The following is a 144,179-nucleotide window of genomic DNA, read 5'->3' on the forward strand; positions in this document are numbered from 1 at the left end:
TATAAAACTAATTATCCTAGGAGCCTCCCAAGGCAATCCAGTGGTTAAGGCTTCACCTTCCAATGCAGTTTGCTTGGGTGCGATCCCTGGTTCAGGAGCTAAAAGCCCAGATGCCTTGTGGCCAAAAAAAACAAAACGTGAAACAGAAGCAGTGTTGGGAGAAAATAAAGACTTTAAAAATTAGGGTGCAGCATGCTTGGGGCTGGTGCATGGGGATGACCCAGAGAGTTGATGTGAGGAGGGAGGTGGGAGGGGGGGTCATGTTTGGGAACGCATGTAAGAATTAAAGATTTTAAAATTAAAAAAAAAATTAAAAAAAATTATCCTAAAACATGAGGTAAAATATAGCAGAATATAAATTGATGTTTAATATGTATTAATGTTATAACTTTTCGAGTCTACTTTGGAGGGAATGCTGAGTTTCCTGTTCTTTTCTGAACTCTCAAATGTATCTTTTTTAGCTCATTCCAAGAATATGCACTATGAATTTCCTAAAGAATATTTTCAATTATCTCTTCTTTAAGAAAGGTGAAACAAGAATTTCAGTGAATATAATTAGGTTCATTTATTAAGTATGCTTGAGTTAGAATGCTAGGTCTTGAATTAATGAGTTGAAGACAACTTTGGACTGGTTTTAATCCATCAGAAAGCCAAAGCAATTTTAATCTGGTTTAAGAGTCAATAAAGCAGTGAGATTTTAGACCCTGCATCTTATATAACATCCTTGTGGTAGATGGGCCATTAAACATGGAGAAGTACCAGTTTGGGTAGGACTGCAGTTCTTAGCTTACAACATTTCATTTTGTCTGGATATGACCCAGTCCTTCTCTACCTCTAATGGAAGCCACAAATTGGCCAAGAGAGCACAGCCAAGTCATATTCGTGAGGAGCCATCAGCATCACATTTATCGCCATTCTCATTGGGTCAATAGGAGGAAATACTTAGATTATAAGAGTTTCCCGCCCTACTCCTGGTGGGAGAGTAGTGCCATCTCATTCTTTGTACTCATAAGAGACCCCTCTGCTTTTTATTTCTACTTATTTATTTTTTAATCTTGATGTTTTTCTTATTAAGTATTTAACTCCTATAGGGACTATTCTTAGCTATTGGTAACTTCATTTGAAAAACATTTCTCACTTCTTATAATCCGTTTTATTCTCTTTTCCTAAGACTCAGTGTCTGTTCTGACATTGATAAGGCTTCCATGGAGGTACACATCTGAGTTTTTCTAGCTGTGTCAGGATGCCTGTTACCTCTTTTGGGATGGAGACAGTCACATCATTAAATATCCCTGTTCATGGTCTCTAGCAGCAAGGAACTATTTCCCTCAATAAATACGGGATCCCATGACACAGCTTAACTATCACCTGCAAAACTTCTGTGTTAGAATTGGGTTTCTTTCCTCCTATGAAGGCTTGTGCTTTTGTCATTAATCCCTTCTGAAATATTTCTAAAGTTTGGAACTCTGCTGGTTTCACTGTATGCTCATTTCCTCCCATCACTCAATGAATCACTCTTCCAAGAGCACTTCCTCTCCCTTCCAGAGGCCCAGGTCTTTGACTCTTGGTCTCTCTCTGCAACTCAACCACCCATGTTGTCTCCCAGCTCCGTTATCAGAACAGTGCGGTTACACCCATATCCAGAGCCTCATATCCACAGCTAACGAAATTCTCCTTGTAAGCTCCTTGCCATTATTCCTCCACTTTCTGTGCTCCTCTGACCTCATACAGCAGTCGCATGATTTTCTGGAGTGGCTCAGGATGCTCCTTGGACTCGTGCACTTCTGAACAGAGGAATTGTAAGAAGTCTTTTTCTCTGGTTGTGTGCCCCCAAGGGGTATCTCAAAGTGTGGGTCTAGGGAAAATGCTATTACCTAGGAAAGGGTTTCACTGGGTTTTACACCAGCTGAGAGTTGAATTTAATTATTCAAATATGTTTCTCTGTGACTTCACCAACCTTTAGCCTCATGTACAGCCAAGAGCCTCATTCTTCATTGAATTTGGATCTAAGATGTGAATATAATGGAATGCTATAATCCCACAGCAATTCAGAAATTTAATGATTTGTAGTAAGGTTCTGGAGCCACCAGTCCCTGTTCTTTACAAATTCCACAACTTTTAAAGATTCTTCCGCTTCGGGTTAAACCATCTGTGCTTCATTCTGCACTTCAGCCAGACAACTAGCCGAGGCAGCAGGCGGCTCATCTTGTAGTTTCCTGTCTCTCATCCTTCGCTGTCTTGTGTGCTGTCTTAGGTCTATTATCTGAAAATTGTTTTCGTTTTTATCTAGTTTTACAGTTATTTCGGGCAAGAGGAGAAATTTAGTCCCTGTTACTCCCTCATGACTGGAAGCAGAAGTTCTATTTATCTTCCATCTTAGTAAAAGAAGAAACAAGAGAAACTTAAAATTTACATCTGCATTTAATATTCATATTGAAACTGGCAGTTTCATTTAGTTCTTCTGTCACATGCTGCATCAGGGGTTATCTTGAGATAAAACTGTTTCTTATTGCAAGGGAGTTGGTAGGGGCCTTATTTCCTTTGCAGAGTATTGAAATTAATATTTATAATTAAGCATATGGGGAGTTCCTGTTATCTAGTTTTTTTTTTTTTTTTTTTTTTTTTTTTTTTATGGCCAATGAAACAGAACAAGAGCCCAGTAGCAAACCCATTATACATAGAGGGTCATTTGATCTGTGACATAGATTGTAATGTGCTACTGGTGGGAAAATAATATCTTTTAAATAAATGCTTCTAGGTTAATTAGATATCTGCATGGAAATGGCCAAATCAGATCAGTTCAGTTCAGTCGCTCAGTCATGTCCAGTTCTCTGCAACCCCATAGACTGCAGCATGACAGGCTTCCCTGTCCATTACCAACTCCCGAAGCTGCTCAAACTCGTGTCCGTTGAGTTGGTGATGCCATCCAACCATCGCATCCTCTGTAGTTCCCCTTCTCCTCCTGTGTTCAATCTTTCCCAGCATCAGGGTCTTTTCCAGTGAATCAGTTCTTTGCATCAGGTGGCCAAATCAGATCTCTGTTACACAAAACACAACAATCAGTTCCAGCTGTATTATGGAGCTAATATTGAAATAAATAATAAAGCTTTTAGGAGAAAGCAGAAGAGAATACCCTGAAGACCTCGATAAAGGCAAAGAGATTTCTTCAAAAAGCTACAAAGAACAGTTAAAAGAAAGAAAAGCTAACTACTGTCCTCAAAGAAGATATTTTCTCTATATGTTTGACAAAGGACTTATATCAAACACAGAAAATTTCCTATAAGTCAAAAAGTATCAATCCAGCAGAAAAATGGACCAAAACCTCAAACAGGATTTCATAAATGAGGATATCCAAAAGCTGATAAACATATACAATGTTTATCAGCTGATAAACATTCAATTGATTAGTCATCAGAGAAAGGCAAATAAAAGTCACATATATAACAGAGTGTCTAATACAAAAAAGGCAGAAAATACCAAATTTAATAAGAAAGGAAAGCATCTGAAAACTAATTTCTTGTTAGCATGGGTATAAATTGCTATAAATACTTTGAAAAAATTGCTCATCATTGTCTATTAAATCTGAATATTTTCATACTCATCTATAAATTTCATTTTTGTATTCATGAAAAAATATTAATGTTAAAGGTATTTTTATATAGTGGGAACATACTAAAACACACTTATAATAATCTTTATAGCAATATTGTTTATATTGACCCTAAATCAAAGTCTAAAAGTAAATTTAATGAAAAATGTTCAACAGTTCAGATGATTCATAAAGAACTTATTTAATAGAAATACTAAGGATAAGTAAATTATGCCACAAATGTACAATCTGTTAACCTCAATAAGAAAGCCAATAAAAATATCTATAGTAAGCAATTCATAAAATTAAGCTATTAACTTTGAATTCTAGCATTCTTTGGAAAGTCTTAGATACATTTTATTTTCCTGCTTTCTTCAAGTCAAGAGCTGAATAAACATTTATAAAACTTACCTCTAATAATGAACAAAACAGTAACTGTTTACACCATAGCTATTTCAAAAGTAAGAAAGGAAGTAGAGAATTGTTTCTTACCCAAATTTTTGGGCCATTCTAGATAAGGCAGAATAAAACCCAATCCCCAGGTCAATTTAAGTTTTAAAGGCCTCAGGATGAATCTATACAAATGTGGAATATGAGTAGAGTACATATTTGTATCTACCATTTAGAAACTTCAAGCATATGTATACTTTGTTCTATTTCCTACTAAGTTGTGAAAATAATGTATTTAAGGACCGCATTTCATGCACTTACTGAGTCTCCAGTTTTTTAATGTATTCAGCTGTGGTGCAGTCTGTGAAATGGGCATAGGTATATGTTCTTAATAAGAAGTGCATAGATGGAAATGGAAAGCTCTCAATTTTATTGAATTTGGTGTTCAAATAGCCATGGGAATCTTTCCATAATTCTTGGAATCTTTCCAAGAATTAGAGATTGATAATGAATATGAAAGTTATTTTCTTTTCTCATCCATTTCTTGTATATATGAAACCATAAAGACTCGGTGTGAGCATTAATATATACTTTCTTCATAGTAAGGTAAGTAAAGACAATTGTCTTGGGAATAAAATCTTGGTGTAGGTATAGATACAGGTTTTGTGTGATTTAGAATAAAATTTTTTCTTTTCTATTATGGTTTATTACAGGGTATTGAATATAGTTCCCTCTGCTGTACAGCAGGGCCTTGTTGATCCACTCTGCATGTAATAGCTTACATCTGCTGGTCCCAAACTCTTGGTCCAGCCCTCTAACTTGGCAGCCACATGGTTATTCTCTTTGGTGAAAGTGACAGTGAGTGTTGATCAGTCGTGTCTGACACTTTGTGACTCCATGAACTATAGCCCGCCAGGATCCTCTGTCCATGGAATTCTCCAGGCTAGAATACTGGAGTGGGTAGCTTTCCCTTTTCCAGGGCATCTTCCCAACCCAGGGATTGCACCTTGCAGGCAGCTTCTTTACCATCTGAACTTCCAGGGAAGCCCTTTACCCTGTAGAACATACTCTCTGTGAATCTTTTTCTGCTTTGTAGATAAGTTCATTTATGTAATAGCTCAGATTCCACATATAAGTAATATCATATGGTATTTGTCTTCCTGACTTACTTCACCTAGTATGATAATCTCTAGGTGCAAAATAAGTTTTTATTTTTAATTTTCAAATTGTCACGTTAAAATACAGTTGTGGTGTTTTCAAAATACTGAACCATGAAAATCTACAAATAAGTCAAGTGTTTTACTTCCATCCCAAATTTTTATGTAGACTTGGCCTCACTGTTTATTTTGAAATTCAAGATCCATCCTGGTACGTACACACATATATTTATATAAGGCTGTATGTGAGTATGCATAAACACTTTAATATGGTAACTAATTATTCATAAAGTTAAAAACTTTTTTAAAGTTTTCATGTAGTAAATCTTATTCATGACCTAATTCTCATTCTTCATCAAGGTGGAAACTTTCTTATTTATACCTTGCAGTTGCCAGGTAAGAATTCTAAATTTAATATTATAGTTTAGTCTGTACCACTATTTCAAGATACAGTTTCTTAATTGGTACAATGTATTGCTGTCACATTTTTAGACTGACACTTAGTCCCACACAGTTATGGCCAATTACAGTAAAACCTATTGAAACTCATCTTGCAATCTTCCATAAAGAAGGGGGATAATAAGGGAAGAAGACAGCCTGTCCTCTGGTTCTTTGAAAATTTCCTTCCATCTGGATCATCTTTTAGTGGAGGAAGAATTAGCTTAGCTTGTTGCCACCTGAGTGACCACCTAAGATTGAGTACAATTATTTTTTGATCCATTCTTCCAAACATTTATCATTAACATTTACTCTGGATTGTGCATAAAGAAAGGTGAAAGATTTGAAAGATATAGGGAGGATAGCTGATGGTCTGCTGTGCACCTGGAGACGACGGACTTCCCTAGCTCAGCAAGAGAGGAGCCAGTTGACAAAGGCCAGATAAAAGTACACAGAAGATTTGAAGCAATTGGAGAGGATGGCATGGTAGGTGTTGTCTGGTGAGGAACAATTTCATCTTGATAGATGGCTTGTGATCATTCTCATTCAGTCTTTAATTTCAGCTTTACTTCAGGCAGAGGATTAAAATGTGCACATAGAGGGACCAATTTAATGCCCTTTACTTCATTTTAGTTGCCCCCTCCCACTTCCCATGTCCAAGGAACATCTGATACAAACACTCATGTGCAAGCAGTTTTTTATTTGCAGTTGTTTTAGTTTTAACTTTTGACTGATCCTAGGAAGAAACCTGGAAGAATGAAAAAAACGGAAGGAGTTAAGATGGCACAAGGATCTTTTATCAAGTTGGCCAATATTATAGGTGACTTGTGCTCAGGTCCAGACCTGAAGAGACTTAACTAAACATGACTCAGAGTAGCCTACCTGAAGGCAGGAAGAAGAGCATTATCCTCCAGTTTCTGCCCCATTGGTCAAGGATAACCCTACTTCTTCAAACGACAACCTTCAAGGTTTTAGGTGAGCCTGATATCAGAGTGACAGTGTCAGCAAAAGCTCTGGGATGGAAAGCAAGAGGTAGGTGGTAAGAGCTTGGGCACACCTGTGGCATGCCCAGTGTGTGGGTGAAGCCCACCATAAACTGGAGGCTTCAGTAGCAGCCAGAGCAAAAACTGGAGCTCAGACTGTGCACTGGTACACAAGAGGTGTCTAATGGAAACCTTGGGTGCTGCACAATAAAGCGTTACCCTTAATAGTGCACCTCTCTAGTGAAGAGAAGCCTGCTAGACTATTGTTTGAACTTAATGCGATTTTGTCAATGTGCATATTAGAGTGGAGGAAGCAATGGGGAAGGAACAAGCCCTGTTTCTGCCTCATGGTTTTCCAAAAATGTGCCTTGTTACTTTCCAGAATGATTTTGAAACTAATTTAAATATCCTAACTGGGGTTTAGAATGTTGAATAAATAAGATAGTGGCACGTGCCTTTGTTTTTCTAGAAATGTAGATACAATGCTGCATGCTAATGTTTAGAAATTATAATAAATTTCAAAACAGAAATGTTAAGCCAGTTATAATAAAAAAAGCCTCATATCTAGTCTATCAGAATTTACTTTCAAATTTTAATAAGGGCATAAGGAATATGCAGTGAACCAGAGACTCAGATTACAGAAATGCTAAAAAGAGCATCTATAGTTCTGTGACATAAAAGCAGGCTAGGGACAAAGCAATCTCAGAGTCTAGGGAATTAAATCTTGACTTGTCTTTTAATCTTTGTGCACACAACCGCAAAATGCAGGGCAAATGCTATCCTGGTACCATGGGAAACTGTCAATATTGATATTGCTTATAGATAAACGGAACGTACAATGGGAAAACAGACTAAGCAAACCAACTTAACTATGTCAAAGAATTCCAATTAAATCATTTTTGAGAATGACTCTGTTTGAATATTCACCATGCTTTTTATTAAATGTGTCATTAAATATATATCAATTGAATTTAATTATGTTATTTGATTTTAAAATGATGTGTTTGTATTTAGTTTCTTGATCACCCTCTTTCAGATCACAACTTATAAAATGGCATTAGCTAACTTATAAGCCAGGCTTCAACAGTGTGTGAACCAAGAACTTCAGATGTTCAAGCTGGATTTAGAAAAGGCAGAGGAACCAGAGATCGAATTGTCAACATCCATTGAATCATAGAAAAAGCAAAGGAATTCCAGAAAAACGTCTACTTGTGTTCAAAGACTATGCTAAAACCTTTGACTGTGTGGATCACAATATACAGTGGAAATTTTAAAGAGATGGGAATACCAGACCACCTTACCTGCCTCCTGAGAAATCTGTGTGCAGGTCAAGAGCCAACAGTTAGAACCAGACATGGAACAACAGACTGGTTCCAAATTGGGAAGGGGTGCATCAAAGTTGTATATGGTCACCCTGCTTATTTAACTTACATGCACAGTACATCATGTGAAATGCTGGACTGGAGAAACACAAGCTAGAATCAAGATTACCGGAAGAAATATCAGTAACCTCAGATATGCAGATGACACCCACCCTTAAGGCAGAAAGCAAAGGGGAACTAAAAAGCCTCTTGATGAAAGTGAAAGTGGAGAGTGAAAAAGATGGCTTAAAACTTAACATTCAAAAAAACAAAGATCATGGCATCCAGTCCCATCTCTTCATGGCAAATAGATGGGGAAACAATGGAAACTGTGAGAGACTTTATTTTCTTGAGCTCCAAAATCACTACAGATGGTGACTGCAGCCATGAAATTAAAAGACACTTACTCCTTGGAAGAAAAGTTATGACCAACCTAGACAGTCTCTGCTATTAAAAAGCAATGACATTGCTTTGCTGACAAAGGTCTGTCTAGTCAAAGCTATGATTTTTCCAGTAATCATGTATGGATGTGAGAGTTGGACCATTAAGAAAAGCTGAGTGCTAAAGAATTGATACTTTTTAACTGTGGTGTTGGAGAAGATTCTTGAGAGTCCCTTGGACTGCAAGGAGATCCAACAAGTCAATCCTAAAGGAAATTGGTCCTGAATATTCATTGGAACAACTGATGCTGAAGCTCCAATACTTTGGCCACCTGATGCAGAGCTAACTCATTGGAAAAGACCCTGATGCTGGGAAAGATTAAAGGCAGGAGAAGAAGGGGATGGCAGAGGACGAGATGGCTGGATGGCATCACTGACTCAATGGACATGAGTTTGAGCAAGCTCCAGGAGATGCTGAAGGACAGGAAAGCCTGACATGCTGCAGTCCATGGGGTCGAAAAGAGTCGGACACAACTGAGCGACTGAACAACAAGTTATAACAGATTCTCAGTAAACATATTTTTGAAATATTGATGGTATCAAAGAAGTTGACATCCTCAAAAAGTTGCAGCAAGTATACATTTCATGGGTCCCAAAATGGACACAAAAATTAAATACAATGACATCATAGCAAGAATTATTATAATGATACTGATAATCATTGATATTATAGCAATACCAACGAATACTTAAGATTATCTGCTTTGTGAAAGCACAGCTATAAATGTTTTCTCAACAAACGTAAGAGATAAGTTTTTCTTTCATCCATTTTTCTAGGTGAGAAAGACTGCAGCACACTGAGGTTAAGTATCTTGCCCACAGTCACATAGCTAGTAAGAAGAGATCCAGAATTTGAAGCCAGGAAGTGTTGTGATTTTTTCAGAATCTGTGGTTTTTTTCCCCAAGTTGTTAAAATGCTAGACTTCATAAGCCAATCAACCATTATGGAATACATAACGAGAATCTTTCCAGTCATTTTAAGATATAAATCTTTCATTTAAATTGCTGAATTATCAAGGGCAAAAATAATTCTGTCAGGAGAGAAGAAATAAGAGAATAGAAAACGTAACATTCCATATTGTTTACAACAAAGTATATCTCAGTTAATTTACTGTGTGAAAAAGCATGCCAATATTAAAAATGAGTTAGAGATATAAAATTTTGCTAATCAGTTAATATTTTCTTACAGATTACTCTTTTAAAAATAAGTAGTATAATATTAAGAAGATTTGATGTTGGCTTCACATTTTCCAATTTTATCATTTTAATTTACTATAAGCAATATGCTTATAGGGGACATACTACATGCGAAACACTGTTATGTATGCTTTACGAATATGAACTTACTCGGTTCTAAAAGATCTTTTTGAAAATCAGCTTACTGATGAAAAACTAAGATAAAATGACTTGCCTCATGTCATGGTTAGCAAGTTTAGAAGCAGGATTCAAACTCTTGGAAGGCTATCTTAGTGTCCATACTTTATCTTCCATGTTCTTTAAATAAGGATCTTGTATATAATAACAAATAAATCATAAAAAATAAAAATATTGAGTTCCTGTTTCCAGGAACAGTAAGAATTCTATCATGTCTTTCTTAAATAAATAGTGCCATGCTTCTTTTTTTGAATAGCATTTTATAGAATTTATATTCTATCTTTGAAGGCCTCATTTTACTCTTTTTTTTTCCTATGTTGTATGAATATAGCAAGTTATTTGGATGCAAAGAGCTTATTTTGAGACATAAATAATTCCAGTAACCAATTTTCTAACAATTCTCCTTAATCTGCCTCAGCTAATAAATATTTTAAAATATAAGAAATACAATGCTTTGGATATAGGTTTTGGAGACAGGCTGGAATATTTGCTATGCCAGTGTATACCACAGTAGAAACAAAATGAAATGAACAAGTAAACAAACAGAATCTCTTCGATACAATGTGAAAACAGCCAGGGAAGACTGTTCCCTTTGGTTAAATCAATGCAGTGTGAAGTCTGTGTAAATTTGTTGTAAGCATTATGACAGATGGGAAAGAACTCATTTAAATTTCAAAACCTCTTGCCTTGCAAAGGAATTTTCTTAGGATAATTTGTATTCATATCTAAATAGCAGGTGCCTCAAGACTAAGCATTGCAGTTGCCATTTATATTACAGGTTACGAGAGCTTCTTTATTTTTCTGAATCATCCTCTTCTTTGAACTATTATTCAGAAGATGATGTTGCTTTTTGTCCTTTGTGGGGTTTCTCCGCTTTGGCTGATGATAAAAGTTGCCAATTCCTTTCATGCTTATTATCACGCTCATTGTTCTTCTTGTGTGTGCTTAGTCACTCAGTCATGTCTGACTCTGCGACTCCATGACTGTAGCCTGCCAGGCTCCTCTGTCCATGGGGATTCTCCAGGCAAGAACACTGGAGTGCATTGCCATGCCCTCCTCCAGGGGATCTTCCCAACCCAGAGACTGAACCCAGGTCTCCCATGTTACAGGTGGATTCTCTACTGACTTGGGTGCTTTTTGGATGATGTCCTGTCCAGTAGAGAGCTGCTAACTCCATCAGGCCTGTTCAGGTATCTGAGCCGTATTAACAGCATTGTAACCTTGGGCTGCCGGAGAAGGCAATGGCACCCTACTCCAGTACTCTTGCCTGGAAAATCCCACTGACGGAGGAGCCTGATGGGCTGCAGTCCATGGGGTCGCGAAGAGTCAGACACAACTGGGCGACTTCACTTTCACTTATCACTTTCATGCATTGGAGAAGGAAATGGCAACCCACTCCAGTGTTCTTGCCTGGAGAATCCCAGGGACGGGGGAGCCTGATGGGATGCCATCTATGGGGTTGCACAGAGTCAGACACGACTGAAGTGACTTAGCAGCAGCAGCAGCAACCTTGGACTGCAAGGAGATCCAACCAGTCCATTCTAAAGGAGATCAGTCCTGGGTGTTCAATGGAAGGACTGATGCTAAAGCTGAAACTCCAGTACTTTGGTCACCTCATGCAAAGAGTTGACTCATTGGAAAAGACTCTGATGCTGGGAGGGATTGGGGGCAGGAGGAGAAGGGGACGACAGAGGATGAGATGGCTGGATGGCATCAGCGACTCGATGGACATGGGTTTGGGTAAACTCCAGGAGTTGGTGATGGACAGGGAGGCCTGGTATGCTATGATTCATGGGGTCTCAAAGAGTCGGATACAACTGAGCAACTGAACTGAACTGAACTGAACGACTGTTTTCATGACAGATTTGGTAAATTAGATCAGATGTAATGAGAGAGACCCAAATTCAGTCCCTAGGTCAGGAAGATCCCCTGGAGAAGGAAATGGCAACCCACTGCAGTATTCTTGCCTGGAGAATTCCATGGACACAAGAGCCTGGCGGGCTACAGTCCATAGGGTCGCAAAGAGTTGGACACAACTGGGAGACTAACACACAAGGTAAATTAAAGAGTTTACCTTCAAGTCACCAAGGATTGAGTACATCTTTTTAAATAGGTCATTACTACAGATCACAAAGCCTGTCTTCTGTTCATGTTACATATCCCTAGAGGGGAGTGTGAGCACCAAGGGACAGCCATGTAAAGAAGCAAGAGGGTAGCCATGTGCAAGTCAAGAAGAGAGGCCTCAGGAAAAACCAGACCTGCTGACACCCTGAGCTTGGACTTCAGCCTCCAGAACTGTAAAAACTAAATTTCTGTTGTTTGAGCCACTCAGTCCATTCAGTGTGGTGTTTTAATATGGCAGCTCTAACAAACAAAGAGTCCTGAGTTAGTTTTCTACTGCCTCACTAACACATTAACACAAATTCAGTGGCTTTAAAAGAATGCAAATGCATTTTTTTTTTTTTACAGTTCTCTAGGTTCCGCAGATCTTGCTGTTCTAACTCTAAGTTGTCAATGAGCTGCCTTAGTTTCTCAACATTTTAAGGGAAAAATCTATGTTCTTGCCTTTCACAGCCTCTAGAGGACACTCACAGGCTTTAGCTTATGGCCTTTTTTCCTTCATCATCAAAACCAGAAACTATATCTCTTTGGCCTTTCTTCCATCATCACTTCCTCTGACCTTCTTCTGCCGCCCTCCTCTGCTTTTATGGATCCTGGTTATTACTTTGGACCCACTCAGATAAATCCAGAATAATCTCCTTATTTTGTCAGCTGATGAGCAACCTTAAATCCATGTGCAGACTTAATTCTCCTTTGCCTTGAAACATAACATTCTTCTTGGAATTAGGATGTGGATAGCTTTCTGAGGGAGAGGATTTTCTGCTAACCATAGTCGTATCACCAGGCCTTGTTTATTCTTAAAAAGTAGTAGTTTTTGTTTGTTTGTTTTTTACTATCACTTTTCTGGAAATGGGTATGACATTGAAATATCCACAATAGTGAGGGTTAGGTTATTGGCTAGCAGACCCAGACATTTTCTGCTTATAAGGTCAAGTAGCCCTTTAAGAGGCTACTCAACATTCTCAGGTCATAAGTATTTATTTCACTTCTAGACATTTAGCATGAAGAACTAACTCTTTCCTTTCACAAATATCCTGCTGGGCTACCCATTTGTCAAACCTCATCAGGAGCCTTCCCTGGTGGCTCAGATGGTAAAGCGTCTGCCTACAATGTGGAAGACTCGGGTTCGATCCCTGGGTCGGGAAGATGCTCTGGAGAAGGAAAAGGCAACCCACTCCAGGACTCTTGCCTGGAAAATCCAGTGGATGGAGGAGCATGGTAGGCTACAGTCCATGGGGTCGCAAAGAGTCAGACATGACTGAGTGACTTCACTTCACATCAGAAGCCAGAGATCAAAAGAGAGTTATGTGTTTCATAACTCTCAGTCCAGAAAGTAGAAGGGCAGAGAAAGTGGAGAGTGAATCTGAAGTAGTAAATGAGAAAATTTTAAGCTCACCAACTCTCACTATCAAATCCATCATCAACTCTCACTAAATTTGCCTTTAAATATCTCTCCCCACTTCTCCCCTTTACCACTGACATCCTCCAAGTCAGATGGTTTCATCAGTTTTCCCTGACACCACTGTAATAATTTCCTAACCAGTTGACTTGTGCTCAACCACACTTCCCCACCTCCCCATGGCAGTCAACTTTTAAAATCGAGATGTGTCTCATTCATCCCACTTTCAAAGCATTAAAGTCTTTCTGCTGCTCTGAAGATAAACTCCTCAATCCATGGCTTCCTACCTACTGCTCAGCTTTAGCTGAAACCTTGCTTCCCACATCTGGAATTTTTACCGCAGCCACATTGGCCTCACTCTGGTCGTTGATATTCTCGTGTTCCTGTCTTTTTTCAGGCATTTGGATGCGTTGTTTTCTCCACCCCAGCTGTTCTTTCTCCCTTTTAAGCAATTCAGTTTCCATTCCCTCTTTGGATGGTAAGTGTTCCTTTCTGAGTTGTCAGGCTATGTAGACATCCGCTATTGCTTTTTGCCTCCCTACACTCTTTACTGCCTTTTCTGTGTCCCACGGGAGGTTCCAGGAACTACATTGCTCAGAATCACCTTTCCCGTGTGATTCTTGGTGAGAGTTGGCTAGAGAGTAGTGCTTTCAAGAGAGTTGGAAGTCAAAAAAGAGAGCTCTTTATTCTCTGAAAGTGAATGCAGGGAGATCAAACAGCAAAGACAGAGCTCAGCTTTGATGCCTCTTGGAAACTATCAGTAGCTTCTGAAGACATTATGGGAGAAAATGGAGATGTGTAGATGGGTAATTATGTGTGTTCATGGAAGCTAAGGGTCCAAGTGGAAAGAACATCATAGAATATAGGTTCTAGAGCATACTCTGTCACTGACCAAGTGACCCTAGATAAATTTTTTGAAGAGTTTTTATTCTCTCATTTTCAAAGAGGTTTTTGTTGGGGTTCTTCTTTAGCCATGAGTAGGAAAAACTATGGCACATGTGAAGTTGCTATAACATGAGTGATACTCAGTTTACCTCAGCTCTCTTAGCTGTGGTAGAAAGGTCAATTCTGCTTTTGAGCCCCTAGGCTGACATCTCGTAATGATTCCAGGAGATTTCCGGATAAGAATTTGTTTAATGAGGTAATTCCCTAGTGGTCCAGTAGTTATGACTCTGTGGTGTCACTGCTTTGGGTCTAGGTTTGATACCTGGTCGGGAACTGAATTCCTACTTAATGAAGTTTGTTCAGGCTTAAATAAATTTATATTTTTACCACTTTAAAGCTTATTTAAACTAGATGAGTCTGTCACTCTAGTTTTGAAACCAAACTTCCCTAAACTTAGGGCATTCATGATTTAAAAATATCACTTAAAAATGAGCTCACATTCATTTTTTTTTTCTTAACTGGCATTTTGTGTCTCCTTAATAAGACATGAGTCATGAAGAAGGGGTGATTTGTTAATATTGCTTGAGGGTAACTGGTCGCTAGGATTTTGTGCTTACTCTAGCCACCTCCCACCCCCACCACCCACAACTTCCCTACCTATCCTAGGAATCCATGACTTTCAGGGCCTGGCACACACTTCATTGATTTTTAGCATGCCTTGTTGAAAACTGGAGTTGGTCAAGACAGGTTTAGGAACTGAGGTAAGTAGGCATATTGGTATGAAATTTTATGATTCCCTGGCTAGGAGTTGGGCTGTGTTTAATACTTGCTGGAGCTGAGCTGTCAGAGGCCAAAATTTCTTTTAGTGTCCTTGTTTTTGTCTCCTCTAGTTTTGGGATTTCCCTACAAACTTCCCTGAAAAAGAGAACTTTTCAGGGTCGGTCAGCTGTGAAAGTAAAAAAGTGACAGTGTTGTCGCTCAGTCGTGTCCGACTCTGTGAGACTCCATGGACTATAGCCCACCAGGCTGCTCTGTCCGTGGGATTTCCCAGGCAAGGATACTGGACTGCGTTGTCATTCCCTTCTCCAGAGAATCTTCCGACCCCTGGAAGCCACCAGGGCAGCCCTTTGCCCTGGAGAGGAAGCCTTTATTATGGAGAATGCTCTGGGGGTATTCTAAAATGGTTTCTTTCCCCTCCCTCTGCCACAGGCACCAGGTGACTTTTCTTGGCTCTTCTCTGTGAGAACCTGGTGGGGTTCCTGAGCGTAAAGCCCCCAGAAACTACAGCCCCAGGAGTTTCACCTTCACACTGGCCCTCCCTCAGCTCTCCAGCCATTCATTCAAATTACCATTTACAGGTTCTTGCCAGTTTCTGATTCTAGAGGCTACTGCTCCAGGGAAGCTAAACCCAGATGTGAGTTCTTTGGATTCCTTCTCTTATGGGGAGGGAGGTGGGAGGGGGGTTCATGTTTGGGAATGCATGTAAGAATTAAAGATTTTAAAATTTAAAAAATAAAAAACTAAAAAAAAAAAATAAAAATAAAAAAATAAAGTTTGTCCTGAGACCTAAAGGCTCTGCTGTCTCTAGGAAATGTCATTGATTTTCAGTTTGCTCAGGTTGTTTTTTCTTATTGTAGGGACATCTGAGCTCTTTAGATATCTGCCCTTTCTTTTAAAAACTGTATGGTTTTTAAAACAGTATGGTAAAAGTACATTGATTCTCCAAGGGAAATAAGTATTTTAGTCCCTTTATCTCACTGTGCTGATATTTTATTATAATTATATGTTAAAACATAGAAACGTAAATTTAGACCTAAATTTCATAGGTCTATAATTCTTAACCAATTTTTGGTTACAAATGTATTTTATAGATATAATGCATTTGTAAATTATATTAAACTCTACAAAAATACTAAAAGTTTAATCAGCTGTATCACTTTAAGGTCATGTGATTGAACAGAACAGTTTTGATAGGCTTCACAGAAGGAAGATATAGTTGGTTCTGATGCTGTACTTGTCTGTTTATGTATTTTAACTTCAATAATACTTCTGCAGAAAAGTTCTGTTTAGTATAGAGTTATATAAAATAATACAGTTACCATAAAAATTCTTCCTTTTTCCTATTTATGATCATCAAACAAAAGCTCTACTAGGATGTAATTTTTCAATATTGATTTTGATGAGGTTCTTTTGATAATTCTTTAAGGCATTATATTCACATGGAGAGATGTGTCCAATGTAGTGTTATTAAAACTTTTAATTATTAAAAGAATAAGTAGATAGTAAACATTACTGTCTAATTATTATTTTGAGTCAAGAATAGGAAAAATGTTATCTTTGTGCAAATTTATCACATAAATATATGGTATCGTGTACCTTATAACTAATGACCTTATAACTAATGACCTAGGCAAATGACCTACATTCAAATGTATCACTTCATGAATATAAAATATGTCTTCCTTTGAATTCAGCTTCCATTCCTCTAACACAAAGAATTCTATGAGACTCAAGTTAAGTTTTTTCAACCCATTTATTTAATTTTGAAACTTTATTTGAATATTAGGCATAATGTTATAATAGTCTTTGTGCTAGACACATATTCCATAAACAACAAAAATAAAGTCAAAGAATCCCGTGGCAGTAACTGATGAGAAGGCAGCTATTCTTATGATCTGGAATTTGTCCATGTTTGTAGTTTGTTTTCAAACTACATTTGTCATGAAGGTGACTGACAATGCATACACTGATCTCAGACTGAGAAAAATGTATATTTTTGCTGAGTTTTGAAATCAGGTTAATTGGGTGTGACCTATGGGGTCAGGAAGCAACAGTTAGAACTGGACATGGAACAACAGACTGGTTCCAAATAGGAAAAGGAGTACGTCAAGGCTGTATATTGTCACCCTGCTTATTTAACTTATATACAAAATACATCATGAGAAACGCTGGGCTGGATGAAGCACAAGCTGGAATCAAGATTGCCGGGAGAAATATCAATAACCTCAGATATGCAGATGACACCCACCCTTATGGCAGAAAGTGAAGAGGAACTAAAAAGCCTCTTGATGGAAGTGAAAGTGGAGAGTGAAAAAGTTGGCTTAAAGCTCAACATTCAGAAAACGAAGATCATGGCATCTAGTCCCATCACTTCATGGCAAATAGATGGGGAAATAGTGGAAACAGTGTCAGACTTTATTTTTTGGGGGCTCCAAAATCACTGCAGATGGTGACTGCAGCCATGAAATTAAAAGACACTTACTCCTTGTAAGAAAAGTTATGACCAACCTAGATAGCATATTGAAAAGCAGAGACATTACTTTGCCAACAAAGGTCCGTCTAGTCAAGGCAATGGTTTTTCCAGTAGTCACGTATGGATGTGAGAGTCAGACCATAAAGAAACCTGAATGCTGAAGAATTGATGTTTTTGAACTGTGGTGTTGGAGAAGACTCTTGAGGAGATCCAACCAGTTGATCCTAAAGGAAGTCAGTCCTGAATATTCATTGGAAGGACTGATGCTGAAGCTAAAGCTCCAATACTTTGGCCATCTGATATGAAGAACTGACTCATTGGAAAAGACCCTGATGCTGGGAAAGATTGGGGGCAGGAGGAGAACAGGATGACAAGAGATGAGATGGTTGGATGGCATCAGCAACTCGATGGACATGAGTTTGAGTAAGCTCCTGGAGTTGGTGATGGACAAGGAAGCCTGGCATGCTGCAGTCAATGGGGTCTCAAAGAGTTGGACATGAGTAAGTGACTGAACTGACACAGGGCTACTTAAGATGATGGATCCTGGTGAAGAGTCCTAACAAAACATGGTCCACAGAAGGAGGACATGGCAGCCCACTCCAGTATTCCCTAGAGAACCCCATGGATGAACAGTGTGAAAAGACACAAAGATATGACTACAAAAGATGAAGCATCCAGGTTGGAAGGTGTCCAATATGCTACTGGGTAAAAGTGGAGGGCAATTATTTATGGCTTCAGATAGAATGAAGCAGCTGGGCCAAAGGAGAAATGACACTCAATTGTGAATGTTTCTAGTGGTGAAAGTAAAATTCGGTGCTGTCAAGAACAGTATTGTGTAAGAACCTGAAATGTTAGGTCCTTGAATCAAGGTAAATTTGATGTGGTCAAGCAGGAGATGGCAAGATTGAGCATTGACATCATAGGAATCAGTTAACTAAAATGGATGGAATGGGTAAATTTAACTCAGATTATATCTACTACTGTGGACAAGAATTCCTTAGAAGAAATGGAGTAGTCCTCATAGTCTACAAGAGAGTCCAAAATGCAGTACTTGGGTGCAATCTCAAAAATGACAAATTATCTTGGTTCATTTCCCAGGCAAACCTTCAACATCACAGTAATCCAAGTCAATGCCCCAACCACTAATACCAAAGAAACTGAAGTTGACTGGTTCTTTGAGGACCTACAGACCTTCTAGAACTAACACCAAAAAAAGATGTCCTTTTTCTCATAAAGATTAGAATGCAAAAGCAGGAAGTCAAGAGATATCTAGAATAACAGGCAAATTTGGCCTTCGAGTACAAAATGAAACAGGGCAAAGGCTAACAGAGTTTTGTCAAGAGAACATACTGGTCATAGCAAACAGCCTTTTCCAATGACACAAGAAATGACTCCACATGTGGGCATCACCAAATGGTCAATACCAAAATCAGATTTATTATGTTCTTTGCAGCCAATTATGGATAAGCTCTATACGGTAAGCAGAAACAATACCTGGAACTGACTGTGGCTCAGATAATCAGCTCCTTATTGCAAAATTCAGACTTAAATTGAAGAAAGTGGGGAAAACCACTAGGTCATTCAGGTATGACCTAAATCAAATCCCCTATGATTATACAGTGAAGGTGATGAATAGCTTTAAGGGATTAGACAGAGTGCCTGAACAGAAGTTTGTACAGGAGGCAGTGACCAAAACCATCCCAAGGAAGAGAAATGCAAGAAGACAAAGCTGTTGTCCGAGAAAGCTTTATAAATAGGTGAAGAAAGAAGAGAAGTGAAAAGCAAGAGAGAAAGAGAAAAATAAAGCCAACTGAATGCTGAGTTCCAGAAAATAGCAAGGAGAGATAAGAAGGCCTTCTTAAATGAACAATGCAAAGAAATAGAGGAAAACAATAGAATGAGAACGACTAGAGAGCTCTTAAAAAAATTGGAGATACCAAGGGCATATTTCATGCAAACATGTACATGATGAAGGAGAAAAACAGTAAGAACCTAACAGAAAAAGAAGAGATTAAGAATAGGTAGCAAGAATACACAGAAGAAATAAGCAAAAAAGTCTTAATAATCTGGATAACCACAATGGTGTTGTCACTAACCTAGAGCCAGACATCCTGGAGTGTAAAGTCAGATGGACCTTAGGAAGCATTACTATGAACAAAGCTGGTAAGAGTGATAGAATTCCAGCTGAGATATTTCAAATCCTTAAAGATGATGCTGTTAAAGTACTGCTCTCAATATGCCAGCAACTTGGGAAACTCAGCAGTGGCCACAGGACTAGAAAAGATCAGTTCTCATTCTAATCCCAAAGAAGGGCAATGTCGAAGAATGTATAGACTACACTGCAATTGTGCTCATTTCACATGCTAGCAAAGTTATGGTCAGAATCCTTCACGATAGGCTTCAGCAGTATGTGAACTGAGAACTTCCAGATGTGCAAGCCAGATTTAGTAAAGGACGAAGAACCAGAGATCAAATTGCCAGCATCTGAAATTTATAGAGGGTTATAGAGAAAGCAAGAGAATTCTAGAAAAACATCTACTTCTGCTTCATTTACTGCACTAAACCTTTGGCTGTGTGGATCACAACAAACTGTGATATTAAAATTCTTAGAGATGGGAATACCAGACCACCTTACCTGTCTCCTGAGAAACCTGTATGCAGGTCAAGAAAGCAACAGTTAGAATTGGATATGGAACAACGGACTTGTTCAAAATTGGGAAAGGAGTATGTCAAGGCTGTATGTTGTCACCATGCTTATTTAACATATTCTGTTTATATCACGTGAAATGCCAGGCTAGATGAATCGCATGCTGGAATCAAGATTGCTGGGAGAAATATCAACAACTTCAGATACACAGATAATACCACCCTTATGGCAGAGAGTGAAGAGGAACTAAAGAGCCTCTTGATGAGGATGAAAGAAGAGAGTGAAAAGGCTGGCTTGAAACTCAGCATTCAAAAAACTGAGATCACGACATCCGGTCCTACCACTTCATGGAAGATAGAAAGGGAAAAGGTGGAAACGTGACAGCTTTTATTTTCTTGGGCTCCAAAATCACTGTGGACAGTGACTGAAACTGTGAAATTAAAAGATGCTTGCTCCTCAGAAGGAAAGCTATGGCAAACTGAAACAACATACTGAAAAGCAGAGACATCAGTTTGCCAACAAAGGTTTGTATAGTGAAAGCTATGGTTTTTCCAGTAGTACTGTACAAACATGCGAGTCGGACCATAAAGAAAGCTGAGTGCCAAAGAATTAATGCTTTCAAACTGGTGCTGGAGCAGACTCTTGAGAGTCGTTGGATAGCAAGGAGATCCAACCAGTCCTTCCTAAAGGAAATCAACCCTGAATATTCATTGGAAGAACTAATGCTGAAGCTGAAACTCCAATATTTTCCAATGAGTTTGGAAAATACCCTGATGCTGGGAAAGACTGAAGACAAAAAGAGAAGGGGCTGGCAGAGGAAGAGATGGTTAGATAGCATCACTGACTTAATGGGCATGAATTTGAGCAAACTCCAGGAGACAGTGGAGGAAAGAATAGCCTGATTTGCTTCAGTCCATGGGATTGCAGAGAGTTGGACATGACTTAATGACTGGACAACAAAAACATATAGAAGCAGATCAAAAGAAAATACAGTGAGTTCTGATGTTAGTCTCCACGTCTTCTCCTAAGAATCTGGTGACCTAGTGTGGTCACAGAGTAGCCTTCATGTTGGTCTAGCCTGGGTTGATGTCTGCAATCCTATTCTTGGCTCAGTCTGTCTGGCCAGCATTTGTGCTGCCAGCTTCATTGCCTGTTACTCTTGCTGTTACACTGCTACTTTCTTTTCTGCTTTCTTTTTTCAAGCACTGTGCACTATTCCTGGGTTCTCTCTACCAGGGGTTACTGTTCTGTGGTGCCAGAACATCATTTTGACCATCTCTTGATAGAAAGTAGGATCCCTCCCTCTTTGAGCACCATGAAGTGCCCATGAAATATAAAGTAAACACTTTTCCCCAAAAGAATCAGATCTAAAAATTAGCTCAATAGTGGTTTTTTTTTTTTACATGTCCTATTGGAACTGGACTGTGATTAAATAAATGAGATTAAAAAATATGTAAAACTCTGACAGGTATAGAAGATGAAAGTCATTCCTTTGTTCTGATCCCATGCCCAAGACCCCTTTCCTCTATTATACTTCTCAGGAAATAAATAACTTTTTAGATGCTCAAAGGGATCTACAGAAATTGCTAACATCACTATAGACAGAGCTGAAGTGAGCAGTAAGGGATTGCTTTTACTTGGTGGGTATCCTTTCCTCCTCTGCTTTGTGTTTGAAGCTAGAGATAAGGGATCTAGGGAAAAGGATTAAGAAAAACAAATCACTTAAACATAGAGTCTTCCCTCAAGGTTATACAGTATGAAGGAGATCATGAGTATTAGTGGAAGATATTGAGATTAATAAAAGATTAATAGTAATGAGAATATTATAGAAAGCAGACCTATCTTACAAAAAGGAAAAGATTAATCTTCCATATGTTATGTATGCTGTTACAATAATCCCAATTGTTTTTCATTTGACTTCTCTTTTTCTTTTGTAATGTCCTAGATGGAAAGAGGAATGAGTTATCTGACAAATTTAGATTCTGCAAACTTGTGCACTGAGAAGAGTACTATTGAAATACACTGTTAAGAAAGATTTTCAACATACAAATGTGTCATTTCCTTTCTTCTTGTGCTGTGCTGAAATATTATGTGATAAAGGTTTTAGGTTTCAATTGTTACAAGAGGGAAGTGGATAAATCAGTGCTGCCGTCTTTAGGACATATGGTAAAAGAAGTTTTACTTGTATTTTCTCCCAAATTGCTTCTGTTGAATATATGGGTCTACTCTGTGTATTTTTGTGTGTCTACATGTGTGTGTGTATGTTGTATGAGAGAGCTGTTTACATATGTGATCAGTAATCTTTGGTACAGTTTTGAATCCTATCGCTAATAACTCATTTTGATTGTTTCAATGATAGAGATTTCTGCTAGGTTTTCTGTGGGTGAAAAATGTATATATGTGCACAAATATATATGACATATATATATGATATATATTTTTAAGTTGAACTAGCAAGAAATTTTAGGCATATAAATGTGCATATTTTGTTGCTAATTATTGGCTTTACTCAATGTGATTAAATATATCTTAGTCTAATCTTAGTTTTTGCATAATACTCTTGACTTTAATCTAATACTTTTATTACCTCTATTGCTCATATAACAAATATTAGTTGGGCATCTACTGTGTGCACTTTCTAGATGTAAGGAAGGGACATAAAAAATGAAAGTCTCTGTCTTTAGGAAAATCAAGATCTAAGGCAAATTGGCATAATATAATTTGAGCACCATAAAAGTGGTATGCAAATGCTATATGTAAATACTATGAGAATACAGGAGAGGCCAAAATTACTTCAAGAGGAGAAAGAAGAATCTTCATGGAGCTGTTAGAATTTACATTCATCTCGAAGAATGGTTAAGATTTACACAGCATAAAATGCAATTAGCATTCTCATTAGCCACGTGAAAATAGTGATAGAAAAGTCATAAAACTGAGATTATAAATGTTTTATACAGGAATTAGGAGCTGTTTTTTTGGTCGTACACTGCCTACCTTCAGGTCCCAACTTCCCCGTTCACTAGTTGTGTACCATTAACTGGATACTTAAATGTTTTAGGTCTTGGTTTCCCAGCTTGTAAAATTGAGAACATGCCTCATGGTGCTGTTGTGAGGATAAAATAAGAAAATTTCATATTTAAAAAAAAGTGATGGTTTAAAATAATGGTGATTCATTTATTTGTGGTTGTCTATGTATCAGACAATTTATAAAAATTATTTTTAATCCTCATAATAATTTTTAAATTCATATTATAACCATATATATCTGTGTATATATAGATATATATCTGAGATATCATTTAGCTCTCACTAAAATCTAAATGATTCTAAAATAAACATTGTTACTGAACAGTGGTGAATTTGGTTTAAAACATTAAGTGACTAGAATCTCTGTAAATGTGTACAATCTTTTTAAAGAGAAGTCAGACAGTGGATACTAAGAAGTTTGAGATAGTATTCCTGTTATCTGATAGTTCAACATATAATGAATTACCTAAAGAAACATTTAGGCTAAAAAGAAGAAACCTAAGTTATGCAAATATTTCCAGCAGCAGCATCTGTATCAGTAACACATTGCCCTTCAAAGAACAGGGAACATATCTTATTTTGAAGAATTATAAGAAAATGGCTGCATAAATAAGGTACATATATTCAATGAATTATTATGTAGCCCATCATTTTAAACTTGAAAAAAATAATTTCAATTATAGAGATACTGATATGAATTTAAGGGAAATACATAAAACCAGATGATAACATACTGTATAGTATCAATTTGTAATGTGGATGCACTCAATTTTTTCCTTTATTGGGGTGATGGAATGATAGAAATTTTGTCCCAACTTGTCTTCAATAGTGTTACAATATTTTTATAATAAAAACAGGAATAAAGAAAAGTATGTTTCCAAACAGAATAATACTGAATTTATTTCATTAAGGTTTTCCTGTTGTAGCTTCTATAAATTTTTCACCCTCTTCATGAAGAGCTGATACTGCAGAGAGGTGTTTCACTTCTCATGAGAACGTGCTTTTAATAGATTACATACACTCAGAAGATTTCACAGTTCTTTGTCAGTGCATTGACATTTGATAGGAAGCTGTAACATGTGAGGTTACTTTTTCTTTTAACTTTGGAAAAAGCAGTTAAAGGCTCATTTGGATTGTGTGAATTGTCCGCTGGCTTCTAACAAAGCCTCACAAGTGTATGTTTTCTAACATTCCTAAACAAACAGCACTGATAGAGTAAGGAACTGAAGGAATCCAGTAAGTCTAACAAATCCCTCTGAGGCAAAAGTGGGAACCTCGGGGGTGAGATATTTTTGTTTCAGTTTCCTGTTGACACATGATTCAAAGAAAAACCTTTCATTTACCAGTAGATAGCAGAACAGGTTTTTACATTTCTTCAATTCACTAATGCAAACTTTCCTTGAAGCATGACTCCAGGTATAAAATCCAGTCATCTTGCAAACTATTTTGTCTTTCATTTATTTGTGGAGTTTCTCCTAATGTTCTTATGTACATGATGAACACCAGTGACAGGAACTCTATTCATTGAACCAAAGAGATAAAAACCACTGAATCATGACTCTAACTTGTGTGAGAAGAGACAAACAATAGACAAGACAAATAAGGGAAATGTATTTCATGTTGGATGGTGATAAGTTGGGGGTGGGGGGCAGATCAAGGCAAGAAAGAGAAGAGGAAGTGAAAGAGGTAGGTTGCCATTTCAGATCTGATGCTGGAGAAAAGTCTGTCTGAGTGAGTGAGATGGGAATGTATTTATAGGATTTCAGCAGAGTGATACATCTGACTTACTTTTTTTAAAATTAATTAGTTAATTTTAATTAGAGGCTAATTACTTTACAATATTGTAGTGGTTTTTGGCATACATAGACATCAATCAACCATGGGTGTACATGTGTTCCCCATCCTGAACTCCCCTCCCACCTCCCTCCCCATTCCATCCCTCAGGGTCATCCCAGTGAACCAGCCCTAAGCGCCCTGTCTCATGCATTGAACCTGGACTGTCAATCTATTTCACATATGGTAATATACATGTTTCAATGCTATTCTCTCAAATCATCTCACCCTCACCTTCTACCACAGAATCCAAAAGTCTGTTCTTTATATCTGGTTCTCTTTTGCTGTTTTGCATATAGGGTCATCATTACCATCTTTCTAAATTCCATATATATGCATTAATATACTATATTGGTATTTTTCTTCCTGACTTACTTCATTCTGTATAATAGGCTCCAGTTTCATCCACCTCATTAGAACTGATTCAAATACATTCTTTTTAATAGCTGAGTAATATTCCATTGTGTGTATGTACCACAGCTTTCTTACCCATTCGTCTGCTGATGGACATCTAGGTTGCTTCCATGTCTGAGCTATTGTAAACAGTGCTGCAATGAACATTGGGGTACACGTGTCTCTTTCAGTTCTGGTTTCCACAGTGTGAATGCCCAGCAGTGGGATTGCTGGGTCATATGGCAGTTCTATTTCCAGTTTTTTAAGGAATCTCCACACTATTCTCCATAGTGGCTGTACTAGTTTGCATTCCCACCAACAGTGTAAGAGGGTTCTCTTTTCTCCTTACCCTCTCCAGCATTTATTATTTGTAGACTTTTTGATAGTAGCCATTCTGACTGGCATGAGATGGTACCTCATTGTGGTTTTGATGTGCATTTTTCTGATAATGAGAGATGTTGAGTGTCTTTTCATGTGTTTGTTAGCCATCTGTATGTCTTCTTTGGAGAAATGTCTGTTTAGTTCTTTGGCCCATTTTTTGATTAGGTTGTTTATTTTTCTGGAATTAAGCTGCATGAGCTGCTTGTATATTTTTGAGATTAATTCTTTGTCAGTTGCTTTGTTTGCTATTATTTTCTCCCATTCTGAAGGCTGTCTTTTCACCTTACTTATATTTTCCTTCATTGTGCAAAAACTTTTAAGTTTAATTAGGTCCCATTTGTTTATTTTTGCTTTTATTTCTATTACTCTGGGAAGTGGGTCATAGAGGATCCTGCTGTGATTTATGTCAGAGTGTTTTGCCTATATTTTCCTCTAGGAGTTTTATAGTTTCTGGTCTTAAATTTAGATCTTTAATCCATTTTGAGTTTATTTTTGTGTATGGTGTTAGAAAGTGTTCTAGTTTCATTCTTTTACAAGTGGTTGACCAGTTTTCCCAGTACCACTTGTTAAAGAGATTGTCTTTCCTCCATTGTATATTCTTGCCTCCTTTATCAGAGATAAGGTGTCCATAGGTGTGTGGATTTATCTCTGGGCTTTCTATTTTGTTCCATTGATCTATATTTCTATCTTTGTGCCAGTACCATACTGTCTTGATGACTGTAGCTTTATAGTATAGTCTGAAGTCAGGTTGATTCCTCCAGTTCCAGTCTTCATTCTCAAGATTGCTTTTGCTATTTGAGGTTTGTTTTTTTGTTTTTTGTTTTTTGTATTTCCATACAAATTGTGAAGTTATTTGTTCCAGTTCTCTGAAAAATACTGTTGGTAGCTTGATAGGAATTGCATTGAATCTATAGATTGCTTTGGGTAGTGTACTCATTTTCACTATATTGATTCTTCTGATCCATGAACATGGTATATTTCTCTATATATTTGTGTCATCTTTGACTTCTTTCATCAGTGTTTTATAGTTTTCTGTAAATAGGTCTTTTGTGTCTTTAGGTAGATTTATTCCTAAGTATTTTATTCTTTTCATTGCAATGGTGGATGGAATTGTTTCCTTAATTTCTCTTTCTGTTTTCTCATTGTTAGTGTATAGGATTACAAGGGATTTCTGTGTGTTAATTTTATATCCTGCAACTTTACTATATTCATTGATTAGCTCTAGTAATTTTCTGGTGGTGTCTTTAGGGTTTTCTATGTAAAGGATCATGTCATCTGCAAACAGTGAGAGTTTTACTTCTTCTTTTCCAATCTGGATTCCTTTTATTTCTTTTTCTCCTCTGATTGCTGTGGCTAATACTTCCAAAACTATGTTGAATAGTAGTGGTGAAAGTGGGCACCCTTGTCTTCTTCCTGACTTTAGGGGAAATGCTTTCAATTTTTCACCATTAAGGATAATGTTTGCTGTGAGTTTATCATATATGGCTTTTATTATGTTGAGGTATGTTCCTTCTATGCCTGCTTTCTGGAGGGTTTTTATCATAAGTGGATGTTGATTGTCAAAGGCTTTCTCTGCCTCTATTGAGATAATCATATGGTTTTTATCTCTCAATTTGTTAATGTGGTGTATCACATTGATTGATTTGCAAATACTGAAGAATCCTTGCATCCCTGGGATAAAAGCCACTTGGTCATGATGTCAATCTGACTTACTTTTGAAGAGGACCATTCTAGAAGTTGTGTGGAAAATAAAATGGAAGGATTAACATGAAGCTGAGAGACCTATGAAAAAGTGAAAGTGAAAGTCACTCAGTTGTATCTGACTCTTTGCGACCCCATGGACTATACAGTCTGTGGAATTCTCCAAGCCAGGATTATAGAGTGGGTAGCCTTTCCCTTCTCCAGGGAATCTTCTCAACCCAGGCATCAAACCCAGGTCTCCCATATTGTAGGCAGATTCTTTACCAGTTGAGCCACCAGGGAAGCCCAAGAATACTGGGTCTTCCCAACCTAGGGATTGAACTAGAGTCTCCTGCATTGCAGGTAGGATTCTTTACCAACTGAGCTATCAGGGAAACCAGAGAGACCTATTGGGAGCTATTAAATTAGCCCAGGATTGTAATAACAAACAGATGATATAAATGGGTGGCATGCCAACATCAGAAACCCTGGACAAAGAAAAGTTAGGTTGATGTGAAAAGTACCCCATTGTAGCTAGCTGTATTATATCTATCTATCTATCTATCTCTTTATAAATCTGATTCTGAGACATGAGATCTGAGCTGGGTATTTTGGCTTAGTCAGCATGTAGGTAGTAGTTCATGCCATTCAAGCCATGGAAATAAATGAGCTTCTCAGGACAATTTTGGAGACTGAGAACAAAAGAAAGTAGTAATAGAAAATGCCAGCAATCTTATGGCAGGATCATCTATGATTAATTTCATCTTTTTTTCAACGGAAAAAAGTATACTTCATGATTAACCAACCCTTGTTATAAACCACTCCAGAGAACAAACAGAACTCATTGTTCACTAGAGTAACCAAGGGGATTCTTTTTCATTCATCGCTCCACTCAACAGACTTTGGTGTTCATCTCACTTTCAGCTCTCTGTACCTCTGTTGTCCACATGTGGTCATTCAGCCTAACCCACTTGTAGACATTTATTAGAGGGTTTTCTTTTTCAGAGATTTTAAATCTACCCAAAGAAATCATAGTTTGAAATCCAGTAATCTAAAAGATATATGTTATCATCTAAAGCCCATAAAAGATAGATCGAAGTATAGAGGCCTAATGAAAAACAAAACTGAACTTAGTCTCTGTTCAGTTCAGTTCAGTCGCTCAGTCATGTCCGACTCTTTGTGACCCCGTGAATCGCAGCACGCCAGGCCTCCCTGTCCATCACCATCTCCCCGAGTTCACTCAGACTCACATCCATCGAGTCCGTGATGCCAGTGCCCAAATATTCAACAAGTATATATCAAGTGTACTCTATACTCCAGATTGCTTTAGGCTCTGCCAATATAATATTGAACAAAACTAGACATGGTCCCACCTCTTCTGTAGCTCACAGTCTAGCGAGATTTATCAGATTTAAAATTTTTTAAATTTTGCAAAAATATTTTTTACAAAGAAATTCCCATCTAGAAGACTGACTAATATAAGGATGTTTCCTTTGTATGTAAGTGAAAATGGAGTCATAATATCTCAGCTACTGGGACCAGAACCAGAGTCAAACACATTGAGAAGAGACTTGTGAGCAGACTGACAGGGAAATATTTCTAGGTGCATAGCAGGGGTACCTAAATGTATACTTGGCTGTTGAGTTGTTAAGACTCTGGGCTTCCAATGCAGGGAACGTAGGTTTGTTCCCTAGTCAGAGAACTAAGATCCTGCATGCCATGGGATACAGCAAAAAAAAAAAAAAAAAAAAGTAGACTTTGTGAGCCCATCCTTTATAAACTGAGTTCAAATGTTAAAAGCTTTGCCAGAGTCCCAGTGCTTTGAACTGTAGTTTAAAAAAGAATTTAGCTGTCTCATTGTCATCTCATTCTTAAAAGTAATGTTTTTGATTTTTTCCCATGGCAAGTTAAAAACTATCATCCAAATCAAATAATAGAGTGAATTAAAAAGGTGAGAAATGGCAGGAGAGTCTGGGTCTGAATTAATCAGTTTGGTTTCCTATGATAGTGTTCGCCAATAATTGTTTATTTAGTTTTACCTCTGCCTAAGCAGTGTTCTCGCCTGGAGAATCCCAGGGACGGGGGAGCCTGGTGAGCTGCCGTTTATGGGGTCGCACAGAGTTGGACACGACTGAAGTGACTTAGCAGCAGCAGTAGCAAGAAAAGGGGATGTCGTCCTAACTTCCCCCTCTGCCAGCTTCCTCCACAGTGACTGAACCGTTTAAAGAATACACTCCTTGGTTAGATCGACCAGACTTACAAAAAAGTAAAACCGATTTACAGAGTGATGTATGTACAAACTGCAAAGTAAAATAACTCCTTGGAAATATATTTTTTAAAAATATATTGACAGGAGTTGCCACATCCTTATTTTCAGTACCTCTTCCCAAAGCAGGGTGAACATTTGCGTATGAATGATTGCCCATTTTCTGGAGGAGATAAGAGTTCAGTGTCCTGAAGTTACCAGGGTACACAGTTGCAACTTCAGCTGTGTTAAATCCATACCTCAGCATTAGAGAAAATAAACAATGATCAGAAGATGTTGGCTTTATGCTAAACTTATCAATCAAATGAATTGAACTGTTTCCAAGAAAAAGTCATACAGTTTCTTTTGACAAATGTTCTTAAAGTTGTGGTCCTTAGACTGGCAGCAGCAGCATGACTAGAAAACTTGTCTGAATTGCAAATTGTTGTTGTTTAGTCTCCAAGTTGTGTCCAACTCTTCTGCGACCCCATGGACTGTAACCTGCCAGGCTCCTCTGTCCATGGGATTTCCTAAGCAGGAATACTAGAGTGGGTTGCCATTTCCTTCTCCAGGGCATCTTCCCTGATAGGGGATTGAACCCCACATCTCGTGCCTTGGCAGGCAGATTCTTTACCACTGAACCACCAGGGAAGCCTGCAAGTTGTTGATCCCTACCCTAAATATGAGAAGTTTTGCAGGTTGGGACCATCAATCTGTTTTAAAGTAAGCCTTTTAAATGATTCTAATGCATCTTAAAGAGACATAGATATAGATTAGGTCATAAAATATGTGTGTGTACGCTCAGTCACGTCCAGCTCTTTGCAATTGTGTTTTAAAAGGTACAAGCACATATTTGAGGTGCTGCCAATGTATATAGTGAGGGAAGTCTTGATAGGAAAATATATAAGAAAATTTTTAAAAAAAAAGGAAAAGAAGGGAAAGGAAAGGAAAATAAAAACTTAGTTTTTCCTGTGGCTCCTTATCTTGTGACTGGACTTTGTTTTCTGTTTCTAAAGGGATAAACAGATGCCTTGGCAGAAGAAGATTTGCCTGATAAAGCTCTGATAAAATATCACGGGAAATATTTGTTTCAGATTTTCAGCTACTACTTGTTCTAAGGGAAATTCTTTTTAACTTTTTAGCTAAACAGTTGTTTTCTGCCAGTTGAGAATTTTTCCTTTTTTAGCTAAAGAGAGCAAAGTTACCTCTCACTCTAAAAACCACATACTTCAATCATAAGTGTACATTTGTACATGGAAAAACTCATGAGTGGGTTCCATGTAAGTCTGTCTTTTAATGTTGAAATGAAAATTCATGGGTAGTTATGTTGGCATATATTTGACAGAGATGTATGTAAATGTAATTAATTATACTTGTTCCCTGGCTAAAATTGGATTTTAACTGTAAATTTCAATGTGAAACATGATGCCAAAGGGCCCTAGCAATTCTGTGTGTAATTAACATGTTTTTCCATGTGTTTGATAGAAGTATGGCACAGTGGGATGACTTTCCTGATCAGCAAGAAGACACTGACAGCTGTACAGAGTCTGTGAAGTTCGATGCTCGCTCAATGACAGCTTTGCTTCCTCCCCGTAAGTAGAATAAGGGAGGGTGCTCATGGACATTGTCCTTGGAGTTAGTGAGACTGTAAAATTTTGGTCATGAGACTTACTCTATCTGCCTGGTTGGATCTCAGTCTTAGTCACCTGACAGATGGAATATCCCATCTTGCTTGTATTGTGGTTGCTCCTTCTCTTTTTTCCTTCATTTTCCCCCTTTTCCTTATTTTTTAAATTTTCTTTACCTAATTTTTTCCTCCTTTTCCTATTCAATTCCTCATAGAACGTTACTGAACACTACCTAAAATTTCATTTTAATTTGCAACCTGAAAACAAAATTTCCTTCTTTTTTGCTAAACAACAAAAGCAATGGCCATAGGAAAGAATGTTTTAATAAATGTTTTATTCACTTAACCAGAGAAACATCTTCTGCTAGTAAGATTCCCTCTATATTGAGTTAACTTTTCTACAATTAGCATCTCAACATATGAATTGCTGGTTCATATAAAGAAATAATACTAAAATATTAGTATATTCTGAAATATCCAGAGGATGGGCTTTACTGATCCATTCCAATGTTTAATCAAGGTGTGAATTTTGTTATTTTTTTTTTCAGCTTGTATTCAAATCACAAGAGGCATCCAAATACAAAACTATTGAGGTAGAATGAGAAAAGGAAATTTACATAATTACCATCAGAAGTAATGTTTTTCTTATTCCACTTAAAATCTGAAAAAGTATATATAATTATTAATATATGGTTGCTTGAGGAACTTTATTTTCATCCAGAATGTTCACATTCCCATGTGAAACAGAAGAATAAAATTTATGTTTGTGTGTGTTTTGGTATGGTATCAGTATTAAAATTTATCAATGAATGCATCCAATGAGACAAGTATGGCTTGGAGAAGATAGTAACTTTGTCCTGGATGTTTAGTTAGTGGATAGATCAAATGTCCACAGCAATTTCTGTATTGACTTCTCCTTTTGACTGTCCCTTTTACTTCCTGCTGAATAAACGAGAACCTATTTCTTATTTCCTTTTTATTCCAGTAGGTTTGATACTAACCATATAATTGGAGATTTTAAAAAGTTTTAATTAAGTAAGATGAGTAAGTTCTCTAACAGGAGGTTGGACTTTTGTTTTTTAGATCCTAAAAATGGCCCAACTCTTCAAGAGAGGATGAAGTCTTATAAAGCTGCACTGATCACCCTTTATCTCATTGTGTTTGTAGTTCTCGTGCCCATCATTGGCATAGTGGCAGGTACAGTACTCTAGTTCTGAAACTCATCTAGTAAATTATTTAGTGCAGAAGCAGAAAGAAGCATTAGTCTTTGGTATATGGCAAATTTGTAAGAATTTGAACTTCAGATCAAAAAATATTCCTCAAATTTATTTCATGAAAAAAAAAACCAGATTCTGCAAAGTTATTGCATAAAAAACTTTAAATAAATAGCCTAGACAATGGAACTTTAAGATAAAAATATGAATATGTAAAGGTAAGATGGAAAGAATTGACCGTTTCAGCAATGTTATCATCTGAAGTCCTGTGAAGTTCTAATGATGCGTCATAAATTTCATGGTAAGCATTCTAGTTGCAAATATAAAGATATAAACATGATTGTTTATTTTAGCAATGCCTAAAATATAAAAACAAGCCAGTTGTTCTGGAAAAATGCTTTTATTCCTAGTATTGAGAGCAGAAAGAAATATCCCTACAAGTCTTCAGAGGAAACCTCAGAAACTAGTGACCTATCCCTCAGCAGTATTTGTCCTTTATATGGTCACATATTTCATGAGGGTTTTATTTAAAACCTCTCTAAAAATGAACTGATAGCATCCTTTCAAACAAACAAACAAAAAAAAATAGAACACTTTGCTTGGGCCCTACATGATATTTTTCAGGTATATATTTGTTTTTAAGAGTTTGGCTTGAGTTGGGGATACATCTAAAGAGTTTATACAGGGAGGGATAGCTTGCATGTAACTTAAGCAAATTTATAAACATTATTTCCCTCAGGACCATTTTTGAGGGATTTGATTGACATTTGAATTTATTTGCCTTGTAGCTCCCTTTTCCTCTGAGAGTGACAAAATGTCTAGACATATGCTTGAACAAGAGATAGGCTGGGAGGAAGATGTGTTTTTATGTGCATACTAATCAGCTTAACAAGGAAATGCTCCTAATACAAGGCCATACCTCCTCTGTCAAAAGGATATTCCAAGACAGAACCAAAATTTTACTAAGGAAGAAATGATCATGAAAGCAACAATGACTTTAACATTTTTGAGCGTTTACTATGTTCAGGCCCTGGGCTATACATTTTCCACAGATTATCTTAAGACACCTCACAGTTACCCTTGGACAGACATATGCTTACCCTCATCATCCACAAAAGAAAACTGTTCAGTGATGGAATTGAAGTTCCTACCATGACTCCTGACTCCTATCCTCTGTGGTCTACTATCTCCCAGTACAATCCGGTGTTTAGTACAAACTATGATTGGCCACTAAAAAATTAACTTGTTGTAACATTAGCCAGGAAAATATTTTCCCTATGTAAAAGTCAAATACTATTTTGGATGTCAGAAACAAAAGCCAACCACAACCAATCAACTAATCAAACCAACCACAGCCATTTAAATAAAAGAACTTGATGTGTGTCATTAAACAGCAACTTCCTGATAAACCGGGTTATCTATATGTTGTTTATGTTTATGCTTATCAGTTTGAAGTACTTAACTGAAAGATGCATCATTGTTTGGGGTCATTAGCTGTCAGCCAGTTAGAATGTGCGTAATTTCATCACTTTTATGGGACTTCCTTGGTGGTTCAGCTGGTAAAGTATCCACCTGCAATGAAGGATACCCTGGTTTGATTGCTGGGTTGGGAAGATCCATTGGAGAAGGAATAGGCTACCCACTCCAGTATTCTTGGGCTTCCCTGGTGGCTCAGCAGGTAAAGAATCTGCCTGCAATGTGGAAGGCCTGGGTTCGATCTTGGAGTTGGGAAGATCCTCTGGAGAAGGGAATGACTACCCACTCCAGTATTCTGGCCTGGAGAATTCCATGGATTGTATATAGTTCATGGGGTTGCAAGGAGTTGGACACAACTCAGTGACTCACTTTCATCGCTTTTATGTAAACCGTGGCCTGCAGAACCAACCTCAGTGAATGCAACTTCTTTATACTCAGCCCATGCACAATGTGAACTGAGGTTTGAAAATATCAGGGTTCTAACCAGGTTCAAAATCTCTGGGCTGTTACCAAATGCTACCAAGTCAACACAGTTGTTCTAGGATTGACAATGATTGACCTAAAGTAGTTTTGTTTCCTTAAACTATAGCATGTACTATTAAGACTGACAAAAAGCTAAAAGTGTTCAAATCTTGCAAGTTCACATTAGCACCCCAATTCACCAGAATTTAGATCTCCTGTGTTTATCATACTTGAATAATAAATAATTGACTACCCAGTTACAGCTGTAAGTTTTAGATCAGAATTTTTCCAAACGAAAGCTAAAATGCAATACATTAACTCTACATAATAAAAAAAAACTTCAAATGTAGACAAAACATATGCCTGTAATGATAGAAGTTATTCTGTTTTGGGAAATATAAATCAGTAGATGAAATAAAATTTTGTGCATGAAAACTAAAGTTTCTTATGTATTGAAAACTATTTCTTAATTATAGTCTTCTCCACAAGCTACCTTTTTTCCAAGAAGCTACTACATTTCTATTACAATATAACAACATATAACAATGTCTCTGAAGAATAAGATAAGGTTAAGCTTTCATGCATTGGAGAAGGAAATGGCAACCTACTCCAGTGTTCTTTCGTGGAGAATCCCAGGGACAGGGGAGCCTGGTGGGCTGCTGTCTATGGGGTCGCACAGAGTCAGACACGACTGAAGCGACTTAGCAGCAGCAGCAGCAGCAGCAGCAGCAAGCCTAAGGTTAATGTATATACGCTGCTGACAAACTGAAGATCCTTGAGCTCAAAATAATACAAATTTTTGGTAGAAGAAGGTATTGCCAACATGGAGGAGTATATGTGATCTGTAAGGTCAAATATAACCCTCTCCCTATTGTACAAGTCAGAAAATTTGTCTCCTTTCAAATGTAAGATAGAAAAGTCACAAAATGCCATCTCTCTGATGATAATGAAAGAAATGAACATTTGAAAATATGAACTCTAGCATTCCATACCTAGATTTGCGATACTCATGTCTATATCATCTGTATCACAATTAAATGTTTTTAAAGAAAGTAAGGATTAGATTAGGTTTCATTCAAGATTTGGGAAAACAAGCAATATTGCATTTTTAAATCTGTAAGCAAAATATAGCCTTTATTATCAGCTCATGTTGAACTTGATATTGAAGAAAAATCTTTGGTCACATGACATTTTATCAAATCAAATCTTCCCTTTCTACACTATGAAGAGGTTTTGCTTTATCCCTATGAAATAGAAAGCATTTCTAGTGAAAGTAAAAATTATATGGTTGAGTAATTAAATCAATATATCTATTAAAATAAAGTACAGATACTATCTTTCTCATGGAGCACCCAGCTTCCTCCCAGTTTTTTATATTACATAATATTAAGTCCCCCTTGTATCAGTATTGGGCATGCAGATATTGAATCCAAAATATTAATGATAATTAAAAAATGGAAAGTATCAAATGTGCATTATGTGCCAGGGAAAGATCTGAGCACTTTACATATATCAGCACATTTAATTATTTAAACACTGACTGGTAGTATCCCCACTCCAGTATTCTTGCCTGGAAAATCCCATGGACAGCAGAGCCTGGAAGGCTGCAGTCCATGGGGTCGCTGAGGGGTTGGACACGACTGCGTGACTTCACTTTCACTTTTCACTTTCATGCACTGGATAAGGAAATGGCAACCCACTCCAGTGTTCTTGCCTGGAGAATCCCAGGGACGAAGGAGCCTGGTGGGCTGCCGTCTATGGGGTCGCATAGAGTCAGACACGACTGAAGCGACTTAGCAGCAGCAGCAGCAGTAGTATCCCATTTATAAGGTAGTGAAATGATAGCCTGATTAATTTGCTCAAGGGCACAGTTTATGAAGGAAAGAGCAAGAATGGCTAATCCAGGCAGTTCCCGTCTAGAGCCTGTATTATTAACTGCTACCTAAAAAAGCAGTAATCATCATAAAAGAAAAATTTTGAGAGCTAACTTAGAGATAATTTTGCAAATATTGTTAGTTAGAGTTTCTGATTGTTAAAGTCAAATTCCATTCCCAGTCAGTCTTCTATTCCCAGAGTTGCTCGAGCAGTGCTTTGTATACAGTAGGTACTCAATAAATAAATCATGGAACTGGCAAATGCATAAATGAAGCTGTCAATCCAAAACTTGCTCTCTACACTTAATTTAATAAAGGTTATGAGTTCCAACTAAGAAATATACTATTTTGTCCAAATTATTCATAAAATAATGTACACTCAATCTGGCCTCTGTTGTGAATTGTATAAAAATGTAGCCACATATTTTATTAAATCAAACAAGCTAATTTTAAAGAGAATATAACTAGGAACAAATAATATATATATATTTTTAAATTGTGATTTAATTGAATATGTAGTTTAATGCTTAATAAGAGCTACAATGACAACCGTCATCAAACACCTTCAAGTGACGGTGGTGAAGACTCTGTAACTAAGATAATAACTTTCAAAGATAAGGCACTTTAATTTGAGTAGTTTTCATGTGTGCCATCTGTGTGCTATGGGATTTACATGCCTTATCTCATTCATTCTTAGCACCACTGTAAGACAGTTATTACTTTTAGGTCTTTGGGGAAGCCTAATTAAGGAGAAGAAATATAACTTGCTCAGAGTAACCTAGTTAATAACTAAGGAGTGGGGCTAGATTCCAGAATTGGGCAGCTTGTTCCTACATAAACACCAAGCTCTCATTTGTATAACAGGTACCCTGAGTTCAGGGTGGAATTCAGGGCTTTTCATGTGCTACTTCAGTTAAGTCTCAAAAACCTGTAAAGCTAATAACTATTGTCATATCACTTTAAAGAAAATTGACAGGTCAGTTATTGCTGTTTATATAGATATACTTTTAAACCATATGAAGTTACTCTCTACTGCTCAATAATGGTCAAATATGTAAAGTCTTATATATTCAAATTAATATAGATAAAAGACTGATATATGTATAGATAAAAGGTATAAATCATATAGATAGATATACAGAGAGATGAAACAATCAAATCTTAACCATCATTAACTAGGAAAAAAATGGTGCTTAACATTGTCTTCATGGTGTACAATTATGTATTATTTTTATCTGCAAAAGTAATATTTATACTTTTCATTTTTGAAACTGTGAACATATTGCTCTAGATCCTTTCAGAAGGATAATTAGCTTGTTTAGCTAACATATGCCCATTTGGAAATACATATTAGCAGCTCTCTATGCCGCAAACACCATTTAATAGAATTTTTATATTCAGGAAATAATTGCTCATAAGATGGTTCATCGAAGGGTTAAATATATTAGTAGAAATAGAAGCAAACTGAATATGCTGCTAAGTTGCTTCAGTCGTGTCCGACTCTGTGCGACCCCATAGATAGCAGCCCACAACTGAATATAGGGATTTGTTAAATCTGGCAGAACCACACATAGAATAACAATGTAGTTATTTGAATGACTTTTGTAAAACAATATTAAATAATATGCAAGGGTCTTTATGATAGATGCTAACTGAAAGCTAGTTTCCAAATTATATATAAGCTCTTGATTGTATAATATGATAGTGGGATCAGAAATCTGATATGCATATACTAAAATGTTAGCACTTAATTCTGAGATTAATTACCATGAGATTAATGGTACAATGTTTTCATTACTCATATTTTCTAAATTTTCCTCTACAAGTATATATTTTATAATAAGTAAAGAGAATCTTGAAAGAACAGTGTTTTTTAAAGTTAAAAAAAAAAACTTTTTTATCCAATTTCCTGCTCTACCAACAATAAATTAGGTCTGCAGAAACTGAAAGTGATAACTCTCTGGTAGCTTAGTGATAGCATAAGGAAGATGAGCCGACAATTTATTCATACAATGGATAACACTAATATTCCTACTTTTACTACATATTGTTTTTGTCACATCATCATTAATCTTCATAATAGGTAACACATTCAACATGTTTACTTCAGACACTGTGTTAAGCATTATCTCATCTTATCCTAACAGCATACCTGAGGACAAGGCTACAGTGTGCTTCATAATCTGTAGCATTTACTCTTGCTCTCGTAGCTAAATGCAGCAACCCAGAAGATTCATCTAAGCAGCAAGTCAGAAAGAATGACTTCACTGTGGAATAAATTCTAATGTAAAATGGGAAAAGGAGACTATTTCCCCTCTCAGCACTCTGCCTACCTTGGTTAATACTTTGTATGTTTAAAATAAACACCTGATTCAGGATAGCATTCAGAACGTTAGAATGGGATGCAGTGATGTGGAATGGAACGGTGGATGCATTTAAGGATACAGGGCATGACTCTGTTTATTTTTACTTAACTATGCAGCTCAGCTCCTGAAATGGGAAACGAAGAATTGCACAGTTGGTTCAGTTAATGCAGATATATCTCCAAGTCTGGAAGGCAAAGGAAATGGCAGTGAAGATGAAATGAGATTTCGAGAAGTTGTGATGGAACGCATGAGCAACATGGAAAACAGAATCCAGTATCTTTCAGATAATGAAGCCAATCTCCTAGATTCTGAGAATTTCCAAAATTTCAGCATAACAACTGATCAAAGATTTAATGATGTTCTTTTCCAGCTAAATTCCTTACTTTCCTCCATCCAGGGACATGAGAATATTATAGGTGATATCTCCAAGTCATTAGTAGGTCTGAACACCACATTACTTGATTTGCAGCTCAGTATTGAAACACTGAATGGCATAGTCCAAGAGAATGCATTTAAACAACAAGAGGTAAGAGTTTTTGTACTGGAAAGTCATATGCTGGGAGTGAATCCATCTGTAACCTATCTCCTCAGATAGTCCAGGGCAGAGAAAAAGTTGCAAAACCTGTTTTAACATCATTCTACTTACCTGATTTCTCTTGCAGTCTCACCAGAAAGTTCCAAATGGATTTACCTACAGCCTCTTCCAAATTCCCAGCCGAAGGGGGAATTTGTTTTTCATCAAATATAGACTCTCTTAGCATGTTTTAATTTTATAAATACTTTCAGAATGCCTCTTGAGATTCTCTAAACCAATTACAGTTGGTAGATTATCTTAGCATATTTGGACAGATAGATACAGTTTTTGCAAGTTTTAAAAGAAACCCAGAATATCTTCATCATGAAAAGAATGAAAACCTTATTTACATGGGTAAATTGTAAAATCTAAATTTTAAAATAGTTTGTCACTCACAAGAAGTATTGCTAAATTTTTGTGTGTAGAGATAACTCTAAGTAAAGAATTAGAGTTTGAATAATGCATCAACATCTTGTTACCGTCACAGGATCAAACACAAGAGAGCAAGACATCTTCTAGACCACTTGCCAGCCGAAGTTTTTTTGCAAAGGCCCAGACGTAACTCTTAGGCTTTGGGAACCACATGGTCTCTTTTGCAACTTCTCAACTCTAACACTAAAAGCAGTCCTAGACAGTAGATGGACAAATGAGTGAAAATGTGATCCAGTAAGTCTTTCTTTACAAAAATAGACTTTGACCCATGGATCATAATTTTTCTTAGTTTTGCTCTAAACTACTCTGTGGCCAACCCTCTGGGTTACTTTGTATTGAAGAAAAGGAAATTAAGAAGCAAGTTGTTTAGTTTAGTTGAGAACTGGATTATTTTTTGTTGCTAGTTCATTGTAATTGTTCCATTTGTGAAAAAAATAAGCTCAAGGATAAAGCTTTATTACTTGTGTGAAAAAATTAATCTTCATATTGCATGGTATCTAAGCCCTAAGATCATAATGTAAAATATGTAAACTTTCCACATTAGCTCAGTAAGGCTGCCATCTTTGTAGTATATTTTACTTGAATAGACCATGTCTTAATTAATGAGGTTGTTTTCTATATAGATACAGTGTTATGCAGTGGTGATTTTTTTTTAAATGGATGTCGCTTATAGAGAGCAAAGAGAAGTCTCTAAAGTTTTAACATCACATGAAAACCAATTAAATTATTGACTAGAGAATAGACTAAACAGGTTAAGAAAGCACACTTTAATATTTATTTATTGTAAGATGCAGTCACTGAGAAGACAAAGACATTGCTGTGTAAATACAGAAACCATTGAGGAACCTCATCCCAATGCCAGCCTTGATAGTCAGTGTTGTATCCTTGTCACATCTTCCAAATACTGACTGTTATTCTCTCCCCCATGGTTAATAAGTATCTAACACATATATATGGAATTTAGGAAGATGGCAATGACGACCCTGTATGCAAGACAGGGAAAGAGACACAGATGTGTATAACGGACTTTTGGACTCAGAGGGAGAGGGAGAGGGTGGGATGATTTGGGAGAATGACATTCTAACATGTATACTATCATGTGAATTGAATCGCCAGTCTATGTCTGACGCAGGATGCAGCATGCTTGGGGCTGGTGCATGGGGATGACCCAGAAAATTGTTATGGGGAGGGAGGTGGGAGGGGGGTTCATGTTTGGGAATGCATGTAAGAATTAAAGATTTTAAAATTTAAAAAATAAAAAACTAAAATTAAAAAAAAAAAAAGAAGAACAAAGCTGGAGGTATCACACTATAATTTTGTTGTATAGTTAATTTTAAATTATGCAACAAAAATATAGCAATAAAAACATGTTAATACAATAAAAACATGTTAATACAATAGAAACATGTTAAAAAAAATAAACATATAAAACGTTATTGGAATATCAATGACTCAGGCTATGGAGGGTTTAGAAAGAGTGCACAAAGAAGAAACTGTCCAGAGGGCTGAGAACCTTGAGAGAGAGGAAAATAAAATATCAGCTGTGGGAACAGAAACTGATTAAGTATGAGGGAAAGAGGACAGGAGAAGAAATATTACTTTGTGTGAAAACAAGATTCACTACTCTAAAATCTGACTGTGTAGATCACAACAAACTGTGGAAAATTCTTAAAGAGATGGGAACACCAGACCACATTACCTGCCTCCTGAGAAATTTGTATGCGGGTCAAGAAGCAACAGTTAGAACTGGACATGGAACAACAGACTGGTTCCAAATAGGGAAAGGAGTATGTCAAGGCTGTATATTGTCACCCTGCTTATTTAACTTATATGCAGAATACATCATGAGACATGCTGGGCTGGATGAAGCACAAGCTGGAATTAAGATTGCCGGGAAAAATACCAATAACCACCAAATATGCAGATTACACCAGCCTTATGGAAGAAACCTAAGAGGAACTAAAAAGCCTCTTGATGAAAGTGAAAGAAGAGAGTGAAAAAGTTGGCTTAAAACTCAACATTCAGAAAACGAAGATCATGGCATCCGGTCCCATCACTTCATGGCAAAAAGATGGGGAAACAATGGAAACAGTGACAGACTTTATTTTCTTAGGCTCCAAAATCACTGTAGGTGGTGACTTCAGCCATGAAATTAAAAGACGCTTGTTTCTTGGAAGAAAAGCTATAGCCAACCTAGAAAGCATATTAAAAAGGAGAGACATTACTTTTCCAACAAAGGTCCATCTAGTCAAAGCTATGATTTTTCCAGTAATCATGTATGGATGTGAGAGTTGAACCATAAAGAAAGCTGAGAACTGAAGAATTGTTGCTTTTGAACTGGTGGTGTTGGAGAAGACTCTTGAGAGTCCGTTGGACTGCAGGGAGATCCAACCAGTCCATCCTAAAGGAAATCAGTCCTGAATATTCATTGGAAGGACTGATGCTGAAGCTGAAGCTCCAATACTCTGGCCACCTGATGTGAAGAGCCAACTCATTGGAAAAGACCCTGATGCTGGGACAGATTGAAGGCAGAAGGAGAAGGGGACAACAGTGGATGAGATGGTTGGATGGCATCACTCACTCGGGAGTTGGTGATAGGGAAGCCTGGCATGCTGCAGTTCATGGGGTCACAAGTAGTCAGATATGACTGAGCAACTGAACTAAACTGAAGATCAGAGGGAAAGTGAGACAGGATGAGAAGAAAATGAAGACGGATGCAATGAAAGAATAAGAGTTTACTTGATATTGGTAATGTCCCCAAGTCCTCAGAGGTTATAGATTATCTATGAACTGGCTCAGCTGGTACAGAATCCACCTGCAAAGCAGGAGACCTAGGTTTGATCCCTGGGTTGGGAATATCCCCTGGAGAAGGGAACAATTACCCACTCCAGTATTCTGTTCTGGAGAATTCAGTTCATGGGATCACAGAGTCAGACACAACTGAGCGACTTCCATTTTCATCATTTTCATAAACCCACATAAACGAAGAGTTAAAACCAAATTGGAAACCATTTGGAAGATAGTAGAAGTGCTAAACATGTTTGAAGTGATACATGTGTGTGCGTTTAGTTGCTCAGTCATTGTCTGGCTCTTTGCAACCCGATGGACTGCAGCCCTCCAGGCTCCTCTATCCATGGGGATTCTCGAGGAAAGAAAACTGGAGTAGGTCGCCATGCCCTTCTCCAGGGAATCTTCCCAACCCAGGGGTTGAACCGAGGTCTCCCACATTGCAGGCAGATTCTTTACTGTCTGAGCCACCAGGGAGCCTGGAAATGATATATAATAGAAACAGTTGGAATCTGATAATAATCGATCATTGAGTTGAAATAAATTGCACTTTCGTTTTGAAAGCAGTCCAAGCATTAGAGATGGAGGTACAAGGGAAAGGAGGAACTTGCAAGGTTAATTTTTTTAAAGCTCTTTTTTTGTAAGACAGTAGTCATTTGTAGAGATTTGAAATCTAGGTAAGTGCTAGTGTGTGTGTGTGTGTGTGTGTGTGCATGCTTGCTCACTGAAAATAGTATTTACAATCTTGTTCCCATTGCTTAAAACAATTGGATTCATCTTTGAATCTTTAGCCCAATGCATGAATAAGTAAATTAAATAAATGCCTCAATCAGTAATTGTTCGAATAAAAGACTTATAAGTAATACCAGCATTTGTTCATCAAGGACAGACCAGGCATTAATTTGAAAGAAAGAAGAATACTGACTAAATAAAAGAGAGAGGTGGGATTTATCATCTCTGTTTTACATAGAAAGGACTGTAAGAAGGCAAAATTACATGCTTGTTTCTAGCAGAGCCGCTGGTGGTAGATGGACAGTGTGTGCGCTTATTGTAGAGCAGCAGTCCCCAGCCTTTTTGGCTCCAGGGACGGTTTCGTGGAAAATAATTTTCCCTCAGATGAGGGGTGGTGGGAATTCGTTTCAGGATTATTCTTTTATTGTGCACTTTACTTTTACTTTTATTGTATACTTTATTTCTATTATTATTACATCAGTTCCACCTCAGATCATCAGGTATTAGATCCTGTTAGCTGGAGACCCTTGCTATAGAGGACTTTTAAAGATATATCAAATGAACTTTCTCTCCTCCCAATAAAACCTATTTCAAGTAAAGTGTGGTTAATATGAGCACTATCTAGAGTTTTCAAAGAAGGGGGGGAAATGCAGCCTCAGCTTTAGGTATGAAAAACATGGGTGACTGCTAAGGTTTAGGGAGCAGAAATCACCAACTAGTCCCTTGACCTTTTCTCTGTGAATATCAGAAGCTGATAACAGGATATCAGGATATCACAGGATATCTGTGGATATCCTGACAGCTGGGGCAATCTGCAGCCACATCAATGATGTCAAGCATATTTATCATGTTCTTATGCTCTATAAAACATCTGTGTTCATTATTTCATGTACATATGTACCATATTGTACAGAAAAGACTAAATGGGGAGGGAGGCAGCAGAGGGTAGAGACATCCTAATCTAGAACAAGGTTTTGTATGGGGGAAGGCACAGTCAGGGTGGTGAAAACTGACTTATCTCTATTTGAGTGCAGTGCTCTTGTACAGGCAGATCTGGGTATACTTGCATTTCTTTCCAAAGGTTTTAGTTGACACTTTGGACCCTCTCACTTCAACTTGTCCAGTCCAGTCAAGTGAGGTGAAATTTTCTTTTCATACCTGGATTAAGGAACAGTACACCACTGATTTATTTCTTTGTGCAATTGGGAAATGAGAATCTATCAGCAATTAAACATTGAAGTCATTAGAAAAGTATAAATCATACAATGAAGACAGAGGACACAAGGTAAGTAGAACAGAGAAATAGAAAATGTTATCAAGATAGATGAGAAAGTTAGGTACCCTGGAAAGAGAAAGCCCAGCTCCCAAAGGAAAACCCAGGAAATGACTTGAAAAGTAATAAAAAATATATATATTGTCAAAAACTTTACAACTGGATGCTTAACCTCATCAATTTGAAAAGCAAATTGAACAAGATTTTATTATGTCTACTCTTACTCTGAAAAATTAAATGCATTGATGATACCCAGGGTTTGAGGGCAAAAAGTAGGTATTCAGATACATTAAGTAAGATTAAAAAAAAAAAAGTCCTGTGTATTTATAAGGTGGTAGGGAGAGGGGTGAACAAAAATTTTTATATTTAGTCCCTTTGATCAGATCCACTTCCAGGAAACTGCCCTATAAAAGTGCTTGTATAAATATGTAGACACATATAAAATTGTGTTCATTGCAGCATTATTTATGTACAGCTCAAAACTCTTTATCAATAGGAATCAAATTATGAAACATACAATATAATTCTACTAGATTATAGAAAACAAAGCAGTTTCTAAATATTTTAATAGGTAAATATTCTTAATATATTATTGAGTAAAAAATAAAGTCATAATCCAGAACATGATGCCATCTCTCTTGTTCATAGTTTTCAGATATGCATGAATGTATATAAATGCCCACAATGTGTATGTGTATTTGAAAACATAAAATAATGAAATCTCAAATACAGAGGCAAAAAACCTAAACATAAGGTATTAATATGCTAGTTGAGATTTTATTGAATCTGAAAAGCTATCCTTAATGTTCATCACCACTGAGAATTATGACATTAAGCTTTGCTATTGCTGTAAAACAATTTAATATACAAATCTATTGAGCTGATAGAATTGGAATTACTCAAGTACAGTATAAAGAGTTTAACTTTAGATGAATTTAAAACCATATGCCAAGTTTCAAATTTGATTTTAGTTTTAGCATTTTGACATGTAGATATTTAGGAATAGAAGCATGTCTAAGATATATATATATTTAACCTTTTTTTTTTTTTCTGGCAGAGTGTAGAAATAAGCCATTCAGTTAAAAGAGGAAATGCTTCAAAACCAAAGAATTACTGTTTTAAAGTCATTCTCTAATGTCCATATTCTTATTCCATAATATTATTGTAATATTATCCATTTAAAAAAATCTGACTTGTAGGGCTTCTTAAACTTATATATTTGATATTATGTGTGTGACAGAAATTGCGGATGTTGGCTTGTGTTTCACAGGAGATGCGTAAATTAGAGGAGCGTATGTACAATGCATCAGCAGAAATGAAGTCTCTAGATGAAAAACAAGTGTATTTGGAACAGGAATTAAAAGGGGAAGTGAAACTGTTGAATAATATCACTAATGATCTGAGGCTGAAGGATTGGGAACATTCTCAGACACTGAAAAATATCACTTTATTCCAAGGTAAAGTATCTTCTCATTCCTCCAGAAAATGATATACTAAGATGTACTGATATATATAGAAATTTGGTATTAGAAATTCTATAGTTTTCAAACAGTTTTAGAGCATATATTTATTACAAATATCCAGAGGAAGGAGTCTTGAGATCTTTTCAAGATGTGTTAAGGTAACTGTCTTCTGCTATATTTAAAATTGATAACCAATAGGGACCTACTTTATAGCACAGGGAACTCTGCTCAGTGTTATGTGGCAGCTTGGATGGAGGGGAGTTTGGGAGAGAATGTATACACGTATATGTGTGGCTGAGTCCCCTCACTGTTCACCTGAAACTATCACAACCTTGTTAATCGGCTATCAGTTCAGTTCAGTCGCTCAGTCGTGTCTGACTCTTTGCGACCCCATGAATCGCAGCACGCCAGGCTTCCCTGTCTATCACCAACTCCCTGAGCTTACTCAAACTCATGTGCATCGAGTCGGTGATGCCATCCAACCATCTCATCCTCTGTCATCCCCTTCTCCTCCTGCCTTCAATCTTTCCCAGCATCAGGGTCTTTTCCAATGAGTCAGTTCTTCGCATCAGGTGGCCAAAGTGTTGGGAGTTTCAGCTTCAGCATCAGTCCTTCCAATGAACACCCAGGACTGATTTCCTTTAGGATGGACTGGTTGGATCTCCTTGCAGTCCAGGGACCTCTCAAGATTTTTCTCCAACACCACAGTTCAAAAGCATCAATTCTTTGGTTCTCAGCTTTCTTCATAGTCCAACTCTCACATCCATACATGACTATTGGAAAAACCATAGTTTTGACTAGATGGGCCTTTGTTGGCATACTAATGTCTCTGCTTTTTAAAATGCTGTGTAGGTTGGTCATAGCTTTTATTTCAAGGGGCAAGCATCTTTTAATATAATGGCTGCAGTCACTATCTGCAGTGATTTTGGGAGCCCAAGAAAATAAAGTCTGTCACTAGTTCCATTGTTTCCCATCTGTTTGCCATGAAGTGATGGGACTGGGTACCATGACCTTAGTTTTTTGAATATTGATTTATTAAAGAAATGGTGAAAACTCTTAATCTCAGAGGCTGAGAGTCCACAGCTAGTCTGTGTCCCTTGTTTCTTGTCTCACGCTGTGTAGTTTTTCCTGAGATGTCTGTCTTGGTTTAGGGCCCTAATCACTGAATCAAAGTCTTTGCATATGCACTCTTTTTTTCGAAATTCATCCTGGAGTACTGTAGATTTGGTTCCCTTCAATTTGCTCAGCAAAATTCAAGCTGCAAACTGAGTCTTTCTGGCCTACATTCCTGCTCTGTTGTCACTGTGCAGAGATGAATGACCTATAGCCATGTTCACAGTCGTGAGGTTAAAACTCCTTTGTTGGGAAGAAGTACTTGCTGCAGGAATAGGAGAGGCATGGATTCCCATTGATATAGAACCATGACCTCACTTGTGGACATCTAAATATATGTTTCCAACATTAAGCTATAGCTTAAGAGAACTTGCTGGTTGTTACTACCAGCTATTTAATGCCCAGTGGTATGTAATTTACATGATGATTATATTTTTTTAAAAAGAGGCAAAAAATATACAACACAAATAGAAAATATAAATGTTAGTGGTTATTCTCTTAAAATGATAGAATTATGAATTAGATTTTCCTCATTTTGTCTGGGCTTTTACCCTTCCTATAATATGTAGTTATTATTGTAATGAAAATGCAATGAAACGTTATAGCCCAGTGGTGTATATGAAGGGAAATGGAAAATGTGCCATGGATATTTGGAAAATTAAGTTATCAGGGAAGGAAGGTCCTGAAACCCAATTTGGACCTTGCAAAATCAGAAACAATTCAGGAAAATGGAGAAAAGCAGGGACAAGTGTTTCAAAAGAAGCAAAGAAAATGGACAGAATATACTTACTCATCAGATTATCTTTATTTATGTAGCCCCTTCTTAGAATTTTTCAGGTCTTACATCTTCCCACCTGATTACAATTTGTAAACGAGTGCTGTTTAACCAGTGTCACTAACTATGACTGTGTATTGTCCTTGGGTTATGTGGCTGAACCACAGAAGTTGAAAAATGCTTCTTTTAAAACATTGCTGTTTTAGAGATTAATACTCGTCCTGTGGCACTCTATGAAGAAGAGGGACATAGTGCCATCTCTTTCTTGGACACAGAAAATTCAAGTGACTTAACCAGTGTTGATCAGACTCAGTACTGGGGGACACTGTGGTATTAATAATTGCCATGCTAAGTAGTCAAAATTTCCCCTGCAATGTCCATCTTATTTGATAACATCTATATCCAACTTGGGATTCTACTTAATATTATACTCGAAAAGTTATTCCTTTACTCATTTTCACCTTACTGTCTTTCCCCACATCTCTCCCACTTATCCAGAATCCTCTTTCTTCTCATTCTACCCATTCTTCAAAGTCCACTCCAGTCCTACCTCCTCAATCAAGTCTTTTGACCACTGCTCCCCATGCTGACATGCATCTCTCTAACAAATACCCAAGGGTATCATTATCAACAATATGGGTTTTGGTTATCTGCTTTGCATGGACTTCTGTTTCCTTTGACGGTACCACACATGACTCTACTTGTACATTTTCTACAGAACATCTAACTTAATATAGTGACATCTGCCTGGTGGTGAGGTAACAGGGAGATGTTCCCAGAAACTTAGTCATCAACCTTCTGGTTCCAATGAATCTGGGGTCTCCGTGCTAGTGGTCTGCACATAGTCACCATCCTCCACCTCCATGAGCAGCTTGGTGTCTGCAGATCAACTCAGACACGTGTCAGATTGTTACATTTATTGTTGGGGAGAATCTAGGACTCTAAACTTGAAGCTACCTTGCTGGACTCCTGCTTTCTGTCTGTACCCCCTCACTTGTCCCATTGTTAACGGCTTGTGCCTGCTCATTGGGGCTCAAGGAAGGCCTAGAAAACTAAAGACTTGTCTCCACAAATAAGAAACAGAGGACCTGGAGAGCCTTGGGCTGGGTAGGTCCCGAAGATCCTGCTTGATCCCCCTTTTCTTTGATGCTCCTCAATCCTGAAGGGAGCATGGATAAGACAAAAATGGGAATAAAATATTGGATAGAGAGGTTAATCATAAACTCAGCAAGGAAACTCAGTTTTAGGGGCGCTGGGTTTCATTCCCAGTAGGTACACAGTACTAATGTGGACTTGTCCTGTCATTGACTCAGTGTCTCTCTCTGCCGCCAGGATCTGAGTGCTCAGCACACATAAGTATTTAATCTGTAAGCAGGCTGTCTAGTTTAGGGCTATCTCTTTGTGGTACTCAGTGGCTGGCTACACCGCTTCCATCCAGGAAGGTCAGTCTCGTTTGTTCTGTATAACTGTGCAACAAACAAAAGGCTTTGGATTTACCTATGTAACTGTCTTCACAGGTGACAAATTTATTTTACCCTTGCTTTAAAACTATGATCAGTAATTGTCATTTATTTTTTAAAGGTCCTCGTGGACCTCCAGGTGAAAAAGGAGATAGAGGCCCTCCTGGACTAAATGGTTTGCCAGGCTTTCCAGGTCCAAAAGGTATGGTAATAGTAACTACTCCACTGTGTACCACAGAGCTAAGTAGTATACAGTCATGTATGAGGAAGGAGGGTTGAGCTATTTGATTGGTTCTCTGTGGGATGTGTGTGTGCATGTGTGTGTGTGTGCGCACATGTGTGTGTGTATGTGTGTATTGAGGGCATATTAAGTGTTTGGGTAGCCTCATCACCACTATGTTCAGAATGGTCAGCACTGATTCTTCATTTTCGAAGAACATTAACAGCATAAGATTGTTGGTTAATTCTAGGAAGGGCTCTATATCACTGACTGCAAACAATATTTGGCAGAACTAGTTTTGAAGTCACAGGTGAAGGAAAATATGAAAACTATCTTCACGTTGAATATATTTACAAGTTATCTGGTTTTAAAGATACAAAAATAAAATAAAATGAGTCAAAGGCGACTTGGATCATATTCGTTATATAGTCCTTAACTGAACATACCTGCTTAAATCTCTGCTGCTGCTGCTGCTGCTAAGTTGCTTTAGTCGTGTCTGACTCTGTGCAACCCCATAGACGGCAGCCCATCAGGCTCCCCCGTCCCTGGGATTCTCCAGGCAAGAACAATGGAGTGGGTTGCCATTTCCTTCTCCAATGCATGAAAGTGAAAAGGGAAAGTGAAGTCGCTCAGTCCTGTCTGACTCTTAGTGACCCCATGGACTGCAGCCCACCAGGCTCCTCCGTCCATGGGATTTTCCAAGGCAAGAGTACTGGAGTGGGGTGCCATTGCCTTATCCTAAACCTCTGCAGTTTCAATATAAATATTGACTAGAATACGGATGAATTTTACCTTTGCTGTCAGTTACTCTCTCTATCTTACTTGGAGCAAAATGTTTCAAATTACTTTCTTCAGTCTATTTTGTAATCTTGAAAGCAATATTTTGAAAGAAGATAGTAGAAGACAGAAAAAGAGAAAGATCATGAACTTTCTTTGCTCTCAAAAAAATAAAGAAGATAATAATAAGAACATGATCACCATGTTATTCATGGCTCAAAATCAAATACCTGTATGATTTCTGAAGGTGGGGAGTACACTGTACAGTCTAATTACAACTAAAATGGTTTGTTCTGCCCTCTCCCAAAATACCTAAATACTAAGGATTTCATCTTATTTTTCTCTCTTTTGATTATATAAAATGTCCTTCTTTCTAATCAATGTATCAACCAGCCCAGCTTACATCAGAAAAACAGTTTTTAAAAATTAAAAGCATGAATTTGACACAAGCCTGCCCTTTATGTCATGGAGCTTAAAAAGCCAATATATAGCGTTTACATTTTTTTTTAATTAAATTTCTTTAAAGAAAATAAAATACATATATAGGGTGAATTGTTGCTGTGCCTTTGAAAGTAATACCAGGTAAGATCCTTTATTCAGAAAAGTCTTTTCACTTGACTAGCACCTGGCAGAGCTTAGCAATGGTGTGTTAATGTCATGAGCAGGGGAAGTAACCAGTGTTATATTATCTGCCAGAGTGGCTATTGTCAAAGGTCTGTCAGCTCCTCCGTTACAAATTGCAATTGTCAAAGCTTTATAACTCAACCATAAAAGTTCAGTCTGGGCTACAACTTGCTGTTCAAAGCTTCATCTTGGGAACATCTTTTGCAGCTGTTTCGAAACTATGGATGTATGAAATAGAAAGAGGGATTTAAAAGTTTCAGGTTTTGTTAATACTGTAAACAGATACTGTTGCAAACCTGCTGTAATTCTTTAAGTGAGGCTTTAGTCTGTGGCTATTGGTACTGCTCCTGTACACAAACAAGCATTATCTGGCCCCTCTAAAGAGAAGCAGATTTCACTGTGGGAATGATAAACTGACTCTCTTAGATTATTAGGTTACATTTGATTTGGTGCACTGCAGCAAAAATATTCAAATTATAAGGCATCTCTCCTAACTAATTGCTGCATTCTGTTTTGTTCTTTGCCACGTTGCCCATTTGCCTCATGTGTAGAACTGGAATCAGGAGCTTAAAAGTATATGATGGACTGCCTTGATAATTCTACTTTCTGATTTAAGCAGGTTTACTAAAACCCCACATATACATGCAGTTAAGCCCACTAAATTCAGCTTGACACTCAACCACGATATGAAAGTCTGAGAAAAATAAGTGTTTAGCCTAATGTTCAGTTTCCAAGTTGTGTCCAATTCTTTGCAACCCCGTGGACTGCAGCTGGCCAAGTGCCTCTATCTGTGGCATTTCCCAGGCAAGGATGCTGGAGTCCATTATTTATCTTAGTAGTTTTAAATAATCAATACAGCAAACATATTATAATTGTTACTTATGTACTGGGGTGGATATTATGTTAAACTGTGCTTTATCTCAAATAAGATAATAAAAAAGCATTTCAGTGTGCTGATTCCTTGGCAGCATGTCAAGGAGAATGACCTATGACCTTTTACTTTAAAATTTATTTTAAGAAGTTTTTACTGAATACTTTCCCTGTGCCTGGGAGACACACGCACACACACAGTTACATTATTGTTTGGGATTACAATGGAGTAGAATGGCACCCCACTCCAGTACTCTTGCCTGGAAAATCCCATGGATGGAGGAGCCTGATTGGCTGCAGTCCATGGAGTCACAGAGTCAGACAGGACTGAGCGACTTTACTTTCCCTTTTCACTTTCATGCACTAGAGAAGGAAATAGCAACCCACTCCATTGTTCTTGCCTGGAGAATCCCAGGGACAGGGGAGCCTGGTGGGCTGCCGTCTATGGGGTTGCACAGAGTCGAACATGACTGAAGCGACTTAGCAGCAGCAGCAACAGCAGCAGGTATAAACAAGAGCATGGGAAATAGAGTAATATATTCCTTCACTAGTACCTAGTTTTGTTTTTTTTTTTTAATAAATGTTCTTTGATATTTCCCATTTCTTGAGTTGTGAAATCTCTGGGACAAATCTTAAAAATCCAATTTTTAACTTACATTTCAAAGTTATCACTTAAGCCACAGCCAAATCCTGCCATTTGAATATTCCTGATTAGACTATATAAACCTTCTAATTAAAACTTTAAGATGTTTCCTCATGTGTTTTTATTTATATTAACAATAGGTTACCTATTGAATATCTGCTGTGTATGCACTAATGTTTTTCCAATTACTGTTGATATTATCTATCAATTTCTACACATGAAATTTTAGGAAAGACATTATTCCTCCACCTTGGAGATTCGCCTCTTTTATATCCATTAGTGAAATTAGATTGCTTCATTATTTTCTCAAATCGTTATGAAAAATGAATTATTACTACTGTTTTTTTTTCCCCTTCATTTATCATGTAGGTAATCCAGGTCTTAAAGGTGATCGGGGGATCACTGGTTTTCCTGGAATTCGAGGATTCCCAGGACCAGCGGGGAGGACCGGGAAGCCAGGTATTCTGATAATGCATATTCTCTGTATAGAACATGAAAATAAACACCAGATCATTGATATTCCTTTCAACTTCTTAGATAACAAAAACAATGGTCATCATGGTATGAACAGTAGCAGTTACATGCAGTTTATCTGTGATCTGAAACATTTTGAAACTGATTTCTGTCCATGTGAGCAAGGCTTCTATCTACTACAGGAAAACAGTTTAATATAAAAGCACAACAGAGGGTCTATCAGCTTCACACCACTGTAAATTGCCATCTATCACAGAATAAAGAGAGTGGGAGACTGGCAAAGAAAAAAGCAAAATACTAACCAAATAACCAATATTAATAAACAATATTAACGTCCCTTTAACCAAAACCCTTCAAATCCTCTTAAGTTATAATTAGCAAAACACAGGTAGACCTAAAATCCTATCTTTTGTAAGATAATTTGCCTCCTACTGTATCAGTTCATTTCAGTCGCCCAGTCATGTCCTATTCTTGCAACCCCATGTACTGCAGCATGCCAGACCTCCCTGTCCAACTCCAACTCCCGGAGTTTACCCAAACCCATGTCCATCAAGTTGGTAATGCCATCCAACCATCTCTTCCTCTATTGTCCCCTTCTCCTCCTGCCCTCAATCTTTCCCAGCATCAGGGTCTCTTCAAATGAGTCAGCTCTTCACATCAGGTGGCCAAAGTACTGGAGTTTCAGCTTCAACATCAGTCCTTCCAATGAACACCCAGGACTGATCTCCTTAGAATGGACTGGTTGGATCTCCTTGCAGTCCAAGGGACTCTCAAGAGTCTTCTCCAAAACCACAGTTCAAAAGCATCAATTCTTCTGTGCTCAGCTTTCTTTATAGTCCAACTCTCACATCCATACATGACCACTGGAAAAAACATAGCCTTGACTAGATGGACCTTTGTTGACAAAGTAATGTCTCTGCTTTTTAATATGCTATCTAGGTTGGTCATAACTTTCCTTCCAAGGAGTAAGCATCTTTTAATTTCATGGCTACAATGAACATCTGCAGTGATTTCAGAGCCCAAAAATATAGTCTGACACTGTTTCCCCATCTATTTCCTATGAAGTGATGGGACCAGATGCCATGATCTTCGTTTTCTGAATGTTGAGCTTTAAGCCAACTTTTTCACTCTCTTCTTTCACTTTCATCAAGAGGCTTTTTAGTTCCTCTTCACTTTCTGCCTTAGGGGTGGTGTCATCTGCATATCTGAGGTTATTGATATTTCTTCTATCAATCTTGATTCCAGCTTGTGCTTCCTCCAGCTCAGCATTTCTCATGATGTACTCTGCATATAAGTTAAATAAGCAGGGTGACACTCCTTTTCCTATTAGGAACCAGTCTGTTGTTCCATGTCCAGTTCTAACTGTTGCTTCCTGACCTGCATATAGGTTTCTCAGGAGGCAGGTCAGGTGATCTGGTATTCCCATCTCTTTTAGAATTTTCCACAGTTTATTGTGATCCACACAGTCAAAGGCTTTGGCATAGTCAATAAAGCAGAAATAATGTTTTTTCTGGAACTCTCTTGCTTTTTTGATGATCCAGCAGACGTTGTTTTATTAGTACTTAATAATCGACATGCTTGGGCCCATGACAGTTTGCATACACGATGATATTATTTCTACTCCTTATGCCAGTAGCCTAAGCCTGAATTGTGAACTTTGCACAGAAATTTTAGAAGGGAGCAGGGGCAGAAAAATACAGAAGCAATTAGCTATATTTCCAAGTGGTAAGTAATAAACGTTTGTACAGTCGGACAGAAGTAATGGGAGGTGGAAGCTGTGGAAGTGGGAAGTACAGGGATTAATTCCATACAGCATGACAAGGTGTTAAAGAACGTCCTATGGGACCTGGCCTAAAGATGCAGAGTATACCATTTCTGTCTGTGGTTTTCAGGCTTCAGCAGGCGGTAGAATCACCCTGTTAAAACAACTTCCTGGGCTCCAACTCCAGAGTTTCTAATACAGTAGGTTAAGAATTGGGTTCCCCCAAGAATGTTTACTCTTCGCAAGTTTCCAGGTAATAGTGATGATGCTGATCCAGGGATCACAGTTTGAGAACCACATTTCCAGTAAAGAAATGTGGAGAAACAGTAACTCTGGACAGAGGTAATAAATCCCTTGACCAAAGATATTCTCAGGATATCCCTTCCTTATTAAAAGATTCAAATTTGCTAGAAATGTGAGCAGCAGTGCCTGGTACTGGTTTAGTTATTTAGTTATTTAGTTTCAGATTAAAACAGTAAATGAGTCCTTCCATACAAGAGTCCAAAGAGTGATACAATTAGAAATAAAATCTCCGAATTGTCATCTTCTAAATAATGACAGCCTGGACTATCTGAGTGATGTCAAAGCATTAACAGATTTCAAAGCAAAAAAGTATTTTAAAAAGCAACCCTATTTATTTTCTCCTGTTTTCTCTCCTGTTCTCCTTTTCTTCCCCAACCTGCCCTTTTTCTTCCATGTGTATTAAGTACCCCCCCCCCCATATATATAAATACACACACACACACACACACACGGGACAATGCTTGGTACAAGGAAATGAGAAGTAAAGAAGACACAGTCCTTAACTGATAAAATATAAACATATAAGCAGAAAAAGGGAAGACTTTCTTCTTGATCCATCCCACACTGATAGAGCATTTATCATCCCAACAGGTTTACTGAAGAGAGCTTGGAAGATTTAATTGATGTGTAACCTTACATATATTTAAAATCCCTAAAGGAGTCTGAATAGAACCTGTTAAAATGAACTAGATTTTCCAGCAATGTAAATAATTTACTTCTCTTGGAATCCATTCAAAGTCTGATTCTAAGAATGAGTTATGGTCTTTCTTAGGAGTATCTAAAGCTAAAGACCATAACAAATTCATTTATTTATTTGACAAACAATTATGAAATGCTTTCTCTGTGCCGTCCATGGAGATATTTATAGATAGTCAAACATATGGATTTGAAACTCAGAGGTGAAGCCAGAGGTAAAAAGACAAAGTTGTAGTCAAGCTCATTTAAGTGTTCATTGAGGTCAATGAATTTTAATAATCATTTATTTTAATAGTATTTCATGGGTAGGCAGTGAGAAGAGACAGGGCCTAGGATAAAGCCTGAAGTGGTTCCAGAAGTTCAGACAGAGCAGAAAGAGCAAAGGAGCCCGAGTGAGGAGGAGAGCCCAGACAAGGTGATGTGGAAAAGGCAGACAGGTGCACAAGTCGGTCAAGTAAGATGCGGCCCACAGAAAGCTCTTGGCATTTGTTGCCATGAGGATGTTGCCTTTATTGAGAGCAGTTTTGGTGGGGTTGGGTGGAAGCCAGATTTGGGAAGGCCCAGAGGTAGCTGGTGGTGGGGACTGTAGATGGGGCTGGAGAGGTCTGGCTCTTCCGAGGGAGAGGAGGAGCTCAGTTCTTTCATTTGATTTTGTGTTTTCTTTGGAAGGTAATTTAAAGAATTACCTTTAAAGGCTGATGGCCAGATGAAATACAGGAGTGGCTGAAGATACAGAGGAAAGAAAGGTGAAAAGATTGTGACAGGTTAGGAAGAAGGTTGAAGGTGAAGAATCTAGGAGACAGGAAGAAGCACTAGGCCGAAGAGGGAGGGTGTCACATCTGAATCGATGTGGACAGACTGGCTGAGCTGAGTGTGCCTGCGTGTGAAAACGGGAACCCAGTGCCTGGCTCGTGGCAGCAGCTCTGGTAAGGCCTGACGTCATAATGATGTCAGTGAGAATAGCTCCTCTGATCTTAGAATTTAGAATGGCAGTGTGTTACATACCATCTACTTCTTATTTTTCAGTGATTGTCAGAAATATTAGTTCTTTATTTCTGATGGAAGAGTGACATATCTGACAGGAGGTGGTTAACTCCAGATTTTGACAAAGTTGTTGGGCTCATTTTCAGCCTAAGGCATCGCTTCATAAAGGAGGGCGGAACCCTGTTTTTAGAAAGGATGTTTTTCATGTGTTCAGGTGTGAAAAAAGATTTCCAAATGCTGTCTGTGAGGAAATCTCTGAATCATGCTAAAACAACATAAAACATTTGTTTTTATTTATAAGAAAAAAAGTAGGTCATTTGCTCAGATCTTTGGTTTAAACCATCCTGTTGTTTAAATACCAAAGACAAATTGCAGTATGAAAAGACTTCCAAGAATCACTTTACAACTATTTTCTAATTGTGAAAACAGTGCTAGAATGATAAAATTGTTTATTATCTTCTCTGAAAAGAATTAGAACTGACACCATTTTAAACCCCTATCCCCAATTTTTGTTTAATATCTTAGATTTTTCCTCTTGAGGAAATCTAAAACTTTGTTATTATATCTCATAAAAGCCTATCATCCCCCCCTCCAAAAAAAAGTAGAAATGGTTTTGGGTACTTTGTGCAAGATTAACGATTCTTGTCAATTTAATATTACCTGAAATGACTGAATCATAAGTAAAAAGTGAATTTAATGATGTACATTGTAATCATAGATGTAAAATAATTAGAGACTTTCTCTGTATCATACTCTGATAAAGAATGGTTGGGATTTCATGAAATCTTCACAATAAAATTTTAGTTTGAAATTTTAATTTTTAATAAAAACACACATTATTTTGTATATTTTTAAATATAGTAAATTGGGGATCAAAAAAAAATCTTCTCTAAAAGTCAAATAAGGACAAGTGTTCAAAAACAAAGCATAGATGAAGCAAAGTAAACTGGAGGAAAAAACAGATGAAAAAATAAAATCCAAAATAAAGAGTAAAACTAAAGATGTTATGGGGAGGGAGGTGGGAGGGGAGTTCATGTTTGGGAATGCATGTAAGAATTAAAGATTTTAAAATTTAAAAAATAAAAAACTAAAATTAAAAAAAAAATGAAAAATAAATTTTAGAATAATTGTACCATAAAAAAGTGAACTGAAACAAAAATATCCTCTCTGATTCACTGAGAATAAAATCATGGAGATCATTCTAGCTAAGTGATGTTGTACGACAAATAATGAGAGCTACCATCTCTCCCATGCATCTCTTATGGGCAAGGCTTTTTCTAAATACGGTTGCTAATTTTCAAGGCAACTCTGCAATAGAAAGGATTGTTGTTGTTGTTGTTGTTTTCACTTGAAAGAAGAATAAACTTTAGCTCAGTTCAGTTCAGTTCAGTTGCACAGTCGTGTCCGACTCTTTGCAGCCCCATGAATTGCAGCATGCCAGGCCTCCCTGTCCATCACCAACTCCCGGAGTTCACACAAACTCATGTCCATCAAGTCGGTGATGCCATCCAGCCACCTCATCTTCTGTCGTCCCCTTCTCCTGCTGCCCCTAATCTCTCCCAGCATCAGAGTCTTTTCCAATGAGTCAACTCTTCACATGAGGTGGCCAAAGTACTGGAGTTTCAGCTTTAGCATCATTCCTTCCAAAGAACACCTAGGACTGATTTCCTTTAGGATGGACTGGTTGGATCTCCTTGCAGTCCAAGGGACTCTCAAGAGTCTCCTCCAACACCACAGCTCAAAAGCATCAATTCTTTGGTGCTCAGCTTTCTTCACAGTCCAACTCTCACATCCATACATGACCACAGGAAAAACCATAGCCTTGGCTAGATGGACCTTAGTCAGCAAAGTAATGTCTCTGCTTTTGAATATGCTATCTAGGTTGGTCATAACTTTTCTTCCAAGGAGTAAGCATCTTTTAATTTCATGGCTGCAATCAACATCAGCAGTGATTTTGGAGCCCAGAAAAATAAAGTCTGACACTGTTTCCACTGTTTCCCCGTCTATTTCCTATGAAGTGATGGGACCAGATGCCATGATCTTCGTTTTCTGAATGTTGAGCTTTAAGCCAACTTTTTCACTCTCCTCTTCACTTTCATCAAGAGGCTTTTTAGTTCCTCTTCACTTTCTGCCATAAGGGTGGTGTCATCTGCATATCTTAGGTTATTGATATTCCTCCCGGCAGTTTAAAGACCTGATCTGAGTCACATACCTAATAAGTGGCCAAGCAAAATAATTCAACACAAGAGATTTTAAAATGATTGTTATTATCCCAAAGCTCATGAGTTTTTGAACTCTGCTTTCTGAGTTCTTGGATAAAAAGAGAGCAGTCCTTGTTTGTTATTAGAGGAAATCAAGAATGTTAATAAAGATTTTGACTTAAAGCTAGATGGCACTGTGATCAGTCATGCATTTTATACCAGGAAGGTTATTATTTACAAGACAGCCAACTGAGGACCCTTGGAAGGAGAATAAATAAGCAAGAGCAGCACTCCTCTCATGAGACGGGATTGTCCCTCATGAAGTCTCTTGTTGGTGCTAAGGACTGATCCTCTGGATCAAACTTTCCAAACGGAACCATGGATGAAATAGCAACCAATTAGCAAAGAGCAGGGTCTTAGCGATGTTTCCGTAAGTATCTGAAGCCCTAAGACTTATTAGAATACCTTTTGTACCACCCTCTAACTATGTGAATGAAATTTCACAAAGCCAAAATTTCTCAAAATTTCTTGAAGCCTAGAGGTTTAGACGCCCCCTTAAACCTTCCCAGCTTGCCCCAGGACGGAGGTAATCAGGATCTCTGCACTCCCAGTTCTTTTCACCGCTCAGTCTTTGAGAGGCTCCACACAAAAGAGAAAGAAATAGAAAGTAAGATAGAAAAATTGTAATGAGAATGGAAAATCAAAGTTTGGGATGAGATGGTGGACACTAGACTTTCTGGGGAAGGGAGGAGGACACAGGTAAAAAGGATAAAATGGAGCATGCATAAGCCTCAAACAAACTGCTTACTCCTCAGTTTTGCTTACTTTAGGAAAATAGAACACTTAATGCCCTGGTAAGGAATCTGAGATAATGTATGTAAAGGACCTACCCATAAAATGCCAAGTTCGTAACAGCCTTCTAAAATGATAGCTGTCATCATCATCATTATCACCATCAACATTATTATGTCTGAGCATCTGTAGGTTGTTATACACTGATGTTCCAGATGACCTCACCACGCTCTGTCTCCTTTTAGGGCAAGCATTGTGAATTGCCTAAATTAATATTTTTTTGTTTTTTTTTTTAAGGAATTAATGGACAAAAAGGCCAGAAGGGAGAAAAAGGGAGTGGAAGCATGCAAAGTAAGTTTATAATTTCTTGGATTTTTTTCCTCTGTGTCTCTGTAATAAACAAGCTTGTGATGGTGGTGGGCTACTCTTGATGTAGAGGTTGAGAACTTCAGTATTGATCCATAGATGCTCTGAAAGTCAGCCACAGTTTTCTATAAGTGAACTGTGCTAATTGGAATAAAGCAAATAGATTAAATTAAATCTATTTAAATCTCATTACCCATTTGTATTTAGTTTTTGTGATGAGCGTAATTTTCTAAAAATTTCACACAGAAAATTGCTCAATTTTCAAGCCAATTTCAATCTGCTGAAGGAAAATCAAGCTTATGAATAGAAACAATTACAGCCTCCTTACCTACTAACTGAAATAACTGAAATGTTACATATAGGAATTTGCACAATCTAAGAACCCTGACAGACTAATTCTGTGACAGCTGGGATTTTTTGTGTTTTGTTTTGATAAAAACTTGACAAGTAATATTCAATATCCCAGACCTTCAAAACTGCAATAGCATAGATTTCACAACAGGACTCTCTGTGAATGGAATGGTGATTTTATATTCTAGTGTAGAGAATCTGTAAATTGGACCTTGAAAACGAAATATTAGATGACTTATCTTTATAAGTCAACACTTGTACGTCTAGTCTGAACCTACCAGATATAATGAAAAAATTTTGAAAGGAAATGAGGAATTCACATTTGACTTCTCTGCATTCGCACTAGGCACTGCATGTGATGTGTATGATGTGTGTGTGCTGTGAGAACAGGTGATACACACAGCGATGATCATAATCTTTACCCATCAGGAATCTGATTGAGACAGATTTTGGCAAATCCTTTCATGGAACCATAAAACTCTAGCAGTTCTCTATTGTAATTATTGTTTTTAAAATGCAGTATTAATTTTTCTGTCTTATTAAAAATAATTATTTTAACCTAATCGTGTGTGTGGATGACACATTTAGGCAACTTAGGGTCACCATTGTGAATGCCAGCCATTTAAGTGTGGTATAACCATATGATGCTTTCTATAATCGTTTCCGTGATTGCTTCATTGTTGAACTGTGTGTGCCCTTAAATTGAACAATACTGACTATTGTTTATCCTCAAAGTGCTTTAGTGTGAGTCAGTGATTATTAGTGTTGTTGTTATTGTATTGAGGGCTTCTCAGGTGGTTCGGGGGTAAAGAATCTACCTGCCAATGAAGGAGATTCAGGAGACGTGGGTTTGATCCCTGAATCAGGAAGATTCCCTGGAGAAGGAAATGGCAACCCACTCCAGTATTCTTGCCAAGATAATCCCATGGACAGAGGAGCCTGACAGGCTACAGTCCGTGGATAGGAAGAAGTCTCCTTTGTGTCCATTTATTATTTGATGTGATCACTTTGATCAGCTTTTTACTTTTTATTCCATTTCTTCCCCTTTCCCCTGTCACCCACTTATTTTCATTGAGCCCCTGTGTAATTCTTCTCTATCTGCATGTTTATCTCAAAATTTATCTCTTCCTTTGGTGGTGGTTTAGTCACGAAGTCTTGTCTGACTCTTGCGACCCCAAGGACTATAGCCTGCCAGGCTCCTCTGCTCATGGGACTCTCCATCTTTGGTTCTTTATCTCCTTCTTGTCTTTTCTTAAGACATTCTCTGAGTTTCTTAACCTTGACTCTGGCCAAGCTTGGCAAATAAGGGAAACCTTTATTTTGCAGCCTATTTAACCAAACACCCATCCTTTCCTTTGTTACCTGAGGCTTTCAAATGCTTTGAACACTTTTTATTTTCAGATGTGTTCAGAAATGTTTTCACTTACAGGTATTTATTTTCATGGCTGTTTTGAAGTATATGTGCTTGCTTTCTTTGAAGAAGTGTTAAGAGGAACTTCCGTGTATAAATGTGTGTACATAGCCTCCAGATTCCTCTCCATGTATCCTCCCGTAGAGAGTATATAATTCCATGATGTTTCAAAAACACAGAAGGAATCATATCCAGAAACATCTACACAGTGTAGTCTGTCTTCTTATTTAAGTTAGCATACCAATCATCTGCCATGGCAATATTTATGGTACTTTTTACTCTCTCTCAGTGGCTACAGACTATTCCATTAATATAGTGCTGCCCTAATTAGCATAATGTATCATTCAATTCCCTAATGATGAATACTTGATGATTTTTGTTTGCTTTAGCTTGGCGTTAAGAAACAATGCTATTTTCAGCACTCTCTTACATCATCTTTTGGGAATGTTTTTTAATAGAGAATTTGCTAGAAGTAGAATCAATAACTCAAAGGTGACATGTATTTTACAATTTGGTGGATTCTTGCAAATGTCTCCTAAAAGGTTGCACCAATTTATTCTGTATGAAAGTACCTTATTCCCCACATCTTCAATTAATTCTGATATATGAAAATTGATGTTGAATTATTTTGCTTTAATTTTAAAAAATATTTTTCAAGTGTGATTTAAATATAATGAAAATAATCATTGACTTCCTATTTTGTTTGGGGGGGGAGTTCAGCTTTTTATAAATTAAGTTTTATTTGAATATAGTTGATTTGGTTTCCCAGGTGGCACTAATAGTAAAGAACCCACCTGCCAATGTAGGACACATGAGAGACTCGGGTTCAATCCCTAGATCGGGAAGATCCCCTGGAGTAGGGCATGGCAACCCACTCCAGTATTCTTGCCTGGAGAATCCCATGGACAGAGGAGCCTAGAGGGCTATGGTCTATAGGGTCGCAGAGTTGGACACAACTGAAGCGACTTAGCGCACACACACATAGTCAATTTATAGTGTTGTGTTAGTTTTTGCTATACAGCAGAGTGAATCAGTTATGCATATTCATATATCCACTCTTTTTTAGATTCTATTCCTTTATAGATCATTACAGAGTATTAAGTAGAATTCCTTGTGCTATACAGTAGGTCCTTGTTAGCTATCTATTTTACATATAGTGGAGTGTATATGAAAATCCCAGTCTCCCAAGTTATCCCTCCCCGCTTCCTCCTTTGTAACTGTTTTGTTTTGTTTTTTCCTTTTCTGTATCCGTGACTCTGTTTCCATTTTGCATATAGGTTCATTTGTACCATTCTTTTAGATTCCACATATAATCAGTATCTTATGATATTTGTCTTTCTACGTCTGACTCACTTCATTTAGTATGACAGTTTCTAGGTCCAACCATGTTGCTGCAAAAAGCATTACTTTATTCTTTTTTATAGCTGACTAATTTTCCACACCACCTCCTCTTTATCCATTCCTCTGTTGATGGACATTTAGGTTGCTTCCATGTCCTGGCTATTGTAGATAGTACTGCAGTGAGCACTGTGGTACATGTGTCTTTTCCAATTATGGCTTTCTCTCGATATATGCCCAGGAGTGGGAATGTTGAATCATATGGTAGTTCTATTTTTAGTTTTTTAAGGAAACTCCATATTGTTCTTAGTAGTGGCTATACCAATTTAGATTCTCACCAATAGTGTAGGAGGGTTCTCTTTTCTCCATACCCTTGCAAGCATTTATCATTTGTAGATTTTTAAATGATGGCCATTCTGACCTGTGTGAGGTGATACCTCATTGTAGTTTTAATTTGCATTACTCTGGTAATTAGTGATGTTGAGCATCTTTTTATGTGCCTCTTGGCCATGTGTGTATCTTCTTTGAAGAAATGTTTATTTAGATTTTCTGCCCATTTATTGATTGGGCTGTTTGTTTCCTTGGTATTGAGCCCCATGAGCTGTTTGTATATTTTGGAAATGAATCCCTTGTCGGTCACTTTGCAAATATTTTCTCCCATTATGTGGGTTGTCTTTTCATTTTGTTTATGATTTTCTTTGCTATGCAAAAGCTTATAAGTTTAATTAGGTCCTATTTGCTTATTTTTATTTTTATTCTCATTACTCTAGGAGGTAGGTCAAAAAAGATTTTGCTGTGATATTTGTCAGAGAGTGTTCTATGTTTTCCTCTAAGATTTTGATAGTACCTGGTTTTACATTTAGGCCTTTAATCCATGTTGCATTTATTTTTGTGTGTGGTGCTGGAGCATGTTCTAATTTCATTCTTATTTCCTCTTTCATACATGTGTCAGGACCAGCGTAACTCCCTGATCGTTTTAGGGCAGGCCCCTTTGAAGATCAGGTGGGCTGGGCGGGACACCCCGTGCTACCATCTCATTAAAAGGCCCTTCATCTCTGGACAAGTCATCAGCACAGCTGACTCCAGGATCCCCTTGTGGCTCCTCCAAACGACCTTGGTTCCTACATGGTGTCAGCTTCCGCATGCCTTCCTCTCCTGGTCCTTTGGTGCTGTTGGGGCCTCTGCTCCCCTGCTCATACCTGTCCACTCTCCAGCACCTCTCCATGACCACTGTCCCTGAGCTGGGAAGCCTCCATGGATTGACTTGCAGACTGCTCTCTCCTACCCTCTACAGAGCCAGGCCAGGATCACTCTGCCACCCACTCATCTAGTGTCTCCTGAATCCATTGGCTCCCAGGAGAAATTTCATGGTAACAGATCATATGTGAGTTCTTTACCCTCAGACATATCAGTCTCAACCAGAAACAGCAACGCCATAAATGAATCCATTTGTTTGTTCAGCATATGTTTACCATATACCTCCTGGGGCTAGACTTAACAGCTAATAAGATAGCTGTTGTCTCTGGCCTTCCAGAACTAATTGTCCCTGAAAAACACAGACATGGACACAAGCAGTTATGCATTAGAGCAGGGCTAGATGGGGGAAGGAACTGGGCTCCGTGGCTGTTCAGAGGGGATCAAGAGTCTTCAATTCCTTAGAATTTTCAAAAGGTAAATTGACTTTGATTTGCTTAGTTTACCTTCTTGTCTTCTTTTCTCCAGTTTATGGCATATTTTTTCAAGTTTTATCATGAAGTCAAGTGGAGCTGGGGCAGTTCCTTCAACATTTTTTAGCCAAAAATAAAAAAGTTAAAATTTGTTGCCTTAAATTACCTGGCTCTTTCAAGCAAGAATATTTTGATCATAAAAAAAAAAATTGCTGAAACTATTTTATTCTATAAAGCTCTTTTCACCAGCCTGCTGCATTTAATATCCTTGGTAAAAGCACATGTAAAAACAAAGTTTCTAAGTGTGTTAGTTATGTTACTCAATAAAAACTGTAAAGAAAAACATTTTTTAAGCAATTCTTTGTGCTTTAAATATCCTGTATAGATCCTGGAGAAAAGGAAATATTTCAGTAGAACTGGAGATATTTTTTGTAGGTAAAAAAGCTGAAAATGAGAAAGGAGAAAAAATAGGAAAAGACAAACTACAAAAAAAAGAAAGCTATGGGATTCCTGGTTCATTTTGAATGTTTATCTCTATTAATCAACAGATGGAATTTCCTCACCTCTCCTTCCCTCCAAGTTTTAACACATATAGTCCCAGGATTCAGGATATTAAGGTTCTAGGAGAATTCTCAGTAGTGTCCCTATGTGTCTTCCCACTTTCATTCCCTTGCCTGTGAAATGGGCATTGTATCACTCACCTCACAGGGTTGTCGTGAGAGTCACATATGATACTCCATGTATGTAGATGGCTCTGTAAAATCATGGAGTGCTTAACACTCGTAAGGCATAGTTCCCGGTGGGTCTCTCTAACCCAGAGCTATTCTTTCTCACTGGTCTAATGCAGACATTTAAATCCATAATCAGAACATGAATGTGTGCCAAATGAAAATGCAAGAAGCCAAATAAATGCCATGGACAAAAAAGAGAGATGCTGGAGACTCGGATAAGATTTTACGTTAGATAGAGCAACACAAGTGTGACCAGATCACAAATCAATGAGTTTGTCTGAGCCGAGGAAAAGAGTGTAAGTTATAAATAAAAGGAGCGACTAAACAGAGTGCCCACCAGAGGCCAGAAGCTGTCAACACAGGTCAGAACAAAATGTCAGGCTAATAAAACAGGAGTTCCAGGCTCTGAGGAAAGAAGTACGAGCCCACGATGCTGCTGATGAGAAAGCTCCAGGAAAGGTTGAAACAAATTAGAGTTGTCAATGGTACTCTGGGTTTGTGCCGGCTTGACACTAAGGTCTCCAGGAGAAGAGGGGCAGGGAGCAATCAGACCACCCATCCTCAATGCTAGCAAACTAGCAATGCTAAGGAGCTGATTATTGCAGACGTCTGAAGAGGAGTCGGATCTCGTTGCCTGTGGTTTCATTGGATGTCCTCCCTTGTTCTGTGCTGGGAGCCATCTTTCCTTCCGGCAAGACTTGGTCTACATTGGTCTCAGGATGACCCTGAACCCAGACACCCTGGGACACCATGCTAGAGGCTTCTGTTCACAAGTTATCTGGCTCCCCAGACTGCACAGAACTTCTTGCATGTGTGAAATGCTAACCTGAACTTTCCACATTAGGGCAGAAGGGCTTTTTCTCTAGACAAAAGTATGCTGAATGCCCAGTTCAAATGCGCACATGACACCCGATTTAATAACATATACTAAAAAGAAAATAAGTCTGCATTAAGTTCTAACGCTTGTCCTAATAGTTTGCTGTGTTCTCACCCTAACTTCAAAGTCTATGTGTTTCAGGCAAATAGAATTCCTGCTGTACAATTAAATACTTTGTGTGATGCTCTGTCCTAAAGGTGCCAAGTACTAATGTCTCTGTTTTCTACTGTGCTTTTTGCCCATTAAGACTACATACAATGAAACTCACACCACGATATGAAATATCAGTATGTTTTTCATTTGATTACTGCTGAGGACTCAGCACACCCTTGAATGAATCCCAGTCTTTCTCAAAGCAATCAGCTGACCAAAGTCAAGGCTTCTTCTCCAACCATAGAATAATTATGATGAGTGTTTGGAGAACATTTGCTCAGCACCAGGGGCTTTAATGCATTATCTCATCTGATCTTCAGAAGAGCCTTTGAGGTAAGTCTTATCATCATTCCCATTTTATAGATTAGAAACTGAAGCTCACCTCTAATAAGTGGTAGAACAGAAACACAAAACCTGGTATGTTGATCTGCAAAGTTCCAATTTGTTTCTATGACTCCATCCAACACTCCCGCACTAGTTTTCTATATTTTTATATATAAATACCATGAATATATCATATGCAGGGTGTGGAGAGAGAGAGGTTTTTAATGAACAATTTGATTATCTAGGATGGCCGTAATCATTTGAAGACCTTAAGGAAGAAAAAGTTCTTAGAACGTGAATTCCACTAGGTCAGATTCCAAGAAAGCTTTCTCATTTACTCTCTGTTTATGTTTCTTCCTTCATATCCTGTTCCAGCCACTGCCTCCAGTCTCTCCCTAAAGAATATTAACTCAGAAACATAGTCTTTCTGGAATGCTCACCAAGCTTCCATTACCTTGCTGAGAGCTACTCATGTGTGCCAGGGGAAGAAGCTACCTGTTAATATTCTCTCTTTATTTCAGTAACCGGCTCATTTTGAACACTTTTTTTTTTCCAATTATGCTGCTGCTTGGGTGTCCCATTTCTTTCGCCATGTTTCTTGTTTAACTGCTCACTGTCCTTTCCTCAGTGGCCCAACTGGGCTTCAGCAGAGCAGTGTCCCCAAGCAGTGATGGCTCCATGTAACTTACATAAACACTGATCATTCTCAACAGTTATGTGATGTTTTCAGCTTTATATGATTCCACAAATGGTTGCTAAAAACACATAGTGTTCCATTAAGAAGCAATAGATGTATTCCTTAATAGTGTGTATAACTAATATGTCTTATAAATTGAAATAGAGATTTAAATCAGTAATGAGTCTAGGGCTTAGCACTGGTCCTGTTTAGGACCTATCCCAGCTGTCTCACAGCTTGACTCTCCGCAGAGATAATGAGAAGGAAAAAAAAAATCAATACAGTTCTAGCCAGGTCTTTTGCATCAGCAAAGTTTATAATTCACTCAAGTATGTGCTAGAGTTCAGATGGAGCAGAGAGGTCCAACACGCCACTTCCCATGTCTCCACAAGCTTGGAGGCCCAAATGACTTTCCTTCCTTCTTCAGAGAACCAGGTCCTGGCTTCCTGTTCTGCAGTGAACATCATCTTACACTAATACAAGATTGTTTCTTTTGTGAGCACACAGAGTCCTAACCACTGGACCACCAGGGAATTCCCAGGCCACAACGGGTCATTTGCCCCCTTAACCTGGTTCTCTGGCTACTGTGCTTCCAACAATGCGAATCTCAAGGTCAGATTCCTTAGAACAGCCAGCAGAGTTACTTACTTGCACATGAAGTGTCCCAGAAATATCTCCCACTGTGGCTTACCCTGCAGGACCCTTCCTGGACGCTCCGGTTACCCTCAACCCCTGCTTCTGCTGTGTTCTCACTCACATCCTGCTTAATCCACTGCAAAGTAAGAACTTTTAAGTTGTAACAGATTTACTCCGTATCATCTGAGTTTACTGCCATTTATTTTGATGCCACACATTCTCAATCTCTTGGTTATTGATCTATGGGTGTTCACTGTCATCATTGTTAATTTTGCTAAGTCACTAATTTCCAGTGCAACCAAATGTCTACTACCCAGCTATTCCATAGTCCTGAAATCCAGGGCGGGGTTGGGGGTTGGGGGTGGTCACTCCTTTAATCCTGAAATAAAATTGTAATAAATTGTTTGAGCACCACCCTCATATTCTAAGGCAATTCCAGTGCCTCCTGTCTAAAGCAGTTTGATGAAAATATGAAAAAATTATATTCCCTTCATCTCCTCTTTCAAATCCCCGTGACAACTGTGATAGTGGGTTTAATAGGCTGTCTAGCAATTCCTTTCCACCTGAAACCTCAGAATGTGCCTTTATTAGGACATAGGGTCTTTGCAGGTGTAGTTAAGCTAAGATGAGGTCATACTGGATTCTGGTGGGCCCTGAAGCCAGTGATGGACATCTTGATAAGAAGAGAATGCCACAGAGACACCGTGAAGACCACGTGGAGACAGAGACAAGGATTAGAGTGATCTGGTTACAAGCCAAAGAATGCTAAGACTTGCTGGAGCCATGAGAAACTTAAGACAAAGAAGGATTTCTCCCCAGAAGCTTCAAAGAAAACAAGGCTCTGCCACCATCTTGATTTCAGACTTCTGCCCTCCAGTACTGCAAGAATAAAGTTCTGTTGTTTTAAGCTGCACAGTTTGTGACCATTTACTATAGTTCAGTTCAGTCCCTCAGTCATGTCCAACTCTTGGAGACCCCATGAACTGCAACACACCAGGCCTTCCTGTCTATCACTAACTCCGGAGTTTACCCAAACCCATGTCCATCGAGTCAGTAATACCATCCAACCAACCATCTCATTCTCTGTTGTCCCCTTCTCCTCCTGCCCTCAATCTTTCCCAGCATCAGGGTCTTTTCCGATGAGTCAGCTCTTTGCATTAGGTGGCCAAAGTATTGGAGTTTCAGCTTCAACATCAGTCTTTCCAATGAACACCCAGGACTGATTTCCTTTAGGATGGACTGGTTGGACCTTCTTGCAGTCCAAGGGACTCGTCAAGAGTCTTCTCCAACACCACAGTTCAAAAGCATCAATTCTTCAGTGCTCAGCTTTCTTCATAGTCCAACTCTCACATCCATACATGACCACCAGAAAAACCATAGCCTTGACTAGACGGACCTTTGTTGGCAATGTCTCTGCTTTTTAATATGCTGTCTAGATTGATCATTTACTTTAGTAGCCTGAGGAAACACACACCCACACATCTTTGTTGTTGCTTTCCCCCCCACATCTCTCATTCCAACAATGACCACCACATGTCTCCCTTCATTTGAGAATGTTCCCTAGTTCTACCTGGGGATGTAAGAGAATTTTACTGAAGAATCATGCCTAACAGGAAATGTGAGCAGAGAAGTCTACAACTTCAAGCTGAACCTTGAACTTGACTCTGTTGAAAACCAACTAGATTAGACAGTAAATTTTCCTCACTGTCTGCTATCCTCAGACTTTCCCCTCCAGCCAAAAAATTTTACACACCCCTGCTTAGCTGGGATCTTCACCCTCCTGTTTCTCCTCTTTACTTTGTTTTGGGATTTCCAGAATACTTGTTTCCTTCAACTTCCAAATCAAGATTCAAAATCTGTTAAATTATTTTTCCAAGAAATTCAACATATTTCTGCAGACATCTGATATCCATTGTAAAAGAAAAATTAATACATCAATTGAAGGAAGAAATGGAAAATTTCATTTGAGCCAAATTTGAGGATGATTGCTTGGGAAGAACATCTCGGAGAGCTCCATTAGAAGTCGAGGCCCAGTTGAGTAAGTTTTTGAGACAGAGGGATGTACATCAAATGATGTTGCTATTGATAGTTTACATAATCCAGATCTTCAGGTCTTCATGCTAGGTCACGTGACCTCTTACAAGCTCTAGAGGGAACGTTATCTTGAAGGAGTTGTCTTGATGCTAGGACACTGTTGCTCTTTATTGTTGAGCAGGTATTTCTGCTGATGGGTGAGATCTGGTTGATGCATAATGCAAGATATACAATGAACATTAGGGGCAGAAGAGGCCAAAGGGCAGAAAAAATTTTATGTTTAAATTTTTTGATCTTGCCATAAAGTATGAATTTTATTTCACACCAGATTGTGCCTTTCATAGTTAAATACTGTACTAGACTAATTATCTTTAAAAAAAAAAATCAGGTCCCTTTCCAGAGGAATTTTGTTTTATTACAAGGACTTCTGGGTCAACTTGCAGCTAGACTTTCACAAAAAATTTTTGCTACATTTGGAACTCAAATACAATAATTACCATTGGGTAATAAATTTAACCCTAAATCATAATTCCACTAAATGATTTAAAGTAAAGAAAGCATGACAATAAGGCAAACAATATGATAATAATTGAAATGAAAAACTACACTCCTCAAGTCGTTTTAACCTCCATTCTTTTCTTCCACTCAAGTAGCAGTGCTGGATACATGCAGAGATGCCTCAGAGTTCACATTCTTCTTGACTTTTCTTTTCAAATTAAAATTTTGAAAGCTGGAGCTTGTTGCAGAAAAGAAGGTGGGGTGTAAAAAGATGGTCACATCTCGGGTCTCAGGCAAGTCCCTGGGACGGTGCCTAGTGTGGGTTCTTGGCTTCCCTCAGGAAAGAATTCAAGAGTCATAGTAAAGTAAAAGATGGCTAATTCAGGAAGAGACACACTCCATAGATAGAGTCCTGACCATCTCAGAAGGTAAGAGGCCCTAAGATATGGGGTGGTTAGTTTTTACAGGCAAATGAGTGGCAGGATTATTCCAACTATTTGGGGGATGGAGTGGGGATTTCCAGGAATTGGGCCACTGCCCACTTTTGGCTTTTTATGGCTGGGCTTAGAACTGTCCTGGTGTCTGTAGGTGAGTTTAGCTTTCTGATGTATTATAATAAGTGTATAATGAGGCCGAAGGTCTAGTGGAAGTTCACTTGTCCGCCATTTTGGACCTAGTTGGCGCTAACCAGTTTATGCCATGTACTCAACATCTCTGTCATTCTTTGAAAGGTTGTGCCCTGCTGCCTTCCTGTTCTATGCTATGCAGATTCATAATACTTTTTCCTAACTTTCAAGAAAAGACTGACATATGAAGCACTTCTATAATTTATTTTGGGCTCATGGATGGCTCCATCAGTAGCCCTGTGAACATGAGACTTAAAATAGGTTTCTTTAAATAAAATAGATTTCAAATATAAAGACAGGAAGAAAGAACATTTACAACAAAATAGCTGATACATAATCATGTATACGCCACCTGCGTTTTAGAGGTGTTGTCTTTCTACCATACTGACTGCACATATTTACTTTTTTTTAAGAAATATGCTAACTTGCACAGTTGAAGTCCCATTTATGCTTGCCTGTCTCCTTTTCTAGGTTAAACTTCCATCATGGAGTTTACATGTTTGTTTCCATTCATGCTTCTGTACATTAACTACATATGTACATTTGCATAAATGGTAGATGGTATTGTTTTCTGTTTTATATAAATAACATTATATAAGATCTCTCATTCTAAGCTTGTTCTTTTCCTCAGTTGGACAAATTTTGGCTTTATTTGAGTAATAGACCCTTTAAAACAGTAAGGACATTAGTGAGTATCTGGCTACCACTTATTTTAATTAATCCTAATTTTAAAAATATTATAATTTCAGAAAATAAAAATATTTTATATTCAATTCCTGTCCCCTATACAAATTACTATCGATATTCCTGGATATTTCCTTCTAGTCTTTTTAAATATCAACTTTTTGGCATAGTAAAATAAAATGTTAATATAGTCACTTAGTTTTATATTATCATTTTTTCATTTTCTATATTATTTCTTTGACAGTTATGTTTAATGCCTCTAAAACTATCCATCTAATGTATATACTATAATTAATTTAGCTATTCTTTTATTCTAGATATCTAATGTAGTTGTTTTACTTCTTCCTTTAAAAATAAGCCTTCAAAAAACAAAACCAAAAAACCCAACAATGGCCACTGAACTTGTTAACTTGCACTAATTTGAAGTCATTTTCTCAGATTAAAAAACTTTCTTCTGTAAATTATCTGCTCATTTTTTGTTTGATACTTTATGATTATAGACATATGAATGAGCTATTTATATAATAAGTATTTCACATATTGTTTTTATCTTTCTTATAGAATTTTAAAAATATATAAAAAATATCAGTACTCTACTCTTCTTTCCAACCTTAGGAAGTAAGTATAGTAAGACTGCCTTTAGAAAATTAAACCACAGTGGATCAGAGCAGAGATATGTAAAATCCCCTAACCTGATGAAATATATTAACATATAGAAAGAAAAATGTGTTAAGCAAAAGAGCACAGGCCAATCCCAGAGGCAAAATCTCACTGCTATGCCTTATTGTAAATTAATAAATTAATTAAAAGAATAATTCACTGATTGTGATTTGACTTCTTGCACAGATTGCCCACAGAGACAAAATGGCCTTGTCAAGTAGTTAAAAATATTCCTGTTTTTTGAGGCAATTACATTTCTGGTTGTAAATTGAATTGCCATTTAGTCCCAAGATTCTGTTTAACATTAGTCTGCCACTAAGAGATAAATCCACTAAACCTACAAAACCGGGCTTTGGAATTTGTGAGGCTTCTGATCAAACTCTCCCACCAGACCATTCCACATTAGAGGGCTCTTAGTGGATGACCATGTGGGTTGTTTTTTTTTTTCCCCTGTAATAGGACTCTTTTCTAAAATCAACCTTCCCTGCGCAATTTACTGCTTCTGCACATAGAAACAACATTCTCTCTAGAGACGGATGACATACTAAATTCTATTCCTTTCAGTGTTTGGTATTTTAAACATTTGCTGATTTAATCCACTCAGGTAATAGAGATCACATATCAAGAAGAGCTCAAAATTAATTCATTCATTTATTCCATCACGCTTCATCGAGTGATATTTGGTCAGGTATTGAAAAGATAACTGGAAGGATGTCAGTACGGGGGCAAAAATAGACCAGTTTCTGGTGCTTTGTAGGTCAGTAGTGCTGTGCTTCCAGGTAGCTCAAACAGTAAAGACTCTGCCTGCAATGTGAGAGACCTAGGTTCAATCCATGGGTGGGGAAGACCCCATGGAGAGGGACATGGCAACCCACTCCAGTGTTCTTGCCTGGAGAATCCATGGACAGAGAAGCCTGGTGAGCTACAGCCCATGGGTGGGAAAGAGTCAGACAAGATGAGCGACTAACTTTTCAGTGCTGTGTGAGCTTGAGAAGAGTACCTATCAAAACTGGGTGCTGGGGTGAAGAAATGGGAGGTGTTGGTGGGGGCTGGGAGGAGGAGAGGGTGTGGGGGATCGAGGCACCAAAGCCCCAGGAATAAAGGAGGGAAGGCTTATTTGGAAATGTGAGTAATTATGTAACTGAAGTAAAGGGAGCAAGAAAGGAGGGGCAAAGAGGTTTTCAAAGCGTTAAATTGGAAAATAAGTAGAGATTAATTATCGCCTTATTGGTTCCAGGGGTCACGTGGCAGGGTCTTCCCTACTGAAATCAGCCATCGTACCAGTCTTGTGTTTTCAATTATATCAGGGGTTGCCAAGCTTTTTCAGAAAAGAACCAGCTAGTAAATATTTTTGGTTTGCACGCCAGAAGGTCTCTATCAGACTATTTAACTCTGCTGTGTAGTCTGAAAGAAAACCTACATCATATGTAAACAAACAGGCATGGATGCGTTCCACTAAAGCTTTCAGTTGAGTTCAGTGAGGTCACACAGTCACGTTCAGCCCCATGGACTGCAGCACGCCAGGCTTCCCTGTCCGTCACCAACTCACTGAACTTGCTCAAAGTACTGTCCATTGAGTCAGTGATGCCATCCAACCAACTCATCCTCTGTCATCTCCTTCTCCTCCTACATTCAATCTTTCCTAGCATCAGGGTCTTTTCCAATGAGTCAGCTCTTCTCCTCAGGTGGCCAAAGTATTGCAGTTTCAGCTTTAGAATCAGTCTTTCCAGTGAATTTTCAGGACAGATTTCTGACTGCTTGGATCTCCTTGGAGTCCAAAGTGCTCTCAAGAGTCTTCTCCAACACCACAGTTCAAAAGCATCAATTCTTTGGCACTCAGCTTTCTTCACAGTCCAACTCTCACATCCATACATGACCACTGGCAAAACCATAGCCTTGACTAGATGGACCTTTGTTGGTAAAGTAATGTCTCTGCTTTTTAATATGCTGTCTAGGTTGGTCATACCTTTGCTTCCAAGGTGCAAGCGCCTTTTAATTATAGGGCTGCAGTCACCATCCACGGTGATTTTGGAGCCCAAGAAAATAAAGTCTGTCACTGTTTCCATTGTTTCCCCATCTATTTGCCATGAAGTGATGGGACCAGATGCCATGATCTTATTTTTCTGAATGTTGAGTTGTAAGCGAACTTGTTAACTCTCCTCTTTCACTTTCATCAAGAGGCTCTTTAGTTCTTTGCTTTCTGCCATATGGGTGGTGTCATCTGCATATCTGAGGTTATTGATGTTTCTCCTGGCCATCTTGATTCCACCTTGTGCTTCATCCAGCCCAGCATTTCACATGATGTACTCTACATATAAGTTAAATAAGCAGGGTGACAATATACAACCTTGACATACTCATTTCCCAATTTGGAACCAGTCTGTTTTTCCATGTCTGGTTCTAACTGTTGGCTCTTGACCTGCATATCAATTTCTCAGAAGGCAGGTAAGGTGGTCTGATATTCCAGTCTCTGGAATTTTCCACAGTTTGTTGTGATCCACACAGTCAAAGGCTTTGGCGTAGTCAATAAAACAGAAGTAGGTGTTTCTCTAACTCTCTCTTTTTTTCTATGATCCAGTGGATGTTGGCAGTTTGATCTCTGGTCCCTCTGCCTTTTCTAAATCCAGCTTGAACACTTGGAAGTTCTTGGTTCACATATTGTTGAAGCCTTGCTTGGAGAATTTTGAGGTTTATTTAGTAAATAAACTAAAGCTTTATTTACAAAATAAACAGAAAGCTAGGATTGGCTTAAGGGCCATGTTTTACTCATTACCAGTCTCCATGAGCCTCTTTAAGATCCATCATGCTTGGGAATAACAAAAGTCAAATATATTCCTTTTGAAACTATAGGGTAAGTTTTGTCTGTCTGCAAAAGTTCAACCTATTGGGCTGAAAGCTCCTCTTTGAGAAGGTTAAGTATTAGATAAGAAAGTAGTTAAAAAATTAATAAGTAAGGTGTTTAATAGTATGATAATATATTCAAGTACTCTCACCTTAAAATGTAAATCTCAAAATTTTCAAAACTTGTAAAAGTAAAAACTTTAGATTTATATTTCATTTTGAAGAATAAACTCCGTGTACCTCAGATTGGAACTTGAACCCATGTGCTGGGATTTGAACCCTGCCAAAACCCATGGTACCTGGTTTCAGGACCTAATGAAGCTCAGGTTCTCGATATATCATTGCAGAAAGAATTTAGTGAGTGACAAAGTGATAGGTAAGAAGTGGATTTACTCAGATTCAGAGATCCACACTACAGAGAGAATGTGGGCCATCACAGAGGGCAGGTTCCTATATGAAATGTGGCGTGTTTAGTTTTTATAGGCTGGGCAATTTCATATGCTAATGAGTGGGAAGATTAGTTGGTGGTCTCTGAGCAGAAAAAACCATTGCAATCATTTGGGTCTTTTGCATATTTTCCTGGGTGTGTTTAGCCTTTTTGGCCATATCCCTATTTTTAAAAACTGAATAAGCCAATTGGAGCAAATGATTCACTGGAGTCTGAGGCCCAGAAGTTGCTTTCTGAATTTTGTGCCTGATGTCTGGGGCAGACTGGGCTATGAAATACATAGCAAAAGGGACCTGTCCCTCAGGGGAGGAGGGATCCATATTTGTATACTTCCTAAAAGTTTCCAATACTTTGGCCACCTGATGTGAAGAACTGACTCATTGGAAAAGACCCTGATGCTTGGAAATATTGAAGGCAGGAGGAGAAGGGGATGACAGAGGATGAGATGGTTGGATGGCATCACCAACTCAATGGACTTGAGTCTGAGGAAGCTTCAGGAGCTGGTGATGGACAGGGAAGCCTGGTGTGCTATAGTCCAAGGGGTCGCAAACAGTTGAACACAACTGAGCAACTGAACTGAGCTGAACTGAACTAAAAGTCTCCTAAAAGTGGAGAGTTCTGACAAAATGTGGTCCACTGGAGAAGGGAATGGTAAATCACTTTGGTATTTTTGCCTTGAGAACCCCATAAACAGTATGATAGGGCAAAAAAATAAATAAATAAAATAAATAAGACACTGAAAGATGAACTCCTCAGGTTGGTAGGTGCCCAGGATGGTACTGGAGAACAGTGGAAAAATAACTCCAGAAAGAATGAAGAGATGGAGCCAAAGAAAAAACAACACCCAGCAGTAGGTGTGACTGGTGATGGAAGTAAGTCTCATGTGGTAAAGAATGATACTGCATAGGAACCTGAAATGTTAGGCCCATGAATCAAGGTAAATTGGAAGTGAGCAAACAGGAGATGGCAAGAGTGAACATCGACATTTTAGGAATCAGTGAACTAAAATGGATGGGAATGGGTGAATTTAACTCAGATGACCATTATATCTACTACTGTGGGCAAGAATCCCTTAGAAGAAATGGAGTAGCCTTCATAGACAACAAAAAAGTCTGAAATGCAGTTCTTGGATGCAATCTCAAACATGACAGAATGATCTCTGTTCATTTCCAAAGCAAGCCATTCAATATCACAGGAATCCAAGTCCATGCCCTGAACAGTAATGCTGAAGAAGCTAAGTTCTATGAACACCTACAAGACTTTCTAGAACTAACACCCAAAAAAGATGTCCGTTTCATTATAGGGGACTGGATTGCAAAAGTAGGAAGTAAAGAGATACCTGGAGTAATGGGCAAATTTGGCCTTGGAATACAAAATGAAGCAGGGCAAAGGCTAATCGAGTTTTTCCAAGAGAACACACTGGTCATAGTAAACACACTCTTCCAACAACACAAGAGAAGCCTCTACACATGGACATCACCCGATGGTCAATCTGAAATCAGATTGACTATATTCTTTGCAGTCGAAGATGGAGAAGCTCCTTAAAGTCAGCAAAAACAAGACCAGGAGCTGACTGTGGCTCTGATCATGAACTCCTTATTGCCAGATTCAGAGTTAAATTGAAGAAAGTAGAGAAAACGACTAGACCATTCAGGTATGACCTAAGTCAAATCCCTTATGATTATTCACTGGAAGTGACAAATAGATTCAAGGGATAAGATCCGATAGAGTGCCTGAAGAACTATGGACAGAGGTTCATGATACTGTGCAGGGACACTGATCAAGACCATCCCCAGAAAAAGAAAAGTAAAAAGGCAAAATTGTTGTCTGAGGTGGCCTTACAAATAGCTGAGAAAAGAAGAGAAGGGAAAGGCAAAGGAGAAAAGGAAAGATATATCCATCTGAATGTAGAGTTCCAAAGAATAGCAAGGAGAGATAAGAAAGGCTTGCTCAGCATTCAATGCAAAGAAATAGAGGAAAACAATAGAATGGGAAAGACTAGAGATCTCTTCAGGAAAATTAGAGATACTAAGGGAATGTTTCATGCAAAGACAGGCTCAATAAAAGAGAGAAACAGTATGGACCTAACAGAAGCAGAAGATAATAAGAGATGGCAAGAATACACAGAAGAACTGTACAAAAAAGATCTTCATGACTCAGATAACCACGATGGTGTGATCATTCACCTAGAGCCAGACGTCCTGGAATGTGAAGTCAAGTGGGCCTGAGGAATCATCACTATGATCAAAGTGAGTGGAGGTGATGGAATTCCAGTCGAGCTATTTCAAATCATAAAAGATGATGCTGTGAAAGTCCTGCAATCAATATGTCAGCACATTTGGAAAACTAAGCAGTGGCCACAGGACTGGAAAAGGTCAGTTTTCATTCCAATCTCAAAGAAGGCAATGCCAAAGAATGTTCAAACTACCACACAATTGCACTCATCTCACAGACTAGCAGAGTAATCCTTCAAATTCTCCAAGTCAGGCTTCAACAATACATGAACTGTGAAATTCCAGATATTCAACCTGGATTTAGAAAAGACAGAGGAACCAGAGATCAAATTGCAAACATCTGTTGGATCAACAAAAAGGCAAGAGAGTTCCAGAAAAACATCTGCTTTATTGACTATGCCAAAGCCTTTGACTCTGTGAATCACAACAAACTGTAGAATATTCTGAAAGAGATGGGAATACCAGACCACCTAACCTGCCTCTTGAGAAACATCTATGCAGGTCAGGAAGCAACAGTTAGAATTGGACATGGAATAACAGACTGGTTCCAAATAGGAAAAGGAATACATCAAGGCTGTATATTGTCAGCATGCTTATTTAATTTATATGCAGAGTACATCATGAGAAACGCTGGACTGGAGGAAGCACAAGCTGGAATCAAGATTGCCAGGAGAAATATCAATAACCTCAGATATGAGATGACACCACCCTTATGGCAGAAAGTGAAGAGGAACTAAAGAGCCTCTTGATAAAAGTGAAAGAGGAGAGTGAAAAAGTTGGCTTAAAGCTCAACATTCAGAAAACAAAGATCATGGCATCTGGTCCCATCACTTCATGGCAAGTAGATGGGGAAACTGTGGAAATAGTGGCTGACTTTATTTTTGGGGGCTCCAAAATCACTGCACATGGTGATTGCAGCCATGAAATTAAAAGATGCTTACTGCTTGGAAGGAAAGTTATGACCGACCTAGACAGCATATTAAAAAGCAGAAACATTACTTTGTCCACAAAGGTCCATCTCATCAAGGCTGTGGTTTTTCCAATAGTCATTTATGGTGTGAGAGTTGAATTATAAAGAAAACTGAGCACCAAAGAACTGATGCTTTTGAACTGTGGTGTTGGAGAAGACTCTTGAGAGTCCCTTGGACTGCAAGGAGATCCAACCAGTCATCCTGGAGGAGATCAGTCCTGGGAGTTCATTGGAAGGACTGATGTTGAAGCTGAAACTGCAATACATTGGTCACCTGATGCGAAGAGCTGACTCATTTGTAAAGACCCTGATGCTGGGAAAGATTGAAGGTGGGAGGAGAAGGGGACAACAGAGGATAAGGTGGTTGGATGGTATCACCGTCTCAATGGATGTGAGTTTGGGTAAACTCCAGGAGATGGTGATGGACAGGGAGGCCTGGCATACTGTGGTTCGTGGGGTCGCAAAGGGTCAGACACGACTGATTGACTGAACTGAACTGAACTGAACTGCTCCTTGGAAGAAAAGCTATGAGCAGCCTAGACAGCATATTAAAAAGCAGAGACATTACTTTGCCAGCAAAAATCCATCTAGTCAAAGCTATGGTTGTCCAGTAGTCATGTATGGATGTGAGAGTTGGACTGTAAAGAAAGCTGAGGGCCGAAGAATTGATGCTTTTGAACTGTGGTATTGGAGAAGACTCTTGAAGAGTCCCTTGGACTGCAAGGAGATCCAACCAGTCCATTCTAAATGAAATCTGTCCTGAATATTGTTGGGAAGGACTGATTCTGAAGCTGAAACTGCAATACTTTGGCCACCTGATGTGAAGAGCTGACTCATTGGAAAAGACCCTGATGCTGGGAAAGATTGAAGGCGGGAGGAGAAGGGTGAGGATGAGATAGTTGGATGGCATCCCTGACTCAATGGACATGAGTTTGTATAAGTTTGTATAAGTTCCAGGAGTTGGTGATGGACAGGGAAGCCTGACATGCTGCAGTCCATGGGGTTGTAAAGAGTCGGACATGACTGAGTGTCTGAACTGAACTGAAAAGTCTCCACTAATCTCGTTTGGAAGACTATAGGATTTTCTGCACAAATGTGGCATGGTTCGTTTTATAGGTTTGGTAATTTCATATGCTAATGAGTGGGAAAATTATTCCAACTATTTTTTGGAAGTGGTGGAGATTTCCAAGAAATCAGCCACCACCCACTCCTTAGTCTTTTGACAGTACCTTGGAACTGTCATGGTGCCTCTGGGTGTGACATTTAGCTTGATGATTGATGATCAAGGTCTAATCAAAGCTGACTTTGTCTGCCATCTTGAAGCCATTTGATGTCCTTGGTCTATGTCTGATAGCTAAGTTGGTAAAGAATCCTCCTGCAGTGCAGGAAACCCCAGTTTGATTCCAGGGTCAGGAAGATCTGCTGGAGAAGGGATAGGCTACCAACTTCAATGTCCTTGGGCTCCCCTTGTGGCCCAGCTGGTAAAGAATCCTCCTGCAAGGTGGGAGACCTGAGTTCAATCCCTGGGTTGGGAAGATCCCCTGGAGATGGAAAAGGCTACCCACTCTAGTATTCTGGGCTGGAGAAGTCCATGGACTTTATAGTCCATGGGGCTGCAAAGAGTCAGACACAACTGAATGAGTTTTACTGGGCTATGTAATTCTTTCCAAAGTTGTGCCCTGCCCCTTTCCCTCCTGTTACAAAACTAAGCATCATAATAACCTCAGAAATACTTGAGTCTTGAGGGCAGGATACATGCTTTATTCAAATAATTCATAGAAAACCAAGGAAAATGCCTGGCACAAAGAAGCTGTGTTTAGATGTGTTTAAGTAAAAGAGGAAATATCATGTACTCTTTCTTAACAGTTGGAGAATTTGGTCTTAGAGATTAAACTGCCTAATAGCTCACATGAACAGAGTCAGAGGAAGAGGTAGCATCCAGATCATCTAACTCTTGCATTTTTAATTTCAGTTATATTCTACAGTCAGGGATATGAAAAAGAACACAAGGCTAAACATATAGAACAATTGTTAATCATAAATACACCAAGGTTATTAAAGTGTCTTATGAACTGGGCTTTCTGTCTTTGCTCAAAACTCACCTTCCACAGGAAATGCCTCTCTCCTTCCCCCATTCCAAGAATGCCATGTGAACACAACTGACCATGTCTTTAGCCCAAGCTGTTGAGTCCATAGATGGAATCTCACCCAAACTAGGCCATCAGAGGACTTCCTATTTTAGAATTGTCTGTGAGAAAGAGAATGTAAAATATAAATTTAAGAGTAATAACAGACATGTTCACTGAAGAAGAAAGATATCCAGCTGGCAATTAAAGAAAAGAATGAAGCAACATAACAGAGACTCTTGGATAATAGTTGGAGAGAGTCCTGAGCAGGTTCAAGTCTTGATTTAGCTGGTCCGGATGCCTGACTACTCTCGCATCACTGAGTTCTGAGAGAATCCTGTGGTCTTTGACATGGGGAGTTCTTCCCATTTTGATTTGTGTTTCTGTTTTTAGCCAATTACAAAGTAATAACTAATATAGAGGGTCACGAAGTGGGCACATAGTGTTTATCTGTGTTTCTGTGATTTGACTCTAGAAGAAAAATCTACATTTAATAAAGTTAAGAAGGGAATTAAGATAATGACTCAGAAAAAAAATTCATAAAAATTACTCTTCTGAAATCTTAAGTACAAGGCAAAAGTTTCCCAATTAGGAAAAAAAAAATATCTGTCTGACTATATTAGTGTGATGCTAAGGCATTATTTACATCCACATTCATGGAAAATTCTGATCTACCATCTTATAGAGAAACATGCTGTGATTGAGGCTCTTCAAAATGATAAAATGAACTTTTTTCCAAAATGGAGTAGTTGCATGTGTGATACTGACACTTGAATGAATCTGTTGATCTGCTTCTTTTCATTCTATTAGTTCAGAGATGATCAGGGATCATCAAAGTGTGATCAGCTACCAGCAATTGATTTATAACTCAAAATATTTAAGTGAGAGATAAGCATAGGCATGTGCAGACGTATTTGGCACTAAGGAATTAAATCTCCATTAAAATCCTACAAGCACAGGGAATTTGGAAGAAATCTACAAGCCATTCTTTTTCTAATAAATGAGGTCAAAATATTGAATACAAGCATCAATAGTTGTTTCTTATATAACATGTTTTCTCTTTAAAATGTATAACATGATCTTTAGGTTAGTGGTTTTCAAAGTATGGAACCTAATAGCATCAGCATCACTTGGGAACTTGTATGTGTGTGTGTGTTGTTTTTTTTTTTTAATGTGGACCACTTGTTAAAGACTTTATTGCATTGTTACAATATTACTTCTGTATTGTGGTTTTGTTTTGTTTGATTTGTTTTTCTGAACCACAAGGTATGTGAGATCTCAGCTCCCCAACCGCAGATCAAACCCATACCCCCTGCATGGGAAAAGGAAGTCTTAACCGCTGGACCACCAGGGAAGTCCCTGGGAACTTGTACAAAGCACAGATTCTTGGGTTCTACTCAAAACTTACTGTATCAGAAACTCGGTGTGAGACCAACAGTCTTTGAACCCCCCTCCTCATATATTTATATACTGAAACTCTAATGTGATGGTATTTGGAGGTAGACTTTTAAGGAGCTAATTAGGTTTAAGTGAGGTCAGGAGGTCCCTGTCATGGGATTCAGTTCAGTTCAGTTGCTCAGTCATGTCTGACTCTTTGCAATTCCATGGACTGTAGCACACCAGGCTTCCCTGTCCATCACCAACTCCCAGAGCTTGCTCAAACTTATGTCCGTTGAGTTGGTGATGCCATTCAATCATCTCATCCTCTGTCACCCCCTTCTCCTCCCAACTTCAATGTTTACCAGCATCAAGGTCTTTTCTAATGAGTCAGTTCTTCACATCAGATGGCCAAAGTATTGGAGCTTCAGCTTCAGCATCAGTCCTTCCAATGAATATTCAGGATTGAACTCCTTTAGGATTGACTGGTTGGATCTCCTTGCAGTCTAAGGGACTCTCAAGAGTTTTCTTGAAACCGCAGTTGAAAAGCATCAATTATTTGGCACTCAGCCTTCTTTATGGTCCAACTCTCACATTCATACATGACTACTGGAAAAACCATAGCTTTGACTAGATGGACCTTTGTTGGCAAAGTAATGTCCCTGCTTTTTAGTATGCTATCTAGGTTTGTCATAGCTTTTCTTCCAAGGAGCAAGGTGCTTTTAATTTCATTGCTGCAGTCACCAACTACAGTGAGTTTGGAGCCCAAGAAAATAAAATCTCTCATTGTTTCCATTGCTTCCCCATCTTTTTGCCATGAAGCGATGGGATCGGATGCCATGATCTTAGTTTTCTGAATGTTGAGTTTTAAGCCAGCTTTTTAATTCTCCTCTTTCACTTTCATCAAGAGGCTCTTTAGTTCCTCTGCTTTCTGCCATACAGGTGGTGTCATCTGCATATCTGAGGCTATTGATATTTCTCCTGGCAATCTTGATTCCAGCATGTGCTTCATCCATCCTGGCATTTTGCATGGTGTAGAAATGGCAACCCACTCCAGCATTCTTGCCTGGAAAATCCCATGGATGGAGGAGCCTGGTAGGCTACAGTCCATGGGGTCGCAAAGAGTCGGACACGACTGAGAGACTTCACTTCACTCACTCTGCATATAAGTTAAATAAGCAGGGTGACAATATACAGCCTTGACATACTCCTTTCCCCATTTGGAACCAGTCCCTTCTTCCATGTCTGGTTCTAACTGTTGCTTCTTGAGCTGCATACAGGTTTCTCGGGAGGCAGGTTAGGTAGTCTGGCATTCCCATCTTTTGAAGATTTTCTACAGTTTGTTGTGATCCACACAGTCAAAGGCTTTAGCATAGTGAAGCAGAAGTAGATGTTTTTCTGGAACTCTCTTGCTTTTTCAATGATCCAACACATGTTGGCAATTTGATCTCTGGTTCTTCTGCCTTTTCTAAACCCAGTTTGAACATCTGGAAGTTCTCGGTTCATGTACAGTTGAAGCCTGGCTTGGAGAATTTTAAGCATTACTTTGCTAGTGTGTGAGATGAGTGCAGTTGGTGGTAGTTTGAACCTTTTTTGGCATTGCCCTTCACTGTGACTGGAATGAAAACTGACCTTTTAAAGTCCTGTGGCCACTGATGAGTTTTCCAAATTTGCTAGCATACTGAGTGCAGCACTTTCACAGCATCATCTTTTAGGGTTTGACATAGCTCAACTGGAATTCTATCACCTCCACTTGCTTTGTTTGTAGTGATGCCTCCCAAGGCTCACTTGACTTTGCACACCAGGATGCCTGGCTCTAGGTGAGTGATTACACCATTGTGGTTATCTGGGTCATTAAGATCTTTTTACTGTAGTTTTCCCTGTATTCTTGCCACCTCTTCTTAATATATTCTGCTTCTGTTAGGTCCATACCATTTCTGTCCTTTATTGAGCCCATCTTTGCATGAAATGTTCCCTTGGTATCTCTAATTCTCCTGAAGAAATTTTCCTGGTGTCTCTAGTCTTTCCCATTCTACTGTTTTCCTCTATTAGTAGCCTTACAAGAAGAGACCAGAGAGCTATTCTCTACTTCTCTTTTTGCATGAACATTCATTGAGGAAAGGCCACCTGAGCACAGTAGACAAGAGGCAGCTGGCTGCAAGAAGTTGGCTAAACCCCATCCTGAATCTGCCGGCACCTTGTTTTTTGGACTTTCCAGCATCCAAAACTGTGAGAAATTAATATTGCTTAACCCATCAGTCCATGGTATATTTGTTGTAGCAGCCTGAGCTAGCACAAACTAAAGTTTGAGAACCACTGATCCAGAACAAGCCAGGTTCCTTAATGGCATTTTCAGAGATGTACGGGGGAAAGTGATGTATGGATGTGAGAGTTGGACTATAAAGAAAGCTGAGCACAGAAGAATTGATGCTTTTGAACTGTGGTGTTGGAGAAGACTCTTGACGAGTCCCTTGGACTGCAAGGAGATCCAACCAGTCCATCCTAAAGGAAATCAGTCCTGGATGTTCATTGGAAGGACTGATGTTGAAGCTGAAACTGCAATACTTTGGTCACCTGATGTGAAGAGCTGACTCATTGGAAAAGACCCTGATGCTGGGAAAGATTGAGGGCAGGAGGAGAAGGGGACAACAGAGGATGAGATGGTTGGATGGCATCACCGACTCAGTGGACATGGGTTTGGGTGGACTCCAGGAGTTGGTGATGGACAGGGAAGCCTGGCGGGTGCAGTTCATGGGGTCGCAAGGAGTTGGGCAAGACTGAGCAACTGAACTGAACTGAAGAGGGAAAGAACCCACAATGAGAACACTTCTGTACACTTATTTGGGCAGTAAGGCAAGCTCATAAAATCATGTGTTTGAATGTGACATCTGTTTTTTCATAGAATCATGGTAAAAATGTTGTGCTTAGGTATTTCTTACTTGTGTAAAATTTAAACACTTGGGAGTGGCACTAGTTACTATTACATGACTCTAGTAGTTTAAAACTTTATACAATCTGCTGCTGAATCATTTAATATTTTCTTAGGCATTTACAGTGAACAATTGGGTTACTCAGTAATTGAAAGTTTGAATACTGCAATAGCAAGCTATTTTCCTTTTTCAAAAATGTTTTTAATGCTTATAACTCATGTTTATTAACTGAAAAAGGGCTTATGCACCTGGGTATTATCGCATAAATTCATTATTTAGCACTGAATAACATTTTGAAAGAATCAAGAAAATAATGGTAGTTGTAACACTACATTTAATTTGTTTGCTTTTCCTGTTTCTGAGTGGCTCAGTCAGGCTTGTAGGAAATGGCTTATTTTCCTCTACACATTGTTGGATTACTGTTCCAACAAAATTTACTGAAATTAGAAAGAAAAGTTCTCTTCCTTTAGGTAACTGAGTTCTGAAAACCCATAACCTAAAACTCCATTTTCACATTACAGAGATACTTTTGTTGTAACAGTTACATTGTGCTTTTTTATAATATGATGTTCTTCAAACTTGTATTTGAAAAGATATATTTAAGTAAAATTGTGTTTAATTCATTGGCTTTTTAAATTATTAGAGAATATTGTTATTTTTATTTAGCACTAAATAAATTTTAAAAGTTACTTTCTGTCTTTTCTGTTTCCCCATTTTTAGCCAAATATTCTTAAGCAAAAACTTACTAGAATAGGACAGGTTATTTAAAGAAATTTTCTAACTCTAAGTGAAACTTTTTGTAATACTGATTAGCCACTTTATTTACCTGTTCTTGGGTTTGAAATGTATATGTTGCTTTTAAAGAAGGCAAAGAGACACTTTAATTGCTGCACATGATAAAGATTTTGTAAAAGTTTACATCATGTATGGGAATTTTCATTACTTAGGCATTGCAGAGCAAAATTACTTTTACTATTATAGACATGATATGTTTCTTCCCAAAGTTTATTTCCTTACCAATTTCTCAAAATATGCAAAGTTATCTGATCCCTATCTCATTAATCCTTTTACAAAACAAGAAAAACACTTTGGGATAAAATCCAGGGATCTTGTAACAAGGAAGAGCCTTGCTGTTTCTAGATCAGTGTTGTCACTATAGTTATTTTGTTTATCTTGGTGAAGAATGGGATATTTGGTCTATTTTTATGTTTATGATATTATAAAATATCATAAAATCTCTATAACATTAACAGACTTGTAGCTGTTAAATTTTAAAGTTACTGGAAGAGATTCACAAGTAAGAAGAGCTTTCTTCAGATTTGACCATGTACACTATTTGCAATTAAAGTCTTGACCAATAGGTGGGGCTAGAAAGTTTAATACTTATTCCAATAATTGAACTTACTGGAAAAAATGTGCTTTTTTTCTTTTAAGAAAAAGCATTATAAAGCAGTATGTGCATATCTATAATATTAAACCCTATTTATTTGTGTTACAGGACCATCCAATACAGTCCGACTGGTGGGTGGCAGCGGCCCTCACGAAGGCAGAGTGGAGATTTTCCACGAAGGCCAGTGGGGTACGGTGTGTGACGACCGCTGGGAACTGCGTGGAGGACTGGTCGTCTGCAGGAGCTTGGGATACAAAGGTGTTCAAAGTGTGCATAAGCGAGCTTATTTTGGAAAAGGTAAGTTATTTTTTAATGAATTGTAAGCATTCTCCAATACGTATAATCAAGTAGAGACAGGAACATATAGAAAAGGAAGTAGAATTTTTTTTTTTTTTACAGGCCTTTCCCAGAAAGTAGGAATGAAAAGAGAGTTGAGGAAAAGACAAATGCTCTTAGACACCTTTTAATGTCTACATTTCCTTTAGACTGAATTGGTTAGTGGAAAATGTAACAGAGGAAATGCGGGAAATGATCGGCAAAGCAGAGCAGGAAGCAGTCAGTTATAGACAAGGCCTGACTTCCTGGGACACTCACTGACCTCTCTGGGTCTTGTGGGCAATGCCTCGTGCTCCCCCATTCTCTCTTCTGTGGAACTGAGGGGGGCGGGGTACCGGTTTCAGGGTTTACCTCCCAGCCACCACGCCCTGCGAGTCGTTTCAGTCCTGCCCGACTCTCTGCGAGCCCATGGACTGTAGCCCGCCAGGCTCCAGAAAGGGCAGTAGAAACTCTGAAAGAAAAAGGAGCAATTATACGGGCTCTCTAAGCCTGCCAGTTATGACTTCTCCTCTAAGGAATGTGATGGGAAATAGGAATGGAAAGGTTACTTTCCCCTCTATGTGAGGTTGAATCCCGTAGTTCTTATGCTGCGTGTAAATTTGTGCATTTTCATCCGATGACTTGGTAACATGTTTTATGAATGTATTGAAAGAGCTTGGGAGAAAATTTGCAGGGGATAAAATATTTGAAAGTTTACCCATGGTATTTTTACTACCTCATTTTTTCCCCCTACCCTGGCATCTTATATTAGATTTTATGTATAATTAAACATATATAAGTTCTGAAAGACAGGTTAGGAGAAAGTAGCCATATATAGATAAACTAGAATTTTAAAGTCAGTATTTCCTCTTTATTTATTCTTCTGTCCATCTGTGATGAGTAACTAGTATCTCTGAAGTTGATGGTAACCAAAAAAGAGAGAAAGATCTGACCACCTTCATCTTGCATTAGTTATTCTTCTAGAGAGGTATTGGCAATAGAGATTGGATGCAGAATTATAGACATAACATAGCAGCATTACCAGGTAGGTAATACAGGAATGCCTGGTATGCTGCAGGCCGTGAGTCATAAAGAGTAGGACATGACTGGGCGACTGAACAATTACCAGGTGATCTTATGTGTAATAATAAAATAGTGGAGTATGTCAAATTATTATATCAGAAGACTAAACAAGATAGACTTCTTAAATTCATGAAATATATTCATGAAACATATTGTTAATCCTCTGTCCATGGGAGTCTCCAGGTAAGAGAACTGGAGCGGGTGGCCGTTTCCTCCTCCAGGAGATCTTCCTGACCCAGGGAGTGAACCCACATCTCTTACGTCTCCCACGCTGTCAGGCAGGTCCTTTACCACTAGCGTCACCTGGGAAGCCTGTGTTTAGTCCTATTATGCTACAATTTACTGAGGAATAACTCTCTGTCATGCATTGTGCTAAACACATAAGCAGTATTAATAATAGATCACAGTTATATCCTTTGTTCCTTTACCTAAATGAATTTATTGTATCAGATTTAAGAGATGAATTTTTGAAGAAATCTAGATTCCAAAGTCTTTAGAGACCAGAAGGATAATTTAACTTCATAAAGAGGCTAAAGACAAGACAGAAAGAAAGTGGTGATAGTGAAAGTTTCTGTTCTGTTTTGTTTAAGCCCCTAGTCACCAGTTTTTAATTTGTGTGTTAAAACTCTGAATAGAAGAAACAAAGGAAATAGAAAATATCCATAAGTTGCCACCACCAAATAGATTTTTGGAATTTCCAAATTTTTCCATTTACACTACACTTTCAGAACTTCCTCAGCTTGAAATTGTCAGACTAAAATTATTCATGTACCTGTAAAATTTACTTCCACATGAAATGTTTTAAACATTGATAAGCTAGATTATTTTTTTCCCCCAGAGAAGGGAAAAAGAAAAAAAAAAATCCCCAACTCTTCATCACTAGAAAATCAAATGAATCAGTTAATTGTTTAGGAAGACTAATCTGCCAATCTGAATTTCTAGAATGTTCTTTTAAGAGAGATTCCATTTCTATGTAACTGAGATCTGTAGGATGAAAGGCCATTTATTTAAAATACATAATTTTATAAAAAAACATTTCAAATATGAACTGTAGGAGGAAACAGAATAAGACGTTATACCCAGGCTCTATTCCTTTTCTGAATATGGAGCCTTGCTATAGATTTCAAAGTTGTTTTCCCTTAGTCAATACACAACTGGAGACTATTATCCTAAGATTCCATTAACTTGAAGGCCTAGTTTCACAAGTAAAATACTCTTTCCCCCCCAGATTTTATTCATTCTTGCTTATACTTCTAGGGGTTTCTAGTCTAAAGCACTGGTAAGAAAGGAATAAAATAAATATTCTGAAATACTAACCAAAAAAAGAAGCTTATTATTTAAATAGGAAACAATTGAGTTTAGTCTCAAGTGAAATGATTCATTTGGCTATATGGAAACAATCATCTCAAGATTTTTCTGAGATAACTGACTACTTCTCTAAAATGGGCATCCATTTTCAGTGAGGCTATGTCTTTAAATTAAAATTAAAAGACACTTGCTCCTTGGAAGAAAAGCTATGACAAACCTAGACAGCATATTAAAAAGCAGAGACATTACTTTGCCAGCAAAGGTCCATCTAGTCAAAGCTATGGATTTTCCAGTGGTCATGTATGGTTGTGAGAGTTGGACTATAAAGAAAGCCGAGCACCAAAGAATTGATGCTTTTGAACTGTGGTGTTGGAGAAGTCTCTTGAGAGTCCCTTGGACTGCAAGAAGATCCAACCAGTCCATCCTAAAGGAAATCAGTCCTGAATATACATTGGAAGGACTGATGCTGAAGCTGAAACTCCAGTACTTTAGCGACCTGATGCAAAGAACTGACTCATTGGAAAAGACCCTGATGCTGGGAAAGATTGAAGGTGGGAGGAAAAGGGAACGACAGAGGATGAAATGGTTGGGCAGCATCACTGACTTGATGGACATAAGTTTGAGCAAACTCCAGGAGATGGTAAAGGACAGAGGAACCCAAAGTGCTGCCATCCATGGGGTTGCAAAGAGTCGAACATGATGGACCAACTGAACAGCAAAGATTTGTTTTGAATCTGAAAAGAAGTGGCGTCTAGAAAGTGCCCAGTTTGAAGCCAGACTCACAGCATTGCTCACAAGTGACAAGATCACAGGGAGCAGGACCACTAACTGTATAATTACATATTTACCATCCTCTTTGAAAGGTGAAAGTCGCTAAGTCATGTCCAACTCTTCGTGACGCCATGGACTGTAGCCTACCAGGCTCCTCTGTCCATGGAATTCTCCAGGCAAGAATACTGGAGTGGGTAGCTGTTCCCTTCTCCAGGGGATCTTCCCAACCCAGGGATCAAACCCAGGTTCCCTGCATTGCAGGCAGATTCTTTACTGTCTGAGCCACTGGAGAAGCTGAAAGTTGAAAGGTAGATAAGTCAGATTGGTGTTACATTGTGGAGTGACATTCATGATGTTCCAAGGGTGGAAAAGTTGAATGTGGTTTTCTGCAGTACGGAGGTGTGACTTAAGAACATTCTGTGTAACATTCTCTAGTAAGGTCCCCGCTCTGCTGCACACACACACCCAGCGCTGTTTCAGCTCTCTGTGGAGATTCACCCCCAAACAACTGAAGAATGATGATAAGAATTTTAAAATAGTAAAGCAAGGTGGGCTGGGAGAAAAAATAGAACTGAGGTGATTTGTTCTGAAGAAAAAGAATCTGAAAAATGAACTTCATGATCTGCTTCAGTGTACATTGTATTTTAAGAAACAGGCTTACAACATAAACTGATTCTGGATTAGTCATGGCAAACCATCATTTCATGTGAAGCTGTTTAAACTCTTCCTTTTTCCATTTTAAATTTACAGTTTTACTCAGGAGGTAAACGAGAAAGCAATTTTGACTGCAGAAGAGAAGCAGGCAAAGAGAAGTATGAGTGGGGAGGTGTAGAGCAGAGAAGAGGAGGAAGGTATATTAAAGTTTTAATTGTATGTCATTCTCATAGGAAAGTAAGAAGAATCAGATTAATGCTATATGGTACATTATTATCAAAATTGAAACAAGAAGGTGAAAGTTTAAATTTATCTCCTTTGTGTAATTCTCCTGTTAAAGGAAGAATACCATTTTCTGGACACAGTCTCCCACTCCCCTTTTTTTTTTTTTTTTTTCCTTCTCATTTTAAAGTAGCAAACCTGGCTTGTTAGAGATAATCCTTAATAACTTTTTAAGAACAATTAGTGTTGCAAGTAAAATGATTCATAGGAACAAAGCTTAAAGCTCACTCCTTTAAATGGGTTCTTTCATCTGGATGCACCTTTTGCATCAAGTGGAATGTTCTTTCTTTTTCCTGAGGAGACAAAAATGTTAAAGAAGCACTGAGAAGCTTCTGGTGCTTGCTGTTGCCTGGAGCAAGGAGGAGGGAGGGAGCCTCTTCTCTCCCAGTGGGCTCCCTGTGGCAAACTTGGATGAGCTTTATCAGGGGATGGTGGTAGTCTGGGAATTTGTTCCAGGCATGTCTGAGCCTTTAGGCTAATGAAAGAGCTAAGAACTGGTTCTGGAGTAGCCACCTCATCTTCTCCTAAATTTAAAGGAGTTGGTGCTGAAGCTCCAAATGTAAAAGCAGAAACAGAAGAAAATTCTAAACATAAATGCTATCTTTTGTACATTACCCCTTTCACGTTCCATATTCAGTTTTCTGAGTGGCATTTTAAGAATTATAAAACTAAACTGAAGGAGATCAAAAAGAAAACTCTGTGTCTCTGAACTATCCCTTAGTGATTGGGAGTAAAAACAATCTCAAAGATAAATTAAATATATCAATAGATTAGAACTGCCGATTCTTACATACTGATCCCTGTGCACTGAAAGCTTCCAGATGTTTCTGTGTTAGATGTTATGGAAGCTGGTATAGAAGCAGGGCTTCCCTGGTGGCTCAGATGATAAAGAATCTGCCTGCAATGCAGGAGACTTGGGTTCAATCCCTAGGTCAGGAAGAGCCTCTAGAGAAAGGGCATGGCTACCCACTCCAGTATTCTTGCCTGAAGAACTCTATGGACAGAGGAGACTAGCAGATTCAACTGAGCTACTAACACTGTCACTTTCACTTTCATAGAGCCTAATAGAGTTCGCAACATGTCTGTTCTATTGCTTATCTAACAGAGAAATACTAACTATGAAATAATATTGTTTATCAAGTGTTTACTATGCAATCTCATTTAGTGCTCACAGTGCTTATGAGAAAGGTATTATAGCCCCATTCTTCCTAGAAAACTAAGGAAATCTGACAGAACTGTCACAAAACACCCACATTTCCATAGCTGTTATGGTGATTGTGAGGCAGGGGTCAACCTTCATCCCTTACCTTGTCTCTCCACTGGACAGAAAGTCCTTCTAAGTTCTTTAACCTTAAAAACCTCATCTCTAAAGAGCTTGCTTCTTCAGAATCTTAGAATTGTAAAAGTAAATGAAATCAGAGCTATTTCAGCCCCACTCCTCTATTCTGCATATATAATAAAACAGAGAAAATAAGTGGCTTCTCCAGAACCCCAAAACTAGAATCTAGAACTATAATCTAAGTTTACCCACTCTCTATTCTGATTCCACTTCATTTTTAACATTGGACACCCCACTCCCTTAAAAAAATAAAAATAAAAAAGCATAATGGTTTTCTCAAAGAAGAAGCTGTTGACAAAGCACTTCCCAACTAGAAGTCTAAAAAGTGATATAAATGCATGTCACCCAGCCTTGACTGGATGTAATTAAAATTCATTCAGAGGCTTTAACCATTAGTGATTTTTTGCTTCTTCACTTATCTTATTCAGCAGCTAATCTCAAATCTCATCATGTCACTGTGTATCTGGCTACTGTTTGAAATATGAATACTTTTAAAAAATAAAAGCAGGGGTTACAAAAGATTAAAGAAACTCAAGTCCCTCAAAGAAATATCAATATTTGTCTTGTTTTAAAGAGGTATTAAGAAGAAATGGTATCATCTGTCAAGCACACTGTTAAGCATCACAAACCAAGCTCATAAAACTCCAGAAGCCATGGACGACAGTTTTTGTTGTCTGCTTTCAGAAACACAAAATCAGTTTTTCCTTCCTATACAGCTTTCACATTGTAAAGGAAATTGTAGCTATATAGATGTTTAGATAGATAGAGAAATAGATGATAAACAGGTAGGATTAGAGAATAAAATCATCCCTAAAATACATATATCAATTTTTCATGGTTTCCGCTAGTAGCAAGGATTGCTCAGAGGCAAAAAAATACCAAGGACAGCAGCAATGACAAAAGTCCTTCAGTAACTGTCGTTACCTACAGAAATAAAAACAGATCTGTTTTTTAATCTTTGAAGTGCATATGAAGATAAAATTTTATGAATTTTATTCTACCTTGGCATTAATTTTTAATGCAGAAAACAATTTGGAAGAAGATGGGAAGTAAGTATTAAATAAATTTTTCCTTAGTGTTGATAGTCCTGAATATATTAATATAAAAATAAAATAGCAAATACTTGAAAATAATTTTTATAACTCTATTTGGTCTTCTCTATAGTCAGTGAATAGCACCAAGTTTTAAATGTCATCATGTTCTGTTGCTTGCCCCTGTTTTCTCTGTTACTTTGAGAAAATCACACATCCTTTCTGAGTCTCAATTTATTTATCAGTGAAATGGAAATAATTGCCAATATTTTACAAAGTTATTAGAAGTAAATTTGTAAAATTATATATGAAAAGACCCAGTATGTTCACTGTGCCTGAATCTTTTCTGTATAGCATAACACCAGAGTTACTAAAATATTTATCACATCTATGTGTTCTCAATGGGAAAAGCATTGTAATATGAGGTTAGTGGGAGCTTCCCAGGTGGTGCTAGTGGTAAAGAACCTGCCTGCCAGTGCAGGAGACTTAAGAGACATGGGTTTGATCCCTGGGTCAGGAAGATCCCCTGGAGGAGGGCATGGCAATCCACTCCAGTATTCTTGCCTGGAGAGTCCCATGAACCTGAGGAGCCTGAGGGACTATGGTCCACAGGGTTACACAGAGTCAGACACGACTGAAGCAACTTATCATGCATGCATGAGTTAAACGTTCTAAATACAGGAATCAGCTTTGCCACTAATTATCTATGTGACCTCAGTTGCTGCATTCACCTAAAACAAAGGTCTTCACTAGAAATTCAGTCCAAGAGAGGATGGATTCTGATTTTGTTCACTCATATAGGCACTGAAAGGAGATTTGTTAAATGATGGAATCTAATAATGCAAGGGAGATTTCCCAGGTGGTGCAGTGGTAAAGAATCCTCCTGCCAATACAGGAGACATAAGAGATGTGAGTTTGATTCCTGGGTCGGGAAGATCCCCTGGAGGAGGGCATGGCAACCCACTCCAGTGTTCTTGCCTGGGGAATCCTGTGGTCAGAGCAGCCTGGAGGGCTGCAGTCCATGGGGCTGCAAAGAGCTGGGCATGACTGAGCACACAAACACAACTCAGTGATGCAAGGGACTGCAGTAAATCTCTGATGAAAGGCCCTGGCACTAGGCAGACCCAAGGTGGGAATACTGGCTCCATCATGCACTAGCTATGTGATAGGGCAAAGTGACTTCCTCTCTCTGACTTTCACTTTCCATAACAGTATCATGACCCCAAAATAGCATTTATTAACTTTTTAAGATGGAGAATTTAGTAAGGTAACAGCTCAAAAGTACTTTGACTATTTTCTGCCACACAATAAATCCTTCAAACAGTGGGCTTACATGTTCATTTTTATTTTTTTACTGCACCTTTGTCATTCTAATATTCATGAATTTCCCTACTATGGTTTCTAGAAACTTAGACTCACATGGCAGTGCATTGACTGAATAATATCTGTCTTGAGTTGCCCCTGTAGGGATGGCCCTTCTGGATGCTTCAGCTATTGAGAGGATCCTCATACTTAATTCTCTTTTGTTGGATTGTAAAAATTCTGCACTGCTGAGATATAAATCTGGTGACAAGATCTACGAATTGTAGAATGAAAGCATCACAGTCCCCAGGGTGCAGAGGCCACAGAACCATGCTGTTCTCACGCTCTCAATCACTACAAAACCAAAAGTTTCACTCATGCTTATTCATATAAGTTATAATAAATAACAACCCTTTCAAAAAAGATCTTCACAACCCAGAGAATCACGATGGTATGATCACTCACCTAGAGCCAGACATCCTGGAATGCAAAGTCAAGTGGGCCTTAGGAAGCAACAAAGCAAGTGGAGGTGATGGAATTCCAACTGAGCTATTTCAAATCCTAAAAGATGATGCTGTGAAAGTGCTGCACTCAATATGCCAACAAATTTGGAAAGCTTAGCAGTGGCTACAAAACTAATAAAGGTCAGTTTTCATTCCCATCCCAAAGGAAAGCAATGCCAAAGAGTGCTCAAACTACTGCACAATGCTAGTAAAGTAATGCTCAAAATTCTCCAAGCCAGGCTACAACAGTACGTGAACCATGAACTTTCAGATGTTCAAGCAGCGGAACCAGAGATCAAATTACCAACATTGTTGGATCATCAAAAAGCAAGAGAGTGCCGAAAAAACATCTATTTCTCCTTTATAAGTACACCAAAGCCTTTGGCTGTGTGGATTACGATAAACTCCGGAAAATCCTTAAAGAGATGGGAATACCAAATCACCTGACCTGTCTCTTGAGAAGTCTGTATGCAGGTCAGGAAGCAATAGTTAGAACTGTATATGGGACAACAGACTGGTTCCAAATTGGGAAAGGAGTACGTCAAGGCTGTATATTGTCACCCTGCTTATTTAACTTCTATGCAGAGTACATCATGAGAGACACTAGGCTGGGTGAAGCACAAGCTGGAATCAAGATTGCCGGGAAAAATATCAGTAACCTCAGATATGCACATGACACCACCCTTATGGCAGAAAGCAAAGAAGAACTAAAGAGCCTCTTGATGAAAGTGAAAGAAGTGAAAAAGTTGGCTTAAAGTGCAGTGTTCAGAATACTAAGATCATGGCATCTGGTCCCATCACTTCATGGCAAATAGATGGGGAAACAATGGAAACAGTGACAGACTTTAATTTTTTGGGCTCCAAAATCACTGTGGATGGTGACTGCAGCCATGAAATTAAAAGATGCTTGCTCCTTGGAAGTAAAGTTATGACCAACCTAGACAGCATATTTGGAGAAGGCAATGGCAACCCACTCCAGTACTCTTGCCTAGACAATCCCATGGATGGAGGAGCCTGGTAGGCTGCAGTCCATGGGATTGCTAAGAGTTGGACACGACTGAGCATCTTCATTTCCACTTTTCACTTTCATGCATTGGAAAAGGGAATAGCAACCCACTCCAGTGTTCTTGCCTGGAGAATCCCCGAGACAGGGGAGCCTGGTGGGCTGCCGTCTATGGGGTCCCAGAGTTGGACACAACTGAAGTGACTTAGCAGCAGCAGCAGCAGACAGCATATTAAAAAACAAAGGCATTACTTTGTCATAAAAGCTATGGTTTTTCCAGTAGTCATGTATGGAAGTGAGCGTTGGACTATAAAGAAAGCTGAGCACTGAAGAATTGATGCTTTTGAACTATGGTGTTGGAGAAGATGCTTGAGAGTCCCTTGGACTGCAAGGAGGTCCAACCAGTCCATCCTAAGAGAAATCAGTCCTGAGTATTCATTGGAAGGACTGATGGTGAAGCTGAAACTCCAATCCTTGGCCACCTGATGTGAAGAACTGACTCATTGGAAAAGACCCTGATGCTGGGAAAGATTGAAGGTGGGAGGAGAAGTGGACGACAGAGGATGAGATGGTTGGATGGCATTACCGACTCAATGGATGTGAACTTGAGTAAATTCTGGGAGTTGGTGATTAACAGGGAGGCCTGGCATGCTGCAGTCCATAGGGTTGCAAAAAGTCGGACATGACTGAGCAACTGAACTAAACTGAACTGAACTCATAAATACAATTTATAAATGCCCCGCTGTTTTGGCTCCCTTCCATGTTAGCAGGGAAATGGCTTTATTATTTGTCCACTTGTTGTTATTTGCTTATCTTGTTGAGTAGCTCTTTGGGTCAGTTTCGGAAAAGTTTAGATAGACCTTATATATTTAAAATAAATGCACATACACACACAAATGTGCTCATAAACACAATTACTCACAAACACAAAACGGACCACAATATACGTAGTAAGAGCAATTTGAAAACCAAAGAGTATTACTGGTCAGGCTTCTGATTTTAAGATCATATTCCTCTAATCTTTTTTCCTTTTTATCTACCTTAAAAATTCAAATTGAAAAGGCTTATTACTCTTATAAACATTTCATAAACTAATTGAGCTCTCCAAGTTGCTACTCATAATTGATCAGCCCAGGAAAACCTTTGCTTGTCTAATAGAGACATTATTTGGATACTAATGATTTAATTACTACTATGTGAAATGAAAAATATACTATTCCCAGTTACTTTGATAATGTAAACCTAAATATTATTAATATATTCTTTATTTGGATATTTCTAGTGAAGGCACAAATTATTCAAAAATTAAGTAAGTGCACTTATTTATTTTATATATGGAACTTATAATTTCCTATTTCTAAAAGTAAATAAAAACATGTTTTTACAGAAAATGTCTATGTAAACATCCTATGAAGTGCTCCTTTAGCTTATAGATTTTTTTTTCTTCTTCAATCCATCTTCCACATTTTTGCCAGTCTTACAATTCTAAAATATAGTTCTGATGATGTTATTTTTTTGGTGACTTATACAATCCAAAAATGTTCATAGCATGGTCCTAGCTTCCTATCCAATCTTCCCAAAGAGTCCTCCTCCTCTGTTACAGATGCCAGAAGACCATTCACTGTTTTAATCCATCATACATTTCATGATGCCCCCACTATATGGAATTACATCTTTTCAATATATGAAAAACCTTCATTCATTTTTTTAAGCTTTGGTCAAATATAATCCACATCATGATTACAAAATTTCCAGTATCTGCTAATTTAGTTGTATATTATAGGCACATCAGTTCAGTCACTCAGTCGTGTCCGACTCTTTGTGACCCCGTGAACCACAGCACGCCAGACCTCCCTGTCCACTACTATACAATTATATACACTAGTCATGCATATATTATTAACTTTTATTTAACTCACAGATTATTTGAAAAATCAGTTAAGAGTAATGGAATTATATGTGCCATTTTATATTCCTCTGTAAAAAGCAAATCTTCATTTAGCTTTTAGAGCTACACAGAGGTATGTTTCTAGGTTTTGAATTTGCTTCTAAACATGCTTTATATAGTTCTTGTGACTGAAAGAGAACCCTTTAACATCATATTGATCCAAATGGAAAAAGTGCATTATTGATTATACTTACAGTATTAAGATATTTATTTACCATCCACAGTTTTACAAAGGTGTTTATTGGAATTTCACTGCTAAATCATCAGTTTCTTGGTGACATGAAATGTTCTTGAAAATTCATCAGGTTTGCAATATTATATGTTTAACAAAACCAAATGGGATCATTCATTTGTAAGTTTTTCAAAGAGTCTGTTCCCAAGTGTCTTAAGTATGAAAGAAAAAACTGTTATACCTGATACACTTAAAAAAATCTTTAGAGAATATCAGAAAAACATTGCCATTCATTTTAAAGTTATCTTTTCTTGCCATGAATTCCTTAAAAAAAGAAAAAAGTTGTTTTCTTATTCACTGATAAAATAATGTTCTTATCTTGAAAGTGGCAGTTAAGTTTGTTTAGTTAATTATCTTCTAGGTAGCCTATGCTGACAGCCTGTTTTTCCTTCTAATGTGTCTGAGGAAGATGCCAGACAAAGAGTATAAGTGTTACCTCTGCCATTTTCTTGTTTGCTTGTGTTTGCAATTAATAATCTGTAGTCTTCTTGCAGGATAGTTTGTAAGCCCTTTGCTGATCGTGTTAGTCTTAGTTTAATTAAAAATAGATAATATACCTGGTAGACCAGACACATGCAGACTGCAACACACAGGAAGCTAAGAAAAGAACTGCAGGATTGCTTATGTTCTGGATAAACCTCCTACCAGACACGTTTAGATCATTAAGTTATAGCATATATCCATTGTTAGGAAAGCTTATTCCCTTTCTTATTTTTAAAAATAAAATTAGTTTATTAAATCCTTGGAGAAAACCAATAATTAGTTAATCTATGATTTCATAAAAGTCTGTATGAAGAGCTGAACTTCATAACAGCTCTTATTACTTAGTATTTTTGTCATTTACACACTGACCGAAAATAAAATTTTCTGGGGTAGAGACTTAACTTTTGAATCTTAACATAGGGTGCAGAGCTTGCGTGTGGGTAATGAGCAACACATTTTTTGTTAAATTAGTGAATAAATTAATGACTCTGTTCCACACAAACATAAACATTAAACTATACTTATTAATACAGTTGTATCTGATTTTTGCAGGTACAGGTCCAGTATGGCTGAATGAAGTATTTTGTTTTGGGAAAGAATCATCCATTGAAGAGTGCAGAATTAGACAGTGGGGTGTGAGAGCCTGTTCCCACGACGAAGATGCTGGAGTCACTTGTACTACATAATGCATCATATTTTCATTCACATTTTTTAAACTGTTACAAAGTGATTTTTTTTCCTTTGCTTCACTAAAATCAGCTTAATTAATATTTAAGAAATTAAGAATTTTGTCCACAGAAAAGGAATATTTAAAAATCACTGGATAAACATATAAAATAACTTCATATTTGCTTCAAATACCAGAACCATTTCAACTTCTCTAGGTTTTTAAATGGCATTTTTTAATATAATGACATATATTGAATTCAATATATTGAAGTTTAAGGCTTCTGGATTACAAAAGCCAGTGATAATGGAAACACGTCCTAATCACTGGCTACAATTTGTATCTTCATTACAAGACCCAATTTTTGCCTTCTTTGTAATCTATTTAGTTGATTTTAATGTGATTGCTTTTTGAATAATGATAGGGTTGGCAAGTTTTCTATTGTGCCACGTTGGCAAAATCTTCAACCCATACACATTTCTAAAGGAAGAATCTTAGTTCAAGATTTCTGTGCAGTAACTTGGCAGTTAGATAGTAATGCTCATGATATGTTTTGGCCATGATGAAAAACTCATCAGGTTTTACCTGCTCAAATATTGACAAAGTCATTAGTAACACGACTAATCACATGGTCATTAATAATAACATGATTATTTGACATGGTCAAATGTTGACAGTTTTGTTGTTTTTATTTTTATTTTTATACTGAACCGTTAAGTTAATTGAAAGCAAGACATATGAGAAAAAGCAAAGGCCCACCATATAATCAGCAGGTCAAAAATGTCATTTTATAACATAGAGCTCAGCTTGCTATACATTTTGAACTAAGATGAGTAATTGCTTTGTACTATTCTAGGACTGTGTTTAAAAGGTAAGTATATCCACTTACTCAGTTTTAATTAACACTATGCAAATATCCTGCTTGCAGAAGGAAGTTTCAATGACCCATCGATATAGTCTTTCATTAAGAGAGTCAATATTTACAACCCAGAGAGAGGTAATCTTCACCCCTAAAGGGTTGATGACCCTGAGAAGCCAGGATAGTACCAAGTTCATCCAATAACTCAGTGACTAGATACACAGGTAGAAAGACTAGCAATTTCTGTTGAAATTCAGCTTAATCTCAGCCCTGAGAAATATAATTTTCAAGTTTCATAAGCCCAACTCAGAGAAACATGTGATTAGAAAACCACTAGTACAGGATGGCCCTACTATTCTTTCTTTAATGATGATAAACAAAAGCATGGTCTTAAGCATTTTTCCATATCCTGAAGTCTTCACAAATATACCTAGATAATAGACTCAGTGCCCTCTCAATTGCAAAGGCAAAAATGTTATGTTGGAATTGGAAATAGTGGAAATGGTCTGCTGAAAATGCACTTCATCACAGTATACTTTTCTAATTGTTATATATAGGTGATTTACTCCAGCAGTGTAGTTTTGTAATTAAGTTTTGAAGGAGCCCCTCAGCATAGAACTAATCTGCAGATACTGAAAGAGGTGGGTTTTGCTATTATTGTTGCTTTTCTTTGGGTATGTTTGGGGTTTTTTTGTAGAGGTTTGTTTGTTGTTTTAGCTCCTAGCATTCAAAAACACTAGCTGAACACAAGCTAAGAAACAGAAGCTTTAGTGACTACCCACAAGAAACAGGTTTTGCAAAATTGTTCAGGGAAGTAACAAGAAAAATAGACTTCTACAGCCTTAAACAAACAAACAAACAAACAACCCAGCAAATCACTGGGAAGGGGGAGAATCTCCTTTTCAGAGGTACCACATTATAATATTCTAATGTCCAGTGTTCAACAACAACAGCAAAAAAAAATCACAAGGTGTTTAAAGAAACAAAGTATGATTTTGTGAAAGGAACAATATGACCTTTGACAGAAAAGGTCACTGAGGAAGTTTCAATGTTGTGATATTTGACAAAAACTTTAAAACAACTGTTTAAATGTGCTAAAAAAAAAAGACAAAGAATTAAAGAAAACTGAAAACAGTGTACTAACAAAACCAGAATATCATTGAAAAGAGTTTAAAAAAAAAGGACAAAAATTTTGGATTTGAAAAGTACAACTATTAAAGTGAAAAATTCGCTCAAGGGATTTAATAGTACATTTAAACAAAATGAAAAATTAGCTAAAGAAAAGTGAAAGTATGGTGTAGGGTGCCTGTAATTACTACATGTAAGTACATGGAGGGTGTCCAAAACATGCATTATGGGAATCTCAGAAATAGCAGAAAATGAGGGAGAGAGAAAGTGAAAGGGAGGAAGGGAGAAAGAAAAGAAGGATGTCTGAAGAAATAGTGTGCAAAAGCTCTCAGATTTGATGGAAGAGATGGACATGTATATACATATACATGCACCCAAGGAACTTAACAATATCCAAACAGGATGGATTCAAAGATACCCACGCAAAGTCACATCATAATAAACTGTCAGAAGATAAAAGAGAATCCTGAAAGAAGCAAGGGGGTCGCAACTTGTCATATACAAAGGATCCTCAATAAGATTAACAGATAATTTCTCATCAGAAACCATGAGATCAGAAGATGGTTTAAAGTGCCGAATAGAAAAAACAAAAACAAAAAAACCCAGTTAACTAGGAATTCTCATCTAGCAAAACTGTCTCCTCAAAAAATGGGGGAGAAAGGAAGACATTCCCAGATAAACAAAAACAACGGTAGTTTCTTACTATTGGACCTGCCCTGTAAGAAATAACTGAAGAGGAGTCCTTCAGGCTGAAAAGAAAGAACACTAGAAATTAACTCAAAGCCATAAGAAGAAATAAAACAGCAGGGGCAGGAAAGTAGTTTCTTCTTTAAAAAAAGGAAAAAAGAGAATTCTCCTAATCACTGACAGTTATACTACAAACTTTGAATTTCTTACAGTAAACATGCATTATTTATATAGCCAGATTTTTTTTTATTGAAAAATAATAATTTTAGAAATTATCTAGGAGGCAATGGCACCCCACTCCAGTAGTCTTGCCTGGAAAATCCCATGGACAGAGGAGCCTGGAAGGCTGCAGTCCATGGGGTCTCTGAGGGTCGGACACGACTGAGCGACTTCACTTTCACTTTTCACTTTCATGCATTGGAGATGGAAATGGCAACCCACTCCAGTGTTTTTGCCTGGAGAATCCCAGGGACGGGGGAGCCTGGTGGGCTGCCTGGGAGCTATGGGGTCGCACGACTGAAGTGACTTAGCAGCAGCAGCAGTGCATTTCTCTCCTTTTTTTTCCCAGATAATATAATTGCAGCACAGTAATAGAGAGTAACTGGCACATTACCGAGCTCTTTAGAGAGAAGTCACACAGAGTGAGTCAGCTAGATGTATACATGCATCCTCTCTTTCTTGGATTTCCTTCCCCTTTAGGTCACCATAGAGCACTGAGTTTAGAGTTCCCTTTGCTAGTATACAGTAGGTTCTCATTAGTTATCTATTTTATGCATTCTAGTCTATATATGTCAATCCCAATCTCCCAATTCATCCCACCCCCTCACCCCCTCCTTGGTATCCATACATTTGTTCTCTATTTCTGAGTCTCTCTTCCTGCTTTGTAAATAAGTTGATCTATACCATTTTTTCTAGATTTCACATATACTAATTAATATATGATATTTTTCTCTTTCTGACTTATTTCACTCTATGTGACAGTCTCTGGATCCATCCATGTCTCTTAATGGCACAATTTTGTCCCTTTTCATGGCTGAGTAATATTTCACTATATATACATATATATACCACATCTTTATCCATTTCTCTGTTGATGGGCATTGAGTTTGCTTCCATGGCCTGACTATTGTAAACAGTGCTGTAATGAACATTGGGGTGCATGTTATCTTTTTGAATTATGATTTTCTCCAGGTATATGCCCGGGAATGGATTGCTGGGTCATATGGTAGATCTATTTTTAGTTTATAAGGAACCTTCATACTGTTTTCCATAGTGATTGTACCAAGTTACATTCCCACCAACAGTATAAGAGGGTTCCCTTTTCTCCACACTCTCCAGCATTTGTTATTTGATGATGATGTCCGTTCTGACTGCTATGAGGTGATGCCTCACCGAGGTTTTGATTTGCATTTCTCTAAGAATTGGAGATGCTGAGAATCCTTCATGTGTGTGTTGGCTGTCTGTCTGTTTTGGGGGACATGCCTGCTTGTTTAGGTCTTTCACCCTTTTTTTTTAATTGAGCTGCACAAGCCATTTGTATATTTTGGAGATTAATCCCTTGTCAGTTGCTTCATTTGCAAATATTTTCTCCCATTCTAAGAGTTGTCTTTCCGTCGTGTTTATGATTTCCTTTGCTGTGTGCCAAGGGCATTTTTGCATGGGGTTGAGAAACTGAGAGTTCAGCAGCAGCGTGGTCCTTTTTATGGTCAGAAAGTTGCAGAGGGGGCAGCAGGGCACTGACAAAGCTCCACGGATGGTATACCTTGCTGTCGGCCAGCCAGGTTTGCAGGACCGTGGAGCCGGTAGCTCCTGCACTTTCCCCTGGAGCCTTGCTCAGTTTCTCTTCTGCTTGAGCCAGGTACACATTGAGCTCTGCGTTGAATTTACCACTTTGTCCTGCACACCACCTGGCTTATCAGAGCTGGAGGAGAGAAATGAATGCAGGTTCCAGCTCATCTCTGTGAGTTCTATTTTGTCCTCGTTCGCTCTCCCAGTTCATGTCCATCCTCTCTCCTAAAGAGCCTCCTCCTGATTTCAGACCCAGGACCAGACAGGAACACAACAGACTTGCCTGGAAAACTTAGCAGCCACAGTCCACAGTTACATGAGACTGAATCTCCTGAAGGGGACAGAGGAACAGTTACTCTGGATTTAGAGACTGTGGCCTTATGCAGAAAAGGGAACAGGAAAATAGAGGACATTGAATAATTTCAACTGTAGGCTCCATATTTAGATTCTCTTCTAGTTTATAAAGCTTACAGGCAAAACAAGGAAGTATTTTGAACTACCTTGGCTGTGGGACATGTTTTCTGAAGGCGATACGGTTTTGAGCCTGAAATTCATGGTCCAGGTTTTAAAAGTGTTGCATAATTTATGAAACTATTGTGCCATAGGTTTTTCTATAGAAATGTCAAGTACACAGAGAATTGTTAAAAGGGAAATTACTATATTATTTTTAATATCTCTAGAATTGAATGTAACCTGAAAGCTCTTTGGGGTTCCCTGAATGCAAAACTTTAGAGTTACATGCCTAGGGTAATTTTAGGGAGAAAAGAAAAAAAGAAGATTGAAATACATTTGTTAATCATCCATTAAGAACCTCCCTAGAGCCAAGTAAGTTCAATCAAACCTACTGGAGAACATTTCAATTTTTTTCAAAAAATGTCTTTGATGTTACATGCTTACATCATTTCCCTGAAAAGACTGATAAAATTAATGACATAAATTGCTCATTTATTTTCTTTTACTTAACTGCATAAAATTGTCCTCCTCTAAAAGTTCAGCAGAAGACAGTGAAAACACAGCTGTTGTGAATTAGGGCCTATTAAAGAAGTCTAGGCCTGCTGACTTCAAGAACTAATAAGACCTATCCAAGTCAGCTGCCAGGGTGACTGTGGGGTCAAAGGGATAAGCTGAGAGCTGACTGTAAAAAGAAAGGGAGCCCGGAAGGGAGGGGGCCGGGTGGATGGATGGGTGGGGAGAAGGAAGAGAAGAAGGAAAGAAGAAGAGAGACCCCAGGAAGCAAGTCTACTCATCACCGCTTCATTACACACCGAACCTTCTGAGTTAGAAGGTAAGTTGCTTTATGATATTCTTATATATTGTGCCCTGAAGAAATGAAGTAGCAATAATTATTTTTATCTCAATATTCAGACTCTAAAGTCAACTTGCTACCTAAAAACAGAGCTTCACTCCACATTGCAAGTAGTAAGGAAATCAAGAAATTCAGGGGAGCATTATCCTGTATCAAAACTCCCCACCAGTGGCTGTGCACTCCAGTTACCCCGGTGGGGAGCGGGGGAATCAGCTGTCAACTTAGGTTCATGGCGTGACCACAAAACAAGCACTTCCTATGCTAGAACACCATTTGTTGTATTTTTCATTTTTAAAATAGAATTACAGCATGTCAGCTTCTACTCCTTAACAATGAGAAACCATATCACATTAAGATGAAGAAATGAATAACATTCTCTGTAGATTATGTGCTTCTCATAGGGATGAAAAACTTGAGCAATTCATTATTATTTATCAAGTGCTTTCTCCACCAACAAGGCCTTTCATTTTCTCGGTTTCACGAAAAGGCTAGTGTGGACGGGAAGTCTTGTGATTTGGTCACGGGCCTGGAAGGGAAAGCCTCAGTTTCTCCTCTCACTCTGCCCCCTGCAGGCTGCACATCTTTAGGAAATTCGTTTAACCTCTAAATCTTCAAACCCCAGCATGGGGTTTAAATCTTCTCCCAGCATGGAAAATGGGAGAGAACACATGATTTTTCTAAGACTCAGGGTGTGCTTGTGAGTTGATGTGAACATAAATTATGGAAAGAAGTGATCTAGGTACGGTGAATAGTTACCAGCCCTTGCTTGTTGTGTTAATACTAGTAAAGAACTGGAATTATTTTGAAGTTGCTCTTGTGTTTTTAGACTGTTGTTTTGTCCTTTCATTTGGACATGACCCTGAGACCCTCACACATCACAGCATCGTTGGGATTCATAATGTGACAGTGCTTGGTAAATTCAAATAGAAAGTTGACTGTGTATCTAGAACTTTGAATTTACTCAGATCTTTCAGGATAAATGCTGTGGGAATGAGTTGAGTCCAACTTGGAAAAAGAATTATCTGGAAAACTGAAACACATAAATAATAAGGGGTACATTTGAAAGGCTTGCCCCATGTAGAAGCTGCTCTAGGCCTGCGTAGGAATCCACAGAAAGATGAGACAGACAAATTTTCAGAGACCGGTCTGGAGCCACAGCAGAAATTTCAGCTGGAGAAGCCAGACACTCCCAAGGTGAATCTCTTTCCTTCTGCCTTCCAAAATGCCAGTCCCTTCACTGAGTGGTTTGCTTTCTTGACATCGGTTTTCACTTATCTCCACTGTTTGTTTCCTTTCTTCTCTCACCCTTGAAAAGGCCTGGGGTCTTATTGAAAAGCTGTTAGATGAACACCCGCCTGTCCTCGAGAAGGCCTGCTAAGGTCTTAATCCAAACCACGTACTCATTAAATAAGTCAGCCAGCATCTGACACAGCACAGAACCATCTGAGTCAGGCTGTGGAAAGTTACAGAGACGAGGAAAACAGGAAAGAGAGGAGGAAGAAACTCGGGCCCTTCTTGGAAAGTGGCTATATTCTAAAGAAGGAAAATGTGGTTTGGCACAGAGGAGGTTCTTATAAGCAGGGTCATAAACGGGTTAGAACTTTAACATCCTGAGTAGAACGCTAAGAACCGAAAACAGACGAGTTCCTAGAGGAACTCCAACTCAGGAGTCTAACTGGATTTAAGAGGCACGTGGGACCCACTGTAAAACTGTAGAAAGGCAAGCTGTCCTATCGAATGGTGATGGTGGCTAGAGAGAGCTGGTTGTCTGTAGGCTTGATGAGCTGATGATGCAAAATACCAAGCATCTGTTTAGCTCAATAATGGGCTCCTTCAAACTGAAAGCAATGCTGCTGTCTGCTGCTCCAAGCCAGAGAGTAGTTCCCAAAATCTGGCCTGGAGTTGCAGGAAACCTCTGGCTAGTAGTGTGAAATTAACTGAGCAATGACACTTTTTATGCTTAACATTCATTCATCTTTAAGCTATGTCCACTTCAATTCCTACTTTATAGAGCCACTGTCATAATAATATTGGACTCTGATATGAAAATCTAGATACGCTGTGTAAAGGTTTTAATATTTAAATCAGCATTATTACTATTGCTGTCTAGGGAGAGAAAGTAAGAGAGGCAGAGAAAAGTTGTTTCTATTTTATTCCTAGGGATTGATTTCGGCTTGCTATAACTGAGTATAAGATACTCAGGTAGGGTAAATATTTAATATATGATATAAGTTTCTTAGTAGTTCAGGCATTTTGGCATAATTGCCTTGCTTTATTGTATAACTCATGTTATGACATTGCCAGGTGCTGTCATCATTAGTAATAGAGATTCTGCTTTAACTTCCATATTTGTTTCATAAATGCCTTAAGCAAGACCCACCTTTGGCACATAAAAGACACAGTGCTGTGTGGCAAGTGTTAAGGAAAGAATTTTTGGTACAGACTTTGATGGCTGGGTTCCTACCTCACTTATAAATCCCTCCTGTTCCTTAGGTTTGATGATCAAATGTGAGTTTGGAGCTGGGTCCCACATGCAAGTTTAAACTCTTCAAACATCAATCCATGACTGTTGATTTTCTTATGTGCGTGTGGAGATAATGAAAGTATTTACATGCTTGTGTTAAAATCATAAAAAAATAATATGAGAAGCAACTGAGAGTAGTTTTAAAAGACGGATATTATGTAGGTCATTATAAAAGAAGGATTTCTTGACATCAAAAGACAATACTGAAGGGGACTTTATTAAAAGCTTGAATAACAGGGACAAGGGACAGATTTCTATATATCTACTATCATTCTTGTGTGTTGAAATTCTAGCTCCCCACCCCTAGAGACTCAGACTTTTAAGATATGAAAGTAAACAGTAAGATGCTAATTTGAAAATTTCGTTATTTTGAAGGATTATAATTAGTATCTGTTAATAGTATCAGAAGCTCTTTTAGATTAAAATATATGTATTTTCTGAATATATGTATTTCTAAATGCCAGATGCATACTGAATTACAAATTAGGAGGATTAAGATGAATAGAGAATTTCCTCTTGCTTTTGTTGTCTGAAACTGAAAACTCCAGTAAAATTAAATCCAAACATTAAACAAATTGATTTCCCTCCCCACCAGCAGAGGGAAGAGATGGGTCCCTCCCAGGTTTATTAGAAGGAACCAATCAAAACTGATACCTCACCTGGTCCACCTGGAGTTCCGTTTTTGCTTCTTCTGAGTTAAATTTAGGGTTCATTTAGTGTTTCAGGGGTACATTTCTTTTTAAATTTGTATTTGGCTGTGCACGTGGGTTCTTCTATCTTCATTGCTGCAGGAGAACTCTTAGTTGTGGCATATGGGATCTAGTCCCCTGACCAGGGATCAAACCTGGGACCCCTGGATTGGGAGTGCAGAGTCTTAGCCCCTGGACCACCAGGGAAGTCCCAAGAGTATGTTTCTTTTTCTGCATTGCCGCATTATGGACACCATTCTAATTCTTTTATGCCCAAAATAACAGAAAAGGCCTGAGGAGTCAACGAAGCAGATACAATTTCCGATACTATTAACAATTCAGAACCAAGTAAGTTAAGTGCCTCTGTTGTGAAACCCCCACCACTGAGAACATCTCATTGGACAGTGTTACTTCCTCTTTGTTCCTCAGAAACCTACCTCTTTCCTCAACTCTCTCTCATTCTTCTTAGTCTCTAACCCAGCATCCAATGCCCTTTACTTGCTTGTGCATCACCGATCTTCATTTCACTTTTTTTTTATTTTTATGTCCCTGACTAAAGCATCTTACTTTTACTCCCATAGATCTACCTATAAACATTGACCTAGCAGAGCTATCCTTCTCTCTAAGAAGACATCTTACATATTACTAACAATTACTTTCCGTCATCTTTTAGGTCAGTTTCAAAGCGAGAATACCACTACACATTTTCTAAGAACTCAAACTAGGCAAGCATTTATCTAGGTACTACGGGGCAAAGTGAATAAAATACAGTCGATAAATAAGAAGTGGACAGGAAGAATCACCATAGTTATAGATGAATTGAGCTTATTGTTTATAATCTGTGGAGGGCTTCAGCAAACAAACAGTGCCTGCTACATAATGACTCAGCCTGACTGGCTAGTCAAATAAGACCCAACACATTGGAAACCCAGTTCTCACCAGCTGGTGTGATCTCAAATAACAAGCGTAGCCACAATCCTAGTATCCACCTTGTTTCCTGAGAATGCTGGGTGTTCTTGTGCCTCCAATAAGAGGCTTTTTTGTTGCTTCTGTTATCAATACATAAGCTGGCCAAATGACAAGATGTCTTCCTCAGTGTCCAGTTATCATAGGGGTTCCCTGCGAGCCTGGAGGACTAGGGGACCGTGCCCTGCTTGGACCCCTGTGGTCTTACCATACCATTTGGTCCATGTCAGCTGACTCCCTTTCAGTCCAGCCTGGTCTTCTGGTTCATTAAATTCTATTGTGTCCCTACTTACATCAATATAATTAATATTAGAGAGTCCAAGAAAATGACAACCCCATCCATCCTCATTTCTGGTCTGTGACTTACTATTTGGACCCAGCCAAAATATCAGCCCTCTATGTAGAGGATATATCCTAGTCAGCATTCAGAAAAGATGGAGCTCTCCACCCATTCCCTGTCTCTTATCTACCAAACTCATTGATCCTTAGTATCTCTCCAGCTATCATTTGAAAACAACTCAACTCTTGTTATCACTTTATTCTACTGGCAACGTCATTCATAATATCACAGTCCAATGCTTCTCAACAATGCTCCATTTAGAAGCTAATGGGAGTAACTACTAGTTCAAGCACAGAATTCTTAATAGACCATAAAAAGATATTTATTCATGTAAAGTATCCCTCATTGCTTTGCCATCATATTCTTTATGTAAGCACTGTGTTGATGTCTCTGTGCGGTAATAATTTCATTTTTGAACTTTGAAATAAGCCTTTAAACGACTTAAGCATCTCCTTAGCTGAGGCATAACCTTCCGAGAGTGTTGATGCCAGCACATATTCAACATTTTCTGACTTCTCACAGCTTATTTTCATAAATTAAAGCTAACAGAAAGCAATTTACAACCTAAATAGCAGACAGAAAATGTAATAAATTAGATTAAACATTTTCTATAGCTGAATATTCTCTCAGCTACATTCTTTACTGTCTGAGTCACCAGGAAAGCCACCTATATTTATTATTTAATAATAAATCTGGCATCTCTGTGGTAAAGTATCCACCTGTTAGTGCAGGAGACACAGGAGGCATGTGTTGGATCCTTGGGTCAGGAAGATCCCGTGGAGGAGGAAATGGCAACCCACTCCAGTACTCTTGCCTGGAGAATTCCTTGGACAGAGGAGCCTGGCGGGCTACAGTCCAAGAGGTCGCAAAGACTCAAACACAACTGACCAACTGGGCACACACTATTTAATAATAAATCTGGAGTCTCAGAATCAGTAGATTCTGTAGAATGGGAATAGAAGGAATTATAAATAAAGAGAAATGTTATCATAGAAAAAAAGCCACACACGATTTCTCAGCCTTTGTAATTTCTGAGGATTTACCAGTAGAGCACAGTAGTAGATGAAGAGGGGTAGCATCCCACTCTCCCGAGGATATAGTGAGACCAAGGGGAGCCTGACTCAGAGTTGTCAAGGTTTAGTTACACATTTTGCACGGAGGCATCTACAAAGATGCAATAAGATGACCCATCCTGGAGGTGGAGCAGAGATAGGGTACTGAAGTGCATAGCAGGTAGGTGAAAATGCACCATGGAAAAGGTACAGAGTCTGAAGTCTCAGAAACCTGGGTTCAAATCCTAACTACATTTTGCAAGTTAACGAGTGTATAACTCTAGGCAAAGCTCTCAATCTTCCTTAGACTCAACATCTTATCTCTGTCATGAGAATTATCATAAAGAACCACAGTCATCTTCTAGCTCCATGGAAGTTGCACTGAATGTTATGCACTATAGTCTGATTTAGGCTTTGGAAGAGCAGACCAACAGTTTGCTCATGAATAATAGGATTGAGGCTTCCGGCCCAAAGAGGAAGCAGAGAGGAGAAGAGAAAAGGTTTGAGTCCGTTGAAACGCAACCTGATATTAACAATGGAATGAAAACATGACTCTGGGCCTGCAAGAAGCCTGCAAAGTTGGGGCAGAATCCGAGTGGGATGAGCTCAAACACCCCAAGGAGGGCACACGATTTGCAGTCTTAGCATTCAGCCCCAGGACACGATGAGCCACTGAGCTCTGCAGCCAGGGGCACTGGAATCACAGTGCTCACAGCAGCCAAGAGTTGGCACTGCTGTGTCCCAGCCTCAACTCATAGAGGAGCAACTGAATTCTAAGAGACTTTTCTATTCTGGCTGGAGGTTGTTTCAGAACATCCTGCCTCAAGGTTAGATTGGTTCTCAAGCTAACGGCTGTTTTGTCAGCAGAAAGATGACTCATTCTTGCCTTCCCTCCTAGGTTTAGAAATACACTCGTCCACTCTTTCTCCACCAAGCCTTTAGCAAATGGTTTTCGTTACTGAAGGGCCAGTTGTTTGGAGTGCCTCCTGGGCCGTGTTTCTGGCAATGGTTTGTTGTCTAGGTAGCTGTGTATTGTTGAAGTACCATCTCCCTCCCAAGTCTGAGAGGAAGCCATAGGACCCATCTCACTGTAACAGCAGCCCCAGAGACTGAGAGGCTGAGAAGCCCAGGCTGGATCTAGAACTCTCTTTTTTCAGTTCTGGGTGTGAAGAACCAGGTTTGTGTGTCATCCCTGAGCTCAGCTGCTTTGCAGTTCCACTTGCCTTGTTCCTTAGTTTCTTTCTGCAGTCAAGGGTCAGAAAGTTGCCTATTTTCCCCTTTATTATCCCTGCAGCCTCAGTCTTAGCTATAAGAGGGTGGTAGAAGATGGTCAATGTGGTTCCATAGGAAGTTGAACATTGTTATAAAAGGCACTCTTCCTGCTGCTTCTCCTACACCTTTAGATAGGAAATAGCATGAATTAGGCAAGTCCTCAAAGATATATGCCTGTCCCTATGTGCAGTGTCTCTACCACAGTAGCAATCAAAAAGTATGATTGTAAAATCTTAACTGCTCATTTAAAGTCTCATAAATGTCTGGAAATAACTTTGGAAGAAAATTATAAAATTCTTTGAAAGCCACAGAGTGTGGTGACTTTGGGTGCTCTAAGAGGCAGGTACTAACGTGTAACTGTCAATAAAAATAAATTTATTAGGGAAAACATCTGGAGGATAAAAGGGAAAGAGAGTAGGAGAGCCTTAGACTGTGATGAAGACCTGATACTTGGGTGAGAAATGAGAGAAGGAAGGAGAGCTGGGTAGGACAGTCTAAGACCACAAAGCAGTTCTGCCAAGCCAACGGGGAGGCCCCGAGTCAGAGGAAGTGTGGAGTAAGCAGGACTGGGCCTGCGTTAGTACCCTGTGTGCCCCATCATCAGTGGGGAGCAACCTTGAACAAGTTCACCTGGCCTGAACTTGGTGGCAGATCCAGAGAGATGGCAACCAGGACCTTCATCTGTACACTCCGCTGTCTCCAGTAAGAGATGGGAGAAGTGCCCTTCCCGGGTCACTACACCATGAAGAAAGTTGCAAATAAGGATTATTGTAAGGAATCTTGTAAAAGATTCTGTCTTCATGAAGTTTGGACTTTATTAAAATATCCCAATTCTTCCCCAATTGACTGAGAGTCGACACAACTCCAACTAAAATGGCAAGGGATTTTAAGATTTGTTGGTTGTTTTTCAGTAGAACTTGACAGGAAAATTACATGGAGGAAATAAAGTGGGGGAAAAGACACGCTTGGAGAAAAAAGAACTGGGTAGGAAATTTTGCTTCTCCAAGTCTCAGATATCCTCATAATACACTAAGAAATGATGGTGTTGGTTCTGGAATAGACAAAATAGCACGATGGGGTAGAATTTAGAGCCCAGAGTACACTACCACATATACGGAAGTGTGATATGTGACAGAAAGCTGGAAAAGATATTCTCTGTTACACTATGAGAACGAGTCATCCATGTACAGTAAAAAATGAAATTCATTCCTGACTTACACCAACCACAAAAATCCCAGTTAGTTACACCAACCACAAAAATCCCAGTTAATTACACCAACTACAAAAATTAATTTCCAGTGCACTAAGGATCTAAGTGTTTAGTCATTAATGACTTCAAAGAAGTGAAATAGCTTTTAAATGGATAAAAAATATAGGCTATAATGAAAAGATTGATAAATCTTACTGCATTCAGCCGTTAAAAAGAATTCATTTGAATCAGTTCTGATGAGATGGATGAAACTGGAGCCGATTATACAGAGTGAAGTAAGCCAGAAAGAAAAACACCAATACAGTATACTAACACATATATATGGAATTTAGGAAGATGGCAATGACGACCCTGTATGCAAGACAGGGAAAGAGACACAGATGTGTATAACGGACTTTTGGACTCAGAGGGAGAGGGAGAGGGTGGGATGATTTGGGAGAATGACATTCTAACATGTATACTATCATGTGAATTGAATCGCCAGTCTATGTCTGACGCAGGATGCAGCATGCTTGGGGCTGGTGCATGGGGATGACCCAGAAAGATGTTATGGGGAGGGAGTGGGGAGGGGGGGTTCATGTTTGGGAATGCATGTAAGAATTAAAGATTTTAAAATTTTAAAAATAAAAAAACTTAAAATTAAAAAAAAAAACAACTTTATAGATATCTAAATATATAAAACAGAGAAAGAAAAGCCCAAAACTGAGATAAAACAATTTGCAATGCACATAGTCATAAAAATGTTTTCCATGAAACTTTAGAGCATCGAAAATCAAGTTTAGAGAAATATACACTCAGTAGAAAAGTGGAACAAAAATAGAAGCAGCAACTACCAAAGCAAAGTGAACCATAATAAGATATCATGTAACTTTTGGGAAAATTTTAGAAGCTGAACAGTTGCAAGTACTGGTCAGAGTGCAGACAAAGAATTCTCATAAGGTTCTAATAGGATTGAAGTTATAACATATTTGTAGAGCAAATTTTCATTGTCTAGTAAATTTTAGAATATGCATTCCTTATAATCATCTGTTACACTTTAGGTTTTTAAATATTAATAAAGGTATTACAGCATTATTCATAGTAACATTGAAAACAGTTGATATAGAAAATGTTTTGTTTTTTTTTTAAATCGTGGACAGAATCTAAACACAATTCCATGATACTGTGTTAAACAATCCTTTCCTGCCCCAGAGTTAAATAAAACTGAGCCGTGTAACCATGGTCCTATGTTAAACAATACTGAGGAAAAAGCAAAATAAGTTAGCTTGCTGCAAGAAATACTTGCTCCTGAAGATAAGCCTATGAACCATCTGAAATAGCCTTCATTACAAACTAATAATTCTCCTATCAGCTCAAGACTATCAGATTCACCAAGATTCTCTTCAAAACCCTTGCTCCAAAGAAAATGCCATATATCCTGCTCAATCTCAAACTGTTTCCTTTCTTGTAAGGCCCACCTTAAAACCACCCAGCCCAGTTCCTAAAACTCCATAAGTATTCTCCTGGCTTTTTCACTTCTGAAACACTTTTAAAATTGTCAATATTGTTTCTGCTTTACTGCAGTAAGTCTAATAAACTTTACTTGATTAGCAAGGTTTTCTGGTGATCTTTTGGGCAGTCAACAGTAGTGGATTTAAACAACAAATATACTATAAAAAGAAGAGAGAGATCTATAACTGTACATACCAATATGAATAATCTCACAAACATTGAACTTAAAAACCGTAACAATAAAATAAAAACCTGTAGATATAGTTTTTAGCTCTGTCTAAACAAAATTTAAATAAATCCAAATCAAGTTAAATTATTCAAGGATACATACAAATGTGATCAAAGTTAAGAATTACAGAGAATATGGACCAAATTCAGAGTGTGGAGAATGGAGAGAGAGAGAGAGAGAGAGAGAGAGAGAGAGGCTTGCAGTCTGAAAATGTTTGAACTGTATTTGTTATATTTTAGCTCCTTTGAATTAAAGTGGTGGCCTCATAGGTATTCATTATAGTGTTATTTAAACTTTTTTGCAATTTTCATTATTTCACTATTTTAAAGGAAAAACAATTGTAGGGCGTAATACTTCATGGTAGTTGTTTTCAGAAAGAGGGAATGGTAGCATCGAATGCTGCAGAGTGTTCAAGTGTCAGAAAATTAACAAGTGTCCTCTGGATTCAAGGACCTGGCAAATTCTCATTCACTCAGGGTCAGAAGAGTGGGTGGTAGCAATGGAGATTGAGAAGAGGTAGCAAATTGTGGAGGTGGAGACGGGGTAAGTGGACAACATTTATGAAAGAGATCCTGACTCCAGCTATCTGGTGTCAGATGGTCTGTTTTTTGTGTGTTTTATATAGTCACTAAGTCATGTCTGACTCCTTGTGACCCCACAGACTGCAGCACACCAGGCTTCTCTGTCCTTGACCTCCTCCCAGAGTTTGCTCAAAGCCATGTTCATCGAGTCAGTGATGCTATCCAAAATCTCATCCTCTGCTACTTCTGTCAGCTTTTGCTTTCCACCTTTCCCAGCATCAGAGTGTTTTCCAATGATTTGGCTCTTCACATCAGGTGGCCAAAGTTTTAGAACTTCAGCTTCAGCATCAGTCCTTCCAATGAATATTCAGGGTTGATTTCTTTTAGAATTGACTATTTTGATCTCCTTGAAGTCCAAGGGACTCTCAAGAGTCTTCTCCAGTACCACAGTTGGAAAGCATGAATTCTTCAGTGCTCAGCCTTCTTCATGGTCAAACTCTCACGTTCGTACATGACTACTGGAAAAACCATAGCTTTGACTATACGAACATTTGTCAGCAAAGTTACATCCCTGTCTTTTCATAAACTGTCTAGGTTTGTCATAACTTTTCTTCCAAAGAGCAAATCACTTTTAATTTCATGGCTGCAGTCACCATCTGCAGTGATTTTGGAGCCCCCCAAAATAAAAACTGTAACAGAAAACTGTTTTCCACTTTTCCCCCTTATATTCACCATGAAGTGATGGGACCAGATGCCATGATGTTAGATTTTTGAATTTGAGTTTTGAGCCAGCTTAAGAAGGTCTGGATACAGTTTAAAAGTGAACCTATTATGGAGGAGTTACTCATCTGTGCTTTTCCCTGTGTTCATCCATGTTACAGTTGAAACCAACAGACATTGTAATTAGGCCTCTGCTAAGAAGTAGCAAGAGCATAGCAAGTATTTATAGTGATGCATTTTGCATTTCGAGACACCTCAGTTCCTTTGAGTATAGGCCACTTTCCAGACGAAAAAGAGCCAGAAAAGATCAACAGCGTGGGTTCAGTGGAGTAAATTTACCTAAGAGTTTCCAATTGTTGGCTCAGCTATAGCAGGAGAGGAGGCCAAGGAGAGCTGGACGCATAGATCCAGGAGTCAGGGAAGAGACAGAAAAACTGGAGCAATAAACTAGCACGAGGAGTGAGGATTAGGGAAAGCCTTCCTCAATTTGCAATTACTGACCCATGAGAACACAGTTAATACTTCCTTTGCCTCCAATAAAAACGTTCACAATTAAAAACGTATTATCTGTACATAACACATTGTAAAACTATGTGCTCACTTCTTGAAACAGCCAAGCTCGAGTATTTAACTAAATGCTCACAAAAATGTTAATCCAGTGGCAATGACGTCCAGAAAATTCTGTATACCAAGTGAAGTCAGAAACAAATGATTGCAAATGAAGGTTAAACCAGAACATCGTACTCCAGTATAAAGAATACTCAGTGGTCTGTATCTCAGAGGAGTGGTTAGAATCTAGACTTACAGAGCATCTTAATGAAGGAACAACATATTTGTAAACAAGCAACAAGGCAAAGGAAAAGGACTTTGCCTTTTAAGAATAGAAGATATTTTAATACATTGGATTTTTCTAAAACTTTCCTTATTTTATTATTGTGCTTGAAAATTTCTGTTTCCTTAAACATGTCCTTAGAAAATAAACTATGTGTAGTTTGATTTTTAGTAAGTACAACCATTAATAAACTTTTTCTTAGGACAAATAGCTTTCTTCTGATAAATAGCATTCTATTCTTTTCCAAATATGTTAGATATCCATATTATTGCTTATGTTTGAGTATGATGGCTTCAGTCTTCCCAGTATTACCAGAAGTACAAAACTTTGCATTAAGACAAACATGAGACTTAAATGTATACCTTTGCAAATCAAAATTATAAAAATGTTAAACACATAACACTCACACATGTATTTTATATACAGCCATAAATTAATCTCTGTAGAAAGTCTAAGCTGATGGTAAAGAAAGGAATGCATTTAAATAGTTACAAATAAGGTAAGGACTGAAACAGTGACAAGAGAAAAAAATTACATTGAATACTATGAGGGAGCCATTTGTCACCTGTGGGGCTGAGCATCCTGAGAAGATGGGTAGGAATATCCCTCCAAGAGATGGGGAAGCAAGGGTGGTCTGACAGGTGGGACTGATGGGCCAGGCTTCTCGCATTCATTTCTTTTGTCACAGCCGCACTCAAGTGAATGAGGAGAACTTGGATCAGGCCACCCAGGATAAATGAGTCTCTTAGACCACCTGCCCTCAGAATTTCCTGAGGAGACCACACACTATCTTTTATCTGCCTGCACATCAGCAAAATGCTTGGCCCTAAGTGCCATCCATATAAGAACACATCTCTTGTCACCTACGAACAATCAAAAAGCCTATTACCCCCACCACCACCCCTCACCCCCCCAGCCCCACCTCTCCTTTCCATTACCTTTTTGTTCTCCAGGTAAAACTTGGTGAGAAGATAGAGGAAAAGAATGATATTTTTTGTAGAAGTCCTCTGCTTTGAGTTTAGGGTGATTCTTAGGAAAATGTCTGCACAAGGTTATCTTTTGTTGACAGACAATGTAATAGAAGATTCAAAACACCAAACTTGATAAATGGCAACCATAAAAGGACTTTTTTTGAGCTTCAGAATTAGACTAAGAGAAAAATTAAAAAACAGGTCAAAGCCTAGGCTACCTGCTTTCAAAAATGTGGAAGCGTGAAGCACAGTGGAAAGGGCCCTTCTCTGCAGACTTCATCTTAACAAGCGGGACCCCTTCAAATTGCCTCCAAGGACCACACAACCCTCAGAGGGGATAGAAGCTGCCTTGAATGGCTGCTGCAGTGTGGACTGTAAACTCTGCTGATTCTGCTTGGTAGAACGAAAAGGAGAATCCTAGTCAAGGGGCTTGGCCATCTCTGCTCCAGGGGGCAAAGTAGGACCCACGGGGAAAGAGAAAACTATTCCTGTTGTGCCAAAAGTACAAAAGAGCAAGGAGTAGCCTAACATGGCAACTTCATAGAGCTTTCCTGCACCAAGTGCTTTCTCAGGAGCACATCCCTCCCCAGGAGAGGGGATTCATTTTTTTCATCACATTGCCAGTTCTTTTCTTCCAGGAGGCAATTTGTGGTTTAAAACTTTGAAGCTGTCAATACTTCCTTTTTACTATTTATAAATTTTTACTGATATGTAATTGACATAAAACATTATATTGTTTTCAGATGTATAGCATAGTGATTTGGTATCTCTGTATGTATTTAAATAAGTCACCAGAAGTCTGGTTACCATACATAGTCACAGATTGTTTTCCTGTGATGGAAGCTTTTAAGATCTAGTCTTGGCGACTTTCAAATATACACTAGAGTATTATTAATTGGAATCACCATACTCTACTCCTATGACTTATTCTATAACTGTAAATCTGTACCTTTTGACTTCCTTTGCCCATTTTGCCCAACCAATCTATTGTCTGAATCTGTGACTTTTTTCTTTTTTTTTTTTCCTTCAGATTCCACGTGTAGCTGAGATCATATGGTATTTTTCTTTCTGTGACATATTTTACTTAACATAATTCCCTAAATGTGAAACTGTGTTGTCATAAATGACAAGGTTTCTTTTCCATGGCTGAATGATATTTTTGTATATATTTATCCCACATCTTTTCTATTTATTCATCCATTGATGGACATATAGGTTGCTTACATATCCTGGCTATGTAAATAATGCTACACTGGACATTAGGGTACAGATAGCTATCTTTTCAACTTAGTGTTTTTGTTTTCTTTGAATATGTACCCAGAGGTAGAATTTCTGGACTGTATGGTAGTACTATTTTTAAATTTTTGTGGAAGTTCTATATTGTTTTCCATAGTGGAAATGAAAAGTAAATTGGTACTTTCCTACCCGAGAAGGTGGTGGCACCCCACTCCAGTAATCTTGCCTGGAAAATTCCATGGATGGAGGAGCCTGGTAGGCTGCAGTCCATGGGGTCACTAAGAGTCAGGCATGACTGAGCGACTTCACTTTCCCTTTTCACTTTCATGCATTGGAGAAGGAAATGGCAACCCACTCCAGTGTTCTTGCCTGGAGAATCCCAGGGACGGGGGAGCCTGGTGTGCTGCCATCTATGGGGTTGCACAGAGTCGGACACGACTGAAGCGACTTAGCAGCAGCAGCAGCAGCAGCAGCACCGGCAGTGCATTAGGGTTCCCGATTCTCTACATCTTCTCCAACACTTGTTAACCCTTCTCTTTTTGATAATAGTCCTTCCAGCAGGTGTGAGGTAATATCTCATGGTGGTTTTGATTTGCACTTCCCTGATGAGTGGTGATGCTGAGCATCTTTTCATGTGTCTGTCAGTTGTCAGTATGTCATCTTTGGAAAAATGCCTATTCAGATCTGATGCCCATTTTTAAACTGACTTTTTGCTTTTTTCCTCTTGAGTTGCATGCTTTTGTTTAAATTTTAGATATTAACCCCTTATTGGGTATATGATTTGCAAATATTTTCTCCCATTCAGTAGGTTGCCTTTTCACTTTATTGATGATAAAGTGAATCTTTTGCTATGCAGAGTTTTTTTCAGTGTACTGTGTTTCCACTTGCTTATTTTTCTGTTGATAGATTTAATTGACTTGTCTCTATATATCACATTTTTTTTTAATTTTTTTTATTTTTTAAATTTTAAAATCTTTAATTCTTACATGCATTCCCAAACATGAACCCCCCTCCCACCTCCCTCCCCATAACATCTTTCTGGGTCATCCCCATGCACCAGCCCCAAGCATGCTGCATCCTACGTCAGACATAGACTGACGATTCAATTCACATGATAGTATACATGTTAGAATGTCATTCTCCCAAATCATCCCACCCTCTCCCTCTCCCTCTGAGTCCAAAAGTCCGTTGTACACATCTGTGTCTCTTTCCCTGTCTTGCATACAGGGTCGTCATTGCCATCTTCCTAAATTCCATATATATGTATTAGTATACTGTATTGGTGTTTTTCTTTCTGGCTTACTTCACTCTGTATAATCGGCTCCAGTTTTATCCATCTCATCAGAACTGATTCAAATGAACTCTTTTTAACGGCTGAGTAATACTCCATTGTGTATATGTACCACAGCTTTCTTATCCATTCATCTGCTGATGGACATCTAGGTTGTTTCCATGTCCTGGCTATTATAAACAGTGCTGCGATGAACATTGGGGTACATGTGTCTCTTTCAATTCTGGTTTCCTTGGTGTGTATGCCCAGCAGTGGGATTGCTGGGTCATAAGGCAGTTCTATTTGCAATTTTTTAAGGAATCTCCACACTGTTCTCCATAGTGGCTGTACTAGTTTGCATTCCCACCAACAGTGTAGGAGGGTTCCCTTTTCTCCACACCCTCTCCAGCATTTATTGCTTGCAGATTTTTGGATCACAGCCATTCTGACTGGTGTGAAGTGGTACCTCATTGTGGTTTTGATTTGCATTTCTCTGATAATGAGTGATGTTGAGCATCTTTTCATGTGTTTGTTAGCCATCCGTATGTCTTCTTTGGAGAAATGTCTGTTTAGTTCTTTGGCCCATTTTTTGATTGGGTCGTTTATTTTTCTGGAATTGAGCTGCATAAGTTGCTTGTATATTTTTGAGATTAGTTGTTTGTCAGTTGCTTCATTTGCTATTATTTTCTCCCATTCAGAAGGTTGTCTTTTCACCTTGCTTATATTTTCTTTTGTTGTGCAGAAGCTTTTAATTTTAATTAGATCCCATTTGTTTATTTTTGCTTTGATTTCCAGCATTCTGGGAGGTGGATCATAGAGGATCCTGCTGTGATTTATGTCGGAGAGTGTTTTGCCTATGTTCTCCTCTAGGAGTTTTATAGTTTCTGATCTTACATTTAGATCTTTAATCCATTTTGAGTTTATTTTTGTGTGCGGTGTAAGAAAGTGATCTAGTTTCATTCTTTTACAAGTGGTTGACCAGTTTTCCCAGCACCACTTGTTAAAGAGATTGTCTTTACTCCATTGTATATTCTTGCCTCCTTTGTCAAAGATAAGGTGTCCATATGTGTGTGGATTTATCTCTGGGCTTTCTATTTTGTTCCATTGATCTATATGTCTGTCTTTGTGCCAGTACCATACTGTCTTGATGACTGTGGCTTTGTAGTAGAGCCTGAAGTCAGGCAAGTTGATTCCTCCAGTTCCATTCTTCTTTCTCAAGATTGCTTTGGCTATTCGAGGTTTTTTGTATTTCCATACAAATCTTGAAATTATTTGTTCTAGTTCTGTGAAAAATGTGGCTGGTAGCTTGATAGGGATTGCATTTTTAATTGAGAAATTGTCTCTATAGGGACAAATTCTGCTGGACAGAAAATATTCAATTCTATTTTTTACATCAAAATATATAAATGCTTTTAGTTCAGTTCAGTCACTCAGTTGTGTCCTACTCTTTGCAACCCTATGAACTGCAGCACGCCAGGCCTCCCTGTCCATCACCAACTCCCGGAGTTCACTCAAACCCATGCCCATTGAGTCAGTGATGCCATCCAACCATCTCATCCTCTGTTGTCCCCTTCTCCTGCCCTTAATCTTCCCCAGCATCAGGGTCTTTTCAAATGAGTCAACTCTTCGCATAAATGCTTTAGGTAAAATATTTTCACATGTACTTTTTTTGCTTCTTTCAGAGTACCTTTCTAGTATAAACATTAAAAATAGTTTCTATTTGATACTTTTTACAATATTCTCTGTACTTTAGATGATGTCAAATCATAGAACTTCTCATTTCATACCAGTACAGAACTAAATACACATGTATCCAATTATTTAAAAAGAAAAGCACTTTCAAAATATTCTTCCCACATGTTAAGATATTCCTAAGCATATATATAGTTTCAAAATTGTATCTTTTGCACTGTTTACATCAATTAATTTGTTCTGTCCCAGCCTTTCTCTTGCTGAGATAACATTTAACATTTACTATTTGCAGCCATTGTCTTCAAGACATTTTAGTGTTTGCTAATATTTTTATCCAACTCATTCTTTCAACCTGAAATCATCTTTCACATATCACCTACTTGTCTGATTCCCAACCCCAACTGTAGAGATTAGATGATTCTCCTAACAGTCCTGATCATCAGGAAATTTAGCCTAATACTGCAGGATTGAACACACAGGGAAAAAAAGTGAACTTTTTATTTTACTTTTGGCCAGGTCACATGGCTTGCAGAATCTCTGTTTCCTAACCAGGGTCTCAGCCTGGATCCTGGCAGTGAAAGCATTGAGTCCTAACCACTAGACCACCAGGGAATTCCCAGAGCATGCATTTTTAATGGGAGAAAAAAAGACGTAGGAGTCACTGATACTGGATAGGAAAACTTCTATTCTCGTGAACTTTAGCAAATTACGTTTTGAAGAGAAAGTTAGCTTGGATTCATGATAATGTAAAAATTAGACAGAAGATATATGTAGAAAAAACTAGGAAAAAGGAAAAAGATTGGGTGTTCTACATGAATTGAGCCTGTGAATAGTTTATAAGAATCTGATGGGGAAAAAATGTTAGCACATAGGCATTCCACTTATATCCCAACCACTGTGACAAGAAGAGATTCCTTTTGGCCAGAGTCCCCTGGGAGCAAAATTCAGCTCAAAGGTTTTATCATGTTTGTGTCTGTACTAAAGGGAGAGTCTGGACCAATGTCAGCCTGGCTTCTCTCCCTCACTCCTGAAAGCCCATGTGAGTGTGAGTATCCCTAATCCACAGTATAAATAATGCTTCCTCAGCACTCACGAAGAATATTAAACACCACAGGCTCAGTGAAATCTTAAAACTTCACCTTGCCATAAACTCTTCATATCTGAGTCAGTTAGTAACAATATTGGCTGCTGCCCCAGATGTAAGAAATGGTGGTGTCCAATGTTTGGTTTATAAGTAGTCTTGCCTACTTAAAATCTCTTTGTCTTCTTAGCATGTTGGTTTGTACGTGGGACGACTTGACACATCTTTGGAAATTAAATGGAAGACATGAATGAATTACTTCTGGAATTCAATTTTTATCACAATATCAATTCAGATGGGTTTAAATTGTGGATATCTTTTCTTGGCTGACAGTTTCTTAAATTCTGGAAGCCTATTGCTCTTTTAAATGCTGTTTTGTTCCTGAAAAATTTAATTTTTCCTCCCTTTAGATTTGCAAATATATAAGCTGGGAATAAGGTCCAGAGCAATGGACCCCATCCTAGAAATGTTGCACAGTTTGAGAGTACAATCTCTTTCTTCAAAGGAGCTATTGACGGAGCTGACATTTACCTGACTGGTTTGAATAATACTGAATTATTTTCCTCCTTGTATATATTGAAAAGCATGTTTTCTTTATTCCTATAGGTAAAACGTATTGTTGTTATTTAAAACTATCTTTTTTGTTGTTGTTTTGACTTTTCTCTCGGGGATAACATCAGCTCATTTTCAATGTACATTTTGTTTCACCTGTGTAGTTTTCTGATTTCTCTGATGTCCCTGCCTGATTTATAAGGCATTATTTGTAATTTATGAGTTCTAGTTTTGTAGCTCTAGGGTTAAGGTGATGATTTTTTTCCCTTACTATGACTAGTTCCTTCAGAAAGAACATTTTGTTGGCATCTACTCTCTAAATGATCAAAGATCACGTTTCAGTTTCCTCAACTCTGTTTTTAAACTTAACTCTTTTCCTAAAAAAGTCAGTCTCAAACTCTCAGATTTCTTGCCAGAATGAATTGTTTTCTTTTGTCTCTTTTATTCTTTGTAGTCTCTTCTGCTATTTTAAATAATAGCCTCTCTCACTTACCTGAGTTTCTGACTATTTTTCTTTTTTATGTTTTATTTATTTAAAAAATCTTTATTGGAGTGTAGTTGATTTACAATGTTGTGTTAGCAAAGTGTATCAGTTATACATATATCTACTTTTTTTTTTTAAAGATTCTTTTCCTATGTCAGCCTTTACAGAGTACTGATCAGAGTTTCCTGTGATATATGGTAGGTCCTTATTAGTTATCTACTTTATATATAGTAGTGTGTCTAAGTCAATCCCACTCTCCCAGTTTATTCCCTTCCCTTACTGTCTGATAACTATAAGTTTGTTTTCTACATCTGTGACACTCCTCAGTCCTTGGGATTCTGCAGGCTAGAATACTGGAGTGGGTTGCTATTTCCTTCTCCAGTAAATAAGTTCTTTGTACCCTTTTTTAAGATTCCACATATAAGTGATATCATATAATATTTGTCTTTCTCTGTCCAACTTCATTCAATGTCACTATCTCTAAGTCCATCCATGTTGTTGCAAATTCTGGCTGTTTTTCTTCATTGCGTTATATCAGTTATTTAAAATATGTTATACGTAAGTTTGGGGCTTCCCTGGTAGCTCAGTGGGCCAAGAATCCATGTGCAGTGCGGAAGATGCAGTTTTGATCCCCAGGTCGAGAAGATCCCTTAGAGGAGTGCATGGGAATGCACTCCATTATTCTTTTCTGGAGAATCCCATGGATTGCAGAGCCTGGTGGGCTACAGTCCAGAGGATCGCAAAGAGTCAGGCATGACTGAGCGATTGAGCACACACACATAGGCAACTTTAATGCAGATGACTGCCATTTATGACTTGAAAATATAATTTATATCTCAGTCTACTTTCCCATTATTTGGAGAAGTAATTGGGCTCCTCCTGTTTCATGTAAAGTTGAAAATTCTCAAAGTAAATGAGAATATGAACTCCAAAAGAAAGAAAGGTAGTAAGCAAATCTACTTTTCTGAGTTGTATATTAAAGGTACTAAAAGAATAGAGGCAAATTTCTCATCAAAATATTTAATCCTGGTGGAACATTTTAAAAGTATTAATAGAATATGCTGAGAAGCATATGAGGTTTTCTGGGGATTTGGGAAACTAGAAATGAATGGTATACATTTCATGCTTTCTGGGAGCTTATAGTTTACTTGGGGTCAGAAAACTTATGACATAACAATTTGGATAGGTAGACAAGGAAATAAGAGGTAATGTAAGGTCATCCTTGATTAAGAGACAAGTGAGGAGAGCCATTACAATTCTAAGTCCAGAGACTAGAAGGGGGTTTTATTATAAGAATCAGAGCCTTGATCCTATTGCATTATTACTTTTAAAATCTCTCAAATAATAATCTTTCAAAACTTTCCTATAGGCCAAAAAGGGTTTTTTAATACAGATATTGAAGCCAACAGTTCATACACACTATATACACACATGTATATAGTGTATACACATATAAGCATGTATATATGTGTATAAAATGGTAGTCTCTAATAAGTGCTCATCCCCATTTAGAGCTAACACCTGAGTATGTAACTGCCCAGGTGCCTGGTGCTCAGGAGTGAGTAACTGCTCACTGCTGGGATGTCAGATGCAGGAGGCAAGGAAGTGTCAACACAAAGAAGAAAATGGAAAGTGAAATTTAAACTAGTAGCTAACATCACATATTGAATAAATGATAAAATAACAGGGTTTGAGATAGAGGTTGTCAGTAAGTGTAAACCATTTTAACTGCATTTTTTTTGTTTTTACAATTTTCTGCAATTTTCCATTTTTTGTGCTAAAGCTGTCAAAGAAGATGACCACAATTTTGTATGAAGTGTTCCACAATTTTCTTGCGGTGTTCATTAGCACTCCATGGCAAATATTTTGAGCTGCCCACATGTGCACTGGAAAATGGATCACAATCACAACAAAATAACCGAACTCAAGAAGCAAAGCCATTTTGGGTGTTAGGAAGAATGCACTGAATGAATACCTTTATTCTGTTGTTACCTTGGATCCCGTCTACCCCTGACATTTTAGATTTTGATAAATAGGATGCATTGAAAATATGTGCTGAAGGGACTGGACTTGGGCTTTGAGAAACTCCTAGATAGAGATTCCAGGAAAGCTGTGAGCAAATCGGCACAGACCAGGCATCTCCTGCTTGAGCAGAGCAGGGTCCCACAGTCCTCCTGGGGAGGGTCCAGGGAAACCATTAGCAGTATGCCAGCAAAAGATGCTCCTGGGTTCACAGTTATAAGATGTTTGCTTATAAAATTACTTGGAAAATGATACATTTTTTGCTTGTTTATAAATTTCTTTGAAGAGTCTGTAATCCAATCATATGAAAAAGTGATTATTTTTTATAATGTAGAGTAAGTCACTCTATTTACTACTTTGAAAGTCCTTAAAGGAGTGAATTGCCTACAAGATAAAACTCTCAGAGCCTATCATGGAATTTGAAAAGATGTGGTATATACACACAAAGGAATAAAATCAAATAAATAAAAAAATATTAAATACAAATAAAATAAATTTATTTTTTATAAATAAGTGAAATAATGCCATTTGCAGCAACAGGGATAGACCTACAGATTATCATACTAAGTTAAATAAGTCAGACAGACAAAGAGAAATATATGATATTGCTTACACGTGAAGCTTAAATGACATAAATGAACTTGTTTACAAAACAGAAACAGACTCATAGACACAGAAAACAAACATGATTACCAAAGGGATTAAAATATACACACTACGTATAACAGATAACCAAGCAGGACCTACTGTATAGCACAGGGAACTATAGCTCAATGTCTTATAATAACCTATAGTGGAAAAGAATCTGAAAAAGACATACATACAGCTGAATCACTTTGCTGTATACTTGAAACTATCACATTATAAATGATATTTCAATTTAAAAAATTAAAAACAGAAAAAATAACATCTAGCTTCACAGCTAATGCCTCCCCTTCTACATACACTGCCACTTCCTTTCTGGCATGAATTTGTCTTCGCTTCTCATGGTTCTGGACTTCCTGGTGGCTCAGACGGTAAAGCATCTGTCTACAATGCAGGAGACCTGGGTCGGATCCCTGGGTGGGGAAGATCCGCTGGAGAAATAAATGGCAATCCACTCCAGTACTCTTGCCTGGGAAATTCCATGGACAGAGGAGCCTGGTAGGCTACAGTCCATGGGGTCGCAAAGAGTCAGACACGAGTGAGTGACTTCACTTTCCTTCCCTTTCTCATGGTTCCACCAACATCTCATGCATGTTTACATGTTTGTACACATCTTTATTTTTCCCTCTTCTTAGAATGGCCTCCTCCCTTCTTTGATAGACTCTTAAAAAGTTAGAAATTGAAAACCTCTTCAATTCTTTCATCCTACCCTTTGCCCCTTCAAGGAACTGCCTTTGTTTCTGTGGGTTTTCTCAGTACCTGGGACATGGTCTACTGTCTCAGTGTTGTTAGTTTGAGCTCCTCAAGGATGAAACTGTCTTATATCACTAGAACCTAAACAAGTATAGTGACAGGCACAAAGTGAAAAGTCATCACATAATTATAGAAACAATGAAAAGGAAAGGATAATAGAAGGATGGGAAAGAGAGAAGAGATAGGGAACCAAGGAAAGGAGAGAAGAAAGAGAGGGAGGGGGCAGAAAGGTAAAGAAAAGGAAGAAAAACTAGATGATTGAGACACTGAATAATTAGAAAATAAGTCTCCAACCATCAGAGGAAAAGAAACATGTCACTGCTCATGAAAAATCAAAATTCAGAGTGTAGTTAATTTATGAAATATAGAACTATAGTTAAAATCCTCATTAGAAATATCAGATGACACCTAGTCAATAAATACAAGAATGAGTCTATGAAATTTTATTCCAAATTGTTCAGTACTTGAAGGGACAAGACAGCATATTAAAAAGACAGAGACATTAGACAGCATAGACAACCTAGACAGCATATTAAAAAGCAGAGACATTACTTTGCCAACAAAGGTCTATCTAGTCAAAACTATGGTTTTTCCAGTAGTCATGTATGGATGTGAGAGTTGGACCATAAAAAAGGCTGAGCACAAAAGAACTGATGCTTTTGAACTGTGGTGTTGGAGAAAACTCTTGAGAGTCCCTTGGACTGCAAGGAAATCAAAGCAGTGAATCCTAAAGGAAATCAGTCCTGAATATTCATTGGAAGGACTGATGCTGAAGCTGAAACTCCAATACTTTGACTACCTGATGTGAAGAACTGACTCTGGATTGGAAAAGACCCTGATGCTGGGAAAGATTGAAGGCAGGAAGAGAAGGGGACAACAGAAGATGAGATGGTTGGATGGCATCACTGACTTGATGGACATGAGTTTGAGTAAGCTCCAGGAGTTGGTGATGGACAGGGAAGCCTGGGCATGCTGCAGTCCATGGGGTCACAAAGAGTCAGACATGACTGAGCAACTGAACTGAAGGGACTAATTAGTTCAGCTTTGGTTAACACTGACCTATTTTTATTGAAATAGGAAATGAAAATCAGTCAATTGTCATCACCTAGAAGTAAAGAGAAAAGGTCAATTTATCTGATCCTGGAAGAAACTTTCTTGAGAAACATCCTAAGAACATGTATCTGTGGCCATCATGGAAGGACTAAGACATTTATTCTAAGCTAGCTATTTTACTGACAAGCACAGAATGATGATGATGGAAATAATAGGGCATGGAAAAGAGAGAGAGAAGAGAAAAAAAAAGCAAAGGTATTTTCCCCTAACGTATCCACTTCTACATGTTAAATTAAAAGTCCCTTAGTCATGTCCAGCTCTTTGCAAACCCATGGGCTATAGCCTGCCAGGCTCCTCTGTCCATGGAATTCTCTAGGCAAGAATACTGGAGTGGGTAGCTGTTCTCTTCTCAAGGGGGATCTTCCCAATGCAGAGCTTGAACCCAGGTTTCCTGCATTGCAGGCGAGTTCTTTACTGTCCGAGTCACCAGGGAAGCCCTCTACATGTTAAGTCTATTTAAAATACTTTTCATTACAAACATACACTGGCTCATCAGGAATAAAAAATAAGTCAGTTGCAACACCCATTTGGAGAGATGCAAACAATTTGAGGTGGTGTCATAGATCCCAAAGTTCTCTTGTATTTCAGTCTTTTTTATTATTCATTTTATTTTAGTTGCCTTGGTGGGGACATTTTTGTGTCACATTGAAGAAATCTATTTCTATCAGTATAGATGGTTACTTCCAGATTAATTTTGTTAAACTGGCTTTAATTTTTATCTCTTTCTAACCTGGAGCCCCCTTCTCAGTATTTACCTACTATACAAAGGAGACATACTTCATAAATCCTGATTTTTCCAGACTGTGCACTTTTGTATTTACCCTTCTATCTGCGATTAATGGAGTGGCTTAGTCCTGCCTCCTGTAATGGGTCTAGTCCTGTTTGCCCACTACCTCTAAGTGTAATACATTTTGTTCAATTGAGATGAGACTTAGGAGAGGAAAAAAATGAAAGCGGAGTTCTGTGCTTATTTCCGTTCCATTGTTCCTCTCTTTCTTAGTCTTTCAGTCAATAGGGTTGAGAACAGAAAGATAGAGCCAGTGGATAGAAAAAGAGAAGCTTGACAGGGAATCTGAAATTATAGGAGGGCAGGGAATTACTTCTAAAACATCTTGCTACAATTTTCTGCTTGGCCAATGTAAACTTCTGTTTAGAAGTACATTTAGGGAACCACATTTTCCTTCTAACAATTTCAAATAAGTGTCTTCTTTTTCTTTTAATTTTTATTTTTACTTTATTTTACTTTACAATACTGCATTGGTTTTGCCATACATTGACATGAATCTGCCACGGGTGTACATGAGTTCCCACTGTCTTCTTTAAAGACGCCAATAGTTAACGACTGGTTCTGTAAACTGTAATCGCTTATGACTGTCATTGGAATCACTGTTAGTTCAGCGTTGGCAGAAGGTTGCAGACAATTCCCAGAGATCAAACAAAAGCATTAGCTCCAGTACTTTTTTATTAAGCTTCTATGGATGTCTCTAAATTCAATTGTCTCTTCTTGTGACAGAGGTGCCAACTATTTCTATCAAATTATACCGTGAAAAACTTGCTCCATACTGACAAGGTCTCTGTGGGGATTCATTATTTTAACAACAAACTCATTTTGAAAGTTAAGATCTGAAATGAACTTGCAGGCTCTTTCATTAGAATCCAGTTATATGCAGTGTGTACTTAAAATTATTTTAATTTCTTCCTTCCTTTCTTTATGATTAAAAAATCTACTCATTCAATCCTGATGATAGTTACTCTCTTCTTTTCCCAACTTAAACAAAAATATGACTGAACCGGACTTAGTCCTCAGATTGACTGCAAGTCTAACATTTCCAGAATTTCTGCTTTGTCAGTATCCACTCTCTGCCCCATTAACTTAAAGCAAACAAACAAATAACAATCTTTACATGAAGACAATTCTGTAGGTTGGAGAAGGTTTTATAATTTTAATATAAAAGAAAAATAGAGAAGCCAAGACAAATCAGCGTGTGGCAGTGAGAAGCTCCAAATTTATTATTCATGGTGGGGAGGGGAGAGCGCAAGTTAGGCTGACTAGTCTATATCATCAAATAATCCAAGTTTCTCATTTTGTCAGTGCCAACTGCCTCCTCAAACAAAGGGAAACTGATGGACTTGAATTCCATCTTGTTCATTTCCATATCCTCTCCTTCACCATGCTAGCATCCCTTGAAATGGTCCGAAGGAGCACAGAGGTGGTACAGAGGGCAGAGCGTTACCAAACCATAAAACGAGATCATTAGACCCAGAATTAATGGGCTTCCTGGCTTCCCGTGGAGGTCTTAAAACCCCCCGGAGTTGAATTGAATGGGTTCATTGCACATTTCTTCTTGCCTATAGCACAGTTAAAGGCAGGAAGGAAAATAATTCCTTTTGATACAGCATTAACAGTAAGAGGACCTAGTGGAGTGGTGGGTGCTTAGGGGAAAACTTTGCTTCTTGTTAAGTAGTGACTGACTTATTAGGGACTCGAAATGAGGGGTAAATGAATAAATTAATGACTGAGGCAGTGACTGGGAAAAAGAATTGTATTCCTTCTTTGCACAGCCTCTTACTAGCTGTGAATGTGAACATGCCATTTCACTCTTGAAAATCAGTTTATTCATTGATGAAGTAGTAACAGAGGAGTTATGGCTGTTTAATGGAGGGATTGGGGGCAGGAGGAGAAGGGGACGGCAGAGGATGAGATGGCTGGATGGCATCACTGACTCGATGGACATGAGTCTGAGTGAACTCCAGGGAGTTGGTGATGGACAGGTAGGCCTGGCGTGCTGCGATTCATGGGGTCGCAAAGAGTCGGACACGATTGAGCGACTGAACTGAACTGAACCTTTATTCTGAGCTTCACATGACAGAATGAATGTGAAAGCACTTTGTAATTTAACCTATTGCTACCAGGGCTTAAAAAACGATGCACCATTTTCCTAAAGACGTGTTTACATGATTTATATGTAGTCTTCCCTTCATGATCCTTACATTTATCTTGAGCCCTCCAGCCAAGCTGAATTGGTTTGGTCCTTAATGGACCCACATTAAAGCTCTAGTAAAGACTGCTCCTAGTTTGCATATAGGTCTGTTAGACTTTGCTTGATGCACCAATTTCTCAGAATGTTGATATACCTGTGTCATCTCCTGCCGCTCTGCTCTTTAAAGCCTGCACATTAAATGGGCTCTAAACCCTTTGCAAATTTTTGACAAATAGCTTTGGGGTCATGCTGAGTACAGATCTTTGCTGCATCCTTGCCCTCAACTCTGATTCAAGTCTCAGACTTCTTTTCATAATATAATCTTGCACTACTGCATTAATGCCCACCAATGGGGCCCTGGGATGTCAAGTCTCTCTGCGCCAATCCTATTGCAGAAGAGAACATCAAATTACAGACCCAGCCCCACTTTGATCTGGGGTGGCTGACTTGGAAAGCCTTAGACTTCTGTTTCCTTTTAAAAAATATTTTTAAAATATGTATCTATAAACTTTAAAATATGCACAAAAATGTACACAAAATAGCTAATTGTATACCTTACTTCCCCTAGTATTTTTATTTATGTCTGTACTCTTCCAGTGTTTCTCTTCAAATAGGCATAAATAAAAAGCTAGATGCATATAATTTGTCCAGACTTTCACATGAGAGTCACATACTACACACTTATGTTCCCCATAAGTTATTACTCAGCAAGAGATACCTACTAGTTTATAACCATCAGTATATGGGTAGCCTCCAAAATATTTTCAACTGCTTGACCTGCAGTTTCTAAAAAATATAAGTTAAAATCTCAAAGTACATTTTGATCCATTTATATCCCCCTGATATCTGTCAGATGTTGTCTTTCTTTAATTGAAAAAAATTTTTAAATTTATTAGAGAATAGTTGCTTTACAATGTTGTTAGTTTCTACTGTACAGCAAAGCACATCAGCAGCATGTATACATATATCCCCCTGTTTTGGATTTCCTTCCCTTGAAACATCAAGTAGAGTTTCTGTGCTATGCAGCTGTTGTTGTTAAGTCACTCAGTCACGTCTGACTCTTTGCGACCCCATGGACTCTAGCACGCCAGGCTTCCCTGTCCTTCACCAACTCCTGGAGTTTGCTCAAACTCATGTTCATTGAGTTGGTGATGCCATCCAAACATCTCATCCTCTGTCTCCCCCTTTTCCTGCCTTCAGTCTTTCCCAGCATCAGGGTCTGTTCCACTGACTTGGCTTTTTGCATCAGGTGGCCAAAGTATTGGAACTTCAGCTTCGGCATCAATCCTTTCAATTGAATATTCAGGATTGATTTCCTTTAGTATTGACTGGTTTGTTCTCCTTGCAGTCCAAGGGACTCTCAAGAGTCTTATCCAACACCGCAGTTCAAAAGCATCAATTCTTCGGTGCTCAGACTTCTATATGGTCCAACTCTCATATTCATACATGACTACTGGGAAAACCATAGCTTTGACTATACAGATTTTTGTTGGCAAAGTGACGTCTCTGCTACTTAATGCACTGTCTAGGTTTATCATTGCTTTTCTTCCAAGGAGCAAGTGTCTTTTAATTTCATGGCTCCACTCACCATTCACAGTGATTTTGGAGCCCAAGAAAATAAGAATGTCACGGTTTCCATTTTTTCTCCATCTATTTGTCATGTAATATTGGGACTGGATGCCATGATCTTAGTTTTTTTGAATATTGAGTTTTAAGCCAACATTCTCACTCTCCTCTTTCACCTTTATCAAGAGGCTCTTTAGATCCTTTTCATTTTCTGCGATAAGGGTAGGGTTACTGATATTTCTCCTTGTGTTTTCAGCTTGTGTTTCCAGCTTGTGTTTCATCCAGTCAGGCATTTCGCAGGATTTACTCTGCATATAAGTTAAACAAGTAGGGTGACAATATACAGCCTTGATGTACTCCTATCTCAATTTTGAACCAATCTGTGCTATGCAGTAAGTTCTCATTAATTATCTATTTTGTACACAGTATCAATAGTGTAGGTGTTGCCTTTTATGACTATTTTTTTTTTCTGGCCCAATTGTTTTTGATCAGTTCTTTTCTTGATAGAATATTACTTTTATCCTATTAACTTCCTCTTTCTCATGACTTTCCCCTGACTTTTCCACTTAATTCTGTTTTATTGGCTATGTAATTAGCTGCCATAGCTGCTGCTTGTTTCCATGCTTGGCTTTCAGATAAACGTCCACTTACACTTAATAGTGAAAGGGAAAGTCACTCAGTCGTGTCCAACTCTTTGCAACCCCATGGACTATATAGTTCATGGAATTCTCCAGGCCAGAATACTAAGTACCTGAGAAACCCAGGTCTCCCGCATTGCAGGTGGCTTCTTTACCAGCTGAGCTACAAGGGAAGCTCACACTTAAGTAAGCCGGAAGGAATTAGGACAAACACCTTGGACAGGGTCCTGTGTGTCCTTTCTGTCAGGATGTCCAGGAGCTCCTGAGGGAGAGAATGGAATGGCCAGAGTAGTGGGGATGTGCGATTTCTCTTTTTAAAATTTGCTTTTAGATAATGTATTCATCATTTGGTTTGAAGTCATTCTTCTATGATACTTAATGTTTCTCAGGTACTTAAATATTTAGTTCCTTAAACGCACATTCCCTTGGAAGAATCGGCTAATATGTTGTTGAGGGAAGGATGAAAGTGAAAGTGAAAGAAAGTCGCTCAGTCGTGTCGGACTCTTTGCGACCCCATGGACTGTGGCCTACAAGGGTCTTCGGTCCATGGGATTTTCCAGGCAAGAATACTGGAGTGGGTTAAATCCAGGTCCTTGCATTTGCCCATTCTGTCTATTTGGAGATTGTGGTGGAATTTGCTTTAGGGCAGAGTTTATGACATTCAGTAAGGTTCTAACACTTCCCCATTACACTTTCCCTGCTATCAACCAATCTGATCTTTCGCGGAATCTCTTAGTATCTCAACTATAGGTCCTGCTGTTTTCCAGAACAACCCTGGGTGGATTCACCCTCATGCAGTGGATGAGGAAGAATCCATCGGAGCCAACTTATTCAGACAGTGTAGAGCTTTTATAATCCCCTCGTTAGTCAGCAGGTCCTCCATGCTACTCCAGTCAGCACTGAACTGCTCTTGATGCTTTTCTACCCCAAAGAGAGCTGGAACAATCACTGCCTCAAGCAGGGCACAGTCAGAAGAGCTGCCACGGGGATCTGTTTGATATCCCTTCCTTTCTACCTGGACTATTATTTCCTGAACTTATATTAGGACCCAGTCACCATCCAGCTGGTAGAATATTTAAATATTGGGTTCTGGGATAGATCAGATGTTCTCTTGCTTTTATGTATCTGCAGGATCATTTTAGGGGGTGAGAATCAATAGCTATTACCTCACCATCTTATCATGAAGTAGACTTTGCAACCCTCCTCCCACCCTGCCCAGTAAGTGTGTATTGCACAATTTAGAATTAATTTCAGAGTATCTATACTGAAATAGATGTAGAACATTTTTTTTAAATTCTCTAAGTTTTCAGTACATCTGTTTTATAAATAATTCAAATACTTCGGCATCTTGAAAATTGAGATGTATGATTGATTATTGTATTTTTCCAAATATCTGCCAAAGTGCTTTGAGCATAATAAGTGCACCATAAAAGTTATCTAATTTAATGGACATCTTCAACATAACTGAAATTCAGAAGGATAGCTTTCCCTCAAGGATAAAATGTATGGAAATTCATGCCATCTAGGAGTTTTTTTGGCTATGAGAAAAGTATTCTCTATCATGCAGTTTCTGAATGAAATGTTTCCATGGATATTATAGCTTAAATTATCTTCATTTCAATAGTTTTTAAAACCCTCTGCAGAAATCTATTGTAAACATCCTTCACTGCAGTGTTGGAGAGCTATACTCTGATTCCTTTATAATTTTTTCTAGTTCAAGAAATATTTTATTAAAAGGGATATGTATAAGTAATTGTTTAAATAATAGCACAATTATGCACCACTTGGGAAGGCTCAAATTATATATCTTCTATTCATTATTTTTTCTTTTTTAAAAAATTTATTTATTTATTTTACTTTATTTTACTTTACAATACTGTATTGGTTTTGCTATACATCAACATGAATCCACCACAGGTGTACACGTGTTCCCAATCCCAAACCCCCCTCCCACCTCCCTCCCCATACCATCTCTCTGGGTCATCCCAGTGCACCAGTCCCAAGCATCCTGCATCCTGCATCAAACCTAGACTGGCGATTCATTTCTTACATGATATTATACATGTTATAATCTCAAACAACCTCACCATGTATTGAGCCCAGAAAATGCAGGCATAAGTCAATTTTTGGAGAAAAGGTAGTATTATTTAGTGTTCAGGCTTTTGAAACTCGGTTGTTTTTCAATTGTATTTTCCTCTAAGGAAAACCAGCAGGGGATTTTCAAGATGTCAGCCCAAGATAATAAAGGGAAAAGTAGGATATAAGAGAAAAAAGCAGAGTCTAGAATAATTCAAATTATCCTAGACCATTTGGGACCATTTGTATTGAATAAAATTAAATTGAAAAAGAAATTAATGATCACCCATGTGCTTGGTAGAAAACCTCCAGATTTTATATAATACTGTATAAAATCAACTGTATGTATTTTTGTTGCTAGTATCTAAGTAGCTAAATAAAACTAGAGGCAATTATACAAGATAAATGTTACCCTCATTAATGTACAATTATTGACTCGGAAAACTGCTTACTATATTTCTTGAGTTAAGTCAGTTTTATGCTTCCTGCTATGACAATTAGAAGAGTTTCTGTAATTTCTTTTTCCTACTGGGCTCCCATCATCTCTTGCCAAACCTACAACATCCTAATGATTTTCCCAATTTACTCTTGCTTCTCTCAGATAAACTCTTCATGTATAGCTACAGTGAGCTTTTATTTTTTTCACTTTTTATTAATGTATGCCATACATGCATGCACAAAAGTTCACATATTATGTGCCACTTACTAAATTTTCATGAACCAAAAACACCCAAATGGTCATTATCAAGTCAAGAAAGAATATTCTGGTCCACAGAGTCTTGCCCTGTTCTCTCTTCCAGTGAGCAGCCAGCCCCGGGAAGCAAATACTTTTGTGACGTGCACCAGCATATTTACTTTTGTCTGTTTGTGCTTAATAGAAATGGATTAATAGAGAAATATTCTTTGTTCACTAGGAATTTTTCCTTTTTCACTGAGAATTATGGTTGTAAAATTAACCCATGCTTTTGTGTTTATTATTGTGTGAATATACTCTCACATGCATATCAACCCATAAATCCTCATTGATATAGTGGGCATTTGGTTAGTTTCCAGTTTAAGTCTTTCACACAATTGTGTTGCCATCTGCATTTCTGTTTGGGATTCCCAGGTGGCACTAATGGTAAAGAATCTGCCTGCCAATGGAGAAGACACAAGAAATGCCAGTTCAGTCCCTGAGTCGGGAAGATCTCCTGGAGTCGGAAATGGCAACCCACTCTAGTATTCTTGCCTGGAAAACTCCATGGGCAGAGGAGCCTGATGGGCTATAGTCCATGAGGTCACAGAGAATTGCACACGACTGAGCATGCACACAATATTTGATGAGCATGTGTATGCCTTGCTATTGCACAGTAGCTAAAAGTGAACTAGATAATGCATTTATTCAGTTTTACCATATACTTAGAAATAATTTGTCAACATTTTGCACCAATTTACACTAACAATGAGCTTCCTTGTTGGCTCAGCAGTAAAGAATCTGTCTGCAGTATAGGAGACTGGGTTTCACTCGATGGGTCAGGAAGATCCCCTGGAGAAGGAAATGCAACCCAGTCCAGTATTCTTGCCTGGGAGATCCGATAGACAGAGGAGCCTGGTGGGCTATAGTCCATGGGGTTGCAAAAGAGTTGGAGGCAACTTAACAACAACAATACTAACAACAGCATTTAAATGAGAGCTACAGTTGTTTTAAGTATTTATCAGCACTTGATATTGTCAATCTTTTTTAAAACCTTTTTAAAGAAATTCTTGAGAATATATAGTTGCATCTCATTGTGATTTCAGTTTGCATTTCCCTAAAAACTAAAGAAATTGAGTACATATTCCCATGTTTATTGGACGTCTGAATATCTTATTTTATGAACTTTCATTTTTCTAGTGGGCTGACTAGCTTTCCTTACTGATTAGGAGATATTCTTTGTATGTGGTGGGTTTGCCTTCTTTGTCAGATATATGTATTGCAAATATCTGCTCCCACTCTGAGTTTTGCCTTTTTAATCTCTTCTAAATTCTAATATAGTCCAGTGTACCCTTTTTAAAAATTTTATGGTGACTATTTTGTACATTTTTTAAAAGTAGTAGTTCCTCAGGTATTTCTTATGTCTTCTGAAGTTTGATCTCTGGCTTAGTACTTGGATAGGGGAAAGCATATCCACTTAAAAATGGGGGTGGTTACTAATATTAGACAGGGAGGAAGAGAAGGTGCCTTATTTGGAAGGTAAAGAAACGTGTGCTTTCTGGGCTTTCTTTTTGAAATCCCTTAGGTGATTCCTTTGATCATTTATTGATGAACACTGGGTCATAAGGAACCTAATATGAGTGATAGCAATATACATAACCTATGTAGGATCTCTGAGAGGTATATCATGTGCCAGAAAGAAAACAGACCTTAGATTAATGAGAACAACTCTGTACTAGTAATCCCTACTCTCCCAGTCTTACAGGGTTATTTTCAGAATCAAATGGGAAAAAAAGTGAATAAATGTTGTTTATACTGCAAATCAGAAAATCAGCCATAGATGAATAGAATATAAAAATCCAACTTCTCTTGAAGCCATTAGAGAGCTGAGATTGCAGAACAGCCTAATGGTCTGCAATCTAAGGAAAGACAGACACCTTCAAGGAGGTCAGGTGAGGACCAGCCTCAGAAACAGAAGGAAATGGCATGCATTTATAGGCTCTTCTCCATAGACCTAATAAGGCACTAATAGGAAGGACCAGGGGCTTCCCTGGTGGCTCAATGGTAAAAGAATCTGCCTGCCAACACAGGAGACGCAGGTTTGATCCCTGGGTCAAGAAGATACCCTGGAGGAAGAAATGGCAACCCACTCTGGTATTCTTGCCTAGGAAATCCCCAGGACAGAGGATCCTGGTGGATTATAGTCCATGGAGTTGCAAAAAGTCAGATATGACTGAACACATATGCACACAGACAGGTAACACCAGGGCGGAGAGATAGGGGAAAAAGTCTCCCTCCTACTGTGCGTCTAGAGCAGTGAACTTTATAGAAAAGGCATGAAGGTGTCCCTGGATCCTTTCTACCTACCTGTCTCTCCAGAGGCAGAGATGCCAATGGGCTCAGTCTAGATCAGCCCACCTCTTGCTGGCAGGGCTCTGTGGCTGGGGAGATGATTAATTTTAGCATTATGTCTGTGATATAATTTAAAAAAATGTGTTTGATCTTTGTCCCTGGTTCCTGGCACCGAGCTACAAAAGCCCTTGAAATTTCTTAAGTGATAGAAGTATGTATTTTGTTATTCATTATAAGCCCCTTTTAACCACATTTCAGAAGGGAGGAGGAGAAGGGGACATCAGAGGACGAGATGATTGGATGGCATCCCCAACTCAATGGACATGTGTTTGAGCAAGCTCCAGTAGATGGTGAAAGACAGGGAAGCCTGCATGCTGCAGTCCATGAGGTTGCAAAGAGTCAGACATGACTGAGCAACTGAACAACAGCTGCAAACACATCTCAGTTTGTGCTAACAAGGTGACTTATGTTGGTTAGTCGATGAGTCATTGGTGTCTGACTCTTTGTGACCCTATGGGCTGTAGCCTGCCAGGCTCCTCTGTCCATGGGATTTCCCAGGCAAAGAATACTGGAGTGGGTTGCTATTTCCTTCTCCAGGAGATCTTCCCAACCCAGGGATTGAACTCTTGTCTCCTGTGTTGCTGGCAGATTCTTTACCACTCAGCCACTTGGGAAGCCCTGGTGGGCCCCAGGATAGCTCCAGAATGGGGGTAGATACTACAAAAATAAGCCACATGATTAGAGAATTGGACATTTCAGCCTCACCTCCAGATGTCCTGGTAGGGGAGAGGAGCTGTATAGTATTGAGTTTACCCTGTGATGGACAGTAATTTAAGCAAGTGCACCTACATCATAAAGCCCCACATAAAACTCCACATCAAGGCTAGGTGGAGCTTTCTGGTTGGTAAACACACTGTTGTTCTTGAGGGTGGCATTCGGATTCCACAAGAAGCCAGCATGGAAACCCCTTTCCACAGTCCCTGTCCTCGGTGTTTCTTTCCCTTGGTTTTTCCCAAGTTGCTATCTTGATAACAAATCTATAATTGTAAGAATAGCTCTTTCAGTAACTGAGTTTTTCTAGTGGATTATTGAACTTGAATGAGGGTCCTGGGAACCCTGAATTTGTAGCCAGTTTGGGCAGAAGTGCAGGTAACCTGGGTGCCCCCACCTCAATTCGTATGTTGAGGTCCTAATCCCAATGTGATGGTATCTGGAGATGGGGCCTTTAGGAGACGATCAGGTTTAGGTAAGGTTATGAGGATGATGTCCTCATGATGGGATTAGTGCCCTTATAAAGACAGCAGAGAGCATGTCCACTCTCTTTCTCTGTGTTTCTTTCTCCCGCCACCATGTGTGCATGTAGCAAGAAGGTGGCCAGAGAGAGAACTCTTGCTGCTGCTGCTGCTGCTGCTAAGTCGCTTCAGTCGTGTCTGACTGTGCAACCCCATAGATGGCAGCCCATCAGGCTCCTCCGTCCCTGGGATTCCCCAGGCAAGAACACTAGAGTGGGTTGCCATTTCCTTCCCCAGTGCATGAAAGTGAAAAGTGAAAGTGAAGTCGCTCAGTCGTGTCCGACTCTTCCAGACCCCTTGGACTGTAGCCCACCAGGCTCCTCAGTCCATGGGATTGTCCAGGCAAGAGTACTGGAGTGGGTTGCCATTGCTTTCTCCGAGAGAACTCTTAATAGCAACCAAATCAGCTGTCACCTTTATCTCTGACTTTCCAGCCTCTAGAACTGGGAGAAAATAAATTTCAAAAACAAATTGTTATGGTCACTTAGTCTGTGTTTTTTGTTACAGCAGTCCTTGCTGACTGGGATGCCTGGGGACCCCAGTTGCCTCTAGTGTCTGAAGTAGGAACAGTCTCGTGACAGATTATTCTGTTGACCTGTGAGGTTCTTGTTCTTTCCAGATAGTGTCAGGATTTAATTGAGCTGTTGGACATTCAGTTGATGTCAGAGAATTAGTGTTAGAATAGAGTATCAAAGATACAAAATCTTTAATTTCTTTTCTCTGTTTCTTAGGTACAAAACACACCAATAGCATGTGTTCTCTGAATATCTCATCTGCTTAAAATATAAATATCTACAAACAGACCTCAGAGATATTGTGTTTTTAGTTGCAGACCACCTTAGTAAAGTAAAAATCTCTATAAAGCGAGTCACATGAATATTTCGTCCTCAATGCATATAAAGGTTGTGTTTAGGCTTCAGTCCATGGGGTCGCTAAGAGTAGGGCACGACTGAGCGACTTCCCTTTCACTTTTCACTTTAAAGCATTGGAGAAGGAAATGGCAACCCACTCCAGTGTTCTTGCCTGGAGAATCCCAGGGATGGCGGAGCCTGGTGGGCTGTCGTCCATGGGGTCGAACAGAGTCGGACATGACTGAAGTGACTTAGCAGTCTATTAAGTGTGCAACATTATGTCTAAATAATAATTATCATAATTAAAAATACTGCTAAAAAATGCTAAGCATACTCTTTCTGTTACTTTTTCATTGAGAAACCAAAACATTTACATTACTTGCTTTATTGCAAAATTTGCTTTATTGTCATGGTGTGAAATTGAACCTGCACTATCTCTGAGTTCCATCTTGTAACATCAAAGGTTACTGATGACCCCAACAAATATAATAATAATGAAAATGTTTGAAATATTGGGAGAGTACCAAAGTATGATACAGACACGAAGGGAACACATACTGTTGGAAGAATAGTGCCAACAGGCTTGCTGGACAATAGGTTGTGAAAAAGCTTCATTTGTAACAACAACAAATACAATATCTGTGAAGCACAATAAAGTGCCAAAAAACATGAGGTCTGCCTATATAAATTTTAAATTGATTTCAATTCCATTGTCTGCATCCTCAGCTATATTCATAGCACAATACTGCCATATAAATACTTGTATTTATATAAATAAATACACAATACTGCTCAATAAATACTTGTAGAATCAATGAGTAAATGACCCAATAGTCTTGTTTTCAGAAAACTGTTGTGCATGTACCATGCTAATTTTAAAAATTATTTTTCCTAGAACATTTTCTGCTATAGATTATATACTTGCTGCTGCTGCTAAGTCACTTCAGTCATGTCCGACTCTGTGTGACCCCATAGATGGCAGCCCACCAAGCTCCCCTGTCCCTGGGATTCTCCAGGCAAGAACACTGGAGTGGGTTGCCATTTCTTTCTTCAATGCATGGAAGTGAAAAGGGAAAGTGAAGTCTCTCAGTCGTATCCAACTCTTAGCGACCCCATGGACTGCAGCCTACCAGGCTCCTCCACCCATGGGATTTTCCAGGCAAGAGTACTGGAGTGGGGTGCCATTGCCTTCTCCCAGATATGACACAGGTTCTTCTCAATTCATTAAATGCTGTAGGAATGTCTTAAACCCCCAATTTCCCAGTATGGTAAAGCTCTAAAATCTTCCTTCCAAAAATAGTGCTAATTTATATAAACTATATGTTTCAATGATTCTTTACTTGCTTTCTGTGTTTTGTCATCCCGACCCTTATATAAAGCTGATTCTTGTTTATAACTATGCCCCCTCCCCTCATACCAAAACATTTTGTAAACTTACTAACTTTCAACAGATTGGATAGATAAAGCTCATAGGGTTGTCACAGGACACAGCAGGTCATCCTTTTCCTTGTGCTGTTCTTCTACCACATCCTGCCACCTCTGATGTCCTGATGCCAGACTCTACCCATTCCCGCAGACTCATCTACCCAAGTGGTCTAATCAAGACATTTTCCAAACAAAGTCAGCTTGATCCCTAAGTCTCTCCTACAAGCGCCGAGAACTCTATTTCCTCCCTCATTACATTCTCCAATGAGCAACATAGTGAGAGGTTCTCGCAAATTTATTTCCTAAATTCTCTCCTTAAACCTTGGGTGAGGAAAAAGAAACGAGCACACTGACAAACTGGTCTACTCCCTTGGCCCAGCCTCTCTCCTACCTTTCTTATTGCTTTCTTATTAATTTTTATTGCCACATAGTTGCTTTACAACGTTGAGTTAGTCTCCACTCTACCGTAAAGTGAATCAGCTATACAAATACATCTGTTCTTTTTTGGATTTTTCTTCCCATGTAGGTCACCACAGAGCATTGAGTAGAGATCCCTATGCTATACAGTAGCTTCTCTCATTAGTTATCTATTTTATACATAGCATCTCTGCTGTGCTCAGTCGTTTAGGCGTGTCTGACTCTTTGCAACACCATGGACTGTTGCCCGCCATGTTCCTCTGTCCATGGGGATTCTCCAGGCAATACTGGAGTTGCCATTGCCTTTTCCAGGGGATCTTCTCAACCCAGGGATGGAATCCAGGTCTCCCTCATTGCAGGCGGAGTCTTCACCAGCTGAGCTACCAGGGAAACACAGTATCTATAGTGTGTATGTCAATCCCAGTCTCCCAATTCCTCCCACTCTCCCTTTTTCCTCTTTAGTATTGTCCACTAAAATAATACACACAAACCTAAAAGTAGAGGGTTAGGTTTTATTTGGTGGGAATGTCAGGGCTTGAGCCCAGGAGAAAGTGTCTCAGGTGACCCTGAGAGAGCTGACTGCAAGGAGGCAGGGGAGAAGCACTGCTATATGCAAGCTTGCAGTGAGCTTCAGGT

The 144,179-nt window shown here is 38.4% G+C and overlaps 1 protein-coding gene across 6 annotated transcripts; it reads left to right on the top strand.

Annotated features, from left to right (window-relative positions):
* Nucleotides 1–14,685: 14,685 nt before the first annotated feature.
* MSR1 (macrophage scavenger receptor 1) lies at nt 14,686–100,507 on the top strand. Of its 6 annotated transcripts, none has more exons than XM_069573124.1 (11): nt 14,686–14,898; nt 15,347–15,551; nt 31,082–31,188; nt 32,307–32,420; nt 38,732–39,141; nt 45,684–45,870; nt 49,346–49,426; nt 52,728–52,817; nt 59,868–59,921; nt 87,027–87,215; nt 99,725–100,507. In XM_069573124.1, exons 3-11 carry the CDS (start codon nt 31,086–31,088, stop codon nt 99,856–99,858), a joined length of 1,362 nt encoding a protein of 453 aa, XP_069429225.1. In that variant the 5' UTR covers nt 14,686–14,898; nt 15,347–15,551; nt 31,082–31,085; the 3' UTR covers nt 99,859–100,507. The 6 variants fall into 6 exon arrangements, with proteins under 6 accessions (XP_069429225.1, XP_069429227.1, XP_069429224.1 ...); XM_069573123.1 differs by having other exon boundaries at nt 14,778–14,898; nt 15,496–15,551; XM_069573126.1 differs by lacking the exons at nt 87,027–87,215; nt 99,725–100,507 and adding an exon at nt 63,989–65,046 and having other exon boundaries at nt 14,704–14,898; nt 15,496–15,551.
* Nucleotides 100,508–144,179: the final 43,672 nt, after the last annotated feature.

The sequence above is a fragment of the Ovis canadensis genome, chromosome 26 (assembly GCF_042477335.2).
Source record: "Ovis canadensis isolate MfBH-ARS-UI-01 breed Bighorn chromosome 26, ARS-UI_OviCan_v2, whole genome shotgun sequence".
In the NCBI taxonomy this organism is placed as follows: Eukaryota; Metazoa; Chordata; class Mammalia; order Artiodactyla; family Bovidae; genus Ovis; species Ovis canadensis.

Bases quoted from the DNA above. Each gene is read 5' to 3' on its own strand.
- MSR1 (XM_069573124.1), top strand. From the start codon at position 31,086: ATGGCACAGTGGGATGACTTTCCTGATCAGCAAGAAGACACTGACAGC. The intron at 39,142-45,683 runs GTAAGAGTTTTT...TGTGTTTCACAG, and splicing joins ATGCATTTAAACAACAAGAG to GAGATGCGTAAATTAGAGGA. The intron at 59,922-87,026 runs GTAAGTTTATAA...TTTGTGTTACAG, and splicing joins AGGGAGTGGAAGCATGCAAA to GACCATCCAATACAGTCCGA.